The sequence below is a fragment of the Phodopus roborovskii genome, unplaced genomic scaffold (assembly GCF_943737965.1).
Source record: "Phodopus roborovskii unplaced genomic scaffold, PHOROB, whole genome shotgun sequence".
In the NCBI taxonomy this organism is placed as follows: Eukaryota; Metazoa; Chordata; class Mammalia; order Rodentia; family Cricetidae; genus Phodopus; species Phodopus roborovskii.
The window spans coordinates 13141044-13285222 of NW_026125281.1; the positions used below are offsets into that span (position 1 = coordinate 13141044).

The window sequence follows — 144179 nt, forward strand, 5'->3', positions numbered from 1 at the left end:
CTCTTCCCTGTGCCTTCTAATAGTCGCTGCTGATGCCCTGTGAGGGCATCCCCAGGCTGTGTCGGGGCTTTTGGAGCTCCAGGAAAACCAGCAGGAAGTAGGGGTGCAGGTCTAACTCCGAGCACGCGGCTCTTTTGTGCATGGTGGGCAGCAAGAACGGCTCCTACCAGCGAGTCCTTCTACAGCTTCACAAGGGTTGGACATCCCGACTGTCTAGGAAAACATGGGGGGGGGGGGAGGACACACGTACGAGGTGTTGATGGACTATGAAATGCGTTTAAAAATGTGCTCGTCATAGAAAGGACACTTTTATACATAGGATTTTATTTTGCACTGCTGTAACAATTTCATTCTAGACCAAGGGAGAAAAAGAAAGGATAAAACCACCACAGTGAGTAAACGACTAAAGCTTTTCTACTTTAACAGGATTTTCCATCTGGTAGATTTATTTTCATCATATCCCCTCAGAACAGACAGTAAGCTTACCATATTTGAAAGATTATAGATAGGTTGCACTGAAAGAAAAATTTTACACAGTCACTGTACATCAAGGCTGACAAACTGTCCTGCATGAAAAATATACTTAGAAATCGTGTGAATAGAAGGGAACATTATTGTGTCTAAGGGAAGATTAAAGTGGCATGGCATGCCCTCTCCATGTGGTACTCAGTCTTGGAGTCGCTTAGTGTTGGGATTTCTGCTTCAGCCCTTCCCACCCATCACACTGTTTTTACCCAACAGCACTCATTAAGGCAAACAAATCCTTCTGTGAAGCGGTCTCAAGAAATTGTGGACAAATAGCAAACTTTCGGCATTAAAACAGGTTAACACATACACAGCCTTTAGTAATACACAAGCTTATTTTTCTTGGACTAGTGACAAGAAAAGATGAACATGCTCATTAATGATGTCAAAAAGTTTAGAAGTCAGTGTCCAAGCAATTCCTAACAATGCTTCTGTAGCTTCAAGCTCCGGACAGTGTAGAATTTATGCAAATGCATTAGACTTCAAGCTTGGCAAATCACACCCAAGCAGGTTAATAAACTATATATACAGAAAGCAAATGATAAATACAGAATTCAAAGAGTCCTTCTGTCTTTCTTTATATCCTTGAAAATTGACAAACTGTTTGAGGACAGTCCTATAATATTAAACATTAGGTAACCACAGGTGTTGGGAAACCTAACTACACAAACTGATTTAAAATACTCACCATGACTTTGTAGTGTTTAATACAATTCAGCTCGTAGTTAAGGGCACAAGACAACATTTAACAAAAATAATCACATCAATTGACCTAGAAATCAAATGCAAATAGATATGAATACAATCTCCAAAATCTGTCTTTTTAAGTGAACATTAACCATTTATTCAAAGGTATACAAGAATCTGAAGGATTAAAGTCTCCTGTGACATAAAGCCATTTCAGATAGTTTCATGTCTCAGCTGAGCACGAGGAAGGAGGGGGACAGAGTGCGTGGCTCCACTGGGCAGCTAGCCGCTAACAAGGGACTCAACAGCAGCCTCCCCCTGCCTGCTGTCCGCCTTGGTTGCCTGCGTGCGTTGCATTGGTAGCAGCATGCTGAGGGCCAATTTTAATGCCATTTGCCTGAAGTAAAAGAGAATAGGACTATAAATCACAACAGACCCAACCTGAGCAGCCAGTAGACTAAGTCGATTTTTCTAAAGAATTCACCTAATTCTCAGTGATTAAATTTCACCAAACAACTCTAAACTCTATTTCAAGTAGATTTTTTGAGAGCAGGTGGTTTCTTCTTTTTAGAAAGAGCACGGAGAAATGTCCCTGAGAGGAGTCTGTCATGGTATTGGTCAGCAGGTTCAGATAATGATGCTTGTCAGAGGGTTTCATAGTGCAGACTTCACTTGGAACAATTAGTACAGGGAACGACTATTAGAGGATAAAAGTATCCAGAGTCTTTGCTGCTCTGACAGGACGTGAAACCTTCCCTCTAGACAGCATTTCTGCTCCATGTTGAATCAGCTGTGCAGGCTCAGGGGACATGCGTGTTCTGTGTCATCAATAATTTCTATGATCCCCCAAAGACATGGCACATTGCCAAGAACCCACACACAGAGTGGTTCTTTCATTCGTCAAACTCACACTTATGTCTTAACACTCACTCCCTCAAGTGGATTTTACCTAAAAAACACAACACTTGGAGAAAAGTCATACAGTAGCTCCAGAAACTAAGCTCTTAAGGAAACTTTACGTCACAGTAAATCTCAGATTTATGGTGCTTGGCAGTTACGGTGCAGCAAGAGCAGCCTTGGGGCTTCTGGCACCGGCTCAGTATTGACAGCGGCTGACGTGGTTTCTTTTCGCTCTTTTGACTCCCCTTTAATAAAAAGCATGCCCTATGGCTCATTGGTTCTGCCCCCTCTGGGCCGGTAGCAACTTCTTGAGGAATCAAGAAGTCAGCCTTGGCATCAGGCCAAATAAATAGCATGGCCTGTTGGCTCCTGACAGCACATTACTGTCAAAGCCTCAGAAGGAAGAGCAAAGCAGTCAGCTACTACAGGAAACCAGAGAAAAACAGCACGCGTGCCCTGTACACAGAGGCCCAATTACTGTTCAGTTCGTAGGGAGGGCATCAGACTCTGAATGGTGTCACCTTTAAATTAACTCAAAAAGTATTGCCATGTAAGTATAAAGGTAAGATTTAAACCCATGAAAATTAAAAACAGTAAGTGCTTTTTGGAAAGCCAAGGCAAGCAGTTGATAGCCTCATTTAAGTACAGGCCAAGAGCATCTCTTAGCTGTCTTAATACAAAGTAACAGAAATGCTTATTATGAAAGTGACAACATGCTCTATTCACATAAACATTTTGAAATAAGGATAAGCACAGAGGGGAATTTAGGCCAAAATGACAGCTAGAGGACATTCTCAATCATCTAAAATATCACACTTTATCCTAATCATATTAATCAAATTGTGCTCAAAATAACACTAGGGAAAGCCATGCCAACTGTTAATTATATGCATTTATTCAGTCTCTTGAAAAAAAAAGTGTTTTGCTCTAATAGTCATTTCCAATTGGGAATTGCCTTCTCTCCTATGAGAAGAGTGTGTTGCACAAGTCCACAGGACATGCATTCACACACACACTAGGATATTACTCTCCACAGCATAAGCACATCTGATAAATCCAGGTTTTCTTTACAACCTAGGGGATGCATATTATTTTTCATTGTTGGACATGACTAGAATGGGCCATTTACTTTAATCCAATTTCATAAAGTGGTCCTCTACTAGAACATGAACAGGTTACTGCTGAATTATAGTATAAGCACCTACCCACTGTACTATACACACCAGGCAACATGAACACCTACCTACTGTACCATACACATCAGGTAACATGAGCATCTATCTACCTACTGTAATACATGTACCAGACTTTCAGTAAGAGGATTGCTAACTAATGTGGCAAAGTATCATTAACTGACCCATTTTAGGAAAACTAAATAAATAAACAAAATCATGGCTCCAAATATTAAGTAGATGTCAACTCAAAATTAGTGTTTAGTCAACAGTATTTGCATGTACATACCTCATTATTAATGTCAAAGACCCCTTCTTGGATTTTTTCATAAATTTCTTTTGCTGTGTTAATAAATGCCTGAAAAACATAGAGATAGGTTAATATGACTCAAAATCACAAGAGTAAAAGAACACTATATAAAAGTTCTATGGGACTGAAGAGATGACTTACGGCTAAGAGAGCTTGCTGCCAAAGGACTTCTGGTTCCCAGCACCCATGCTGGGTGGTTCACAACCACCTGTAACTCCAACTCCAGTGGATCTGATACCCTCTTCTGCCTCTATGGGCATCCCACTCTAACCATGACAATGATGGTAATGAAGAACGCCAGAGAACTGGAGCTGGCTCAGAGCTTAAAAATACTTGCCATAAAAACTTGACAATCTGTGTCTTATTCCCAAAATGAGAGAACAGCCTCCTGAAATATCTTCAGACCTCCGTATATAAGCCATGGTGTCACACACACACACACACAGTTTGATAATATATCATGACATTTGGCACATGAAATCGTTTGTATAACCTTAATAATAAATGACAAAAATCATAATCATCTCAACAGATGCATAAAGAGCAGGACAAAATTCAACATTTAGCATGAAAACATCCAATAAAGTAGGAATACAATGGAATGCTCGAGTGATGATAAAGCATCTAGACAGTGGTTCTCAGCCTAATGCTTTGACCCTTTAACAATGTTTCTCACCCTCCTTAACTCTTGAGACCCTTTAACACAGTGGTTCTCAGCCTCCCTAATGCTGGAGCCCTTTAAAACAGTGCTTTTCATCCTCCTTAATGCTAGGACCCTTTAATACAGTTCCTTGTGTCAGAAAATTATTTTGCTGCTACTTCATAACTGTAATTTGCTACTGTTATGAATTGTACTGTAAATATCTGATGTGTCTCCAAACGGTTGTGACCCCCAACTGCTGATGTAAGATGAGGCACATCTGACAGCATCCTCACTGGTGAAGAAAGAATCCCTCCTGTAACCTAAGGGAAGAAGGATGCATGCCCATCCTCATTTGCATCATCAGCATTATAGTCGTAACAGCTGGAACACAAAAACAACATGAACTTTCACCCACTAGTGAGTGGAAACTACAACATGGACTAGTGATTAACAGACACTTAGCCATTTAAAGGACAAAGGTTTGGGCTATAATATGGATAACCCTTGGAAACATGATGCATAAAACAAATAAGACACATATAATTCAGCCCCATTTCTAAGAAATGTCAGAATGGTCAATATCCATTTTCATGGACAGAACATACATTATTGGTTACGACAGAGGGTTGAAGGAGGAAATGACAGTTTCTTTGCAGGGTGATGGAAATGTTCTTGAATTATTAGACAATGGTGATAGTTTGTGCAACTCTGTAAATAATTCAAGCTTACCTAAATGTACACTTTGAGAGTGGATCTTACGATAAAGTGAATTTTATCTCCAAAGCAAATACACAAGGTGTGTGTGGGGGGGGGGGGAGCTTCCTAATGAAATTTTATGCACGAGAACCCATGTCAACTAGGTATATTTCACACATGCTAACATGTTTGCACCAGCTGACTTTAGAGGATGATTTCAGTGGACAATGTCCCACATGGTACTCTTTTGCCATACTCTGTAACCTGAACCACAGAGTCAGAGGCAGGGCAGGGCAGGAGGTCAGAGTGTCTGTCAGGGAAGCCTAAGGACCTGAGCTCAGGCCCAGCGCCCCTACGAGACAGAAGGGAGACATCAACTGGAAGCTCATGTAGGCTGCACAGTGGCAGAGACTCCTTTGTGTGGCTTCTCTCACACACCTTCTCTCTCAACAAACCCTTAAAGAGTGAAAGAATCCGATTCAGATGATAAAGGGATACTGTTCACACAGAATAATTCTGTCTTCTCCTACCCAGTGTACTACTGTATCATCCCAAATTAAGTCTGCAAATTTTCCATAAGTGTTCATGTAGACTATTTAAGGTATTTGATGTAAATATTACTAGTGCTACAGAGGGCATACAAACTGTGGTAGGATTTAAACTATCAGAGTTGGGGAAAAAAATAGAAAAGATTATTAATCAGTATTATGTGGGAAGGAATCTTCAAGTGGTTGATGAAAATTCATAGGCCTTTTCCTTAACCACCAGTACAGATTTGATGGAAAATTTGAGAAGTAAAGGGCTCATGGAGAGGAACAAATCATAACTCCCCTCTTTTCAACACTGGAAACGTTTGATTGCTGAAGCTCTATCATAGCTTTTGTTTCCCAACTGACAGACTGATATGTTTTCACCTTTAAAGGCCTTTCCATCCCCTGCAGCTCAATTACTGTACCAAGCACACCCCAGTCAGCAAAGGAGATCTGAATGACTGTGGCAGGAACACAGAGGTGTGGGTATGCATAAATTCTAAGTGGTTGGTGTGGATCATCACAGAGGGTCATGAGAATTAATCACTGAAGATCCACAAAGGCACTCAGGATGCAAGGATTTTTTCGTGTGCGTGCTGGCATTGAAGTGAAGGGAGAAATTGGCTCTTAGTCAACTAAGAACAGATTCACATTCTGAAAACTGAAATTATCTCTATAAATAAGTAAAAATTGAACTTTATTTCTAATAATGAGTCAATTACAATAACGGCCTCAGAAACTTGGCTAACTGAATCAAAAGACAAGGACTCGTGAGTTTGCTGTTTCTCCTATAAGGTAACATGTGTGTGCATGCCACCAATGCCAGACAGACTACAAGGTCCCACATATGTAGGGGAGCCATGTGTGCATGCTAACATAATTCTAGACAAGACTACAAGGTCCCAAATAGGTAGGGTATCATGTCTGAGAGTGCAACATTAGTATTGCTAAATAGAATTATAAGGCCTTGCATATGGACTGTAACTTCACAGAAACAAACAGCTCTAAGCCTAACCTAGTATACAAAGACTCATTCAGTTAAGCAAACTGTTGTTTTACCAACTTACAAGAAATCACTGAAAAACTGGCATAAGAAAGCCATACTAACTTTATTCCCTAAGCAGTATTTAACTATTTTATTAAGCACTTTCAAAAGCAGAGGTGTAACACACATTTGTGATGTATTTCATATCTGGGAGGCATGAAATTAATTTTCTTTGAATTGAAATCTATAGATGGTTAAGTATTTTTCATTATAATTTGGTCTGTCAATGGAGGATAAAGCCACCTCTATTCTGCAATTCTCTGATTTTACACTGAAGACACTGAAGACCTTCTACTTTTCCCAGTACAATATAGAGAGAGTATTATATAAATGTACTAGTTTTACATACTTCAAATAAAAATTAACATTTATTGTATGCTATCAGGCAACTAATGACTAATTTTAATGATTATTTACAATGTGAAATTCAGAATGTCAGCACCCCCCCTCCCTCCGAGACAGGGTTTCTCTGTGTAGCCCTGGCTGTTCTGGAACTAGCTCTGTAGACCAGGCTGTCCTCAAACTCACAGAGATCTGCCTGCCTCTGTCTCCCGAGTGCTGGGATTAAAAGCATGACACCAATGCCCAGCTAGCATACCCACTTAAAAATCTATGGCTATTGGCTAAAATGGAAGATTCTTCAAATACAATGACCATTAAGCCCCTCCCCACCCACCCAAATCAAACAAACTTCGAGGCTGACATCACTGGGATCACAGATAAAATCTCTTCCTTCAATGTAAAAATTTTAGTAATGAGGAAATATAGAATGATGTAATAATAAGAGACTGGCTGGGATTTAAAATGGTGATTTTAATGGAGATAGCTCAATGGTTAACAGTACTTGGTGCCCTTGCAGAGAAACCAGGTTCAATTCCCAGGACCTACATGGCAGCTCATAACTGTCTATAACTTCTAATTCCAGGGCATCAAATGTCCTCTTCTGACTCCCACAGGTATCAGGGACATACATGGTGAACATACATACATACATACATACATACATACAAACAAAATACTCACATACTTAAGAACAAGACAATTCTAATCTCACCCTTCATTTCTTATCAGTTGTCACAGACATATTTTTCAAGTGTTGTTTCATGCTGTCAATCTGACAAGATTTAAGGTCACCTAAGAGACAAGCCTTTGGGCATGCCTGAGAGGGATACTCCGGATTAGGTTAGACTCTGGGCAGGCCTGAGGGGTTATGTAGACTAGGTTGGACTCTGGCAGGCCTGCGAAGGGTTATATAGACTGCATTAGGCCCTGGGCAGGCCTGGAGAGGTAATGTAGAATAAGCTGGATTCTGGGCACGCCTGTGAAGAGTTATGTATACTGTGTTAGGCCTTGGGCAGGCCTGAGAGGGGTCATGTAGGCTAGGCTGGACTCTGGGCAGGCCTGTGAAGGTCTAGGTTAGGCCCTCAACAGGCCTGAGAGGGGTCATGTAGATTGGTAGCTGAGATGGAAAGACCCACCATGAACTGGGTAGCACCCTTATATGGACTATTGTTCTGAACCCAATAGAAGAAAGGGTTTGATTCTCAGAACACCAGCATTGATCTTCCTGCCTCTTCCCTGTGAACATAGTATGACAGCTGCCTCAAGCTTCGTCATCAAACATTCCTGCTATGAGGCGCTCACACTCTACACCTGAATAAACCCTTCCTGAAGCTGCTTTTTTTCCAGGCAGTTTTTCCTGGCAACATATAGAGTAGCTAGAACAGTTTTTGGCTTTGTTCTGTGAGACAGCGTCTGACTATGCAGCCCTGCTAGCCTCATAACTCCCGACTCTCTGCCGCAGCCTTCTGGAATTACATTCATATGCCACAGTGCCTGGCTCAACTGTTGGTTTTGGTTTATAAAGATCTTTTTGAGGGGAAATCATTTAAGACCTTACTAAGGAGAAGGGGGCAAGCAACAAGGAAACATTAATAGATATTAATATTAGCTGAGAAAATGGTGTCAAATTAGTTCCCTATAAGCACTGTAAAACAATGTTCTGCACATACATGTTTATGAACCCCAGACAATGTCCTTGTAGCTGTGTGTCTGGGAATTCTTTGCCCCTGTGCACTGAGTGCCCCGCTTTAGCACTGTGGCCCTCTTCGTGTCCAGTCTTCCCCTCCCACCATTCCTTGATTAATTGCCACAATTAGTCCTTCCCATCCATTTTCTTCATTAGCCATTACTTCTCTTACCTTCTACTTTAGGCACTGTTCTTCCAACGCTTGGTGGCAGTTAACTGACTGGTACTAGTATATGGCAAATTTTCAGGGATTTGTACCGCCAGTACAAACTAAATATATAAAACCACAAGACCTGAGAGATGCAGGCCTGTGGGTGAAGCACAGTTGGGAAGCAACAGGCCTGGCCTACATACATTCTGCCTGGTTTGACCCCAGCCCCACACATACTGGGTGACCCCAGCCCACGGGTGGTGACGGCAGGGGATCAGCAGTGGAGAGCCATCATCCTTGGCTTCACAGTGGGTTTGAGGTCACCCTGGACTACATCAGACCCTGTCTACAAACAGACACCCACCCACCCACTAAAAACGGGGGCATAATTCAAGTATAAGCTCAGCTAACACACACAAGTGTCACAGACAAGGGCACCTAGCTAAGTGTCAAGTGCAAGACACAGACACGAAAGGATGTCTTTTCCACCCCCACTGAGCTAAAACCAGTTGGCTGGGATAATCTAAGCACAAGAGCTCACATTTTAGGCCAAGACAGAGAAAAGTGCTTCCTGCATTAACTGATAGAAGATGTGCACTGGGTGGCAGTGGCCCCTAACACACAACATACATAATACTCCGAGAGCTGACTGGAGAGAGACAGGGGTGCACAGCGGTTTTATTATGGCTTTACAGCTTTTAAGCTAAACATTTAATTCCTGTGTACCATACTGCCATCTGGTGGCAGGACAGAAATGACAACGTCTGTGAAGTCTGACTTGAGAAAACCTCTCCTAGTACCCTGGTTAGATGCTAGAGAACAAGACAAGTGACCTGCAGGACTCTCTCTAAGCTGGGAAACACGATGAAACCAGAACCGTTGTCTAATTTTCTCCTCAAATGCCAAAAGCATGTATCAATTTGCCTGTGCTAAAATAATAACCAATAATTATGAAGTACTTATTATGGGAAATCACTAACTAAGCTTTATATTTTTCCCTAAAAGAAATTCAAGTTATGTCTAGGAAAATCAAAGGTTAAGTTTACAGGGATGCAGTTTTGTCTCTAACTAGTACAGCACTGAGGGCGGAACCAGGCTCTTCTGTTCACACCTCTCTCCCTCCCTCCCTCCCTCCCTCCCTCCCTCCCTTCCTCCCTCCCTCCCTCCCTCCCTCCCTCCCTCATGTGTAGCTTGAGACGCACTGCTCCATAGGAGAAAGGGTGCTGGCGCTTCCGTCAGAAAGCCCTGTAAATACTGCAGAGTGCATGCATGGTGGTCAATGCTCTTTGGTCAACTCTTGGTTAACTAAAAGAAAACACTGAAAAGTGAATTAGCTGCAAGTCATGCCTAGAGGGAGTCATGCCTAAAGACACACCAAGCCAGGACAAACAGCGATGGGGTCGTCCTATGAAAACACTGGGCAAATTTCACTATCACAGAGTTTAAATACAGACCTCCTCTGACTTCTATAACTTTATTTGCAGCCTGCGTAATTTATTTTAGTGCAAGAGGTCACAGAACAGCGACTTTTAACCCCCCTGGAGGCTAACTGAAGCCAGTCTGCCGCAGCTGCGTTCACTCCCCGTCTTTCCACAATGGCTGCAGTGCCCAACCAGCAGTGGGCAAGGAAGGCCTTTTCTTCACATACTAGCATTTGCTGCGTCGTGAAGGTCAAGAGAGCTCGGTAGCTAGAGAAAGCATTCCTCCCAGAACTCTAAGCCTTTGTGTACCTTTCTGGTTCCATACACACTTCTAACCTAGGTAAAATGGATGCAGGGGAGAAAAGAACTGTCAAGTGGATAAAAGACTAGGAAGAAAGCCGGGCAGCGGTAGCACTCGGGAGGCAGAGGCAGAGGCAGGGGAATTTCTAAGTTTGAGGCCAGCCTTATCTATACAGTGAGTTCCAGGACAGTCAGGGCTACACAAGGAAACGCTGTCTCAAAAAAGGAGAAGAAAAATGAAAACTACTAAGAGTTTCCTAACCCAACCAAGTTGAAATGCCTACCATCAAGAAACCCAGTGACAACAAATACGGGTGAGGGTGTGGGGAAAAGCCCTTATACACTGCTCCTGGGAACGGGGAGCTGGGGCAGCAACGGTGGAAACAAACTATTACTGGAGGGTTCGCACAAGCGAAAAACAAACTACCATGTGACCCGCCAAAGGATTCCTGGGCATATTGCAAAGTCAGATGTGTTTACTTACATGTATAAATATTCTGCCTGCATGTACGTATGTACACCACATGCATGCCTGGTGCCCAGGGTGGTTAGAAAAGGGCATCACATTGCCTACAGCTACACGTCTCTTAGGCCACCGTGTAGGTGCTGGAACTAGAACCCAAGACCTCTGCAAGAGCAATAAGTGCTCTTAATCCCTGAGCCATCTCCCTGGCTTCCAAAGAATGTTCATGTTCTATCAGAGACACTTGCGCACCATTATTGCTCTCAGCCAGGTAATGGACCAGCCTAGATGTCCATCAACAGAAGGATAAACAAAATGGGATACATACACAAATAAAGAAAAATAAAAGCATGACATCTGTAGGATACAAATGTTAGTTATATAAAATAGCTGGATTCAGAAAGTCAACTTTCATGTTTCCTGCCATATGTAAAGGTTTTTATGTATTTGCGTCTGTGTTTGTGTGCATACATGGGCATAGGCCATGGGACCAGAGAGAAGACAGAGAGTAGAAGAGTGGTCTTGAGCAAGGGGAATGAGGTTAATAGAACACATGTGACACAAAAGCAGAACGGGGAACCTAACGCCTAAACCCAAACGTGGTGTGCACGGGCTGTCACAGAGGTTTTAAAGGCTGTAGCGTAACAGGCTTTAAAGGCTGGAAGATCTCAGACAACAGTGTACAAGACTGAGAAACGAAGACAGGCAGTCTCATACCAATGAAGCAACAGGGGAAAAGTGGCAGAGATGAATGGAGTGAGTGGCTGAAGGATGAGAGGAAACATGAAGGAGACATACTGGAAGCTGGATGTGAAGAGTCAGGACTCTATGTCAGTGTGGCCAGCCTATGCCCACAGGTCTCAAGAACCCTCACAAGCACTCTAGGGGAGCTGCACTTTAACAAGACGATATCTAAACTTGAATTTAAGGGAACTCTCCACTCAACCTTGAGAAGTTTGGAGAGGCAGAAAGAGATTGTATCACTAAGCTAAAGAAGCTGTTTCTAAGAGTAGCCAAAGGTCCCAAGAGACTGTTTACAGTAGGAATGGAAATTATGTGTTAGCTATGGCAATCATAAAAGTAGATGAGTTCACCCATGGAGAAACACTAAGTAAAAAGTGTGGTGATACCTTGTTTAGGCTATAACAAATAAAGCTTGCCTGAAGAGTAGCGTGCAGGGCTAGCCACACTAGTCAGCCATAGGGGACAAGCAGTGGTGGTACACGCCTTTAATTCCAGCTGTTGGGAGACAGAGACAGACTGATCTCTGTTAGTTCAGGACGCCTTGGGCTCCATGAAACTGATCCAGTCTAAAAGAGAAGCAGAGCTCACGCAAAGGTGATCCTAGCACTTGGGATCACACGCCTTTAATCTCAGCACTAGGGAGGTGGAGACAGGAGTGATAAACGTGGGCAGAGAGAGAGGGCAGAGAGAGAGGGGGCAGAGAGAGAGGGGACCAGAACGCAAGAGCAGACAGGAGCTCAGTGCAGCCTGGGGCAGTCAGTCTGAGGATGGCGTCAGGCAGGCCCGCTCCTTTGGTAGACGTAGGAACTGCAGTGGCTGGCTGCTCTGCTTCTCTGACTCTGAATTTTAATTACTAAGACCTATTACGTTAGATCAAGGAAACTCCCAATGGAGACTGGAAGAGAACACACCCAGAACCAGAGAGGCAGGCTTATAAGACAGTGGAGACTTGACTTTGCCCTTTCACGCTGCTGGGAGGAGTGGCTAGAAGAGGAAGGGGTGGAGTCACAAGAAGAGGGTTTGAAACATGATGCCCGAGGGGAAGGGCAGGAAGTGCACTGCTGGCCTTTCCTGTGTGGTAAGTGAATTGGAGGCAGCATTGCAGCAGGAGTCTTGGGCAATCTACACACATAGTGTCCCGGGAGACCACTCACCTAAGACAACCCATCTTTACAAAAGAATTACAAGACAGTAGTTTGTGTGCTGCCTGCCGCATGTACGTGGTACCATCAAGTCAGAGGGGAAAAACACGACACACTGGGCTGTGTTAACAGATTCACAATTTCCCCCAAATACACACACAGGACATGTTATAATACCGAGTCACTCACTGCAGCATCCGTGTCAGAAGCAGTCCACTGAACAGAGTAGATGCTGCCTTTGCTCCTTCTTTTAGGCCATCAGTGAAATAAAGCATTTTAAATATTGAAGTCCTACTATCTTTTTACAGAAAGGTCACATAAGGACTTGTGTCATACTTAACACAATTTTACTAACTTAATAATGAGAAAAGTAAATTCAGCATTCAAGGATTCATAAAGTATATTTTAATATTTATAGTCTACTAAAATACTTTATAGAGGACTACATTTAATTAAAGTTGGTTATTAGCATTTAAAGATTCATTTATAGTTTGTGTGCTTAAGTGTAGTGTCTGTATGTGTCTATGTGCACTGCATGTATGTAGGTGCCCACAGAGGCTAGAAGATGGCATCAGTTCTCCTATAACCGGATTTTCAGATTGTTGTGAACTCCCTTGTGGGTGCTGGGAACTGAATCCAAGTCCTTTGGAATAGCAGCCAGTGCCCTTCACCACTTAGTGACCTCTTAACCCACCAAGTTAGTTGTTATTTTTTGATCAATTTTTTTATTTTGACATAATTGTCAACTGTTATGCAAGTGTATGAAGTAATATAGTCACCTAGTATGGCTTCTCAAGTTTTCCTACTGGTGTTTTCCTAGAAAACCATAGTACACCGTTACAACCAAAATACCAAAAGACAACCAACCAACCAAACAAATAAAAAGATAATTATTTTAAGAGTGTGTGGTAGTTGAATAAGAATGGCCCCATAGTCTGATCTATTTGAATACTTAGTCACCAGGAAGTAGAACTCTTTGGTAGAATTAGAGAGATTAAGTAAGATACGAGCTTGTTGGAGGAAATGTGTTTTTGGGGGTGGGTTTTAAGGTTTCAAAAGTCCGTATCAGGCCCAATCTCTTTCTCTTCTTTCCTGCAGCCTGCAGATAAGGAAGTAGAAGTCTCGGCTACTTCTCTAGCACCATGTCTGCCTGTAATGTTCCCCACCATGATGACAATGGACTAAGCCTCTGAAACTGCAAGCCAGCCCTCGATTAAATGCTTCCCTTTGAACGAGTTGCCTTGGTCATGGTGTCTCTGTACAGCAATAGAGCAGTGACTAAAGTACTCTTAACTTTCGTCTTTTTATAGCCTCGTGCACTTCCTCCCATGCAACACCCTCCTGGGCCCTGGCAATGACTCATGTGTTCTGCGGACTCCAATTTCATCACCTCAAGGAAGGGGGCAGAAGGAGTCACACAGTGTACTAGGCCTGGTGTTTGCCCTCAGTGAGCTCATTTGCCTGGAGGTTCATCCAGTATTTCATTTATCGACAGTTTTTTTCCATTTTTTTTTTTTTTTAGTAAAAAGTGTCCTTAGATCCAAAGGCTCTAGGTTATTTCTAGCTGGGACTATTATAAATAAAGCTGTTATGAGTATCAGTCAATAGTTTTCTGTGTAGATACTCATTTCTCTTGAGTAAGTGCCCAGGAGTGTAACTGCTAAGTTGTGGTAGCTCCATTTTAGTGTAGACTGCGAAAATGTGTTGCAGGGTGGCTGTGTCACTCAGCCCTACCAGCCAAGTGTGAATATCTATAGTCTCCATTCCCCACCTGCCCCTGCCCCTCATGTGGACTACTGTGGTAGGCCTGGTGCTATCTCCTTGAGGACTGACTACTGTTTGAGAAAATGTCTCATTATGGAGCATTTGCAGGCCAGGAACTCATTGTGTAGCCCAGGCTGGCCTCAACTCAGAGATCCACCTGCCCCTGTCCCTGCCTCTGTTTCCCGAGTGCTGGGACTAAAGATGTGCGCTGTGCCCCACCACTACCCAGCTGATACTTTTGTTTTTATAGTATAGATTTTGGTCTTTTATCGGATCTGGGTTTAAAGAGTGCTTTCTCTTGGTGTGCAGAGCTGTCTGTCTATCTCCATTAGAATCTTTCATAGAGCATGAGTTCTGGAAGGTCATTTATGAATCTTTCTTTTTAAGAATTATTCTCATATGAGGGGGGAGAGGGGAGAGAGAGAATAATATTCCTTTGGAGGCAAATATGCCTACGTCCTAAGTGTCCAGCTGTTTTCTCTGCTAAAAGATAGACAGTTGAACATTTTATACTTTATCTTATCATCCACTCTGAGTTTATTTTCTTGTACAGCATGTGAAACTCCTGGGGCTTGCCTTCAACCACAGCAGTGCCCTTTGTTACCAGGTGGTCTCTTCACTGATATGTCCTTGTTAAGTCAGCTGTATCTGTGAAAAGATTCTAAGCTGCATACTCTGCTCCGTAGCTATGCACCGCTACCCTTCATTAGCATCAGTCTTAGTGGTCACAGCTACGAAGACCCTGAAACCAAGAAGTGAGACTCATCCTGCTTTTTCCTTCTCTTTGCTCCTGTATTCCTTCTGCCTCTCTGTAGGGATTTTACACTATTATTCCCTACATGTACTAAACAGAAATGCTGTTAAACCCCTATTGTCTGTAAAGTGTCATTGTCTTAGTGTTCTATTGCTGTGAAGAGACACTCTGACCATGGCAACTCGTACACAGGGTAGCGTTTACTTAGGATCTGCTCCACTGTCATCATGGTGGGGAGCATGAAGGCACACTGGCAGCCATGGTACTGGACGGTAGCTAGGAGTTCTACATCTGGATCAGCAGGCAGCAGGAAGAGAGAGACACTGGGCCTGGTGTGAGCTTCTCAAACTTCAAAGCCCACCCCCAGTGACACACTTCCTCCAACAAGCCCAGGCCATATGTCCTAACCCTTTCAAATAGTGCCACCCTGATATGATACTATACCGTTTTCACTCAAGCAGTCATGACTGAGAAGCTAAATATTCCAAACAAGGAACACGCTATGTTTCTCCATTTACTTAGATCTTTTACTTTATTAGTTTTTGTGGTTCTTATTGTATGTTTTATATGTGCCCCATACAAACAGTCACATACACACATAACTTAGTGTGTTTGGTAATATGCTCATATGGGCCATGTGAATGCAGCAGGTGTCATTCACCTTACTTTTAAAAGTTTTTTAGATGGGTCCCTTTATGTACCCCCCTGGCTGTGTTTGTTACCTAAACCAGACTGGCCATAAACTTAGTGATCCTCCTGCCTCTGCCTCTCAAGGGCTGGGAGTAGGTATGGATCCCTCCCACACTGGGGTTCAGGCATGTGTGATAGCGTCTGACTCTTCTGCAGGACTAATAATTCAAACTCAGGCCTTCTGTCTGCCAAGTCAAGCACTTTACCCATGCTATAAAGATTTTCACCTAAGCATTTAATTTTTATGTGATTATAGGAGTACTGAAATTGGAAGTTCAGGTTTCCATTGTTAGTATTTAAGAGAAATATAATTGAGAATTGATTTTTGTATCCCCCAACCGTGCTGAACTACCTTAATTCTAGACTTTTATCTTGTAAATTCCTGGAATTTTTCCCACTGATGTAGTTAAGACATTCAGATGTCTTCCCCTCACACCCCCCCCCCCCCCGCATCCTGAGCTGTACATCTTCATATTTTCTAATAATAGTGTGCAGGCTAGATAGACATCAACATGCTCACTAGAGCAGAGACAGGCATTTTTTCTTCTTCCTGAACTAAGGGGCAAGACATTAGGCTTTCTGTAATGAAAGACAGCATTAGCTTTAGTTGTATGTGTCCCTGCATACTCTTTAATGATTTGAGGGAATTCTCTTCAATTTTACTTTCTGAGACACCACCCTCAAAGAAAGGAAGGAAGGAAGGAAGGAAAGAAGGAGGGAGGGAGGGAGGGAGGGAGGGAGGGAGGGCATGGATGAATAATGAATTTTATCAAATGCTTTCTTTGTGTCAATTGCTATGATCAGGTTACATGATTCAATTTTGGATACCAAGCAAGCACTGATTATTTTAGAGAAATTCATTTGGCCGTGATATATGTGTCTTTTACACACACACACACACACACACACACACACACACACACACACGTGTGTGTGTGTTGGGGACTTTCGTATGTCTCTCAAGTCTACCCGTCTGTACTTCTCCTTTATTTGTACTGTCTTTGGTTTGGTGTCAGAGCAATATTATTTTCGTGAAATAAGAGGCAAAGTTTTACTTTTTGCTTTCTGGAAAAGATAGTCTAGAACTGATATTCATTTTTTTCTTAAACATTTAGAATTCTCAAAAAACAAAACAACAAAAAACAACCTGAACCTACAGATTTGTTCTGAGGAAGCCATTTTCGTGCGTGTGCGCGCATGTGCATGTTTTGAGACAGGGTCTCTCTACATAGTCCTGGCTGTCCTAGAACTCACTATGTAGACAGGGACTTCAGACTCACAGAGATCCATCTGCCTGCCTCCCAAGTGCTTGGATTAAAGGTGTGGGCCAGCACGCCTGGCTCAGAGAAAGCTTTTAAATTATAAATTCAACTTCCTTAACAGCTTAAAGGACTATGCAAATTAATTATTTCAGGGGCTTCACACATGAAGTTCCTAGAGTGTGGTGACATGCCCACCTTTCTTCTAGACTCTGAGCTAAACACCTCTCCAACTCTTTCCCTGACAAGTAACTCCATGTTTTGTCTTGTTAGGTTAAACACAGTGAAAAATATGCAGTCAAGAAACCTAGCTCTGGCAAAGAATGCCCACAGTTTAGCATTCTTGCCAACATTCACTTCACTGCTACTGTATATCCCAGGAGGAAGTCAGAAGTCTGAATTGGCTCAGTGGCTCCTTCTTTCTGGGTTTCCCCCTCCCTCCCTTTCATACAAGGTTATCTACACAGTCCAGACTGGCCTTGAACTGATGACCCTCTTGCCTCGGCCTGGGAGGCATTACAAGTATGCACTACTGTGTCTATTTTTTAATCTTTATTTTCTTCCTCTTTTATCTTGCATTGAGTTCTTAAGGATAAAGATTGGAGGCCTTTGCTCATTGTGTGTAAATCTTACTACTGGGCAGTCTCAACGGTTTGCCCCAAATTACTACAGTTGTTTCACACTCAGTTCAGTATATTTTTGTATTTTTGAGACCTCTACTTTTTTTCCATTCCCCCCCCCCCTACAAGACAGGGTTTCTCTGTGTAGCCTTGGCTGTCCTGGAATCTGCTTTGTAGACTAGGCTGGCCTCAAACTCACAGAGATCTGTCTGCCCAGGCACTGGGATTAAAGGCACGTGCCACCCACCACTGCCCAGCTTCCTCTTTCTGTTAAATTATGTTTAAAATATAATTGTTTCAATTACCTCACTTTCAATCTCCCTATATTGTTGTATTTCAAACTTCTTGTAGACTCCTCGTAGCTGAACTATATTATTCAATCCTCTCTGCTTATCTCTATCTTTTGGTTGAGTTTTCCATTACATCATATTTATTATTATTACTATTATTATTATTAGTAGTAGTAATAGTAGTAGTAGTAGTAGTAGTAGTATTGTCATATAAAGCCCAAGTCTATCACACTGCCTCCTTCCTTCTTTTCTGTGCATGTTTGTTTTACCAGGGCTAACTTCTACTACTCAGAAAATTCTATCATTATGCCAGCCCCTTTAAAAGCCTTTATTTTGAAACAGTGCCTCCCCTAAATTATCCAAACTGATTGTGACCCTCCTGTGTCAGCCTCCCAAGAAGCTGGGATTATCGGAATGCATTACCATGCCCAGCTTTCCTGCTTTCTTTTGCTTTAAACATTAGACTTAATTTTAATTTATATATTGTTTCTGGTGTCTCTTTATAATCTTTCAAGTACAGTGCAAGGGATTATACCATACATATATAACTAACCACTGCCTACTAGTGCTTTTGTTTAATCAAACCTAGTAAAGTTTAGAGGCCTTACTTTCTGTGATGTGCCTTCATTATCTGTGGTTTAAAATATTTCCCCTTGCTTACATTGAGCAGGGCTGCTTCAACCATCAGACATACTTTATAACACTCAACAGTGTGTCACATTCAGCTTTATTTTTAGTACATTTTCTTTTATTAGAATGTGAGATCTTTCTTTTATCTTTCACTTCGTACAGACATTCTTCCATGGTAGATCTGCAGTTGACAAGCTTATTTATCTGACAATGCCTTGATTTGTCTTTCATTCCTGAAAGATATTTGTGGTAGGTAAAAGATTCTAGGTTAAAACAATTCTTTCATTCAGTTCTTTAAAAATGCACTACTTTCTTCTGGTTCCCATGGCTCTTTTGAAAACATCTTATGTACATGAGTGCTTTGTCTGTATGTTATATGTGGAATTCCTCATAGAGGTCAGATAAGGGAGTGGGAACCCTGTGGAACTGGAGTTAGAGATGGTTGTGAGCCGCCACATAAATGATGGGAACTGAACTCCAGTCCCCCGCTAGAGCCACCTCCCCAGCCTGGTTTATGGTTTCTGATGAGAAATCTGTGTCTTGAACTGCTGTGTCACACACACACACCAAGCACCCTGGGGTATTGTTGCTCATTGCTTTAAAGCTTTCTTTTTCTTTCCCTTTCCGATATTTAACCACAGAGCTTTCTTTGCTATGGATTTATTTGGTGTTATTCACTTTGGGTTGGCTTAGCTTGAATCTGTAGGTACCTTCCCCCGACCCTCATAATCTGTAAAGTTTTTAAGTCTTTTTTTTTTTTTTTCTTTTAAGTATCTTTTCAGATACGCATTCTTTTTCTTTCAGGACTAATAATACATAACTACTTTTGTTATAATCCCATAAGTCTATTTGGTACTATTCATTTTCTCCCCAGACTATTTTTTTTTCCCTATAGTTTTAAACAAGCCTCTTCAAAATTTATGCTTTGGGATTCCAGGGATCAAATGTACACAAGTCAAACGCTATATCATTAAACTACATTCTAGTCTATCTCTGCAGTTAAAATGATACATATTTAAAAAAAAAAGATTTGTCTTTATGTTATGTAGAGGTGCTTTACCTACTTTTATGCCTGTGTACAACATGCATGCAGTATATACAAAGGCCAGAAGAGAAGCACTGGAACTGGAGTTAAGAGAGGTTGTTAGCTGCTATGTGGGTGCTGGGAATACAGGTTTTCTAGAAGAGCAGCCAGTGCTTGCACTCCTGAGCCACCTCCCAGCACCAGCGCCTGTTGTTTAATCATGTCATTTGCTAGCTCTTTTCTCGGTCACATGCCTATCAGACTCCTTTCAATTATACTTTCAAGTGCTAAAACTCCTTTTTAAAGTTTTGGTAGTCATACCTCAGGTTTACTTATGTGAGCAGCACAGGAGTACCCTGGCCTCACACAGCTAACAGTTCCAGGGTCATGTCAGTCCTCTATCCACTTACAGAGTTTCGAATGCCTTAGCCTATGAGGGAGCCGGAGTGGAGTTGGGAGCTGTGAATGTTGGCAATGCATGCTTCTGAGCTGTGGGTGGTTGATGCAGGCATGCTAACTGCGCTTGCGACTGACGCCCTTTGGAGTGCAGAGCTTTAGTACCCCGTGGGCTTTACGAAGACACACATCTCATGACCTTGCTGGCCCTAGCCTACAACAACAAGCACCCTGTGTCCCACAGATCCCCTAAGAGCTCTCTGTCACATCAAGGTGCCCCTTTCCTGGGACTCTGGCTTCTTTTTTAGTTGTAGCTGGCAGTAGGAAAGGTTAAGCTAGTCTCTCTTCTCAGTAGCACCAGTTAGCTACCAGGCTAGTCTCAAACTCGTGGCCATTCTGAGCCAGCCTGCAGAGTGCTGGGATTACAGGGCTTCCTCTCTATGCCCCACTGGTTCCACCCTTTTTAGGTCACAGCAGAGTCGTCCATCTTAGATACTTCATCATAGTATGTTTAGCTTTTGAAGTAAATTACTTTTCACTGTTAAATAGAATGCTACTTTCTTATGAGAAGGCAAATTCTTGCTCAGACGAAATTTAAATAATTAGTCAATCTATAAATCATAAATATAGACTACTCCAGGAACATACATTCGAATACTCAACCAGCAGGACAACAACTTTCTACAAATGAACACTGTTTGTTGAGGGGAAAAAAAAAAAAAAAAAAAAGCACACAAAGGCATTAGAAACAGAATTAGAAGTCTAAACTTTTTGCACGAATCAAGCCTTGTTTTCTGATCTCAAAGTGTGATTCTTCATTAATGCAGATAGGCTTCAGATGTCTTGAAACCCTTCCCCTACCAAAGATTGGCCTTTATGATTTCAAAATACAGCACCATGAGACGGAAAGCTCCCTAAAACAGACGGCTTCAGACAAACGTGTGCATTCCTACTTGAAGACCAACAAAAGGGTGGAAGAGATTTCTCAGTGGTGTTCTGTGCGGTGGAAAGTGCATGTTATCAAGCTGTAATTACTGCTCCTAGCAAGCATTGTAGTATCATAGCGTATCTCATCAAGTATACATAAGTGTATCTTACCAAAGAAGACGTCTTCATTGAATAAACCAGTGTCACAGAATTACTACAGTTAGTTTCTGAATTCAAGGGTTGATTGGAAGAGCACTGAGTGTATGAATTCCATATTTACCGATGAGATACTGTGTCTCAAGTGCTATGCTAGCTGATGCACAAAGCCCATTCCTTGGCTATACTTAAGACAATGTGCTTTTCCAGCCACTGTTTTCCTTGGTCGCTTTCATTTTTATAAGCTGTTCTCACACAGGAGGCAGAAATTTAGCACTTCTTCAAGAAAACTACTTAGTTTCATTTCCTTTTGATAAAACACAGAATGTAGTAATTCTAATCATCTATGTGTAGTATATCCAAATAATATAGCATAAAAATGTGTTCAGAAAACTAACAGTTCAGGCTACTAGGTCAATGAAGGAATCTGAGATATTGTAATTCCACCCATTAAAGACAGTAGGATTCTCACACAGTGATACTGCACTCAGATGTGTGCAAGGCTACAGGGCTTCAGAAGACGATGCAAGGGCCAGACAGGAAATAGTGTTTTAAAGCATTCCGAAGAGAAGCAATTGTCCTACTTTATTATATTAGACAACGACTAGAGACTTAAACTTACATAATAAAGACCAGTTGATACTGTTAAGGACTATGGAATGCAAGACCTGCAAGGAAATAGATGCGGCTCCTCACTTACCTCCTCCACATTGGACGCAGTCTTGGCAGAAGTTTCCATGAAGATAAGTCCATGCTCTCGTGCAAAAGCTTCACCTTCTTCCTTTTTCACCTCTCTCCTAGATTCTAAGTCACTGAACACAGAGGAAAAGAAGCTATATTAGTAACTACCATAGGACAGATAAGGCAGTCAGTCAGTGTGAAATGCACACAGGACATGGCAGTGACCATAATTTCAACAGCTGCAGACACACAGAATCAGCTCCATCATTCATGATGATATGAAGGTCAAAATGCTTGAAATACATTGCCTACTTTCAAGGGACTAGAATTCCAGCAGGAAAATATTCCAAGTCCAAGTTCCAAAATGTTAAGATGTTACTAGCAGTAGCAGGAAGGCAGCTAGAGAATAGCACTCCATTTTCAAACACAGTGGGCTATCAAAGAGGCTGAGAGTAACAGTCTATACGAGGGGGCTAGCCTGACTGCCTCATCCACTAGCTACAGTGCCTCAGTTTCTAAGAATGCGATCAAAATATTTGCCATTCAATTCCCCCAAGTTAAAGGAAACCTTGTAAAATCCAAAGTGTTTAAAAAGCAAAACAAAACATGGATTAGATTATTATCTTAAGTTTAATTCTCAGTTTCCTCTTAGAGCAAACAACTGGGAGACGGGTTGGGACAGACAGAAACCTAAGCTACAAGGCTGGGTGTCTCCTTTAAGTTTTTCATAGAGAACTGCATTAGTGAAGGGAGGAGTTTCTTTAAGCATGCTTCATTATAAAAGTTCAAAACCTTTACTAATACTGTTTATGTAAATGCATTCACATGGTTATCTAGTTGGTCTGTTTCATCTCTTTCAACTCAGCATAATTATTCTGAGTATGTATCAATAGTTCATTCCTACTTATTGATGAGTTACATTCCTATTTTTGCTTCCTGGCCACCTCACACTGACTAGGTATTTGTTTGTTTATTTTTATTTATTGATTGATTGATTGCTAAGAGCTTCTGCCATAGTGTACTGCATTGTTATAGATCCAAAGCAAGAACACCGAGCTATGTAAGGAAAGTTTTTCTCACTTGATCTCCAGTCAGGTCAGGCATGTTTCTCATAACAGAAATCTGACTAAAGTACTAATGTGGTTATTGGAGCCTTATTATAAACCTTGCTGTGCATGGTGGCACATACCTAAAGTTCCAGGACTGGGGAAACTGGCAGAGGGTCACTGAAGTTCAAGGATGGCATGTTGTCTAGAGAGTAAGCTCTAGGCCAACTACAAAGACTTTGTGAAAAAATAAAACAAAACCCAAACCCCGCCCCCGCTTTCAACAACACACAACAAAAATCTTAAAATCTGTATTAGTAAGACCAGATCTTCCAATTTTTTTCCCTACGGCAAAGCTGTTATGCTTAGACTACATTCATATTCTCTCTCTCTCTCTCTCTCTCTCTCTCTCTCTCTCTCTCTCTCTCTCATACACACACACACACACTCTCTAAAATCAGATTGTGACTAAACCCCTTTAAAAATACATAAAGTTTTGGCAGGGATTAGAATAATTTAAGGTAAATCTTGAAAAACTACTATCTTACATGAGTTAGATGTGGTGGCTCATGGTTGTATTCCCGACATTTGTGGGTTGGAGGGAGGGGGTAAGAGTCATCCTTGACTATAGAGTGAGTTTGAAGCCAGCTGGTGTTTCGAAAGAAAATGGCCCCCAAAGGGAGTGACATTGTTACCAGGTGTGGCCTTGTTGGAGAAGTGTGTCACTGTGAAAGCAAGCTTCAAAGTCTCGTATATAAGGCTCAAGATACCGCCCAGTGGGACACACCACTGCCTGCAGCCTGCAAGTCAGGATGTAAGACTTCTCAGCACCATGTCTGCCTGCACACTGTCCTACTGCCTGCCACCACGTCCCCTCCATGATGATGATGGAGTGAACCTCTGACACTGTAAGCTGACACCCCGATTTAATGTTTTTCTTATAAGAGTTGCTGTGGTCCCGGTGTCTAGTCACAGCAATAGAAACACTAACTAAGACATTGAGATGCATGAGCCTCAGTCTTAAGGCCCCGAATGTCACATACTCTCTCCGTCTGTTCACAACATTCTCTTCTCTTTAGTACCAGGGCGCTCTGTACAAATGTCACAGTTTAATTTCTGATTCCGATATCCTTACCTATGGTAGCTAGGCATGGTGGCGCACACCTGTAATCTTATCACTAAGAAGGGTGAGACAGGAGGATTGCCAGTTACACCAGTAAAGGTCTTGTTCTCAATCTCCCCAAACAAAACCACTAGCTTTTGATAGCAGTGTGTTCCTCTTTTCTTTGCTAACACGAGTATTTGTTTTTAAAACAGGGTCTCGCTGCATAGCTTGGAGTAGCATGGATGTGATAACATGGATGTGACCCTTGTGCAGTGTCTGAGATTGTAGGCACATACTGCCACACTCACCCACGCTCTCGCTCTGATAAAAGATACAATGCCCCCCCCCACCAAGTACATGCATTCAGGGTTATAATCTCCCTCTATTGCTACCACAGCTCACAATTTTTCAAAGACTGTACAGACAGTGGTTTATTTGTGGAAATGGATAATAACACAATAGTTGCTACTAATAGCAATGTAGGAGGTGTGAACTATAGTCATCAACCCGTGAATATTCTTCAGTGTTCATCTCTCTGTAAATTCATCTGGTGGCATGCTGGGGAAACCCACAGAAACAGCTGACCTGAACAAGGGGGAGCTCATGGACCCCAGACTGACAGCTGGTAAACCAGCACAGGACGGAACCAGGCCCTCTGAACATGGGTGTCAGTTGGGAGGCCTAGGCAGTGTATGCGGCCTCTGGTAGTGGATCAGTATTTATCCCTAGTGAATGAATGGACATGGGGGCCCACTCCCCATAGAGGGATACTCTCTCAGCCTCCTAGACACTGGGGGGGGGGGTGGCTAGGTCCTGCCCCAAATGATGTGACAGACTTTGATGATCCCCCATAGAAGGCCTCACCCTTTCTATGGAGAAGAGGGATGGGGTGGGGGTTGATGAGGGGGCATGGGAGAATGGGAGGGAACTGGGATTGATATATAAAATAAGACTGTTTCTAATTTAAATAAAAATTTTCATATGGTGGCATTCCTTATCTGAATATATGTGGTATTCTCTTTTGGACTGGACATACTTAACTGGTTTCTTCACTGATTAATAAAATATACTATCTGATCACAGTATTATTTTATAACCCTGAAGAACAAATTAATTCTATTTCTACCATTTAAAGATGCTACCATTTTCCAGCTAGGAAAGCAGGTCGGCTAACTGCACATTTTCACCTTCCCTCCTCTCACAAATCCAATCCTCCAGTCTCATCCCTAGCCTTGCAGCAGACCACCTGCGAGGCCACCCTCCCTCTATCCCCATCTCCAGCAGATCCCACACATCTCCCCACCAAACCCCCCTCCCTCCACACATTGCCTTACCCTGGCTCCCAATTCCAGGAGGCATTCCTATGACCCCAAAGGACACTCGGGCAAGGGAAGCGGGTAGGCTAATGTCAGCTCTTCACCTCTCCCTTTATTCCTCAATCCACCCCCAGGTCAGTAGCAGATCCTGGGGGTACACCCTGCTTTCCTCCCTCCTGTGGACACCCTCAGCCCTCCACTAGCCCATCCCCATTCCTAAGTGTCAGGTCCCAATACCTAGAAACACATTTTACCTAGAACCTACAGTGACCACTTGCAGGGTCCCAGAAGAATTTCCTACCAGGCAACACACAGCCACTACACGCTCCTAAGAACCAGAGAGGAAACAGAAACTAAGCAACAAACACCCACCCAACAAGACAAGACCAGACATCATCTGGAATTACAATCTTCCCAAGCCTAGATGCCTAGAGGACAGCATGAAAACACAATCAGTAATAGCCTGGACATTATGTGTCCACTAGAGCCCAGCAACCCTACCACAGCAGACCCTGGACAATCCAACATACCTGAAACACACACATAAAGACATTTTAAAAACTTGTATGAATATGATAGAGGTCCTTAAAGAGGAAATGAGTAAATCTCTTAAAGAAATCTATGAAAACATAGTGGAAGGAAATAAATAAAACTGTTCAAGACATGAACGTCAACATAGAATCAATAAAGCAAGCCCAGACTGAGGGAAATCTGGAAATGAAAAATGTAAGAACTCAAACAGCAACCTCAGAGGCAAGCCTCTCCAACAGAATATAAGAGACGGAAGAGAGAATCTCAGACACCGAAGACATGATAGACAAAATGGATACCTCTGTCTAAGAAAATGTTAAATCTAAAAAACTCCTGGCACAAAACATCCAGGAAATCTAGGACACTATAGAAAAAACAAACAAACAAACAAACAAAAAACAAAAGAAAAAAATCTGAAAATAATAGGAAAGGGGGGGGGTAATCCACAGGTCAAAGGCACAGAAAATATTTTCAACATAACCATAGAAGAAAAATTTCCCTAATCTAAAGAAGGATGTGCCTATAAAAGTACAAGAAGCTTACAGAACATCAAATAGAGTAAGCCAGAAAAGAAAGTACCCTTGCCACATAATAAAATAAATACTAAATATACAGAACAAAGGAAAAAACATTAAAAGCTACAAGAAAAACAACATGAAAAAATAAGACTTCAAGGCAGACCTAACAGAGTTAAACCTGACTTCTTAACTTCAGTAGAGAGTGTAAAAGCCAGGTCTCTAATCACTGTAAGAGACTCCAATGCCAGCCCATACCACTATACCCAGCAACACTTTCATTCACAATACATGGGGAAAAAGGTAAGATATCCCACAATGAGGCTAAATATAAGCAATATTTATCAACAAGTCCAGCCCTACAGAAAGTGCTAAAAGAAAAACTCCATGCTAAAGAGGTTAACTTCAACCAAGAAAACACAAGGAAGAAATATTTTGAAACCAGCAAATCAAATGAGGGGAATCTCATTCTCTCTCTCTCTCTTCCTCTCTCCCTCCCTCCCTCCCTCCACAGACTAACAGAATGGATGTGAAAACAGGGTCTACCCTTCCCTTCTGCTGTATCCAAAAAACAGTATCTTATCAAGGATAGACATCAATCACCTCAGAATGAAATGATGGAAAAAGAGATTCCAAGCAAATGGGGCCTAAGAAGCAAGCTGGTGTAGCCATGTTAGTATCTGAAAAACCAGACTTCAAAACTAATCACAAGTTTAGTTTGGGGAAAGACACTACATACTCATCAAAGGAAAAATCCTCCCAAAGGACATTGCAATTCTTAACATCTATGTACCAAACACAGAGGCACCCAAGTTTGTAAAATAAACACTATACATCTTAAATCACATACTGAACCTCACATACTGATAGTGAGAGCCTTCAATACCCCACTTTCACCAATGGACAATAACTAAACAGAGAGATGCTGGAGCTAACTGATGTTGTAAAACAAATGGACCTAACAATTATCTACAGAACTTTTCACCCAAACACAAAATAAATAACTTCTTCTTAACACCTCACAAGAACATTCTCCAAAAAAAAAAAAAAAAAAACCCAGTCACAAAGCAAGTTTCAACCGATACAAGAAAATGGAAATAACATCCTATATCCTATCTGACCACAGATTAAAGATGGGTATCAGAAACAACAGAAACAGAAAGCTTACAAACTCATGGGAACTGAACAACTTTCTCCTGAATAAAAAACGGGTCAAGACAGAAATGAGAGAAATAAACACTTTCTAGAAATGAACGAAAATGAATGTGTCCCAAACTCATGGGACACACTGACGGAAGTTCTAAGAGGCAAGCTCTAGCACTAAATGTCTACGTTAAAAAAAATAATAGAGCTCTCTTATCAGCCCACTTGAAAGTGCTAGAACAAGAACATCAATGACAACAAAAACCACACCCTAAAGGGGTGGACAGCAATAAACAAGTTCACGTGAAAATCAGTGACATATAAATAATAACCAATAAGAACAATACAAAAACAATCAATGAAATCAGAGTTGGTTCTTTGAGAAAAATCACTGAGAAACCCTTACACAAATTAACTAAAAGGAGAATATCTAAATGAACATAATTAGAAATGAAAAGGGGGGGGCATAACAACAGATACTGGAAAAATTCAGAATTGTAAGAACATACTTTAAAAACCTGTACTCCATAAAATTAGAAGATCTAAAAGAAATGGATAATTTTCTCAATACCTACCAAAGTGAAATCAAGATCAGGTAAGCAATTTAAAGAGAACTGTAGCCCCTAGCAAAATTTCACAAACAAACAAACAAACAAACAAACAAACAAAAGGCCCAGGGCTAGCTAGATGGTTTTAGAACTAAATTCCACAAGAGTTTAAGGGAAGAGTTAATGTCAATACTTCTCAAAGTAGAAACAGAAGGAATGCTGCCCAATTTGTTTTATGAGGCCACAGTTAACTTGATACCCAAACCACATAAAGGTATCAACAAAGAGAATTAAAGGCCAATTTCCCTTATGAACATAGACAAAAAAAAATTTCAATAAAATACTTGCAAACCAAATCCAAGAACATATCAAAAAGATCACCTACCATGATGAAATAAATAGGCTTCATCCCAAGGATGTGCAACATAACGTAAATTGACATAATCCACCACATAAACAAACAGAACAACAAAAACCATGTGATCATTTCATTACATGCAGAAAAAGCCTTTGACAAAATCCAACACCCCTTTGTGATAAAAGTCCTGGAGATTAGGGATACAAAGACATACTTCAACTTAATATAGGTTTACAGTGAGCCCATTGCCATCACCCTAAGTGGAGAGAAACTGAAAGCAATTACACAAAATCAGTAACAAGCAAGACAAGGCTGTCCACTCTCCACATCTGTTCAATATGGTACTTGAAGTCTTAGCATAAGACAACTGGAGGAGATCAAGGGAATACAAATTGGAAATGAAGAAGTCAAAGTAACTTTACTGGTATGTGACAAGACAGTCTATTTAAGTGACTGTCTTAGGGTTTCAACTGCTATGAAGAGACACCATGACTGCAGCAAGGCTTATAAAGGAGAATTATTTACTTTCAGTGGCTTATAGTCTGAGAGGTTTGGTCCATTATCACCGTGATGGGAAACATGGTGGCATGCTGGAGAAGGAGCTCAGAGTTAACATCCTGATCGGCATGAGAAGTGAACTGTGACACTGGGCACAGCTTGAGCACAGGAGAATTTAAAGTCCACCCCCACAGTGATGCACTTCCTCCAACGAGGCCACGCCTCCTAGTAGTGCCCCTCCCTTTGGGGACATTTTCTTTCAGACCCCCACAGTGACTCTATACAAATGTCAGACTGAGAAAGAAATATGGGGACAACACCTTTCACAATAGCCTCAAATAATATAAAATACCTTGGGGTAACTTTAACCAAGCAAGTGGAAAACTAAATAATACTGCTAGTGCTTTAACACTTAATATATCTAACTATTCTTTTATTATATTAATAGATGATGGCTATTACATCATTAAAACGAGAAATATTGTTCTGTATTCTGTACAAACATTTCTATTGTTAAGTATTTAAAACTAATGGGATAATAATGTGAACACATGAATTTTTCAAGTTTCTTGGAAACAGGGTCATGCTATGTAATGCTGACCTTACTGCTTCAGCCTCTCAGATTACTGCTATGTGCCATTCAGCTCAGTTGGGATATTTAATAGCTACTTGTCCTCTCACCGAATCGGTGGATTTTATTTTATTTTATTTATTTATTTATTTATTTATTGGTAGGGTCTAGCCAACCTAGGCAGACCAGGTTGGCCTAGATTGAACTCTGTCTAGAATTCAGAGATCTGCCTGACTTTGTTGAGTGCTAGGATTAAGAACAAACACACAAAGCTTCCTTGGGCTATTTTTTAAAGAATATACCTTTGAAAAATCCTATTTTAAATAATAATAAATAACAACAATAGTAATTTTGGAACTGGAGATGGCTCAGAGGTTCAGAACAATTGTGTGCTCTTCTAAGGACTTGGATTCAATTCCCGCATGATCATGGTGGCTTACAACTGCCAGTTCCTGGGGTCTGATGACCTCTCCTGACAACCTTGGGTCATATATATGGTGCACATAAACACATGCAAACAAAACACCCAGACCAAGTAAGTTAATCAGTTAAAAAAGCAAAACATAATAGTAATATCTAAAGAAATGCCTCAGGATTTAAACAAAACTTTAAACTTAAAAAGCCAGTACCTTTATGCAGACAAATTTATAAGAAGAGTGAGCAGTCACAAATAGCAACCATAGTGTTCACCATGAATATAAGTTCTCAGTTAGTGTTTTACCTTTTATTTCCAATAAGCATGATGACCATATTGGAATTGGAATGCTGACGGGCATCTTCTAACCAGGTTGTCAAGTGGTTGAACGTGTCTCTCCTAAACATAACGGTATGTAATTTCAGTATTTCTCTTTATAGTGTACAATGAACAGCATACATAACCCCAATATTAACCATGTTAGTCATAGCCACTTACACTATGAGAACCATATTTAAAGCATGAAATTTGGGTTTAGAGCTAACTGACTATATTTCAGTTAGGATAAACACAAATGTTAGCAGAGTTTAGAAAATTCCAACGACTATATAATACTACCAAATTGATCAATCCAGGAGATTATTTTAATGTAGCTGCAGATTTTGAGAATAAGTTTAAATTTGGTTCAAGACAGTCTTAAGGGTGAACAGCTAGGTAAAGGTAATACTACATCATTGTTAGTGGTAACTGTACTTACTGACCATACTCACCTTGTAATATCATACACTAGTAAAGCCCCTGCTGCACCTCTGTAATATGACCTTGTGATAGAACGAAAGGACTCCTGCCCTGCCTGTGAGGAAACAAAAGGTCGAGAAGTTTCCTTAGCTTGAAGGAAAGAAGACCATAAAGGGAGGAGAAAACCTCCCCAGTCTTAGGAAAAAGTCATATAATGGCACCATTGCCCCAATCACCAGGATGCACTGGATTCCCACTACCCTCCTACCCTAAACAAGACCCCTAACCCTTTTTGGCAATCCCTGACAACCCAATTTACTGAATGGCTTCACCATACATGAATCATTATTAGAGCACAGAATGGACTCCTAGCAACTAAGCTCTGAAGACAAATTTGAAAGGAAGCAAATAACCCAGAGCCTCACATTTGAATTCAATAACCAACTCCCAGGGGCAGCTGTTGACACTAGAATAAATAAAGCCCATTGTAAATAAATGATGAATGGCATCTTTACGCCCACCATCTGCTGGTGGAAAGGTTGTCAGAAGGCCAAGGATGCAGACTTTATCAGATATACCATAAACTGCAGTGGGCTTTCAACAGCTACAAGATGGAATTCTTTGAGCAATCATTTTATGAAAAACAGAAAAAGGTTCTGAATTGAATTTATATATTTTTCTTCACACAATCAATTTTCTCTGCATTTGATATACAATGCCTGTCAAGAGGCAACTGAATGTAAAAGTCATCTTTATATCCCGTGAAACAGGCACCAGAGATTACATCAAGTTCAATAATTTGTCTATCTTGTGGTATTAACATTCTGCTAGGAAAGACTGGGGAAGGCTATAACTATAGAAGTAATTTTGTACTTAAAATATATTAACTTGAGAAATATTCAGGTTTCCATGTTCTTAGTCCTGGTTTTCTAATATATATATATATAGTTTTTCTGTCCTGTTCTGCTTTGTTCTAAAACTCAGAGTGTTCCAGCATCTTCTATGGTGACCCTCCAAGACCATCCCCTTTCTGGAACATCACCCACTCTTGCTGCCTGTGCCTGGGTCTGGTGTTCATGTGGCACTTGAGAAAGCCTGTTGAGTGAAACTGTACAACCAAGAGCCTCAGCCACATGCACAAATGGTCAGCCTTCCACTGCAGATAAGTGGACACACTTCTCATTCAATGACAATAACCCCAGAATCTAAGTTAACAAGGCCTCTCCTAGGAGTCAGTTCTAATAGTTAAATGTTGTATGCTGAAAGATGACAAAAGCATGGAAAAGCAAACAAAAAACAACTTGCATAAACAGTCAGTTCCTTTCACATAGTTTGAGGCTTAAAAAAAAAAAATCAAAACAGAAAGTCCTAGCAAAGAAGCCAGCCACAGTGACTCATGCCTGGGAGGCTGAGGTGGAGGACAGCTGTGAGTTTAGGCTAGCCTGGGCTACAGAGGAGGGCATGTCTCAAACAGCAAAAAAGGCAAAAAAAAAAAAAAAAAAAAAAAAACATAACAGAAAGACCCTAGATGGACTTACAGGTGCATTTACCGAGTTATATCTTCAGCTCTGTTTTTAACATGGAAAGTGGGAAATCCTTCCTTGATTGTTTAGTGTGGGAAAACTGTATATTTAAGACATTCATTTTATTGAGAATCATGTATATCATGAAAGACTTTATGGCAAGTAATACAAAAAGGATATGTATTGTAACTTCAAAATAAAAATTGTGTGGCTGTAGTGACAGCTTAGGGTTCAGATTCCCAGTACCCACATAAAGCTGACAGCTAGCATATAAGCCCCGTTGTTGGTAAGCAAAAACAAAGGGCTCCCCAGGGCAACCTGGCTAACTAGACTAGCTAGACTAGGCCAATCATCAAGATCCAAGTTCAGTAGTAAAGAAAGCTGAGAACCATCAAGGAAGACATCCAACTTCAGCCTTTGGCTTCCACATGAATCCTCCAACATGGGCAACTATTCAGAAGCATGTATATAAAAACTACAGAAAATATACATGTAAAAATAAAATCCTATTTAAAACTCTTATATTTTCTGTGGCTGACCAGCAGCAAGGGGAAGCATCCTTTAAACCAATGGTTCTCAATCTGTGGGTCACAACCCATTTGGGGGCATAAATGCCCCTTTAATGGGGGTCACACATCAGATATCCTGCATATCATCTATTTACATTATGATTCATAACAGTGGCAAAATTACAGTGATGAAGGAGCAATGAAATAATTTTATGGTTGGGGGTCACCACAACATGAGGAACTGTATTAAAAAGTACTAATATTGAGAACTACTTGCTTTAGAATGATTTCTTTGGACCATCCCGTGGAATGAATAAAGATAAACACACTGTTAGAACAATGTTACTATAAGCCAAAATATAAAACTTCATTTTAGGCAAGATACAGCAAAAAGAATGAAAGCAAACGTCTACAAATTATTCCCATTCCTCTCCAACTGCTTTGCAAAGAGCAAACCATGGGTTCCCAACAGAAATAAACTGCTTCACACTGAGTTTGCACAAACAACAAACCACACCACAATCAGAGACTCCTAATGCATCTGTGCACTCTATCATGTTTAAGAAGCACTTCATATTTCACAGTTTTCTGGGTCTAAATACCCAATTTACAATAGAAAACTCTGAGAACACTCTGGTCTAGTTTCTAGAAATGGTACTAGCAGCTGTAAAACACATGTGACCTAAAGTGTCTTAAGACACACAGACACACACACACACACACACACACACACACACACACACACACACACGTATGTAATTATGTAATATTTTTAATGCAGCAACAAGTACTAGGAGAGACTTTGTATCTTTATCATGCTTTTTCTTTTAAGATGCTAGTAGTGCGAGCCAGATTCTTATGCATGCTAGACAAGCACTTTGTCTATGAGACAGACTTTCAAGCCCTTCCATGTAGGTTTCTGTTTGTTTTCTGTTTTGTTTCTCTGAGACAAAGTCTAACGTAGTCCATTCTGGCCTCTAATTCACCACAAAGCTGAAGGCCATCTTCTCTTTCTCATCTCCCTGCTTTCAACCCCCAAGTGCTGTAAGCACAGGCTTGTTCCACTGTGTCCAGGCTTTCCATACAGTTTTGATTTGACGTTATGTTGCCCAGGAAGATCCTAAATCAAAAAAGTGTTGGGCCAGGGACACAACTCAGCTGGTAAGATGCCTGCCACACAAGTAAGAGACCCGAGCTCTGATACCCAGCCCTCATGTAAAACACTGGGGAAGGTGGTATGTTCAGAACAATAGTGCTTTAGGGGTAGAGGGGGATATGGATAGCAGATCCCTGAAGCTCACTGGCCAGCCTAATACAAGTGATAAAAGTTCTAGCTCGTCTCAAAGAAAAGGCAATGTGAACCATGATGGGTGAAAACATCTGACCTCTGGCATTCCCAAATACCCACATGCACACCAACATGTACAGACATCACATGCAGTGCTAAGACACGTTAGGCTCAAGGAAGAAACCCGTCAAGAAACAGATGAGTCAGCTCTCCATTGAAGAGAGGTCGGAAGGCACAAGAACGCACAGTCCACTGGAGAACAGCAGACAGATTCAGTGTTGATCACCCGAAGGACAGCTGTGTCATGGGAAATATCAGGAAGTCTGTACTCTGCAACCACCCTCAGACACTTGCGGGGTCTTGACAATGCAGTCTTAAGACTGGTATTTCTCTGATTAGTTTCTCAATAGCTTCTGTGTCGTCAAGTGAGAAAGCACCATTGAGTGGAGAGAGGGAAATAGACAGGGGTATATGACATTCTCTGTATTTCAACTCGTGAGTCTCAACTATCTCCTTGCATGAAATGGGACTGTCTTTGTATACTTCAACTAAACAAGTCACACTTAAGGAGACCAGTGTCTCCAGTATCTCGTACTAAATAGATAATCAAAATCTTTTACAGTATGTCAATCTCACTACAAAGAGTTATTTTTGTTTGGAAAAGTGGAATTAATTTTCGTAAGTGCTGCATTAACAATCAGCTTATCAATATTATTTTAAAATGAACTGAAGACTAAGGAAATTACAGCTCAGTGGTAGGACACTTGCCTAATATACATAAAGCCTTATATTAGGTCCCCCAACAGCACAAATGAAAGCAAAACCCTGTGTATCTAGTAAGTTTTCCTATTTTCATTTTTTAATACAGTACTATTTATACTGATAATCCATAAGAACTAAAGTGCTCTGTGGTCCTTTTTAAGTATATGGGGATCTGAAAACTGCTTCCTATGGCACACACTGTAACTTCACTTTTAGGCATCTAAAAAGAAAATTTACTCATAAAAAATATTTTAAAAAGGAAAACCAGGTTACTGAGTATAGTACAAGAAGGCTCTCAAAGTGGGCAGAAACTAGACTAGTGTTGGCAGCTCCAAATCATTTGCTTATTCTGGGCTCATACTACAAAACACCATTTAAACTATGTAGATTACAGGTTGTAGATTATATGTTCATCAAATGGAAATATGCTATTAAGTTAGGAAACTTCAAGTGATCAGGACTGAAACAAATTTAAATTAATAAATGAGGTTTTCCAGGATAAATAACTATGTAATAGTGGTGTTTTTATTTTTTATCACACACACTTCTTCTATTTTAGATTTTGTGACTGTTTTTCTTAAAAACAGAATTCCTAGGGGCTGGAGTAATGGTTTCATGGTTAAGAGCAGTTGTTGTTCTTGAAGAGGATGCTGGGTCTGCTTCCCAGCATCTACATGGCAGGTCATAACTGCCTGTAACTCTACTCATCCTCGGGCAGTCAACTCCCTATTGTGGCCTCCACAGAGGTGTGATGCATGTGTGTGGTGTACATATACTCATGCAAATTCACACAGATATGTAAAAATAAATGAACATATAAAAGTATACATGTATGCAGTCCCTGGAGGGTGTCTATGCAGACCACAATGCCTAAGGATTCACTCAGATTTGTCTACCAACACTCAGTTCTTGCAAGCACATGGCCCCCTATCAAAATCACCAAATAATCTTACCTGATCCATCTCATTTTAGGGCTATCGAAAATATGTCTAACATGTTTAACATTAAACAAAAAAAGCATGCAAGGTACTTTAATAAATGCTACACTTACTGTATCCCAGATCTGGAGTTTTATCTGTTTCCCATCAATCGTTATCATTCGAGCACCAAACTCTACACCTGAATAGAACAAAAAAATCATTTGTTAAAGGAAGTAGTGAACAACCTACTAAAACACAAATGTTTGTTTTCGGGATATGTGATAAATACAGCTGCTAAACTTGGAAAGAAAATATACAAGCCAAGTCAGAGGTACTCTGGGAGTTTCTATCACTTAAACATAATCGTTATCATCCAGACTCTAGATAATGTAGAGGACATTTACTGTTCTGCGTACCCAGGTTAGCAGTCAGCAGTCAGCAGTGATGACTCAGACCTGTATTCCCAGCACTTGGGAAGCTAAAGTGGGAGAGACTGCTGTACTTTTGAGGATACCTAGAATACACAGCAATGTTTTTTGCTTGTTTGTTTTTAAATTACAGGGCTGGGCTGGTGGCATGCACCTTTAATCCCAGCACCTGGAAGGCAGAAGCAGGTGGGTTTCTCATGAGTTCAAGGCCAGGTTGGCCGACATAGTGAGTTCTAGGATAGCTAAGGCTATACAGAAAGGCCCTGTCTCAAAAAAAAAAAAAAAAAAGAAAAAAAAATATATATATATATAATTACAATATAATTACAGTTAGGCATGGAAGCACATGCTTGTAATCCCAACATTGGGAGGTTGGAAAATCAGGAGTTCAAGGCCAGCCTCGGCTACATAGTGAGCCTAGAACTATCTTGGATTAGATAAGACCTTCAAACAACAAAGCAAAACAAAACAAAGAAGACCCTTACAATTCATTTAGCTGTGTCTAGGAGCGTGAGATAGAAAGATAATTTGTCCCCCATGATATACAACTAGACATTCATTCTATTCTTGGGATTCATACAGTCAATATGTAGAAGCTTATGGTGATGTTGATGTTTTTCAGGCTCATTCTGCAGGACACAGAAAAATGACTCACAAACTGTCAACACAGGTGGACAGTTTCAAATTTCCTGCTTCACTGAGAAGTCTGGCAAGCACACTAAGCCTATGGACTGAAGATGGATGCTCCAATGTTACAGAGGGATTCTGGGTGACTGCACAGGCAGTGAGATGCCTCTGTCAATTCTAGTGTTTATATATGATCTTTCTGGAGTCTTTGATGGAGTTGAAGACTGATAGTTATGGTTTCCCATAGTAATAATAAAAGATGTGACATATAAACTCTAGACTTACAAAGATCAGATAAAATTTTCTTTAAATTTTGCCAAATGTTAATGGACTAAATATTGTTAACTATAGTTCTTACTTGATGACTTTCATTAATTAATTTTACTATGTTATAGTTAAAACCTTTCATTTTATTTAGAGAGAGAAGAGAAGATGATGGGGGAGGTCCTTCTGTACATGTGGCTCTTATTGGCTGATGAATAAACACTGATTGGCCAGGCAGGAAGTATAGGCGGGACTGTGAGACAAGGAGAATTCTGGGAGAGGAAGCAGAGAGAGGCCACGAGAGACACACCATGTAGCCCCTGAAGGAGTAACATGCTGGAGTCTTCTCTGGTAAGATACAGCCATGTAGAAATACACAGATTAATAGTTACAGGTTAGAGAGCTAACCAGTAAGAAGCCTAAGCCATTGGCAAAAAAAAAAAAAAAAAAAAAATTATAAATAATGTAAGTCTCTGTGTGTTTATTTGGGGCAAAAGGGCTGCAAGACCAGGCAGAACGGGAACCTACGTCCACACTTTGGAACCATAAGCTCAATCAAATGCTTTCTTTTGTAAGTTGCCTTGGTCACAGTGTTTTTAATCGCAGCAATAGAAAAAGCAACTAATACATCCTTTAAAAAATATCTTTTGTTGCTTAACAATTTTATACATGTAAACAATGTATCATGGTATTACGCACACCTAATTCTCTTTCCCCACTGACAACCACATCATCTCTTTTTCAGATGCATGTCCTTTTTTTAAAACTTCTGACTGAATGCAATTAGTTTAGTGCTGCCTACTGGAATGCTGACTAGTCTTGCTTGCTTGATCTTATGTAGGTCTCACCATAGCTGCAGTTGAGTTCAGGAGACAAATAGCTGTGTCATGTCCAGGAGAAACTGCTTCCTAGCAATCTTGTTCATCTTCCAATTCTAACATTCTTTTATCTAAGCCAGCAGTGGGAACAGGTGCTCCCACAGATGTAACATTTAGGGCTGAGCACTGACAGTCATTTATTCTCAGTACTTTGACTAGTCATGAGGCTCCGCACTAACTGTTAAAGGCAACACTATGACACCTACAAGACAACAGTAATATGCCCTAACGGGTTAGAACCTATGACTCCCTTAGCCACAGGCTTTGACCAAGTTTATAGTATCAGGTATGAATTCCCTCCTGTGGAGCAGGCCTCAAATCTAATACAAAAGCATACAGTTACCACCCTAACCTTTGTGCCGCTGCTGCACAAGTGGACACATCTTGTCTGAAAGAACAGTGCCATAATACATAGGGTTTGCTGCTGGGTGATAACAGCATTGATAGCTTATCAACCCAAGGGGCTTGCACAGCACCTTCCAGCACTATGAAATTACCAATAACTAGGTAAGAAGTTTTCAGATCTATTCCAGTTTGATTTCTTTATGTCCTGCAACAAAAGTATGTTGTCTCTTTAGCAACAGGGTTGGTCTTACTATTAAGTACTGGAGGGCAATCAAGAGAAATGGCACTACCTCTGGAGTCTCTTGACCAATAAATAACTCACAGGAAGCAATCCTGTGCCTGATACTAAGATTTTCATTTAATCACTCATGTCTTCTGGAGAAAGCACTGTTTGCTCATGTAGGATACATGTGTTTAAACAAACAAACAAATAGTAACAAAAAACCTTAACAAAGTAGTAGGTTTCTGAAGAGTTTTTCCACACAACCTTAGTTTTGGCTGACCTACCCTTTACCACTCCTCTGGTTTTGTTTTTTGTGAGACCAGGCTTCACATTGCATAGACTAGATTCAATGCATTATGTATATGAGTATATGACGTTGGTTGACCTTGAACACCTAGATGCTCCTGCATTTGCTGTTAATCTAAGTAATAAAACCAATAGATTTAAAGGGCTGGGTGTGGCAGAACACAACTGTAACCCCAGGATTCAGGAGGGAAAGGCAGGAGAACTGCAGGTTCAAGGCCTGCCTGAACCACACTGAGATCTGCTTGAACAAACAGTAACAAAATAAACACAACTCCCGAGCAGAAACACAGTTAGTGACTGTTCCTAAGCAAAAGAATTATGAGATTTCCAATTACTGCTTTGATATATAACAAGTGTGAAAGGGTCATGTGACCCCCAAAAGAGGTCACAACCCTCCACCCACCCAGAGATAAATTATTTATTTCTTGATTTTTTAAAAATGTATTATTGATTGATTGATTGATTGATTGATTGATTGATTTTTTAAAGAGACATCTTGCTACATAGCCCTGGCTGGTCTGGAACTCAACTATAATGACCATGTTGGCTCTGAACTTGTCACGAATCTCCTGCCTCTGCTTCTCAAGCACTGGGTTTGCAGGAGCATGCCACCATGCCTGGCCATCATCATATTTCTTTAAAAACAAATTTGACTATCTAAAAAGCTTAGTTTTTTACTCATTTTAAATTCGTAGCTTTACATATTAGTAAAAAAGTGGTAGTAACACAATGCAAAATAATACTATTTGTTACAAGTACCTACCTCATTTACAATTCATGCTCTGCTGATGGTCCTGGTTAATAATTATAGGCAAGCATGTAGTATTTACTACACTGCAGGACACTGTTCCAATGCTTTATATTTACAGTTCATTTACTGCTCACAGTGACTCTGTGGAGTTCTTACTGTTATCCTCTCTGTATAGACAGAAAAGCTGACATTCGGAGCAGTGAAGCACCTTGCCCAGTTACTGACAGACTTTATTTAATTTCCAGTAAGCTCCTACCACGGTGCAGTAGTGTCTCTTAATAGTATGAGTCATAATTAAATATAATTGAAATATTAAGTCCTGTATGAAAAGTTAGTATTTATTTTTACTATCCATATTCCTAAAAAGTAGTGGACACTAAATTCTGCATACTAAATCTGGTTTCACTGTTTCTACAATGGGTTCACTAGCACACTGTACATAAGCTACTGAAATCTTTAAGGTTTTAATCTTCTATAAAACTTACCAATTGTGAGGTCATGCACCGGCTGAAACCTCTTGTCTGTAAACTGTAGCAATAAGCACGATTTACCAACACCTGGAAATTAAAACATGAACAAATGATCAGAGGAAAATAAAACCTACACAAATTAAGACTGACCTTACTTAGAAGTGGCAGCAAGGGTTTTTTGCTGCTGTCATTCAGTAAGCCATTATTTGCAGTTATCAAATCTTTAAAATAACCCCTTTGCCCTTCCTTATTCATTAGCTTTCCATGCAAAGGAGGCACGGCAGCTAAACTCCTAGAATAGCAACTAGGTCTTAGCAGTGCCCACCACAGCTCCACCCAGGGAAGTTGGAGAAGACGTGTCCTCTGTGTCATTTACAAATGAGGGTAAGGATGCATCTAAATCACAGAGCTGGGAGAATCCAATCAGTTAAATTACAAAGCACTCAGAACCCAGAGTAAGTTTAGAACCCATTTATTATCTTATTTAAACAAAAAGTCAAAATCCAACAGATTTCTATAACCTCTTCATTTCTTCATGCCAAGCTCCTTCTACTCAGCTGTGCCACCTGAGTCCCTGCAGCCACACAGCAGTGTCCCTTTTCTTTATAAAAGGTAGGGCTCAGTTTTTTCTGTAGTCATGACAAGTAGCCAACCCCTTTTATCTCATGTTTATGCTTCTCTTTGGACCGAATCCTTTTCTTTATGGTACAAATCTTCATGAATCTCACATTCAAAACACACCCATGCCTCTCAAGAGGATAACTTCGTCTTGTTCAGCACACTTCGAGCTGCCAAACAGATCAGTTAGTAAGTTACTTCCAACCTCAGCTTTGCCTGAGATGGTTTCAGAAGAAGAAAAAGGTCTACAATAGCAGGGCTTCAGATGTGGGAAGGATGGGCACCTTCAGAAGGCAAACACACTGCTTTGCTCAGCAAACAGAACACCGCTGTCACCTCCCATCTCTCCCTGAGCTCTGTGGAGCTGATCACCTCCATTCCCAAAGGAAGCTTCAATTAGCTGGATGTGATCTTGAATGGGCTTACTTTTATTTCTGAAAAGGCACTTATTACTAACTTTAATTTCCACTATCAGTTATTTAAATGTTTCATTTCATCTTTTATAAACAAAGTTCCTTGGGGACAAGAGCTGAAATTTAGCCTTTTCTTCCTCCAGAGCACCCAATGTGGGTACTACTATTGTGGTGCATGTGAGCCACGGTCTATCATGGTGTATGTGTGGTGTAGGAGGACAGCTTGCACAAGTCGGTTTTCTGCTCCCACCATGAGGATCTCAGAGATCAAACTCAAGTTAGCAGGCTTGGTGGAAAGTATTTACCCACTGAGCCATCCTGGTAATGGGATAAGTCTACACCTTAAGGCCTTGAATTAGGTATCCCTACTTCTCTCCATTTAATACAAATGCTGCTACCATCAAATCTGCTTCTCTTCTTTACCCCTGTCCTAGTTTATATAGCACAGGTTGGCCTTGAACTCAAAGCAACTCTCTTACCTCAGCCTGTTACTCTTTTTTTAAACGCAGAAGGGACCATCAGTGACTTGAACCCTGACCTGAGGGAGTACTGTGAGAACTGAATACCTAAGGACCGTTGCCAGCAGCACACACTTAGCACTGACACAATAAAAGTCAGATTCCCCGAGCTGCACTGCAAACCTCCCTGTCTTAGGGCTTGAAGTTTTGTCTATGTAGTCCCATAGACGTTTTTTAGGCAAGGAGTCCTTTCCAAGAAATAATTCCTAAGAATCAATGAGTCATTTTAGGAGTCTAGTAATCTTAAGATTCGTAAAAAATGGTAAAAATCCTATTTTTCACAAGCCAAACAACATTCAGTCAAAATGTGAGAGGAAAAAAAAAAAAAAAAAAAAAAAAAAAAAAATCAAGGGTATGAAAAGTACCAGGGCCAATTGCTAACTAGTAAAGAAGTTCAGAACAACTATAATCCCACAGGAGAGAAGGAAGAAAGGGAAGGGTGGAGTGGGAAACAAAACTCCAGTGAATGAACAACCTAGCCTAGGTTTAAGCTTGTTTGATTTTGGGTTTCTAAGACAGTGGCTTGCTATGTAGTCTAGGTTATCCATGAACTTGTACTAACGGTTAAATTCATACAGTTCTAATACAGATCATACAGTAGAAATGCCAAGTCTAATTTAAATATTAGAAGTTTATTTTGCAATCAGACAAAATCCTTCTTTTGGGGAGGGGGTTGTTTTTTGAGACAGGGTATCTCTGTGTAGCTTTGGAGCTTGTCTTGACACTTGCCCTGTAATCATGCTGGCCCCCAGCTTCATTATAATAAGTATTCCTTGTTCTTTTCTCTTAAATTTTAATTAATTTTTTAACTCATAGTCGTTGAACAAAAAAAAAGAGAGTATTAAAAATTGAACTCAATTTTCCTGTCTATAAAATGAGAAAAAGAAAACTGTACCAGAGCTGTGAGTTTCGTGGCTCAGTAGTAAAGCAATGCCTAACATGCGTAACGCCCTGGATTTGATCCCCAATGACCCTAACATATACATGCATGTGTGCACAGAGACAAGACAGAAAACTAAAAAGAGAACAGTGCTCCTCCCTCAAAGGGGGTATCACAAGGTTCAAATAAGAGTATGCTGAAAATTCAAAAATTTAATACATGCATTAAATAAAGATTCTTTAGGATGAATTTAACTAGAACAAAAATTTCTATTCAAATTTACCTGACCCAATCAAAGTTTTAAAGTTATATTTTATTTAAGAACTTAATAGTGTCTATGCTGCTATCTCTGAAAACCAGCTTTTCATAGCCTATCAGCGTCGTGCTAAGGAAGCTGACTCCAAACTATTTATATGTTCCTGGCAGGCTCCATCCGACATTATTCCCTTCCAGAAGAACAATCTTCATCACTCTTTAATTTTATTATTGATTTGGGGTGGCTTTCCACTGTGCCACCTGCACACTGCTCTGGTGGCTGCCTTCAGCAAGCTGAGCAGCTATGGCCCCGGAAGACACATGCCAAAGTTTCAACCCACAACCTACAGCCTCACTTGACAGAGGGCACTACAGATGCACGCAAGGGTTTCAAGATAAGCTAATCTGGAACTGAGGTGTGGACTAAATCTAAAGGTAAGTGGCCTCAAAGAAAAGTAACAGGTGAGTACTATAAAATATGGAATTTCTATACACAGTGGGGTATTAGTAAAGAACATTATTATGTGCAGGAAGATGGATGAAACTGGAACTGGATAGGATCATGTTAACCAAAATCAACTAGACTCAGAAAAGCAAGTCACAATTCTCTTCTCTGATATATTGTATATCGAAGCAAAAAAACCCCCAAAAAACCCTAAAACAAACAAACAGGAAGGGGGGGGGTAACAAGGTAATGGGGGGTGGATATGATCAATGCATGTTACATATATGCATTGAAATGTCACAACAAAACTCATTATTTTACACAATTTCTACGTGTTGTTAAAAAAGACAAGGATGGTGATACATGTCAGTAATGCCAGCAACAAAAGCAAAAGGATTAGGAGTTTAAGTCTATCCTTGGCTACAGAGTTTGAGGCCAGCCTGGACTATAAGAGGCTTTATATCAAACAAATAAAAAATACAAACTACACAAAGCCAAAATGAACCAATAAATCAACAAAAGGGGAACAAAGAGAAACAAAGACACAGGGAAGAAAGCCAGAGACACAGTTAAGCCGCTATAAACAAAACAAAACAAAAATCAGCCAAGGAGTAAAAACCCAGCAACAGTAAACAAGAAAGAAGAAAAATATTTATTGAATACTTGCCCATTATGTTCTAGGTACTATAACTTGGTCACAGAAATAAAGAAATTAATATCACATTACCAAAACAATGTAGCTTGAACAATGTAAGACACTCCCTAAAAACTGAAAAGCATTAAAAACAAGTATGCTAATATAAGTTGAAAGACTGCTAAAGAATCAATAAAAAATTGTGGTCTCAATGCCTGTAATCCCAGCACGTGGGAGGCTGAAGCAGAAGAGTTGCTGGGAGTCTGAGGCCAACCTGGTCTACATATTAGGCAAATCTGGGTTTTATAACCAAGATCCTATCTGAAAAACCAGTCAGTTTGGGTTTCTTGGGGTGGGAGTGTACGATGCCATGGAGAACTCACCCTTGCCAGGCAAACCATCTATCTGTGAGGGTGACGACACAACACATTCTCCTGGGATGCAATCAAGGTAGAGAAGCCAACAGAGCAGGTAATTTAAAATGAATGCCTGTACTTACGTCAATATCACTCACCTAGTTTGTATGTTAAAATTATTTTTAATTTTGAAGCAGGGTCTTACTGGGTGGGCCTGGTTAGCCCCAAATTGTAGTCTCCTGCTGCAGACTCTGAAGTGTTACAATTGCAGGCAAGTCCTGCATGTTTATCCATGCTGTGCTTACACATGTTTATTCAGTGTTCTTTCTCTACTACCTAGTGACTCCCCCACCCCTCAATTTGTGGCTTAATTCATCCTTATGATTTACGTATCACATGTTCTATGACAATATCCATCCATAAGGCAAATACCCTTTCATAAAATGAGCCAGGTGGTCTGATTTTAAAATACCCAGACACTTTTTGATTAAGTGTCACAAACAATCCCTTGTCCAGTCAAGTCTTGGGGTGGGGGGCAGGCAGGTTTCTGTGATTATCCCTGATTATCCCTGAGTGTAGTATGCACTCAAATCTGGATCTGCCCCCTGGCCAACATATGAAGTCAGGCTTCACTGAGGGTCCTTAAAGAGCAGGCTCATAAAGGCAGAAGGCACACTGCACCCAGCAGCTGTGGCTAAGCATCTGGAGTGGCTATCAGCAGTGGAGAGCACCAGCAGTTTATTCCTCTCTTTCTGTTCTGTGTTCTGTGTTCCCAGTGCTGGGCCATCCCTGAGAGCAAGCACTCAGTCACCGAGTCACACACGCAGCTCCTTAGTCTTAGCTCTGAGATCCCATTTTCCTTTTCTTAGTTTTTGCCTTCAAGACACCATACAGGCACCTTGAAGCCTTTGTTAACATGTGTCAGGCTCCCAGGCCACAGTGGGCTCCTGGACCATGGTGGGTTCCAGGGCCGTGATAAAATTTTCACCTTTCCTTGTCCTTGTTCAGACTGACAGTCTTGGGTTACCACTCAGCTGCTCTGTAGTGCATTCCCTGCTGGAATTTGAGTTTTGCCATGATTAGATTGGGGTTATCAGTGTCTGGAAGAAGATTTCTATTTTTAACACATCATAAAACTATCTGTTCATCTTCGCTGATGCAATTTGTCAGGTTTCTGAGCAAAGAAACTCCCTCCCTACTTCGCACTGTACTCACTGAAGTCTCTAACATGTGGAGACGCTAACTCCAGGAGCTGGTACATTTAACCTCTGTACTCTCCTGTAGGAGACCATCTTCCATCTCTATAACCAATGTTCAGACCCTTCATACTTTTGTACTATTACACGTATAACATACATACATACATACATATATATACAAAAAGCCTGCATTTGAAAGTGCCCATTCTTTAGATACAGAAAATTTTCCTGTAACACTTTTTTCATTTTTACTATATTAGCTTGTACAAATAAGGTATTTTCTAACTCTTATCAGTGATATTCTACTTTCCGTTGCACAGGGATATGGAAGCAAAGGAGGTGTAAGGAAAGGTTATTTTAACATCTGATACCCCTGCTATGTTATTACAAGTATATGGTCACTCACACTGCTTCAGAAGACAGACTGTGTCCAGGTCCTCAGAGACCTTTTCAGAGCTGGCTCTGATGCATCTACCCACCCCCACCCCGTGTCAAGGATTAAATCCAGGGCCTTGTACTTCCTAGACAAGAAAGTGCTCTATTACCAAGGTAAGTCCTAACCCTTAGCTCTGTTGATTCTAACCCCTGTAGAGCAGGGGTATATCTAGCTCTTCAGAGTACTTTCTATTTTTATTTTTTAGCATTTGGTGAACTTTCTGTATTTCAATGTATCACCAACCCACCAATGTAAGAGATGACTACTATTTACTGGATTAGATGTGAATACTGTGCAATACCAACAGGGAAGGGTGGGTGCTTCAGGTTGAAGTGATATATTATTTATGATTTATTAAAGCTTGTCTGAGGATTCAGAAAGCAAAATCAGCCTTGCCTCAAGCTGTATCGATTAGGCAGTGGTGGTACACACCTTTAATCCTAGGACTCAGGATAGAGGTAGATGATGATCTGTTAGTTCAAGGCCACACTGAGCTACACAAAATTGATCCAGTCCTAAAGAGAAACCGCTCACAAAAAGATGATCTCAGCACTTGGGATCACACACCTTTAATCCCAAGACTCATGAGAGGTATATAAGACAGGAGCAAGGTCTCAGATCAAACATTCATTCTCCAGCCACTGAGGATTGGATGACATTGAAGTCTGGGGATTCTCCAGCCATGGTGAGGAGGAGAGGCTTTGGTCTGAGGTTTGGGAGAGCTTGTGGATCAGCCACTTCAGTCTGAGGTAGAGGGAGAGCTAGTGCTCAGCATCTTTGCTTTTCTGATCTTCAGCTTGAACCCCAATATCAGTCTCTGGTTCTTCTATTTATCAAGCAACATCAGGTCTTGGGCTGTCTGAATGACGTGCTGTGAGGAGGAAGCGTGTAGAGGGCGGAAGTGGCAGCGTGCTGGCGGACCCCCTTCCCCAGCACCCAAGGACAGCCTGATTCTAACTGCTTAGGCCACTTTCTCAAGCCCTTTGCACACTTTCTCTTTGCTATCTGTGAGAACATCTGGCTTTCTTCCACAGCAACAGTAACATCCACTTTTCGGTCAGCTGAAAATTACATTAGTAGTCAACAGATGTTCTGTGCATGCTGAACTAATGTCATGTTTGCTAAAGAGAGCGAGCACAGAGGCTACTCATTCCTCTATGACAAATCCAGTCGACACTTCAAGAAAAACTATCACTTTTTTCAAAAACAAGAAAAAAAATTTTTTAAATGGAACATTTGTCAGGGAGGAAAATATCCCAGAGAATAACAGTGTAACTGTGGTACATGAGAACTCCATGTCTGGCATGATCTGTCCTGAATTTACATGTGATTTTTTTCCTCTTTGCAGAGGTCAGCTCACAAGAGTACACTAGGATGGGAATCAACAGTGCTTCCTGCTCATCACACTGGAGTGTCTGCAGCAGGCTTACAACCCCCTTCCCGAGGTGACAGCATTCGGCACCTCTCTGTGGCCAATTTTCCCAGCACTCCCAGCTGCTTCCGGAGTTCCTGCACAACACAAGCAGCAGCCTTACAGTCCGTCTAAGCCTCTCAGTTAACTGCTATGAGCAGACCTGAGCCACATCCCCACCAATGACACCAAGGTAGCCAGATGTGTCCCTTCACACCCTAGCTGGCTGCAAAGGTACAGCCACCACAACTCCGTTCTTGCATTGCATGCACATGCTTTACCAACCAAGCATGTCCCCAGTCCCTCCACAGTTTCCTTTAGATAAGGCACAGAATAAGTACACTTTACACAGTAACCCAGGGCTCAGAGATAGCCATAAGCAGACCTCACCCTAACCTTGCACAGTCACGTTTAACATTGCTGTTTTGTTTTAGCTCGTTTTGTGTTGGTTATGACTCACTAAATGGAGCTCATGACCTAGCTCGTTACACTGAGTATTTAAAAACACTACCCTGGGTCTGGAGACATGGCTCAGTAGTGAGAGCACATGCTGCTCCTGCAGCTCTTAACTGTCTGTAACCCAGTTCCAGAGGAAAAACTCAATAAAACTTGGAAACAAAAGGAAGCATGCAGTACTTTTCTTAGGGAGTAACACCGACGTGTTTATCTAACTGCAAGTATCAATAATACTCTCTGTTCCTTTCTTCCTCCCAACTCATTCCACTTTCCCCACTGCTTTGCTTCAATCACAGAAAGTGACCAGTGCTGGAAAGAAATCAAGACAGACAACACTGACTGACGCCCACCCTACTTAACTTACAATGTTTATTGCAGGAACCAGTGAGTCATCCAGGATCATTTTTAAAATACTTTAACTTTTTTATTATTTCAATTATGTGTCTGTGTATGTACATGCAGGTCAGCTACTCCTGGTGCCACAGTTACAGGGAGTTGTGAGTCACCTGATGTGGGTATTGCGAACCGAACCCGGTCCTCTGCAAGAGCAGCATGTGTCTAACTACTGAGCCATCTCTCTAGTCCCAGGATAATGTTTTTAAATACTCAGTATAAATAGCTAGGTCATGAGCTCCATTTAGTAAAAATGGCAGTATGCTGGCGTGCGTTCATAAACCCAGGGTTGGAGAGGTAGAGACATGAGGATCCTGAGCTGGCTCACTGGTCGGCCAGCCTAGTCTAATCAATTCCAGGCTAATGAGAGATCCTTTTTCAAAAGCAAAGGCAACTCCTGAGGAAGGACACCCAAAATTATCCTCTGACCTCTACACACACACACACACACACACACACACACACACACACACACACACACACACACACACGAGAAATATGTAACATCCTGGAAATAAAGAAATGCAACCCACAGCTAATGAAAGCTCTCATCCATACTATTTTTGCTATGATTCATGATAAAGCAGTCATGAGGAGTGTAGAACTCTTCTTTGCTTAGTGAAAAGATCAGCTGGCCAGCGCACTGGCATATAACCTATGAGCCCAGTACCTGAGAAGCCAAGGTAGCAAAACTACAAGTTTGTAATCTGACAGGCCACACAGTGAAACCATATGTCAGCAAATAATAAACCAGAAAACAAAGTGTGGCCAACTGTACTCTTCCATAGACCTCTTAACTATAAACTTCCACAGCTGGTAAATAAAGCAAAAGTGGACATGCGGGTCCCTCCAGTCCTGTGACCTCAGAACACAAGAGAGGTAGAAGGACCATAAGGGCTCGAGGTCAGCCTGGGACCCTGTCTCAAAACTAAGTAGCTTAAAAAGAAACTTTCCCCCATGATGTTAGGAAAACAAGGTAGGTATTTTATTCCATAATAATTAATATTGTACATATAAAATATATTGCACATGACCAATAAGAAGTATACTAGGTCATAAATGATGTCACTGTCAAAAGCTGTAAGTAAAATAAACTTTTCATGTAATTGACAGCTAAAACCAAAGAAGTTACAGTAATAAAACCAAATTCCTGAATTAGGAAAATACAGACTAGGTATTTGGTCCACATAATAGTCCACAATTAATGCTAAGGTAAACTTGCTAAATTTAAGAACAGGCAATGCGTAGCAAGTTCAGATTAAACACCCTGAGACTGTATGAAAGCCATTGGGCAACATTTATACAAATGCAAATCTGGAAATCTGGCTTCTGACACAAATGCCCAGATACCAATAACAATACTGAAGACAACAGTTTAAGTGACTGGGTGTGGTAACACACAACTTTAATTCCAGCACCCAGGAGGCAAGGACGGGGAATCTCTGTGAGTTTGAGGCTAGCCTGGTCTACAGATAAGAGTTTCAGGACAGCCAGGGATATATACAGAGACACCCTGTCTTGAAAAATCAAAACTAAACCAAAACAACAACAAACTACCCCCTAAAACAAACAAAAACCAAAACAAAACTAGGGGACATTTGTTTTTGGCAACCTGGTGTTGTGAGTACCTTCTCTGATCTCTTTGGAAGGTGAGATGAAACTGATAGGGGCTGGACCAATCAGATGCTACTGCTCAGAACCTAGAATCTTGGGAGGGTGCTATACCAAAGGTCATTTAGAGAACAGTCCAGGGTGGCTACAACAGAGATCAAAGAGCCCACCAGAGGCCACTGGCATGTGCCCAGCATCTTCTTAAGGATGCTGCAATGATACCACGAATCTGGCTGTGTCCTATCCTCCTTGATCTCGACAATTTTGAAAACTTGATTCTACTACTTTCTGCAAATTCTGAGAACTCTCCAAGTTTTTCACTAAGATCTTGTTTAAGCAAAGCTGGTTTCTATTAGACAACACAGAAGAGAATCAGAAACAGATTTAATTATGGTTTAACTATGCAAGAATTTTAAAAAAACTAAGTTAGACTTATATGTGATGTGACAGAAGGATACCTAAAAAAGAGTGTAATAGTAATTATTGAATAATTCTGTTGATGGAATTGGGGTACAAGCATCAGAATACAATTATTTAATTTATAACTGATAACTCATTAGGCTATGTATTATTCTACCAACTGAAGCAAAGTTTTTAGCAGAAGGGATTGGGCCAAGCACACTTTTCCCTCCCCCTTTCAAAGTGAAGGAGTGATACTTTATCCAAACAGATGGTAGCTCTTTACCAACACGTACATTTCTATAAAACTGGCCTGCAGAGCTATAAACCTCCTTCTTTTAAAAAGGGGTTAAAAAAAATGAGAGGAATCTTTCACTAAGTGTCTTAGGGTTTTTATTGCTCTGATAAGACACCATGAACAAAAGCAACTTGGCGAGGAAACTGTACTAGCCATTCATCCAGAGAAGTAAGGGCAGGAACCTGGAGATGGTAACCAATGCAGAGGCTGTGGAGGAGTGCTGCTCACTAAAAAGAAGGCTTTGCTCCCGCATGCCCTGCTCTGTCACTTTCTTATAGTACCTAAGACCACCAGTCTAGGGTGGCACCACATACAAGGGGCTGGGCCCTCCCCACCTCGATCACTAAGAAAATGCACTACAACTTGCATTTACGGTTGCACTCTTAAGACTTTTTACACCTGAGAGCCCTGCTTCCCAAATGAGGTTTCATTAAGTTGATGGAGAAGTAGCCAGCACATGATTAACATGTGATCTTATTTTCTTAAACTCAAGTGGTTTGAAACAGCAAACTAAATAGCCTTTTTGAATAGGCAAAGCCAACCCCCCTAATTTAATTTTAGGAAGCTCAATGAAGGGAACACTTAACTTCAAGTACTATCATTAGGTAAGCCACTTTATAGTTTACAAGGCACCTGTACATAGTTTTATATAAAGCTCACAAAACGAAAACCCAGTTAAGGCAGTTAGCATGGCATTGCATGAGAAAACAGAAGATGAAGAGATCTGAACTTCACCAAGGTCATACAGGAGAGACACCATACCAATCACAATCTTCTAATTATAAATACTGACTCTTGGTTTAGGTCAAATAAACCAGAGAGGGACTTGTGATACCAATTAACTTCTAGATGCATAGCATTTATTGCTAAAAATGGACAAATCTAAAGTCTTCTATAAATTTTATTTATTACCAATAGTTAATTCATTTTGAGATCAGGCCTTGATATATTCATGCTCACCTGGAACTTCTTATCCACCCCAAGCTGGCTTCTAACTCATAATCTTCCTACATCAGCTTCTTAGATGCTGAAATTATAGGCATATGTCAACATACCAAGCATGAACATAGTACTTACATTAGCATACCAGCAGTAAATAAATTAAATAAATAAAAACCTGACACTTGAATTTCAAATACTGCTGTGAAGTTAGAGAGTAAATGGGTGCTTGAACAAGTACTTGGCAGACATTATATCAATTCTATAGAAATCTCTGAAATTTAATGATTTAATTCCTCAAAGCAATAGTCTTTACAATGTTCTATACTGCACAGGTGACATAACACACCTTGAGAAATGTGATATTCATACTGTTTCCTATGTGCTATGTGCCTATAGGAAAGCTCATGGTAGGCATGTATGCTTGCCACCTATGTCTTCTTGATCCCTTCCTAATGAGTTCAATGTCAGCCTGATATACATATAGAGTGAGTTCCAGGACAGCCAGGGCTACACAGAGAAACTTTTGTGTTTCATATATTTTTTTTTTTTTAAATTGACCCTGCCAGGCCTGGTGGTGTACACCTGTAATATTATCATTTGGAAGGGTTCCCCTTCAGAGGTGATCTTAGACTACATTGCAAGACTCTGTTGCAAAAAATAAAAATGGTGTTAATCAGTGGAAAAACATCAACTGATGAGTTGGTGAGTGACTTAGACAGGCTGGTAAAGCAAGAGGACATTCCTTTAGCTTACACTTTCCTTGCAAGGGCTGCTTCTGAAACCCTACCACATGCTGCAAGGAGACAGAAACAAGGAATATCCAGGCAGCATCGTCCTTTGTGATAAAAATAACAACTAGCCATGCATGAAAGAAGAAAACCGTTGGCATATTGAACAATAAATTTAATTGTAATTAAATCACTCAAACAATTCATATTGACATAACAAGGCAAGACACATAAATGCAGGCAGATCCCTCAAAATAATACTGAACAAAAAAGCTTCAGAGCAAGAAAAGCAACACCATGTTAATACAAAGTTGAGAAAAAATATAAAACTGCACACTCTTGCAGATGCAGACATGCACATAAACATGCTAATGGCAGGAAACTTTCACAGGGATAACACGCTACAACACTACTTCAAGGGACTGCCTCTACAAGGAAAAGAGAGAGGGTTAGGGTATGTAAGAGGCCTCAATTCTACCCACCATGCTTGTTAAACAAATAATACTAATTCCCCAAAGTGTGGGGTATATATTGGGCAATTAGTAGCCAGAAGTTAATATTCAAAAGTAGTATCAAATACTTAAGTGCTCAAAATTGCACTAACACAATAAGGTAAGCTTTTTAACAAGGAAGTAAATATGCAGGGTCCCAGAGCCTATGTGTACCGTACACATTAGCCTTAAAGTAGTGGGAGGAAAACCAACTTGCCAGAATTACAAGAAAAACCCATCATAAGAGGAGACTTATAACCATCTTTTCTTTAATTCACAGGGGAAAAAAATGACAGCTGGATAGGCCTTAGAGAGACTTACTAATAAAAACAAGAAAAATTTGGCTGATAAGATAGAAATCTTACAAGGACATACTACTGATAAGATATAAGCCTTAGAAAGACCCAATAATAGAAATAAGAAAAATACTCAGATACACACAGAAATTCAGAGCAGAAGCTACTGCACCATTGCATTATGACACTGAAGAGGATCAGCCTAAGGTCAAAAGAAAACAAATCTTAACTCACCCAGGTAACATAAAATAATGACCCATCAGATGATAGGTATTCCCAAGGCTATACAGAAATTAAATGGTATCCTATAGAAATGTTAGATTTGAAGAGATTTGGGGAAGCAGTCATTTCATATAGTATGTATTCACCCTTTGTGAGGCAGATGTTAAATTCATGGGCAACTCAGAATAGAATTATTCCACAAGACTGGAAAGATTTAGTTACAGCAATATCGAAAGCTGGTCCTCAGTTACAATGGAGATCATGATGTAGAGAAGCTAGGGCCATAGAACAATGAAGTAGGTCTAGAGGTATTGAAATTTCCCAAGAACAGCTCCTTGGTGAGGGCCAGTATGCTAATTTAAAGACAGTCCCCATTTGATGATCACATCTTGGTTCTATGCTGTACAGCAGCTTTGAATGCTTAAGACAGGGTTGAAGACTTGGGAAAGAGGGCTGAGTCATTCACTTAAATTATACAAGAACCAAAAGAAGCCTTCTGATGGGAGATGCCTATATATATATATGTTTCTCATACTGGTTAATGAATAAAGCACTGTTGGCCAATAAGAAAGCAAGATAGGAGGGACTAGGAGACAAGGAGGAAAGAGGAAGTAGTAAGGAGGAGTCAGCATGGAGAGTCTGGAGAGAACAGAACCGCCATTCCTCGGCTCTCAGTAAGACCACGTGGAAATACGTACAAATGGGTTAATAATTAAGACAGAGCTAGCCAATAAGAAACTAGTACCTGGCTAACAACATAATATCAAATACAGAGTCTCTGTGTGTTATTTGGGGCTGGCGCGGCGGTGGGACAAGACCAGGCGGTGGGCAGAAAAACCGTACTCCTTACAGCCTTCAGTGATTTTTCTTTCTTTTTTATAAAGATTGACTTTAGATATAAATAGAATGATATCAGATCTAGAAGTTAGACAAATATTAATGGAATCTTTGGCTTTTAAAAATGCTAATTCAGAATGCAAAAGGGTGGTTAGGCTTTTAAAGGTAGATCAGCACCCACAGAGGAATGGATTAGAAATATGACTGACATTAAATCTCATGCTTATGATGCTGCTTTGTTAGAAGTCATTTCTAGAAATTTTAAGAAAAATAAAAACATCAGATGTTTTAATTGTGGTAAACCAGATGTGGTAAGCCAGATGTTCCTAGAAACAATGTTTTCCCCATAGATAATCCAAATAAAAGGCCCCTGCCTTTTGGGGTTTGCAGAAGGTGTGGCAAAAGCCATCGTTGAAATAATGAATGCAGACCAAGAAAGACAGGCAAGGTAACTCTCTCATTGGGAAATGCCCTGAAGGGCCTCCTGCAGGTCCCAGTATCAAATCTGGCTCAATCATTCCCTGTTAGCATTGGAGAAGCCCATCCACAGAGTAATTAAAAGACTTAATATCTATTGTTGAAAACCACACTGCTCTAGATGTGACCAAAGGCAGAACAACTTCTATAGATACAACAAAAACGTTCAGGAGAGACTGAAAACACAAGTATTTTGGCAAATTGCTATAAATGGCAAGAGACCAAAGCTAAAAAAAACATGTAAAAGGTTTGGTAGACATGAGTGCAGATGTACCAAATTTCATTAAAATCTTGGCATCCAGACTAGCCTATTCTGGAGGTAAATGCTGAAATTGCCTCATTATGGACAAAAAAAAAAAAAAAAAAAAAAAAAAAAAAACAATGGCAAAGAGTTTGCAGTAATTCCTTGGGAGAGATTAAAACAAATATTCCAAAAGCAAGAGACTTCAGTTTATAAAAAGAACTAATTGGATTCTTCCTCACATTGTGTGAGGAACATCTATTTCTGGAAGACTACATTCTATACTGATACAAATCAGGAAAGGCAGGTTGTAATTCAGAAAATTAGTAAAGTGGCTCAATGCCTATATGATTCCATTCAAGTCAGAATTATATGCTATTCTCATGGTATTATTAGATTTTCCAGAGCCTCTTAATAGTTATTGATTCTCAATACGCAGAAAGAGGGTTTTTTTAAAAAACATATTAAAGTTGCTAAACTTCTAGATGATTCAAAATTAACTCTGTTATTTATTCAATTACAAGAAATAATCAGAACCTATAGTGAGATATTCACCTTGCCCGCACCTATGGCATAGGCCACGCCCATTGGGGGTGGAGACAGGGCAGAACGTGACCTGGGGGAACTAAGGCTGAGGAAGGGGCTCGGAGAACTCTCTTGCTTGCATACGACTTTTGACACCAGACACTGATATTTAATAAAGCTCAGGAGAAACAAATAGGCCGAATAGATGGTGTTTATTCAGGGAGGAATAACTCACAACATGAACGAACACCAGCAGGTTCCTGGTCCCAAGGATGCCTCCGGATGTACTATTGTCCCTGTGCTGCAAGCAAGAGAGCTCTCCGAGTCCCTTCCTCAGCCTTAGTTCCCCCAGGTCACTTCCAGCCCTGTCTCCACCCCCAATGGTCGTGGTCTATGCCACAGGTGCAGACAAGGTAAATGTCTCACTACAAGAACCCATACAGATCTACCCTGTAGCACAAGGTAATGATTTAATTGATCAGCTATTGGTAGGAAATGTGCTAGGGGCCTCAGAATTTCAAAAGAAACAGGTTAATACCAAGTGTTTGAAGAAAGGTTTTTCTATCACTTGGCAACAAGCCAAGGGAATTATAATGAAATGTTTTTTTTGTTTGTTTGTTTTTTGTTTTTTGTTTTTTTTTTGGTTTTTTTTTTTTGTTTGTTTTGTTCTTCATATAACCAAGTCTATTACCTGCAGGCAGTACTCCAAAGGGTATTCAAAGAAGTGAAATTTGGTAAATGGAGGTGTTTCATTTTGTGGAGTTTGGAAAATTAAGCTATGTACATCATACTATATATACATACTCAGAATTGCAACCTTCTGAGAAGGTTGATTTTGTAATCACACATTTATAAGTTATGGCCATTACAGGAATGCCTGTACATATTAAAACTGACAATGTTCCAGCATATGTCTCTAATAAAATTAAAGTTTTTTTTCCCACATTACAACATAAAGCATATTATAGATATACCACACAATCTTACAGGACAAGCAGTTATACAAAGATCTAATTGAACTTTAAAAGATATGCGTAATAAACAGAAAGGGGGTAATAAAGACATGCAGAGATTGATTGCACAATGATTTACTGACTTTAAATTTTTTTAATGTTAGCCAGGTGGTGGTGGTGGTACATGCCTTTAATCCCAAAGGCAGAGGCCGGTGGATCTCTGTGAGTTCGAGACCAGCCTAGTCTACAAGAGCTAGTTCCAGGACCGCCTCCAAAGCCACAGAGAAACCCTGTTTCAAAACACAAGCAAACAAACACACACACACAAAAAAACCCAATTATTGTAATGTTAATAAGAAAGGAACAGCAGCTGTAGAGAGACATTGGATAGTACAGAAAAACAAACAAACAAACAAAAAACAAAGCTAAATAATGCTGACTTGAATCAGCCTGTATACTTTAGAGATGTACTGACCTCAGAATGGAAACCAGGATATGTGTTGCACTGGGGAAGAGGTTTTGATTTGTTTTCACAGAAGGAAAGCTAAGGATACCATCAAGATTGATAAAGATTAGATGTGAACAAGAGACCTTTTGATTAGGAGAGGTGACAGTTCCTCAACAATGTGGCTATTCAACCTGCCAAGAAGGGAAACTCCCCAAAGTTAAGGTTGGGGTTAAGTTTTTGTTTTGTCTTTCCAGGAGAAGAAAAGCATCCAACTAAGGAATCTGAGGATCACTGGACAAACAAGAAGGATGAATCATCTACCCAAAAAATGTCCCAAGAAAAACAGTAAATTGGCCTAATGGTATAACACATTTCCAATAGGATAAAAATCTCATAAATATTCCCAAATGTTTGTTTCCACTGTTCTCTACATACATATAATGCAAATGGGTCTTTTTGTAGTCCCAATTCAACTAAAAATTAAAGCTGGCTTTAGAATTGGGGTGTGTGTGTGTGTGTGTGTGTGTGTCTCCTTCTCTAATCCCAAGTATGTTAGAGGACTAAGGAAGTCTGCTAGAGAGAGACAGGAAGAGAAGAGGGATTTTCAGGGCTGGTGGGTAGGGAAAAACACAGAGAGAGGTTCAGCCAATAGATTCTCTGCTGTTTCTAAAATTTATCAGGTCTTTATCTCAATTTCTGACTAAAAAGTTTTTTATTATAGTGGAACAATTTAGGTAACAGTTTCATACCAGTACCTCAAGGATCAACAAAAAAAAAAGCAAAGTTTTCTCAGTAAACAAACATCCATGATACACCACTTACTGTTTTTCTTAGATTCTATAAGCCTACTTTTGGTAGTCTTAGTTTTAGTATTAGTATTATTTTGAAAGTGTTCCAAAACATAGTCCAAGCTGGCTTCAAACTCACTTTGAAGCTCATAATGGCCTAGAACTCCTGATCCTGCCTCAATGTCCAATTTGCTGGGATTATGGGAACATCATACTCTGCATTGTGCTCCCATCTGTAGAATTAGTTTCTTTTTTCAGCGAGTTCAAGTGGGTTTCTGTTTGTATAATCAGGTCTACTTTAAAATAAAATCTTGAGTCTTTGAAAGAGAATCACAAGTAGTGAAAGCTGGGAATACGGCTCAGCCAGTAAAGTTCTTGCCAAACAAGCGTGAGACCTCGTGTGGTGGTATCTGTAATGCAGTGCAGGGCTGGGGTGGGGGAGAAGCAGACAGCAGAGATGGAGCCTAGAATTCACTGGCCAACCAGTCTAGCCAATTTGGTGAGCTCCAGCTTCATCAAGAGACCATCTCAAGGCAAGCAAAACTTCTGACTTCCATAGACATGTGTACATGTGCCTATACATCTGTACACACACAAATAAATGAGCACATACAGTGAAAAAATTACTAATAGAGTTGTAGATGCATGAATGGGCACATGGACAGAGACAAACAGATAGGAAGGATAAAATGACTGTTAACAAATCACCTTAATATAAGGAAGCTTATACAAATCATCTAGATACAAGAAAAAACTATGCTAAGTACAAATACACAAACAAAAACCACAACACAGGTTAGGAACGCTAAAGGCAAGCCATACCAGACTATAAAAAGTACCACGTGACCATAAATAATTGTGGTAAGCAGAAATGTCCTGGGGTTGGGGTTTGGGAGAAGGGGTGGGGCTGTAGGAAGAAATCCATGTATTAGGACAATAGAGAGCAAATGACTTGTTTTTAAATCTGTGTTATTTGCATACTAGGAAGCATGACCAATCTGGGTTGGTTTTAAAACAAAACAAGGTAATTGCAGGAACACTGAAGGAAACAAAACAGAAAGCGATGGTGGGCTATTACCATTTCTTGCTCAACCCTCAGCACACATTTTGAATGAGAATGTTATCCACAGGCTTCTGTTTGAATACTCTGCACCCTCGTGTGTCACTGGGGGCAGTCTTTGAGGTTTCAAGTACATTCCAGTGCTCACTCACACTCTCTGCCGCATACTTGTGTATCAAGACATAAGTTCTCCACTGTTTCTGCTGCCATGCCTTTGCTGTCATCATGAACTTTAACCCTGACATAGTAAGCCCAATTAAACACTTTCTTTTACAAGTTGCCTTGGCCATGATGTTTTGTCACAGCAACAGAAAAGTACCTAACACACATATCTAATCACACATATGTAATCTTCAACCCCACGTTACAAAGATACTAAGACTCAGAAAACTTGCACAAGCATCAGAGAAAGGACTGATCTTAGCTTTGGATAGATCTGACCCTGCCCTAATTGTATGAGTGCACTTACTATTTCTTTATATATAGGGACTAAAAGGACTATGCAGCACTCAGCAAACTAAGAGATCAGCAAACCAATAGAAGACAATATGATAAGAACTCAGGAGAATCAAAAAGTATGCACAGTACAGGGGAGAGGGCAGACTTTGAAGTCAGGAAGACCCAGGTTTAAAATCCAGCTTAGTAACAAGCATCGCTGTATTATAGTAGCTTCCCATTCCCCAACTAAAAGAAAAATAGTCTCTCTCTGTGGTTGTTATTGTTCAGATACAATGAGTTGTAACAGCAGAGAGAGAGACTGCCTTTACCACCAGCTACAGCAGCTGATGTGGTGGTGTAAGTTCCTGTAAGTACAGCACTTGAGAGGCTGAAGAGGGCCTGCTGCAAGCTAAGGATCAGCCTTGACTACATAATGAGATCTAGAAAGAAACAACCAACCAACAAAAACAATAGTAAAAACCAAGACCTGGAGAATGAAGGGTTATTTTGGTTATCCAGGTGAATCCAACCTAATCTCTTGCATCTTTAAAACTGGAGACTCCTATATTAACCAGAGATGGGAAGACACTGAAGTTTTAGAAAGACAGGACACAGGCCAGGAATGGTGGCACACACCTTTAATCCCAGCTCTGGTGGATCTCTGTGAATTCAAGGCCAGGTCTGTTACCAGGACACATGAAAAATGTAGACAACTGTCTGTCACTACCTTTGAAGAGAGAGAGAAGAACCAATGCTCAGTCTCTCTGTGAGTACATGTGTGGTTGATCTATATGGATATGGAAAGTTGGGAAAAGCCCTTAAATGATAGCTAGCAAGGAGACAGGGATAGGTGCCCTTTAGCTACAGCTATTGGAACTAAGTTCTGCCAACAACCCAAATGAGCAAGGACTCTCTAGAACAGAACCCAGCCTTGCCAAAGAAGACGCATACATCTGAACTGTGGAATGCTAAGATAAATTTCTTTTGTTTGAGCTGCTAATTTTCTGGTGGCGTATTACAGTAAGAACAGAAAATTAATATATCTTGTATCTCTCACTTACATAAAAACTCACCAATTCCTTTATTTGACCTTTACTATTTATGGAAATAAAAAATAATTTGGTAAATGCCATGCTGCCTGCCTAGCAAAACCTACACATCACACATTTATCATTCATGCACGACAGTACTGACTGTGCCAGGTACCACCCTGCCTTCAAGCAGTTGGCTGCAATACCACAGCCATCAATATTCATTTTCTCTTTCTCTCCCAATTTGGTCCCAGACAGCTCTACCTGAAAATGTGACTATTTAAGATAATTGGGAGAAACCTAAGCTTTATCATAGGTATAAAAAGCAAAACTGAGGTCTTGCATGGTGGTGCACCCCCTTTAATCCTGTCATCTGGGAAGCAGAGGCAGGCGATCTCTGTGAGTTTGAGGCTAGCCTGGTTTATACAGCAAGTTTCAGGTCAGACAGGCCATATAGTGAGTCCTTATCTCCAAAATAAATAAATAAATAAATAAATAAATAAATAAAATAGGAGGTTTGTCAAAGGGAATGAAGCCAGGTCACCACAGGATCACAGAATAGTAGACATCCCAAGGTCCTACCACATACTAAAAATAATTCTTTCTAAACAACATAGCTTGCTTTTTTCTTCATCTGTAAAATAGAAACCTAACCAGTAACAGACCCAATGGTACAAATCAGTAATTCCAACATTCAGGAGACAGAGGCAGAAGGATCTGAAGTTGAGGCCAACTTATATTTCAAAACAGAGACCATAACTTTAAAAAAAAAAAAAAAAAAAAAAAAAAAATCAGGCTGTGCCAAGTGGTCCATACCCTGTAATCCCACACTCAGAAGGTGGAAGCAAGAGGATCTTTTCAGCATCATCCTTTCCCACACCAACAGAGATCTGCTTGGGCTGTGTGAGATCAGTCTATAAAAACAAACAATAATAACAAAAACCCAAAACAGGATCCCCCACACACAGAAAAACAAAGCCAAAACAAGGGCTAGCTGAGTTTGTAATCCCAGCACTGAATAAACTGGAGAAGAATCACTTGACTATTCAGGCTATGCAATGAGACCCTACCTCAATACATAGAAGCAGTAAAGGAAAACAGAAAACCTCCAAACCAAGGGCTAAGGGTAAACAACATGGCTGATATTACATAGAAACTATAAAGAGCATTAAGAATTCTTTATGACAATTTACCACCTAGAAAGTGTGAAAAGCTAATGTGATTTAAAAAAAAAAGGGGGGGGGGGAGTGGAGCTACATAAACCTAGTTTCAGTATTCCTTACGGAATACTTTTAAAAAATCCACAAAACAGAAGTCTATCAGCAAGAAAAGAAAAATCGATTAGAAAAACTAGTATAAAGGCCTGACACTGACCAGAAGAACAAGAATTTTTATGAATAAAAAGTCACTGTGGAACTAGGAAAACATCATCCCAAGAGAAGACCCAAATGGTCTGAGTAAGAAACAAGCAGGACCTAAAAGAAGGTGACTACTTGACTGTGGCAGCATCTTTTTTGGCACGTATCTTTTACTTACCATAAGCAAAGAACAACAGCTAAAATGTAGAACAGCTAAAATGTAGCATATTTTAGTTTGTAAATAACCAAAGTGGATGAAATCAAGGGAAAGGTTTAACAGAAAGTTAGAGCTGAGATGAGGAGACTCCATGTGGTCTGCAATAAAGGACACAGCCTCCATGACTGAGTGGGGATGAGCAGAGAAGTGAACAGGCTAAGTTCTGTGCATGGCAGTGTAGTAGTAGCCCATGAGGTTTATTCAAGGAGTGATTATGACTAACTGGAAACTTTGTTGAATACAACAAAACTGACAGACACTATGGAAACTTGGTGGGGGTACACACACAGAGTAAGAAACAAACATGGACACTAATATTACAATATTAAAACTTAAAGGATAAACAAAATATTACAATATTAAAGCTCAGAGGACAGCTAGACATGGTGATACATTCCTATAATTCCAGCACTCAAGAAACTGAAGCAGAACTCCTACAAGCTTAAGGCCAAAATAGACCAGCCAAAGCAACAACAAAATCAGAGTATAGAAAATCTCATTCACCAATACCAACTCTTCCGATACAAGCTGAATTCTCACGTCTCCAGAAATAACTGTTAAACGAACAGTGTTTAGGACGTTTTCTCCATATGTGCAATATATTTAAAATGCATCTTCAAAGAGCAGAAATGCAAGTATAGCTTACATTTCTGTGACTTGCCTGGTACAGAGCATTCACCTCCCAACCCAGCAGTGTGCAAAGCACTCACTTCACACCATTTCACCAACAGCCTGCCTTCTGCTGAACCTATCGCTGCTGACCACACCACTGTGGTCGCTGACACAGTACTGTTCAGGTGCCTCTTCCTCTTGGAAGGAAGGAAAACCTTCTTAGACCCCTTTCCTGCTCATAAAGAAAGCTCACCACCCACTTCATTCCAGAAGTGCAACTTCGTCACATCCCCAGGTTTATGAACTATATAAATGATCCCTTAGTGGCTTTATATGTGAACCAAGGCTCCAAATGATTTTTACCAAATAAGAAAGACTTTGAATTTTGGGGTGTGGGATCTGTAATTTCCCTTTGCAATTATCTGACCTATGGTATAGTCATCAAACCCTGATGTCAAAGAGGAGTGTGAGGAACTCAGGGGAGGAATTTATTAGAGTGGCAGCTTATTAATAAGTATATTCATGTTATGATACTTTTTTCCTTCCCTGTAAGATTTCTTATTTTAGGGCCTGGAAAGAGAGCTCACTGGTTTTAGGCACTTGCTGCTCTTTCAGAGATCAAGGGTTCAGTTTGAAACACCCATATACAGTAGCTCATAACTCTAGTTCCAGGGGATCTGACACCCTCTTCTGGCCTCTGAAGGCATCAGGCGTATGCATGGTGTACACACACACACACACACACACACACACACACACACACACACACACAGGCAACCACTCACATATACATGTAAAATTTTAAAAAAATTGAAAAGGTGTCATAATTTCAACAGTTCGAATAATGAAACCTTGGACAAAGAGGATTCCATTGTGATTAGCTCTCAGATGTCTAAGCAAGGCACCTATGCTTCAAGTATGTACTTCTTTTGAACTGTTGACATTCCCTCTTGCTCATATGGTGAACCTGTGATCATTATTTAATTTCAGCTCAAATGTCACCTCCTAAAAAAAGCCCTGCAGCACCTCTCTCAGGGAGAACACACTTATTTAAAAACTAGAGAAAAGAAAAGGCTTCCAATAAAAAGATCTTTTAAAACGAAAGGAACAGAGAACGGAGGAGGAGAGGAAGAGACCACTATAACAGCAGGGGGAAGTGCTGCTATTTCTCACTGTCCTCAAATGAAAAGGAGCCGGTCAGACAAAGTATTCACATAATCTAGGCAAAGAAAAAAGGGGGCGCTCAGGCTGGGAATAAACTCAGTTGGCATGCGCATTCGTGCATCGGAGGGGGTGCTGGTGATATGGTTAAAAACTCACAGAGATCCCAGATTTCTAAAACATGCTTTTTTCATTGATAATTATCTACTTATATTATTACTATTAGGCCAGGCTTCCTCAAAACAAAAACACTTTCTACTTTACATATACGACATATTTTGTAAATGATTTCTCAGAAAGATACTACCAACAAACATAAAAACTACATTTTAACTGCATTAGGCATTACACTAAGAAAACTGTACCATGCTCATACAAACATTAAAAAAGAGACCCTTTTCTTTGAAAGCAACTCTGGAAGTCACATTATGCTCAGTGGGTTCCTTTCGTTCAGGCAATCAAAGTGCATCTTAGATTTATCTTCATTTATTTCCATATTTCATTGATTTTATATCTATGTGTACATGCAAATGGAGGTCAGAAGACAACTTGTGAGAGTCAATTCTCTCCACCACGAGGGTCCCAGGCATCAAGCTCAGGTCATCAGTGATGGTGGCAGCTGCTTTTACTCACTGAATCATCTCACTGGCCTTAACCTTATTTTTAAAACACATACAACTCAGAAGACAAGCCCAAGAATGATTATTTAACACCAAGAATATACATAAGTATTTTCCCTTATTCCAACACACATTTTTCACACTGTTACTAAAAAATAAGACGATCTCAATTGATGGAGTTAATGAGGGTGAACCCACATTATATATACTTTCAATGAAATAAAATGGTACAAGAAGAAATCAATCAGCAAAAAGATAGTGCAATTGGGATTAAAAACTGAAATTATCACTGGGAAGTAGCAGAACTAGTGTGGTCTGTTTGCCTCCTGGTTAATTTAATCAAATGCATGAGACCTATCTTTGACTAGGTCCATCCTAAAGCACAGAGCCACACAGAACACCCTTTCTACTCTCAAGAAGTACAGAAGCAAATGCAGATGCCTATACAAATACCTACAAAATCAGTCTGGAATAAATACAGGGGGGAAAAAGTGATGCAAATTGAGAAACATAATCCAGAAAATAAGCAGTCATTCTCACCAAGGTACCAGGAGAACATCAGCATAGGTAAGAGAATAAGATGTGCTGATTCTGAAGGCATTCGGAAGACCTGGGCAGGGCTTTTATTAAAAGACTAACAAAATTTCACAGGGAAAGACTGTGATAGAGAAGGCAGGACAAACAGAGGAAGGAGGAGAGACCACGGAAAGCATCAAAAACTAGCCACTGGGCATCACAGGCAAGAGAAGGTGAAGTAGTGGGAAAGAATGCTCCAAGAACAGGCAGGTACTTTATAGTTCATGGAGGGTCAAGTAAAAAGGCAAAGGTATGAATGAGCAGGAGTGTGCCTCTCGACCCAGATATTTCAGGAAGATTAAACTGATGTTAAACTACACTAGTTGAACTGGAGTGTGGACAAAGGGCTACTCTACAGCCCAATGTCAAGCAGTCAAGTGCCTGATCTGAACAGAACACCAAGAAAGGCATACCTTCCCTTCAAATGCACAGGAACTGTCTTTGGATGAGGACAAATTTCATGAGAACAGAGCACCAGCTTGCTCATATTAGCAGTCCCATTATTCCCTGCACATTGCGTTATTAATCTACAGTAGACCCCAATAAAAACAAGATACCCTTCTAAGCCTAATTTCTGCTACCTAGTGGTCAGTCAATTGTTTCACAAGCCCAGGCATGTGGTAGTTAATCTGACATCTCCAACTTCATTATTTTATAACTCAGGGGGTTTTAGACCACCCCCCCTTTCCAAACAGTTTTCAAATACGGCTTTACCCAGTACCTTGCATTAAAAAACAATCTGGTTTCCTTACAGACACACACACACACCCCAAAATAAACTCTGCTGAAAAACTACATTTACTGAAGAAAGTTATTTTAGGTAGCAATCAACATTCTCCTACAATTACTTATAGAATCATAGGGCAACCTCAAGCTGCTTCAACATATACAAAGTTGTGCAAAGGGTCCAGAGTTGTGCAACAGTCACCACGGAAATCAGACTCCAGTGTATTAATAGTTTTAACACCTGAACAAGCTTTAGGTTTATTATTAGATTCGAAGGCCCAAATCACAGGTATTTAAAAGTATTTCATAAAGAGCTTGTTTATTTGCTTGAGAAACTTATTAGGGTCATATCTTTAAGTGGGAATTGATTTCGGGGAGGGGTTGGTTTTTTGGGGTTTTTTTATTTTTATTTTTATTTCTTTTTGCTTTTGCTTCAAATGTATACACGAGGTCACCTGAAAATCAGCAGTTGTGACTTGACAGAACTGAAAGTAAAAAAACAAAAAAAAAAAACCCAAACCAACAGTCCTCAATCAGCATACCACAGTATGCTCACACCCTGAGCACTGACCAGCCTTGCATTACTACCAAATCAAATAAGCCCAGCATACACGTGGCAAGAGTCTCCAGGCCCTATAGAGCTTTAATGCCCGGGAAAGGAACAGCCCTGCCATCAAGTCATGTGATCTGACTTATTCGGACTTGGAAGTTGAGAATGTTAACAAATAAATAAATAAATAGATAGATAGATGTTTATTTATTTATTTATTTTTCAGTATTTTCCTCTCCTTAACAGGCTGCCCCCACTTCAGGGTGCGCCTTGCCCAGGCCTAGGCGGAAGCGTGCAGGTCGGGGAGGTGGGACCGGGGACAAAAAAAAAAAAAAAAAAAAAAACACCCCGGCCCGGGGCCCGTCACGCTCCGGCCCGCTCGGCTTCCCTCTGCCCCCTCGGGCCGCGGAGGAGCCAGTGACGGCGGGGGGCCCCGGGGCCGGCCGCCCTGCTGTCACAGGCTCCGGGAGTCGCAAACGGCTGCCGCGGGGCCCGGCTGCAGCGGGGAAGGCCCGGGCCGAGCGGGGAAGGCCCGGCCAGGCCGCGTCCGCTCGCAGCGCCCACGTCACCAGCGCCAGCACTGCGGAAATGGAGCGGCGGCCAGGGAGGCGAGCGAGGGAGGACGGCAGGAAGGGAGGCGCCGCCCGGCCCGCGCCCGCCGCCGCCGCCGCCGCCGTTTGCCCCGCCGGCCCGGCCCGGCCCGCCGCAGCCCGCCGGCCGCCTCACCTGTGTCGCCGATGATGATGTACTTGAAGAGATAGGCGTACGCCATGGCCGCGGCCGCTCCGTGCCTGGCTCACGGCTCCTCCTCCCGCTGTGCGCCTCCTCCGCGCCCTCACCGGCGCCGCTCGGCCGCGAACCCGGGCCCCGCCCGCCGTCGTCCGCCGTCAGAGCCAGCAGAAAGGGCCGAGGGGCAGCGGCGGCACGAACTGACAGCGCCGATCGCGGCCGCCCAGCCCTTCGGAACAATAACAGCCGCGGCGCCTCCGCCCCGCCTCCGCGCCGACCCGGAAGTGCTGCCGCCGCCGGCGCCGCCGGAGGAGAGGGGCGGAGCCGTGGCCGCGCCCGCCGCTGCGAGCCCCGCCCACCCCGGAGCCCCGCCCACCAGGCCGAGAGCCCGGGCAGTCGCCGGGAAAGCGGAGCCCGCTCGCTGGGTTCGGCCGCCGGCCCGCGTGGCGGGAGGCGGGGAGGGCGTTCGGTGCGGTGGCCGCGCCCGACTACCGAAAAGGCGTTTGGCGATGCGGGAGCCAGCCCCGCGTAGTGCTCGGTGTGTGAGGAAAGGAAGTCGGGCGGAAGTACCCGTGGGACGTCCCTGTGGTCGGAATACTATATGCTCTTACTTATGCTGCTCCTGCAAATATGCAAAAGCAAGAGCAAGTCTGTATAAATAGTCAAGTAGATGTGCATTTGCATGCCGTCTAGGTCAGGCCCGTGGTGCTAAGCGCTATGTAATGTGTGCCTATATGGCTTAATCTTGTTCTGTGAGCCGGGCGTTGGTGGTGCACGCCTTTGATCCAGCAGAAGCTGGCGGATCTCTGTGAGTTCGAGGCCGGCCTGGTCTACAGAGCGAGTTCCAGGACAGGCTCCAAAGCCACAGAGAAACCCTGTCTCGTAAAACAAAACAAAATTAAATAAATAAAAATTTAAAAATCATGTTCTGTGTATGTATTGTATGAAACACTGAATATTAAGGAAACACCTAATATTAAGTTACATGATCGAATTGAGGAAACGCCATTGGTGGCTGTGTGTACAGTTTGAAGGGTTTTTTAGTCTTTGAATGTATTCTGAATATATTGTAAGTAGAATCAACTAGAGACAGACCCAATTCTTAAAAGCCCAGGCTTTGAGAAAAGTAGAGCACAAAGTTAAAGTATCTGAATAGTTTTCTAGAGAGATCATGTCTGAAGCAGACATGAATAAAAGTGTATCATAAGGACAAAAGTTACTACAAGCCAGCCACATATTTTATAATCTTAGCACTTGGGAGATAGAGACAGGAGGATCAGGAGGAGTTCTAGATCATTCTTCACAGCACTGGGGGGTGCTAGCATGAGACCCTGACTCAAAAAAAAAGTGTATCCCCAAAATAGCTGAGCAGATAAAGCGCTTGCCATGTAAAGCCTAATTGAGTTCGTTCCCTGGAAACCACAGAGGAAGGAGGAAGTCGACCTCATGCACGCACGCAGGTACGCACGCAAGCACGCACGAGCCTAAGGAATAAGGAGACAAATCAACGTTCATAGATCTGCTCAGGGAATTTAAAGTTTATAAGGAAGCTAATTTAGTGGTTCAGCAATGGGAAGAAATGTTGGTGGACAAAGGATGGGTGGGTTTTAGTGGTCTGCTTCCTGCAGACTTTGGGAACCTGTCATTCTGTAATTACTGTTGATGGCGACACGCTAGGATGGCTGTAGTTGGTTACCACAGCAATTGCTCAGTAGGTTTTGCTGCAATACTTGGAGGTGATTTGCCCAAGTTTCAGGGACAGGACAAGTAACAAAAGTTACTGGAATTGAAAATCCTATAGAATGTTTATAGAAGCTTAGCCTCCTTTGGAAATCAGGAATATTCGCCTAGAGGAAATAGCTAGCCAGAGAAGTTGTCTATGCAGGCCACACAGGGTCTTGTGTGCTGAGGTAAATACATAGGGAGCTTTATACAGGAGACACAAGGGAAATTTGAAGGGAAGAACCAGATGTGTAGAAGAAAAACAAGTATATACATAGCTCTAGAGGGGAATCTTTTGCTGGATTGTTGTGTACATCTATGACTGTGGGCATGTGTATGCTATGGCACGACAGTAGGTCAGCATACCACTTCCTAGAATTGGTTTCTCCCAAAACATATGGGTCCCAGGGATCAAACTCAAGACTGTCAGGTCCAGAGGCAGGTGTCTTTATCTGCTGAGCTATCTCACTAGTCCACTTGATTTCCAAATCTTCCTCTGCGCCTCAGTTCACTTCTCTGGAAAATGTGGATGATGACGCTTTGAAAAGCAAAGTGTGAGCTGGAGATATAGTTTCCTGCACACACATGAGGACTTGAGTTTGGATCCCCAGTGTCCACAGGCTGGTCTTGCTGAGCAGGGAATCCAGCTGAGTTAGCAAGCTCCAGGGTCACCGAGAGACCCTGCCTCAAAAAACAAGGTGAAGAGCAATTGAGGACACCCAGCATTGGTCTCTGGCTCTTGACTCATAGATGTACATGTATCTGAACACACATGTACATGTGTACACATGAAAACAAAATGAACTGAAGAGCAAATGTGTGTGACAAAAAGAAAAATGAAAATATTTTAAACATAAAAACTAAGGCTTAGGGTTGAGGCTCAGTGATGAAGTGCTTGCCTAGCATGCTTAAAGCCCCAAGGTTCAATTCCTGGCCCAGAAAGAAGCTTAAAGATTTATGTTGCCTGGCGTTCTGGCCAGCACTTGGGAGGTAGAGGCAGGAGGATCTCTGTGAGTCCAGCCAGGGTTAGGGCAGGCTCCAAAGCCACAGAGAACCCCTGTCTCAAAAAACAAACAAACAAACAAAAAAGATTTATGTTATTATTTTTATTTGTGTGTGTGTGTGTGTGTGTGTGTGTGTGTGTGTGTGTGTGTGTGTGAATATATGTCATGTGTTTATTGCCTGATACAGGGCGTGGAAACTGAACTTGGGTCCTCTGGGAAAGCAGCACACTCTCCTAGCTGCTGAGGAAACTTACAGAAGGAGGAGTATACTGGGAGCTTGCTTACAGTTTCAGAGGGTTAGTCCATGACCGTTCTGGCAGGCAGGAGGGGCTCAGGGACAGTAACTGAAAGCCTATATCCTGAGACAACAACTACAAGGCAAAGACTTTTTTAGTTTTGTTTTGTTTTGTTTTGTTTTTGTTTTTTAACCTCAGCCTGATCCCAAATGATTCACCTCCTCCAACAAGGCCTGCTAATCCTTCCCAAACACTAACCTATGGGGTCATTCTCATCCAAACCAACACATTCCCTTTTGATGACCTATTGAAATCAGGTTTCTTCCTGTCTACTGCTCCATTCTGCTCATCCTTCAAAAAGCCTATTGGGAAAGCTTTCTCTCTCTCTCTCTCTCTCTCTCTCTCTCTCTCTCTCTCTCTCTCTCTGTGTGTGTGTGTGTGTGTGTGTGTGTATGTGTGTGTGTGTTGTTTTGTGCTGCTGGGGGTTGAATCCAAGGCTTTACACATATAAGCAATGGCTTTACCACTGAGCTACAACTCAGTTCCAAAATCTGAAATGGCAAATTCATATCCTTAGTCGATGTGTGCACATTGATAAGAAACTTTCTTTTCTGGGTAAACTCTTCTTTCCCCTATAAATTGATAGTTAAAGAGAAGTTCTAGGGAACAGACTAAGCCCATGGATCAGAGGAATATTCAATACTGAAACCACAGTAATCTCATTTTTATGACAGCACTTTCTGAATATTTGAAATGATAATTAGTAAAAACTTAAGTCAGTTAAAACAGTAATAGTCATTTTTATTTTACCATGTTACTTAATATAGTAAGTACTTTATTATTGAATAGTAATGACTAGTTTACTATGTTACTATAATAGTAATAATTGAAAATAGTATTGGCTCTTTTCCCCGGTGACTCTGTAAGAAGCAGCCAGGAGATGCTCCACTGTTGGACTCCAGGAGACCTGAGGTGAGGTCTGTTTTTTCCAGTGACTAACTTGACCTTGAAAAACTCCTCTTGGAAACTTCCTTCTATTCAACAGAGATAGTCTAGCTGCTCACATACTACAGTTACTGCAGATAGACTCAGACTTTAAAAAGAACATTACTGCTAGGAGAAAACATGTATACTATAGTACACATGTATGATTCTTTACAGTGTATATGGCTATACACACACACACACTCACACACATACACACACACACCATATATATATATATATATATATATATATATATATATATATATATTGGAGACAGGGTTTCTCTGTGGCTTTGGAGGCTGTCCTGGAAGTAGCTCTTGTAGACCAGGCCGGTCTCAGACTCACAGAGATCTGCCTGCCTCTGCCTCCTCAGTGCTGGAATTAAAGGCCTGTGCCACCACTGCCCGGCTATGCTATGACTATGTTAAGAGACCTGTTTCTTTCAGGGTTCCCAGCTGAGACTGAGGCAGAAGACTGGCCATTTCCAAGCTGGGTTACATAGTAAGACCCTGTCTTTAGAACAACAATTGCAACACTGACTGCTACAGAACTTTTGCTTTTATTGCTTGATTGTATCTCTTTGTGTGTGTGTGTGTGTGTGTGTGTGTGTGTGTGTGTGTGTGTGTGTGTGTGTGTGTGTGTGTGCCTGCCAGAGGTCAATCTCAACCCAGATGTCTTCAGGTTCATCCACCCTGTTTCTATGAGACAGTCTCTCACTGGGACCATTTGCCTCAGCCTTATTAAGCATGGGCTAGACTGCGGAGCTCTCTCTCTCCATTACCCACCCCTGCTTTGTCTTGCGTATGTGCTCCACTTTGTGTTAAACTCCAGATATTCCTTGGTTTGGAAGACTGGGGTTTAGGATGTGGCACATGAGGAAAATACCTCACCTGTGCTCCAACGTCCTTTCTTGTGGTCGCCCTCTGTAGTAGCCCCATGTTGCAGGGCCAATCTGTCATCGCCTGTCTGTGGACCTTCGGTTGGATCCAGCAGACTTGCCAGGTTTGTGCCTGAGAGGGGGCGTGTGGCTTGAGAAAGAGCAGGTAAAGATGCTAAGAAAAAGACAGAGACACAGGACAGAGTCAGGAGGGCGATCCAGTGAATACTGAACGCCCCAAGCTTATTCTTCAACATTCTTCAGTACCCCAACCGAAAGGAGTACATGGCACAAGATTTCTTTATCATGTGTAAGGAAGGAACAGAGTTTCTTCCCGTAACCCTCCATAGCATTTGGTAACCACACCTGTTGTTCCGCCTTGAGGGTCAAGAGTATACACACCTCAGTCCAAGTCTGTTATTATTTAGATAAGACATCTGCTACCAAGACCAAAACATCCTACAGTAGCCAAGCCTTAAACCTTTAGGTATTTTGTCTTTAACCTTGGGACAGTAAGAACAGTTTTGAACTCTCCAACCTTGAGTCAAGATGAAGCAGAGTCACCTTTATGTGCCCCAACACTCTCTTTAAGGATAGCCAAGTGTCAGTAAAGAGAAACCCCCTTTGTCTCTATACTCAGGGCAAATGAGAAGCTAGCTTTGTCCCTGGGAGAAGTGTCACCAATGTCATCTGTCTGAGACAAAATAAACGTTACAGAGAACTATGACATCATACTCCAGTACTCGTCTATCTCTTCTCTCTGCTGTATCATCCTCTCTGCTCTAAACAGTCCTCAAGATTCTCAACGTATGGAACCCGAGGAAAATGACATCAGCAGAGTCAAAAATCCTTGCAGCTTGGGGAAAAACAGGTACTTCTCCAAATTGTCCTCTGACCTCCATGTGGCCACAGTGGCATGCACACACACACACACACACACACAAAAAATAGATAAATAATTTAACTTTTTTTGGTGGTGGTGGGCGTTGATACAGGGTTTCTCTGTATTGTTTTGGAGCCTGTCCTGGAACTCTGTAGACCAGGCCTCTGCCTCCCGAGCGCTGGGATTAAAGACGTGTACCACCAACGCCCTGCTTAATTTAACATTTCTATCAGCATGTTTATATCTAAGTCTGTATCTACATATTGGTTCAAATTTATGCCAAGAATCGTTACTGTTCTCTCCCCCCACAAACCCCAGTAGTAGCCCAAGCTAACCTCAAACCTGCCGTCCTCCTACCCCACCGCTCTGAATTCTGGGATCGCAGACTTTTGCCGCCATGCCTGTCTTTGTTTCTCACTCATTTCCTAATTTAAGGGATCTGGAACTCATTTCTGGAGAATACTATAAGCCAGATGGGTGATATGTGCCTTTGATCCCAGCATCCATGAGGCTGAGACAGAAAGCTTGCTGTGAGTTCGTGGCAACCCTGGGCTTCATAGTACTAGGCTAACTGTGGCAAGGCAGCAAGACTTTGCCCCACCCCCAAAAAGAAACACAAATGAATAGATTATGAAAAGGTAAAGCATAATTCTAGACAATAAAAACAACTTGTTTTTTCACATGATTTTCGTGTACCAGGAATCCATGCTGGTGGTATGCCCCTGTAGTCTTAGCACTTGGGAAGAAAAGGCACAAGGACCAGGGGCTCATCCTCAGCCACATAGTGAGGTGCAGGCTACCCTGGGCTACATGGGACCCCACCTCGTAACAACAACAAACAAAATAAAATCAAAAACAGAGATCTAAGAGTAGTCTTGCTGAGAGCTCTGCTTTAAGGCATCCTTGGATGGCACTTCATCCCTCAGGCAGGGCTGAAGATGCCAAGGGCATCAGTCCATTCATTACCAGGAGGCTCTCTCCTTAGGACCTCCTGAGCGTTCTCATGGCAAAGTGCTGGATTCTTCCAAAATGTGCATTTCGAGACCGAACAAAGTAAAACCCTCAGTATCTTTTTATGGCCTTGCCCCAAAAGTCACATGCTACTAATTGTCGGTCCAGTTGGTCCCACAGAGGCATTAACACTAGAGTCCCTGGGAGTCATCTTGGTGCCTGGCTGTCATAAGCCTGAACCCAAAGAAGTGACAGGTGGTTTTGAGTGGCCACATGGGTCCTGGAAACTGAAGTCAGGTCCTCTACAAAAGCAGTACATGCTCTGAACTGCTGAGCTGTCTCTCCAGCCCTGCATTGTCAATATTTCAGATAAAATCTGAAAAAGGATACTTTATTCAGGTCTGTGTGCCTCTTCATTCTAACTTTTTTTTTTTTTTTAGATTGCATTATGTTGATTGCTCGGTTATATGTTGGGGTGGGAGATGCGTATGCTCCAGGACCCAGGTATTGAACTCAGACCATAGGGCTTGGTGGCAAGTTCCTTTATCTACTGAGCCATCTTGCCAGCCCCATCCTGTCACTCCTCTTGTGTTTTACGTGTATAGTTTTTATAGGTAATAAGGAAGAACTGAGGTAGGGATACATTTAGATCTGCAGATTACATTTACTCAATCACTTGTACGTAGAGTTGAAAACTAGTGTAGTCTCTTTTGCTTAGACCAGAGGAACGTGGATCCTGTCTTCATCTCTGTACTTTTAACCACTTTGTCCATCACACACAAAGATGTGGTCATATCCTGGTATAGATGTTACAGATGGGGATTTGGTCCCGGGACCCAAATTGTACAGGTGCTCAAGTCCTGTATATAAAACAGCACAGAATTTGCTTATAGACTATGTAGGTCTCCCTGTCTACTTTATACCATTTTTAGTACTTTCCATTTGTTCTACGTAAATAGTTGCCATGTGTGGTGGTTTGAGTAAGAATAGCCCTGCATAGGCTCCTATATCTGAATGCTTAGTCACCTGGAGTGGAAGTCTTTGATAGGATTAGAAGCATTCGGAGGTGTGGTCTTGTTGGAGGAAGTGCTAGGCCTAGGCCTTGTCAGTGGATCAGGATGTAGCTCTTAGCCACTGTTTCAGTATTTTGTGTGCCACCACGCTCTCCACCATGATGACAATGGATTAAACTTCTGAGAGTAAGCCAGCCCCCAATGAAAAGCTTTCTTTTATGAGTTGTGTTGGTCATAGTGCCTCTTCACAGCAGTAGACACTGTGCTATATTATTTAAGGAATAAAGGCAAGGGGGGAAAGTCTATCCATTTGATGCAGATGTAGCCCCCCATACCCCCCGCCCAAATACTTTTAGTCCACAGACACTGAGCCCAGGGATATGAAGGGCCAACTGTGTTTATTTTTCCAGCCACAGGAGGCTGGTTGAAAGCTGGAGACAAGCTTAAAAATCAGTGTGCTGTTACAGCCCATCACTGAGGGAAGCCTTAGCAGGAACTTAAGGCAGAACCTTGAAGCCTGCCTTGAAGCCAAAACCAACAGAGGAACTGTTAGTGAGCTTGCTTTCTCTGGCTTGCTCCGCTTCCTTTTCTTTTTAAAAGATTTATTTATTTTTATGTGCATTGGTGTTTTGCCTGCATGTATATCTGTGCGAGGGTACCAGATCCACTGGAATTGGAGTTACAGACAGTTGTGAGCTCCCATGTGGGTGCTGGGAATTGAACCCTGGGTCCTCTTGGAGAATAGCCAGTGCTCTTAACTACTGAGCCTTCTCTCCAACCCCCTCAGCTACCATTCTTGCACAGTTCAGGTTCACCTGTATAGAGATGGCCTCACCCAAGTGGATAGTGTTAGCGTTCAGACACACCAGCCCACCCCTTGGAGACCTGGCAGAGTTTGTCACTCCTGCACGCATGCTCACTATGCAAGCAGCACCCTGGTCTCTGTACATAGGCTTTGCCATCCTCCCTTAAGCGGGGCAGACCTTCTTCCTTTTCCTCCCTCCCTCCCCTCCCTCTCTCCCTCTCTCTTCTCACAAGGCTGCTCTGCACTCCCATTCTCTCTCCCCTCCCCCTCCCAATAAACTTTTCATGTGAGAGCTGTCTGCATGGCACATCAGTCTCTCACCCTCCATGGGGCTCCTGGGACCCAACTGGCCATCGTCCCTCTTGGGCAGTATCACAACAGGTACAAGATGCTCTACAGACACGCCCACAGCCAGTTTGATGGAGGCAGTGCTTTAACGGAGGGTCCTTCTAAACATGTGTGTCAAGTGAGAAAAACTATGACATCGTTAAACAATACTGTATAGAGGAAGAGGCTTAAAGAAGGCAAATAATTTCTCATGTTGTCACAGTTAGTGAGTGACAGCATGGGTCACTAGATCTGTGGGTAATGGCGACTTCCGACCTCCACAGAAAATTTAGAAGTCACCATCTTAGCAAATTGCCAAACCATGTTTGTGCACCACAAGGAAATTATACATGCTTTATGTTCCCACAGAAGGGATATATTTCATCTGTGGAGACTGCTCAGGCCGGTACATGTGGTAAATCAGTCCCAGAAATGGGATTGCTCTGCACACCAAGAGTGGCTCCGTCCTTCAGGAATAGACTTCCATTAACCTACTTGATGAGGCTTGTGGAAGGTCAAATGGCAATGACAAGTCCCTGTCCCAGACTGCAGGGTTGGTAAAGCCCAGGCGAAATGTAGCGTGTGGAGGAGTTAAAACTGATTGAATACAGTGTGAACAAATGTCTCTTCTCCCCCCTTTCTTTCCCCTTCCCCCTCCCCCCTCTCCCTCCTCTCCTTCCTCTCCCCTCCTCCCTTCCCTCCTCTCCTTCCCCCTCCCCTTCCCCCTCCTCCCTCCTCTCCTCTCCTTCCCCCTCCCACTTCCCCTCCTCCCCCTCCCCCTCCTTCTCCTTTCCCCTCCCTCCCTTCCCCTTCCCCTTCCCCCTTCCCCTCCCCTCCTCCTCCCCCCTCCCGCTCTCCTCCACTCACCTCTCCTCTCTACTTTCCCTCCCCCCCTTACCTCCCTTAGACAATGTTCTATTGCTGTGAAGAAACACCATAAACGAGGCAAATTCTAGGGAAAAAATACCCATTTGATCCGGGGCTCGTTTATGGCTTCAGAGGTTTGGAACATCATCATCCTGGTGGTCCGCACAGCAGCATGCAGACAGGCATGGTGCTGGAGAAGGAGCTGAGAGCTGAACATCCCGATCCACAGGCAGCAGGCAGGGTGAGCCTGAGAGAAACTGGGCCTTGTGGACTTCTGAGGCCTCTAGATCTCCCTGAGTGACATGTTTCCAACAAGGCCATGCCTCTTAACCCTTCTCAAATAGTTCACTAACTGGGGACTAAGCATGCAAAAATGTGAGCTCATGGGAACCTTCTCATTCAAAACACCATATCCTCCCCCCCCCCCCCCTTTATTCGTGCAATCCATCCTGGCAGTGAATTCACATACGCAGCCTAGGGTACCCTGGAACTTGAGAGACTCACATTTCTACCCTGTGAATGCTGGTGTGGCTGGCCTGCTCTGACCATGCTCAACTCACCTGCTTTGCTTTGCAATGTTTCCATGGTAGGAAATCTAGAAAGCTCAGTGCCTTGAGTTCGTTTGCTGTCTCACGTTATTCATCCTGACCCCACCCCATTCTCTTTTGGCCTGAGCAGACACTTGTAATTTTGGCTCAGTGGTTTTACTCAATGTTGCTTATTTAAATGGGGGGAAAAGGGTCTCCTGAATTAGCAATTAACACAAATTATTTATTTGTTTGTTATTTTAGGGATGGAATGCATGGCCTTGTGCATGCCAGGCAAATGCCATACCACTGAGTTATGCCCTAAGCCTGGCCATATCAGTTGCTAAAAATTATTTGATAGTGTCATTTTTTTTAAGGTCTTGAGGGGGGCCATCCCCTATTCTGAAGGATAGCCACTTCAGACATCTTAGTAAATTCAAATTACCAGCAGGTTCTGTCCATGGGCTCCGATCTGGATCTTCAGTTTTGCCTTTATGACTTAGCCACACTATGAAACCAATCTGTGCCTCAGTCTCTTAACCTGAAAATAGGAGAAATAGCATCAAAGTCACAAGGTTAATGTTCAAGGCCTACGAGGTAGGGCCTATCAGCACATATGTCACAAATGCATGCCATTCCTATATGCTGGCTTTGAACACTAGTTATCAGTGGACAAACTGACTGCCAATTTAATAGCTGAAGCTTCGTTATAAAGTCCAATGACTAGGGATAGTGAGTTAGCACAGCAGCTTAAGGGGCTTGCGGCCAAGTCTGGCCACCCAAATTCAATCACCCAAATTCACTTTCACTTAGTGGAAGGAGAAGTTTCCACACACGCACTGTGGCACCTTCGTGTACACAACACACACACACACACACACACACACACACACACTGAAACAAGTAGATAAATAAATAAATTAAATAAAATAAAAAGCAAAGGCCATATTGTCAGTTACGTATTTCCTTGAAGCCTGAAACAGGGAAGCTGTGATTCTGAATTGGATGGGGAGGTAGGTGTGGTGTTGCAAGTCTGTAATTGTGTCGCTTGGCATGCTGGGGCAGGAGGGTGTTCAAGGGTAGTAACCTGAGTGACACAGCAAGATTCTTCTCAAAACAAATGAGTAGGCTGAGGAACTTTATGCTTTCTCTTTAAAGTTTTTTAAGATGTATTTTGTGTGACAGTGTTTTACCTGCTTACATGTGCTTGGCCCCCATGTGTGCCTCGTGCCCATGGAGGTCAGAAAATGGCATTGGATGCCCTGGAACTGGAGTTACTATAGATGCTTGTGAATCACCATCTGGGTGCTGAGAACTGATCCTGAGTACTCTACAAGAACAATCCATGCCCTTAACTACTAAGCCATCTCCTCAGCCCTAGATTTTCTAGTTTTTAATTAGGCAGTGGGGTTTAGGGTGTAGATTTATGGTAGAACATATACTAAGCAATCTCAGGGCTCTGGGTTCAAATCACCAGAAAGAAACAGTAAACAATATTTTACTTATTTTCTTTTATGTTCTCTTTCTTCCCACTTCTTTCCTTTCTCTCCCCTTCTCCCTCCCTCTTCCCCGTTACATGTAGCCTAGGCTAGCCTTGAACTCCTAATCCTCCTGCTTCTATTTCCTTAGTGTTAGGGTTATTTTTCCTTTGTAACAACAGCCCCTTTAGCCTCTATCTAGTAAAGCCCTGACTGTCTTATCAAAACAACTGTGAGGAATCCAACTCAGATCATGCGGAAAGCACCCAAATATTCCAGGCACAAATTCATATCAGTATAATGTATGTTTTTCTTCTTATAATCCTCATCCTTTTCGATCCTTCCACTTATTGGCATTGACCTCAGGGCCTTGCACATGCGAGACAAGTACTGTAGCACTGAGCTATCCCCACTCTCAAGGGAGGCTTTTAAAGATAAAGAAGAGGAAGAGTACATCAGATATTTGGAAACAATAATCTTCAGTCATGTGGTTTGTAACAAGCGTGTTCTTTGGCCATGTGATTAGTAACAAGGGTGGTGTTGGTCTGAGGTTGAAGAGACAGTTGCTGGGTAGATGTATTTTTACAGAATTCCTTTTCCTGCAGGCTTTCTGTGGCCTCTGTGCAAGCCTGTGGGTTTTTGTTTTCCCCCGTTTTGTGAGTCACCACAGCCACCCTGGTAAGCAGCCTTACTGCATAACCTCAGGTCTCACTTCTTTTGTTGCTTTGCTATGGTTTTGAGATGAGTTACATGTTGCTCATACTTGTCTCAAACTGAGTAGCTAAGGCTAACCTTGAACTTCCTCCAAACAGCTTCCATCTGGGATCAGACATAGGCACCACCAGATCTAGCTTTAATTTTTACCTTTTTTTTTTTTAATTTGCTAAAAAAAAAAAAAAAATTACATAAATGGGGCTGGAGAGATTGGTCAGAGGTAAAGAGCTGCTATTCCAGAGTACCTGAGTTCAGTTTCCAGCACCCACATGGTGGCTCACAACCATCTATAATGGGATCTGTAGTCATGTATGCAGACAGAACACTAATATACATAAAAATGTAAATAAATATTTTCTCAAAAATCACATACGTGATTCTGATGGCTTCTTTGCTTTTCCACTTGTTAAACTTCAGTTAGGGCTAAAGAAAGGTAGAATTACTCCATCCACACTGTCTATGGAATCCAATTAGGCAGAACCTATTTTTTTTTCTTTTTTGTTTTGTTTTGTTTTTCGAGACAGGGTTTCTCTGTATTGTTTTGGAGCCTGTCCTAGAACTCACTCTGCAGGCCATGCTGTCCTCACAGAGATCTGCCTGCCTCTGCCTCCCGAGTGCTGGAGGCGTGAGCCACCAAAGCCTGGCTTCAGAACCTATTGTTAAGGGACAAAGTTCCAACCCGTTAATTAAAGATTGGTTTTATTTTGGATTCCACAGTAGGATAACATGTTGTTCCATAAAATGCAGTCAGTCTTCTGGTGAGGAAGCAGAAAGGGACAGTTTTCCAGAGCTTGGTCTGGTGTGGTGGTCACACCTATAATAGTAGCCCTGAAGCAGGAAAGGACAGAGCATCAGAGTTCAAGGCCCTCCGAAGCTACGGAACAAAGAAAAACAGCAGCCCACCTCCACCAAAGCCAAGTGGCCATCGTAGCTATTTCCTTACAAGAATTAAAGAAAGAAAAGCGCAATAGGAAAGCAGCTGTCTACTATTTCGGGTTATTTTGTGCTTCAGGACTAAAGTAGTGGGAGTGTCCTTATCACCACCATGGAAACGGCCTTTTGGGGGGGTTTTGTCTGCAATTTCTCTCTCTAATCATGCTACCACAAAGGTTAAAATAAGTAACTTAGTTGGTCATGAGACAGGTTAGGAGGCTCTGCCTTGACTTTTACTGTTGAGATGCACAGTAGGACCTTAGTCCCAAGAGTCACCTCCTGTATGTTTTACTTAGTCCTAGGTAAGAGGTGGTAGAACAGATACTACAGGAAGAGTGTTTGCTTTTTAATGTTGCATGCCAGTCTGGAACTAACTATGTAGCTCATAGAGAGAGGCCAGAAGAGTATATTGGTTTCCCCAGAACTGGACGTACAGACTTTATTACCTGTCATGCGGCTGCTGGAAATTGAACCCAGTTCTTTTGGAAGAGCAACTGGTACTCTTAACGACTGAGCCATCTCTCCAGCCCTAAAGATAAAGTTTTTGGAAGAGGCACTGGTTAATACACTTAGTAGAAAGAAGACACTGTGCTGGTCAAATCGAGGACAGGCCAATCATTTAGAGATAACGGATAAGCACCAATGGAATTTTGTTAGGGAACTCAGTGGTGGCGATGATAAGACTGTGTGGAAGGGTGGGTTGGAAGGGCTGTAAACACGGAAGAGCATAGAAGCAAGCCAGGGTGTCACTTTGAAGGAAGCCAGCTGTGGAAGACAAGAGGGAGCATCTTAAAGGCATGTCAGTGCTAGCCCGAGGGAGGGCTGGCTATCCTGGGAGAGGTCTGACCAAACACTATAGTGTAGGAAAGACAGAGGCTGGAGGAAGCAGGACCAAGGGGGCAAGCAAAGGACCCCTCCTGCTCCAGAAGAGAACGTCTTCCATGGAGAAAATAGAGTAAGACCATGCAGAAAGGACTAATGTCTTAGTTTACTTTCCACTTACTAGAAAATATCCTGAACAAATGCAATTCAAGGGAGAAAAAGGTATTTTAGAGGTCACAGTTCCAGGCTGTCCTCCATCATGGTCAGGGAGTCAGCTGACCACACTGCATCTCCAGTCTAGAAGCCGAGTCCTTCATCAGCACCCCGCTGTTGCATGGGGGGGGGGCGGGTATTAAGTGGTACCAGCTCACTGAGGGTGGGACTTCCCACCTCATTAGCCCAATTTTAAAAACCTCTTACAGAAACGAACACCCACAGGCTTCATAATCTTCACAATCCCTCATGGAGACTTTCTTCCCAACTGACTCAAGCACGCTGACACTATCCAAAGCAAAGAAAGAAACACACAAAACCCAAAACAGCCCAAACCGACATTCCGAACAGAAAGGTCAGGAACTTATGATACTTTGAAAGTACAAACATTTTACATTATAGATTCCAGGCTGGGATACCCTGAGCTGGGAAGGGGGTGGGGCAAGGGCATCCAGGCACTTCACAGGCAGGGGAAACAGGGTTTGAGGCTAGCCTCATAAAACTCGGAGGAGGAGAAGGAGGAGGAGGAGAAATAGAAGTAGTAGTAGCAGCAGCAAAAGGGCTAGAGAGACAGCGCCTTAGTTGAGGGCATTTGCTTCTCTCTCAGAGGATCCGGGTTCAGTTCTCAGCATTCACATCAGGTGGTTCCTAACCATCTGTAACACAAGCTCCAGGGGATTTGATGTCCTCTGCTGGACTCTGTAGGTACTGCACATACATGGTACACAAACAGGCAAACAGGTACACACTTTAATACACATAAAGTGAATTAAAAAAAAAATGTCAGGCAGTGGTGGCATGCTATGAGCAGTTTCCAGTGGCGCACACCTTTAATTCCAGCACTTGGGAGGCAGAGGCGGTGGATCTCTATGAGTTTGAGGTCAGCCTGTCTATAAATCCAGTTTCAGGACAGCCAGGGCTACACAGAGAAACCCTGTTTCAACAACAACAACAACAACAACAACAACAAAATAACCCAAGCAGACACAAATCCTATGGAGCACTGTGACTAGGTGTGGTTACTCTGCCACTGTGTCATCAGTGTGTGTGTGTGTGTGTGGTGGCAGGGCCAGTTGAACAAGTATGTGTAGCTGTCCCTTTATGGAATGGTCACCAGAGGCAGCTGGGTGGAGCACACAAGAGGAAGTGTTAACTAGAAATCTGTCTGCTTTCTGTCCCTGTGAGGCCAGTGGCTCAAATGAGTGTGGTCTCTAGGCTTAAGTGTCCCACCCCATCACCCTTTTCAAGCTGGTCTCATAGAGAGAAAGTGGCATTGAGCTAGCTATGTGGCATAGGATGACCCTGGCTGACCCTCTTTCTTCCCTGTGATATGCCTGCTTTTTATTGGGGATCAATCCTAGGCATCCTGCTTGCGAGCCAAGTGACTTGCCAACTGAGCTACAAGCTCAGGCCATTAAAGGGGCAATATCAGGTAAGGCATTTGTCTTGTTAACAAGTGAAAGCCCAGTACTGGGAAGTTACTGTTTACTATCTTTGACTTAACAACATGGTAAACTGCTGGGTCTTTCACCGGAAAAAGTCCAGGGATGCACGAGGGACTGCTGCTTGGCAGCTGTCTTCCCGAGAGGCGCGACTTGCTTCAAGCATTCCCCTTCATTTTCAGGGTGTGGGTGACCTGGTCGAGGAACCCTCCAGGGCTAAGGAGCTGTTTCTTCCAGGTTCTCTCTATCCAGAGTGCTCAGTGTTGTGCACAGGACCTCCCAGCGGACTTTCCCTTCCACCTCATCGGTCCAAACGCCTTTCTTATGCAGGACTGACCATTCCTTCCAGGGGAGAGATTCCTTCTGATGGCTGGCTTACCAACTACCAAGTAAACCACTGGACTATCATTGGCAGAAACCACAACACACCCTGGGGAGCAGGCGTCCACAAGCAAAACACTGGCATGAAGGAATGAGTGGGCATCTTGGGTTGGTGAAAGGATTACGGCACAGTTCAGGGATGCTAAATATCTCAAAGTGCACGGAACGTTCCTGCAGAGGAACTGACCAGCTGCACATGTCGGTTGAACCCGTTGCTAAGAAACACTCTACAGACAAGAGGAACACTCGAGAAGGTAGCCCACTGGCAGCCTGGGAGAATCTAAACTAACGTCTAGAGGGAAGAACAGAAATCATCAGGGAAGGCAGCCAGCAGCAGCTACCATGGAGATTACAGATTTTGGAAGGAGGCATCTGCGTTTTTTTGAGCTGCGTGATCTTAGGGGAAGTTAATAAACATAGAAAGGCTTACTTTCTTGAGTAATAAAAACGAGTAACATACCTGCTTATGAGATTACCAAGAGGGGCAATGAGTAAGAGACTGGGGACCAGCCAGGTCTGTAGAAGGCGCTAAGAGCATGCCGCTTCGTTCCTTCCCTCTCTTATGGAGATTCATTTATGTTGAGTTGCTTTATGCAGTGCAGAGCCATCAGCGTCTTGCCATTTGCAACAGATGACTTTTGAGGTGCTAATATCTTCTAATGAGGGCATGTGCCACCCTTTAAAACCATTGGATTAGGAACATTACAGATGGTCTGAGCACAGTGAGTTCATGGCACAGATGGCTCATAGCAGCAAGTCTATATTAGTAAGCAAAACCAGAAATAGCTGTTAGCTCTGGGCTTTCAATTCCTGCTCAAATATGCTGTTACTAATGTGTGTACATGTTCTTATATGTTTGCCTTTCTATATGTTTCATATAAGCTATATGACTTTTCTTTAAGGCTTTCCTTCAGACACAGGCTTTTGCTGTCCTGGTCTGAACTGATTCTGTGCAAAGTGTTGATTCCCTTGTGAAGGCTGCTTTCTTCCAACAAGCAGCTTTACTTAGGGTCCTTAGGTTCTTCTCTCATGGTCTTGTGTTTGTGTTGCTTGGTGCTGTTTCACACCAGTCAAGATATACAGTGGTTTAATAAGGATCAGAAGAAACAAATAGGCTGAATAGATGTTTACTCAGGGAGAAATAACTTACAACAGAGACAGATGAACACCAGCAGGTTCCTGGTCCCAAGGATGCCTCCGGATGCAAGCAGGAGAGAGCTCCGGGGCCCCTTCCCCAGGTATCCTCAGCCCCTGTTCCCATCACAATGGGTGTGGTCAGTGCCACAGGTGCCGACAAAGTGAATATCTCACTATACAGATTTCTACGACTCTTGGGGTTGCTCAGGTGTGGGCTGAAATAGTTAGATTAAAAGACTGGTGGTTGGAGCAGGCTACCTGCTTGGAGCTCGCTGCGTTGTTGGCCATTGCCGCTAGGTTGTTCTTCACAGGGACCCGTATGTGGTTGTGGAGCTTCCCTACAGCATGAGGGCTGATTCTAAGAAACTACCCTTAACTCATCAAACTCCTGCTTACATTTCTTATAGTGTGGGAGTGTTGTGAGTTAACTATATGGCCAGAATCAGAGTATGGATTACCAAAAGGGCAAAATGCTAGGAGGCAGAGTTCACTGGGGGCCATGAAAGCCTATCACAACTTTATACCTCCCTTCCTTCCCCTTCTTTCTCTCTCTTCTCATTCTTCCTCCCTTCCTCCATCCCTCCCATTTGCCTCTTCCTCCTCCCTTGTTAATTGTTGAAGAATAGAACCTCGTCCTGCCTAGATTTATGTCAACTTGGGACAAGCTAGACTTACCTGAGAGGAAGGAACCTCAATTGATCTGACTGTAAATAAGCATGTAGGATATTTTCTTAATTAGTGATTGATGGGGAGGGTTCAGCCCACTGTGGGTGGTGCCATCCCTGGGCTGGTGGTCCTGGGTTCTATAAGAAAGCAGGCTGAGCAAGCCATGGGAAGCAAGCCAGTAAGCAGCTCCCTTCCATGGCCTCTGCATCAGCTCCTGCTCCAAGTTCCTGCCCTGTTTGAGTTGCTGTCCTGACTTCCTTTGATGATGAACAGTGATGTGAAGTGTGAGCCACCAGTGAGCACAAAATAAAAATAAATTATATAAATGTATACACACACACACACACACACACACACACACACACATACACACACACACGGGAGAGAGAGAGACTTGCTATTAGCATAAGTTGGCCTTGAATCCTCCTGCCTCAGTCTCCGTATAGTTTTACAAGCCCACACCTCATGTGGCTATGTGCATCCTTCATAATAAAATATTACTGCAAACACCGTCCTCTAGCAAAGATCAAATGTGAGGAGGTTGTGGAGACTTTGGATTTACATGGTCACTAAGAAGGGAGGCTATCCTGGGGACCTGACTGTTGGAAGTGAGGGCTGTCCTGTAGGAGACTTTGTCCATAAACTGTAGGGTCTCTGCCAGTATAGCACAGTCAGTGTCAGAAATGGGTTATACACTCAGTTGACATTCTCTATGTGCAGTTGAAATGAAATGCAGTATAATTAGTCATCCAAATATTAGTTTCTAAAAGTAATTTAAAAATGCCAGGCAGTGGTGTTGCACACCTTTAATCCCAGAACTTGGGAGGCGGAGGCAGGCAGATCTCTGTGAGTTCAAGGCCAGGCTGGTCTACAGAGTGAGTTCCAGGACAGGCTTCAAAGCTACACAGAGAAGCCCTGTCTCGAAAAACCAAACCAGTCAAACTGCCTAGTTGAGATGCTCAGGTGCCCCAAACTGTGAGTTCATGTGTGGATTAAAGACAGGTGCTCCTGTTAAGGAGAACTGGTAGGGAGGGCATCATTGGCTTTGGTTCTGTGGGGGAGAAGAACAAGCCCCAGGAGAACACAGCAGTGAGACACCAGGCACAGTCATCGTGAACTTGGGCTGTTGAGAAACACATTTCTGTTCTTTGTTATTTACCCATTTTGCGATATGCAGATCTGGTCCCACAAAATGGGCTGAGACAGATGGGCTCTTCTCCCCCCCCCCCCCCCCCCCCCCCCGACTACTTATCCGCCTCCTCCATTTGCCTTTCATTACTCATTTGCAATAAAGATTACCACCACTGTCATGACTTTAGCCACCACCTTAAAGCTGAAGATCGCCTATTTCATTACTCATTTGCAATAAAGATTACCACCACTGTCATGACTTTAGCCACCACCTTAAAGCTGAAGATCGCCTAACTCTAAAGGGGTAATGCCAGCCTTCTGACTCACATAGCCAAGGGCCTGTCATAACACCTAAGGGAGGAGACCAGACAGGCTTTGCATTTCTATCAGGCTCCCACTCACCCATACCCAGAGCTGTAAATTTCATAGTGAAGGGGATCGGTTCTTCTTTGTGTTGTTGTCCTGAGAGTCTCCTGGTTCTACCCAACTAGTATCAATGTCATAGGATGCAGAAGGGTTCCAAAACTGTGGGAAATCAGATTGGCCACATGGGCAAGGTACACAGGAACACTTAAAACATTTACAACACTGGCTGTTAGTGATGTCCAGGTCATTCAGCTAGCTGAAGCATAGTTCTTTATCATAATTGCACTTTTATAGTAAAAAATGAGCAACTTTGGTCTGATCAGACCCTTTCTTAACGTGTGTACTGACATGACATTCAAAACGAACACAAGAAAATAGTTGTCCCTCTAGATAGAAAAACAGACATAGATCAGAAAGACTGCCTACATAAAATACAAATAATAATAATAATACAGTATGAACACTGTTGAAATAAATCTTACCTTATTATATCTACACTCGAGTTAGGTGTGGGTAGGAGGACTTATGTTTTAGGAAGAATGGATGCAGTTTCTTTTCTATAATTGGTTTGTATCTGGGCCTAACCTAGTAATCAGCCCATTGTACAGTGTCCAAGTTCATGGCTGTACCTTGTTTGGCTCTCACCGTCTGACGCTGTTAGGTTCTATAGTCAGTGCTTGGGTGATATGATGAACCCTAAGGAGTTAAAGCTAGCCCCAGCAGGAGTTGGGGCACTACAATGGGTGTGTCAAAGGGTTCCAGGCAGGGTGGTGGTAGAATCCTGGGCCGAGAGGGAGGTGGGAGAGAACATTCCAGAGGGCCAGGAAGGAGCAGAGGTTTGGAGCAGCGGGGTCCAGGAAGTGTTGCGATGAGTAAGTCCTGAACTAGCACGTGGGGCAGTGCCACGGGAAAACCCCAGCAAAAGTGTGGGTGGGATCGCCAGGCTTTCAGAGCGCCTGCCTGGGTGGAAAGTGGCGGTAAGCCCAGCCCAGTGCCCCTCTGCTCCCTGCCGTTCCCGAGGAGTGTTGTGTGGGTCAGCCCCTGCTTTTTCCTAAAGGAGAAAGTTCCAAAGCCATAAACATCTGCGCTGCGCTTGATCCAGCCTCCTCCTTAGCTTTTAAAGATGCTGAGATCCACAGAACGCGCGCGATAGAAGCGGTCTCTGATCTCTCCAATGCCTTCTTTTTCCATGTTCTCTACCTCCTACCCCTCCCTCTTTCCCCCACCCTATTCTATCTTATTCCCCACCAACACACCAAATGCCGTTTTTATTTCAAAGGACCAGTATCCCTTGAAAACTTAGACTAAAGGCACATGATACTTCATTGGGTTGTCACCTAACTCTGTGATGCCAATGACCTCCCAGCAGGCAACATTTTTTTTTTTGGCATAAAAATATGGTTATGTTTTATCTAGAAGATCCTTTTTGTATGATTGTTAGTCTATTTATTTTGTGTGCATACGTGTTTTGCCTGCCTGTATGTCTGCGTACCACACACATGCAGGGTGCCCACAGAGGTCAGAAGAAGTCATCAGATCCCCTAGAACTGGAGTTAATGACAGCTGTGAACCACCACATGGGTGCTGCGAACTGATCTTGGTCCTCTACAAGAGCAGCTAGTTCTATTAACTGCTGAGCGATGTCTACAGCTCCTTCCTAGAAGACCCTCATTTTAGTGTAAGCATTCAATTCCTTTGTGCTGGTAACCTCACTCTGTAATGTCCACTTGTAAAGCCTAGCGCATTACTTTCTTGTATTGTCATATTCAAACCTTGGTTATTATCTTTTAATTCTTAATTCATTGCTAAAAAATTAGTTTTGAAGATAGTAAATCATCGCTGTGGCTGTTTATCTTTTTTTGAGAGGGTCTCAGGAAGTCTAGGCTGACCTCACACTCACCATGCAGAGACAATACCTTGAACTTCTGATCCTCTCTCCCGTATCTCCTGAGTACCTGAGTGTGGACCATCCATCTGGTTTATAAGGAGCTGAGAATTGAACCCAGGGCTTTGTGCATGGTAGACAAGTACTTCTATTAGTTGGGCTATTGCCACAGCCCTCAAATTTTTTTATTAGTGTATATTAATTAAATAAAGCAGTGGGTTTCATTGCTATATTTCACTCATTCGTATAATATGCATATAATGTATTTTGATCATGTTCAATTCCCTGTTGCTCTCTCTCCTTCCACTCTCTACCTCTTCCTAATAGATACTCTGATATCCTCAGTACCACTTTTTGGTATTAATTAGTTTTCTCATCGCTATGATCAAATGGTCAACAAAAGGGAGAGGGTGAGGATTTTGGCTCACATGTTGAGGGTGTCATCTAGCATGGCAGAGAAGGTATGGTAGCAGGGGCTTGAGGCAGCTGGTCACATGGTAGCCCTGGCCAGCACTGGTGCTCAGCTAGCTTTTGCCTTTGTTTCAGACTCTGGCCCACAGTGGGTGCTGCCCACACTCAGAGTGGGTCTTCCTACCCCCGCTAACCTCATCTAGAAGCTCCTTCACAGACATGCCCTGAATTTTGTATCTCAGGAAACCCTAAGCATATTGGATTGACAAGCAAGTTAATCATCCATCACATATCTATCCCATGCATTCTTTTATACTCTTAAGTGTTTGCTTTGTTTTTTCCTTCCTATCTTCTTTCTGCTGTTTTTGTTTGGTAGTGCTAAGGGACAAATACAGGGCCTTGGTGCATGCTAGGGCCTGGGTGACATTCCCAGCTGTGTGCATTTGTGGCTGGAGTATCATATTTCCCTTTTTCTGTTTTTTACTTCTGTGGTGTGTGTGTGTGTGTGTGTGTGTGTGTGTGTGTGTGTGTGTGTTGCGGTAGCTCAAACTCAGGACTTCATGTATACTAGGGTCTGGGCTACATTCTGAGTTGTGGAATGTGCTCTTTAAAAACTCTCAGTGTGGGGCTGAAGCATAGCTCAAAAGTAGAGGATGTGCCTAGCATTCACAAGGCCCTATATTTCATCTCTAGCACCCAAACAAAATGAAATACAAAACAAAACAATAACCTTCAACTCTGCCACAATCAATTAAAATCCACTTCAAAATTACATAAGATATATACTTACAGGCTGGAGAAATGGCTCAGAGGTTAAGAGTACTGGGCTGCTCTTCCAGAGGACCTGAGTTCAATTCCCAGAAACCACATAGTGGCTCACAATCATCTATTGTGGGATCTGGTGCCCTCTTCTGGCCTGCAGGCAGACATGGAGGCAGAATGTTGTAAACATAATAAATCTTAAACAAAACAACAAAAAAACAACAACACCCCCCCAAACACACACACACACACACACACACACACACACACACACGAAAAGATACATACTAAAGCAAATTTATGTGGGTGTGAAGGCACACAACTCCAGTTTTAGCCCTTGAGAAGTGGAAGGAGAATGATGAGACATTTAAGGGCAACTTCAAGGCTGGTCTGGCATGTTTGAGTCCCTGTCTTCAAAATGAACAAACAAACTAAACTAAAAAAGGAATTAGAAAATACAAATGATTAAAAGTATAATGCTAGCATTCACTGTCTTAGTTACCTTTCTGTTGCTGTGAAGAGATACCATGGCCGAAGTAACTTGTAAAAGAAAGCATTTAATTGGGGCCTTGCTTACAGTTTCAGAGGGTGAGTCCGTGGCCATCATGTCAGGGAGCATGGTATCAGGCAGGCATGGTACTGGAAGAGTAGCTAAGAGGTGACATTCTAGGCTGGGTGTAGTGCACACCTTTAAGCACAGTTCTTGGGAAGCAGAGGCAGGCAGTCTCTGTGAGCTGGAGGCCAGCCTGATTTAGAAAGCAAGTTTAAGGACAGCCACTGCTGTTTCACAGAAAAACCCTGTCTTGAATCACACCTCACCCCCTCCACACAAAGAGTTTACATCCTAATCCTCAGTTTGGAGACATAGACTAGGCTTGGAGTGGGCTTTTGAGACCACAACGTCCATCACCAGTGACACACCTCCTCCAACAAAGCCTCACCTCCTAGTCCTTCCCAAACAGTTCCACCAACTAGGGACTGAGTGTGCTAACATATGAGCCTATTGGGAGCCACTCTCATCCAAATTACCATATTCACCCACCACCAAATGCTTCAAAAGTTATTCACTCAGCTGACATACATTTCATTTCTGTGCCAAGGCATCATTTATGAGCTCTGTCCATAAAAGCTTTGGTTTGTGTGCTGGCTAGTTTTAGGTCAAGTTGACACAAGCTGTAGTCATCTGAGAGGAGGGAACCTCAATGCTTTCATAATATCAGCCTGTAGGCAAACCTGGTGAGCAATTTCTTAATCAGTGATTTACCGGGGAGGGTCAAGTCCATTGTTGGGGGGAGGATCAAGTCCATTGTAGCTGGGTTTACCCATGGACTGATGGTCCTGGGTTCTATAAGAAAGCAGAGTGAGCAAGCCGGTAAGCAGCACCCTCCATGGCCTCTGCATCAGCTCCTGCCTCCAGGTCCCTGCCCTGTTTGAGTTCCTTCACTGAACAGTGATATGGAAGTATAAGCCAAGTAAACTCATTCCTCCCAAACTTGCTTTTCTATTGGCCACAGTGTTTCATCATAGCAATAGTAATCCTAACATAGTTTGCAGAAACAACTATAGAGTGTTTTATATTTTGTCCTATGGTTTGAATATGAAGTCTTTCCCACACGCTTATCTCCTGCTTAGCCATCTCCCTCCTGCCCCCAGCTGATAGTGCCATTTTGGAAAGTTGTGGAATTTTTGGGCTTAGCCCCAGGCACAGCTGGGTCCCCAGGGTGGGCTGTTGAGGGTCAGAGTCTGGCCTTGAGTGTGACCCTGTTCTCAGTATCCCATCTGATGTCAGGAGTTCCACTGAACACTTCACTGCCAAGGAGCCACTCTGCCACCTGAAATGGTGACCCAATCAATCTCTCTACCCTTAAGTTGGTTCTCAGGTATTTTGTGATAATAGTGAAAAAAAAAAAAAGTAACAATATTGGCTGTTCATTTATTTGCGTAGACTACATAGTCCAGGGCAACTTTAAACTCACTGAAATCTTCCTGCTTCGTTCTCATGGGATTCTACGTGGGGCCCCTGGGCCCAGCTCCATCACTGTTTAATCCATGTCTGCTGTGATGGCTACGTCTGATAGTCACTCTGGCTGAACCGAGATATGCCTCTTAAAGTAGCTAAGCACACTCGACATTTCTCTGTGAGGGGTTTTCTAGGCTGCGGTCACAGGAGGACATCTGGGGTGAAGGACCTGCCCTGTACATGGGCAGTACCATCCAATAGGCCAGAGCCCAGGCTAAACAAAAGCAGCAGGAGGAGGAGGACGAGGAGGAGGATGAAGAGGACAAGGAGGACGAGGAGGACGAGGAGGAGGAGGCCGGTCAGGTGTGCAAGTGTCTCTCTTCCTCATGAGCACATCCGAAGCTGTTGTCATTGTTTGTGGGTGGCAGACGCTTCCTCAGCCATTCAGCACATCACATACTAGTGACTCACTGGAATGCTTTTAGGCTTTCCTCCTGGATTGGAACTTAAGCACTGGTCCTGTTGTTCTGAGGCTCTCTCACATGGCGCCATCAGTAATGTGAGTCAATATGATAAATGCTTATTTATGCCTGTGTGTGTGTGCACTGATTACACACTCATATGTGTACTTCCTGTTGTTTTGTCCTTCTAGGCACATGGATGGTATAACCTCTGTTTCATGCCATTATCTTCCACAGCTTCAATTTTGTTTTCGAGACAAAGGCTCACGCTGTAGTACAGGCTAGCCCAGAACTATTAAGGCCTGGCTAGCCTCAAAGTCCTGCAGCTCTCCTTTCTCAGCCTCCAATCATCAATGTTGTTGGGTGTATTGGTGTCTCATTTTTATTCATCACAGTATAGTATTCCTTTTTGTGGACATACCATACATTATTCACTCACCAGGGCAGGAACAGTTGAGTTGTTTCCAATTTGGGGAGATCATTATGTCACTGTGATTGGTTTTTTAATAAAAAAAAGCTGAACAGCCAGTAGCTAGGCAAGGTTTTCAGGGCAGAGAGAATGCTGGGAAGAAGGACAAAGTCTGAGAAGTCACCTGCCAGAGTCAGAAGGACCATATGGAAAAATACACAGATGAGGCAAACAAGGCTCGGTGCAGCACACAGATTACTAGAAGTGGGTTCTTTAAGTTGTGAGACCTGACTGAACACAAGCCTAAGCTATCATGTGGGTTTTTTTGGCAACAGCTGATGGGATAGAGCTGATCAGCAGTTCCAATGAAAAACTTCACTATCAATGCAGACAAAAACCAAACAGAAATAATGGGACTAACATGTTCTGACTCAAATGGACCTAACAGATATTTACAGAACATTTCACCCAAACACAAAGAATACACCTTCTTCTCAGCACCTCATGGAGCCTTCTCTAAAATTTTCCATACACTTGGTCACAAAGCAAGTCTTAACAGGAAAATTGGAATAACCCCTTTCATCTTACCAGATCACCATGAATTAAAGCTGCATATTAACCAAAACAGAAACAACAGAAAGCCTACAGACCCATGGAAACTGAACAACTTTCTACTGAATGAATACAGTGTCAGGGAAGAAATAAAGAAATTAAAACTTTCTAGAATTCAATGGAAGTAAATGCACAACATAAACAAACTTATGGGACACAATGAAAGCAGTGCTAAGAGGAATCTTCATAGCACAAACTGCCTTCATAAAGAAATTGCAGAGATCTCATACTACCGTCTTAACAGCGTTTCAGTTCTTGAAACCTCTAGAACAAAAAGAAGTAAATGCACCCAAGAGTAGACAGCTGGCAGTAATCAAACTGAGGGCTGAAATCAATAAAATTGAAACAAAGAGAACAACAGGAAGAATCAATGAAACAAAGAGTTGGCCCTTTGAGAAAGTCAACAAGATAGACAATCCCTTATCTAAAGTAACTAAAAGGCAGAGAGAGAATATCTAAATTAACAAAACAAAATCAGAAACAAAAAGGGGGATATAACAGCAGACACTTAGGAAATCCAGAGAGTCATTGGGTCATACTTCAAACACCAATATGCCACAAAATTGGAAAATCTAAAAGAAATGGACTTTTTTTTTGTTTGTTTGTTTGATATGTACCACCTATGAAAGTTAAATCAGGAGAAGACAATTTAAATAGACTCATGATCCGCAAGGAAATAGAAGCCATCATTAAAAGCCCCCCCCAAACAAAACAAAACAAAACAAGACAAGACAAAACAGCCCAGGGCTAGATAGTTTTAGTACAAAATTCTACCTGACTTTCAAATAAGAACTAATACCAATACTCCTCAAATTTGTTCACAAAATAGAAACAGAGGGACATTACCAAATTCATATTATGAGGCTACAGTCACCCCAATACCCAAACCATACAAAGACTCACCAAAAAGAGGATTATGGACCAACTTCACTCAAAATACTAAATAAAATACTTGCAAACTGAATCCAAGAACACATCAAAGAGATCATCCACCATGATCAAGTGGTCTTCATCCTAGAGATACAGGGATGGTTCAACATATGAAAATCTGTCAATGCAATCCACCATATAAACAAACTGAAAAAAACAAAAAACACATGATCATCTCATTAGATGCTGAAAAAAGACTTTGACAAAATCCAACACACTTACACGATAAAAGTTTTGGAGAGATTGGGGTTACAAGGAACATACCTGAACATAATAAAGACAATATACAGCAAGACTATAGCCAACATCAAATTAAATGGAAAGAAACTCAAAATTCCACTAAAATCTAAAAATCTGGAACAAGACAAGGTTGTCAACTCTCTCCATATCTATTCCAATATAGTACTTGAGGTTCTAGCCAGACAATAAGACAACTAAGGGAGATCAAGGAGAAACAAATTGGAAAGGAAGTATCACTGTTTGCAGATTATATAATAGTATATTAAGCGATTCTATCAGGTGGTGCATGCCTTTAATCCCAGTTTATGCTGGTGAGGACAGGGAGCCAGGGGAACATTCCTCCACTGCTGGTGGGAGTGCAAACTTGTACAGCCCCTTTGGAAATCAATATGTCGGTTCCTCAGAAAATTGCAAATTGATTCAAGACACAGCTATACCATTCTTGGACATATATCCAAAGGATGCTCCATCCTACCACAAGGACACCCGCTCAACTATGTCCATAACAGCTTTATTCTTAATAGCTAGAACCTGGAAACAAGCTAGTTGTCCTTCAGCAAAAGAGTAATTTAAAAAATGTGGTACATTTATACAACAGTTGTTGTATAACATTTTCCAACAGTTGTTGGAAAAAATGACACTAGGAAATTTGTAGGGAAATGGGTGGAACTAGAAAAAAAAATCTTCCTGAGTGAGGGAACCTAGACCTTGATACATAGGGAGGTGCTTACTCTTATTGCAACCACATATTTTGTTGCTTTCCCTGGGAGACCTGCCATTTTCTAAATAGAAATGGAGGAGGAGTGGTTGGGGACACAGAGGGGAGTTGATGGAGAGGGTAAGAGGAGGGGATGGAGGGACATTGCAATTGGGATGTAAACATATTAATTAACATATAATTACATAAAATTAAAATAAAAAGAGAAGGGTAAACAAAAGTATCATAATGCTCTCTGGCCCCTCAACACTGGGGACTGCTAACTCTATGCACAGGAATGGGTGTGGCCTGACCTTTATGCTGCTGCTGACTGGACATTGGACAACTGTCCTGTGTACACTGTCGCTGTCTTCATGCTAGAACCGGAGCCTCCTAGGCCTCACTGCTTTGCAGTTTGTGAGTGGGCAGGTCCTGGGTCTCCTTTGATCCCAGTGGCTACTCCACTGGCTGGCAGGTGTGCTGGGAATGTGGAAAGTAACTACAGCACGGAGTCTGGTCAGGAGAAGCGCTGTCTTTGTACTTTAAAGCTGCCGTCAGTATGAATCACCTTGTCAGAGGCATTTCAGAGTTCTCAGGCTCCTCAGGAAATGGCAGACAGGGGGTACCAGGCAGTGATCCACCCGCTGACCTCAGGCTTAGGACTGTCTAACTTGTGAGTTACTCTCAGGTGATGAGGTCTGAGGTAGACTCCTGGTTGACAGCAGCAGGAACGTGCCTGAGCAGAACCCCTGTAGCCTGCACTTCTCGGCCTATCCGGGTCTGACCCTCTAGCTTTCTACATTAGCTTTCTACTACTGTCTCTCACAGTAGGTTTCCTGTCTTGTTGTTCCCTGTTCTCAGGGCCAGGGTAGCTTAGTTTTAATCAGTAGGATTCTTTTAAACAGTATGCCTGGCTGTTACCGTCAGAGTCAAAAATAGAATGACAACTCACACTCCTTTACACTTTCGACCTTTCCACCAAGCACTCACAAAATTCACATCTGGACTTAAGGCTTGTGAATGCCATGGGCTCCCTGGAAAGTAGGTTGCTCTTTTTTTTTTTTTCTTTCTTTTTTTTTTAACCATGGCTTCCTTTTTTTGAGTGGGATTTCTGTTCCCCCTACACAAGCACACACAGCCAAGTTGTAGTTGGCTCGGCTTTTCTGTGAATCGCTTGTCTTTTCTGGGCACGTTCCAGTGGTTCTATCAGCATCTTTGTGGATTTCCAAGGCTCTGCTTCTTTGTCTTTGAACAGTCCCTTTCTTCCTCCTTTTTCCTCCTTTTTATAATTTTACGTGTATGAGTGTTTTGCCTGCACATGTACATATGTTTACCACATGCTTGACTGGTATCCAGTGAGGTCAGAAGAAGGTTAAAATCCCCTGGAACCAGAATTGCAGACAGTTCTAAGCTGCTGCATGGCTGCTGGGAATTGAACTCAGGTCCTCTGGAAGAGCAGGTGGTACTCTTAACCACTGAGCCAACTCTCCAGTCCCTTTCTTCTTTCTTTTTATGTGTATATAGTGCTGAGGATCAAATCCAGGGCCTGGTGCATGCAAAGCAAGCATCCTACTGCTTTCCCAGCACTGAGCTTATTCTTTCTTATTCTTCCTATCAACTGTCCATTTTAACCAGGCTTTTAATCGTAGCACTTGGAAGGCAAGGCAGGTGGATCTCATTGAGTTTGAGGCCAGCCTGGTCTACATAGAAAGTCTCAGGCAAGGCTACTGTCTTCCTCACTGTTCTATTGCTGTGAAGAGACATCAGGACTACAGGAGTTCTTACAAAAGAAAATGTTTAATTGGGGCTGGCTTACAACTTCAGGTTTAGTCTGTTTTCACCATGGCAACATGCAGGCAGACAGGGTTCTGCATCTGAGTTCTACATCTGGATCTACAAGCAGAGGAAGAGACGGTATCTGGGCTTAGAATGAGATTTTTGAAACTTCAAAGCCCACCCCCACTGACTTATTTCCTCCAATGAGGCTATACCTTCTAATTCTTTCAAATAGTGCCACTCCTTGGTGGCCAAGCATTTAAGTATGAGCCTATGGGGACCATTCTTATTCAAACCACAACAGCTATCCTAGTGAGACCTAGTCTCAGAAAACAAACAAACAAACAAAGAAAACAAATAAACAAAACAACAAGAAGCCCAAACAAATAAAGAGTCTCAAATACAGGAATTTAGTTCTTTGGATTCTCATTTGCACAACTGCTCTTCCTATTTAACCATATCTTTAGAACTGTGATAAAGAGACCTTATAGGAACACAACGAGAGTTCCCAGAGATATGTAGAAAACACTAGCAACCCAAGTTATAGGAAGGCCAGATGCCAAATGAATAACTATCTTAGGCTAGATCTAGTCCAGGACAAGGAATTCTAAGGTAAGTTGAGTATTCCAGAATTTTCTTCTAAAGAGGACCACAAACACAAATTGAGTTTACCAACTTTCCTATGATAGAACTCCAAGTTAACTGAATATTCCAGCTTTTTCTTTTTCTCCCTTTACCCTTTTCTTTCAAGTATTACAAGCATAGAAATCACTGTATAAATTAAAACAAACAAACAACCCTAAATATCTAAGAGCAGACGTGGATTTAATATATTTGTGTTTTGTATTCTTTTAGTTTCTTGTTTGTATTCATGATAATTATTGATTTTATGTAATTACTCATGTTCAATGTTTTCTGTTGGTCCAGGTATTTGTCTATATCTATGATTTGATAGTTTTTTGTACATGTGTACTTGTACATGAGAAAACATTTAAACATGTCTTTAACAAATAAGTGAAATTTGCTAGTTAGATAAAATAAAATATGTCTCCAGGACTGTTGACATATATTTTGCCTGAATTTATGTTTACAACTGTTAGATGCTTAAGATAGAATGTCTATAGTTTGTTTCTCTCTCTCTCTCTCTCTCTCTCTCTCTCTCTCTCTCTCTCTCTCTCTCTCTCTCTCTCTCTGTGTGTGTGTGTGTGTGTGTATTTCAAATAAAGCTTCCTGGATTTCCATTAAGATATAAAGGATTATTCTATTCTTCTAGAAAAGTGTTTTTCATCCCAAACTTTTAAGAAAGACCAGACAAGAGGAACCATCAAATATAAACCATAAAAAGTTGTAGATACAAAAGCATGTTTTTGATAAAGAATGCTAAGGAGAAAAGGAACTGCTTTTAGATGAGAAAATATTTTATAGGATAAAATGGTTTTTCCCTAAAAGTAAAGAAATTGTCAAAATGGGAAAAAGAACAATTGAGGACAAAGCCAGAAATCTTAAGCCCATTGCAGAAAGTCTTATTAAGGTGTAAGAAAGTTTATACAACGTTTAGCTTAAAGATGATGGATCTAGCTGGGCATTGTGGCGCACACCTTTAGTCCCAGCACTCAAGATGCAGAGGCAAGTGGATCTCTGAGTTTGAGGCCAGCCTGGTCTACAGGGCTACATAGAAAAGAACGTTGTCTCAAAAAACAAAACAAAGAAAAAAGATGGCATATCTATACTTGTTAATGGTCATTAGAATCCTAATAATATTGAAGTTTAGTAGGCATTCATTTCCTTTTATTTTATTACAGGTATTAAGAGAAACCAGAAAAGAAGGGAGATGGCAGGACAGCCAGACATCCCTAAAAAAAACTTTCACATTTGGCTTTTAGGGTTTTCAGCAACAGAGATAAAACAGACCATCAAAAGGCATGGGGAAGTGGTTACAGGCATTAAAAAAAAAAAAAAAAAAAAAAAAAAAAAAAAAGCCTCATTGATAGTCTTAGCTCCTGGGGATAATACTTTCCCCAGGCAAATGAACCTACCATCCCACCAGCTGAGGTAACTCCAAACAGAAGAAAAAGGATTTCAAATGGCCCAGTGCTTGGTTCCAGAACTGGGTCCTCCTAATGCTCACCGTGGGCTCCGAACGAAAGCAGGGACTTCACACAAAATGCACATACACGATGGTACTCAAACACCTCATAAAGAAGGCTGTTTTAGTTTTAGCGATAATCCTAGGATTAGGCACGACCCTTTGTTGTTTGATAAGTTGTTTATGCAATTCGACATCTTCAATAACGGTACCGGCTCTCCTGGGTTCTCATCAAAAGAGAATCCCCCATGCTCCAGACTCACTCATCCATCAGAAAGGCTGAGGCTTGTGGTCCCCGATAGACAGTCTCTCCATTCGTAATTACTCTAATGAAGCTTCAGAAAACAGATCCTTGAACATTATCAACTCGTAAGATCAAGGAGTCAAAAGTCACCATTTCCTGTTTACTGTGTCCCCAAGTATGGTCGCAGTGTGACCAGCCAGTTTCTGTGCCTGCTGTGCCTTCCTCACTGTAATGGACCTTTATCAACCAGGAACCGTAAGTCAAAATAAATCTTATTTTATAACAGACAATCCTAAATGAGCCTTTTCTTATATGGCTGGTACCTTTGTGTCGTGTCTCAGTGACCTTATTTACCTCCACGTTGCTTAAACAGACGCCCATGTTTTATTTTAGAAACTTCAGAGTTTTACCGTCCACATTAAGATCTGTGGCCCATTTTAGTTTAATTTCATATGAAATCGAAGGCTCAGTTTTTAATAATACTTATCAGTTACATTTTTATTGAGAATGCTTTTATTAAATGCTGGTTTTCTTTGACGGTTTTTGTCAAACATAAAGCTACATTCAACCCAGTTTCTTTGTTCTGTTTATTCACGGGTACTCTGTCAACAGCGTTGTTTCTGGAGCTTTAGAGTCAGCGTGTCTATCTACACAATAATGCCCAGCAGAGTTTTGATGAAGATTCTCCTGAATGTATAAATCAATTCAAGGAGAGTTGCTATTTTAATTAACAATGCTGAATTTTGTAACCTATGAATACAGCCTATCTCTTACTGGTGCTTTCAAAAAGTCTATGCACCACAACAGTGATCACCCATTTAAAGATTAAAAAGTCCAATGGTTTTAAGTGTAATCACAGGGTACAACTATCATTATTTTCTAAGCCAATCTAATTCCAAAACAGTTTCCTTTACTTTTTCTTTTCCTTCCTTCTTTCCTTCCTTCCTTCCTTCCTTTCTTTCTTCCTTTTCTTTTCTTTTCTTTTCTTTTCTTTTCTTTTCTTTCTTTGGTCATTTTTGAGACAGGGTCTCACGTAGTCAGGTTGGCCTTAAACATCACTAGGTAACTGGGGATAACGTTGAACTCCTGATCCTCCTGCCTCTGGAGTATAAGCATGCACTGCTGTGCCTGTGTTTAATTACACAGCCCTTTCCTTACCATCATCAGGAATTCCTGTTTCTCTGTCCTAATTACCCCAGACTCTGCCAACCACTAATCTGCTTCCCGTCCTGATGCATTCTCTCATTGAGGATACTTCATGTAAACTAGATGAAGTGATATGTAGTGCTTGGGTGTTTGGTCTCTTTCATGTAGCATACATCTCCACTCTTCATTTTTGTCACAGCATTCATTATTAGACCTTCCTCTTTTTAAAAAATAATACAGTATTCTGTCTGCATGTATGCCTGCAGTCCAGAAGAGGGCACCAGATCTCATTATAGATGGTTGTGAACCACCATGTCAGTGCTGGGAACTGAACTCAGGACCTCTGGATGAGCAGTCAGTGCTCTAAACCGCTGAACCATCTCTCCAGCCCCCCTCTTTTTTATAGCTAAATAATTGTCTTATGGGTATGCCACATTTTGCTGATTTATCAATTGATTATCAATTGGTTGATATTTGAGTTGTTTCTACATTTGGGTTGGTATTATCTATCTATCTATATCTATCTATCTATCTATATCTATATAGTAGAAATGGGTTTTTTAATTCTCTTGGGTATATATGAAAGAGTAGAATTACTATATCACATGGTGGTTCTATATTTTATGGCCTAAAAAAATTGGCAAAATTTCCCAAAATACCCAGCTCATGTCTATATTCCAGCACTTGGGAGGTTCTAGTAGGATGCTAATGAGTTTAAGACCACCCAGCAATACATAGTGAAGTTTGGATTAGTCTGAACCTTATATTGACAGCTCGTCTCAAAAATAAATCCTACTCTCGTTGTCTTCATATCCTTTTCCAACATGAGCTGTGCAGGCTAGTCTCATGTCAACTTGATAAAAGCTAGAATCATCTGAGAGAGGGAACCTCAATTGAGGAAGTATCTCCATGAGATTGGACTGTAGATGGGCAATCCTGTAAGGTATTTTCTTAACTAGTGATTGATTGGGAGGGCTCAGCCCATTGTGGGTAGGGCTACCCCCTCCCAGTTGGTGGTTCTAGATTCGATAAGAGAGCAGGTTGAGCAAGCCATTAGGAGGAATCCAGAGAGCACGACTCCTCTATGGCTGGTGCATCAGCTGCTTCCTCCAGGTTCCTGTCATGATTTTCTTCAATGGTTGACTGTGGTATGGAAATATAGGAGATAGAAACCTTTTCTTCTCCAAGTTACTTTGGTCATAGTGCTCCATCATAGCAATAGCAACCCTAACATATGCTACTATTTCCCATTCAGACGGCATTCATTGAGGTGACCCGTAGGTAGTTAATGGCTATGGTTTTAATTTACCTTTCTCTAATAGCAAATAGCACGAATCAGCCTTTAATCTTTCTTGGTCTTTGTGTATCTTCTTTGGAGAAATGTATATGCATTTCATTTAATCATATTTTTCTTTTTTTATTATCAAATTGTAGGAATTCCTTTTATATTATTTTCCCCTTTGTTTTTTTTTTTGTTTTTTTGTTTTTTTTTTTTTTTGTTTTGAGACAGGATCTTGTGATGTTTTATTGACTCAATGGAGAGTCAAAGAAGGAAGACTGACCTTGAACTCCTTGTCTTCCTGCTTTTTCTGCCCCAGTGTGGGGAATATAGATGTGCACCTCCATGCTCTGGGTAGTTATTTATTTATAATTAAAAAAATATATTATTTTTAAATTTTAGTGTGTGTGTGTGTTTTGTGTGTGTTTGTGCGTTGGTGTGTGTGTTTTTTATGCTTGTGTGTAGTGTGTGTGTATGTGAATGTGTTGTGCTTGTGTGTGGCGTGTGTGTGTATTTTGTGTGTGTGTGTTGGTGTGTATATGTGTGTTTGTGTTGGTGTGTATGCGCACACACATACTTGCATGTGGTATAGAGCACTAGAACACAGAGACAGTTTGTAGCAGTCGGTTCTCTCCTTCCGCCGTGTGGGCCCTGGGGACTGGGTTCAGATGATCGGGCTTGTTGGCAGGCACCTTTCCTGGTTGAGCCATCTCACCAGGCTTCTTTACATAGTTACATACAAGTTTTCATTTTTTATGGAATATGCAATTTGCATACATTCTACCCCTCTCGCAGGTTGCCTTTTTGCTTTATTTGGTAGTTTCCATCACGTGGTATGTGACTTGTCTTTTATTGTCGTCGGTTTTGTTTTGTTTTCTTTTCTTTGAGCTTGCCTATCATTAGTGACATATATTTAGAATTGTTGAGTTTTCCTGTATAACTGATTCCTTTATCGTGCTTAGCTGGTCTCCTTTGTTGCTAACGATCTCCTTTGACTTGGATTCTACTTTGTCTTAAACAATCCACCCTGATTTCCTTGCGTTAGTAACATGGAAGATGCTTCCTCTTTTAGTTTCCCGAACATAAAGACCTTTTTCGCTCTGGCTAAAGTAGACGTATTCTACTTCATCTGTAATCTTAATGATTTAACAGTAATGTGTATACATGCAGTTTGCTTTTTGCTTTGTTAATTTATTCTACTCTGGACTCATTGAATTTGACTACCAGAAAAATTATTAGGTTATTAGAGAAATTTAGTCATTATTGTCTACAGATACTTTTCTTCTCCATCCCTTTTATGCCGTTGTCACTTACTTATATGTATTGCAGTGTTTGATATAGTTCTGTATACATTTAATGTTCTGTCCTTTTAAATGTAATTTATTTTGTTTCAGTTTGGCTAATTTCTGATATGTTTTACTTTCGTCCCTTCTTCCGGTTTTGAACCTACAGGAAAAACGTCTTTTCAGACTGTATTTTATAGTTGTAGCTCTCATGCTTATTGTTTTCATACTTGACATTGATGCCTTCATCCAGTAGCTGATGGAAGCAGAAGCAGACACCCAAGCTAAACAGTGAGGTGAGCTCCTGGAATCCAGTTGCAGAGAGGGAGGAGTGATGAGCAAAGGGATCAAGACCAGGCTGGAGAAACCCACAGAGACAGCTGACCTGAACAAGGCAGGGGGTCATGGACCCCAGTGGATAACTGGGAAGCCAGCATAGGACCAACCCAAACTCTCTGAACATGGGTGTTAGTTGGGAGGACTGAGCAGTCTATGGGGCCTCTGGTAGTGGATCAGTATTTATCCCTAGTATAGGAATGGACTTTGGGAGCCCATTCCACACAGAGGGATACTCTCTCAGCCTAGACACATAGGGGAGGGCCTAGGTTCTGCTCCAAATGATATGACAGATTTTGAAGATCCCTCATGGAAGGCCTCACCCTCCCTGGGGAGCAGAAATGGGATGGGGTGGGGGGGTTGGGGGAGGACAGGGGGAGAAGGGAAGGGTAAGGGAACTGGGATTGACATGTAAAACATTAAAAAAAACATAGTAAAAAATCTCTAAACATTAAAAAAAAAAACAAAAAACAAAAAACTCAACATTCTCTTGTTACAGCATGGAACGCTGCCTTCTGGCCAAGGCATGGCTGCTGTAGTCTTGACCTCACAGAAGCTATGATTATCTACACCAGATCTCTACCAGGGTGGGCCATCAGCACCCTGTGCTTCCCTGCCTCTCCCTGAGGGTTCCTACACAGCTGATGGTTGATGGGGGATCCAGAGACATTTTCTTTAGTGGTCTTGCTACTACTAAGATGCACATACATTCTGCAAGCAAGCTCTCCCTCAAGCTCCTGTAAAGAACTAGTGAAGAGCCCACTGTCGGGGGGCTCTCCGTCTTTCTCTCCTTCCCTACCCCTACCCCCATCTCTCTCGTGCACGCGCGTGCGCGCGCGCACACACACAGAGTGCTGAACGTGGAGGCTATTGGGAAGAGGAAGGGGATTGATTAGCAGCAATGGGAGGGAAACATGAGAGAATAATGAAGATAAGTATGATCAAAATACATGTGTGCATGTATGAAACTATCATAGGGCAACTCACTGCTATGTATAATTCCTATAGGCTTATAAAACAAATAAAAACATTAAGAAAACATTACGAATTTATTTCATTTTGGCTAGTAAGATGGCTTAGCAGGCTTAGCTGCCAAGGTCGTGACCTGACTTTGATCTTCCAAATCCACAGGATAAAAGTAAAGGGCTTATTTCCTTCAATATTTTTCTGTGACTTCCAGTGCCACAACACACATGTGTTTCCTGCCCTTTAAAAATAAATAGAATATAATTAAAACTTGTGTTACACATTATCTGTATTTTACTTTGGACTTTTAAATACACTTAAAATAGTTACTTTTAGTCATTTTAAAGTTTGCATCTATTAACTCCAACACCTTTAACTGTGGGCCTATTCCTACTAACTGCTTTTGCCCTTGATACTGACTTATGTTTTTCCCACATCTCATAACTCTCCTGTGCCAGGTACCATGAGCAAAAAGGGATAACACAGACACTCTACAAGCCTTCTTTTGTTGTTTGGATTCAGTGTGCTCTGTAAAACTGATCTAGGAATCTATTGAAACGATTTAGCTACTGACATGGTCTGCATATGAAACGGCCACCAAAGACTTGTATGCTGCCCTGTTTGGTTTCCAGTAGTTGTGTTATTTGGGTGGGATCTGGAAACTATGAAAAGTGAGACCCAACTGGAGGAAGTTTGCCACTGGGGAAGGTTTTTGGGGTGCCTTGTCCCTGGATCCTTCTTGCCTCATTTGATTAGCTTTCTAGCTGCTATGCTGTGACCTATTCTATTTTGACATTCCTTCCTCTCTGCCATGAACTGACATTTCTGAGACTGTCAAAAAAAACAAAACAAAACAAAACAAACAAACAAACAAAAAAAAAAACACAAAGAAATCTTCCCTTCAAGTTTTTTTTTTTCCTGTTAAGAATTTGGTCTCAGCTATGCAAAATTAACTAATGTCACTTAGTTGGCCAGTTTTTGTTTATCTCTGGCTTCTGATATTTTGAAAGGTATATTCAGATTTATACCCATAGAGATTGGAATATAGGTGCTTTAGGCTATATTCTGTTTTGCCCTTGGCCTCCAAACCACTATGCACTCAGAGTATAGTGCAATAGAATTCAGAAGTCAGAAAGACCGAGTGTGGCTTTTCAAGGTCACACTATCATTTGCCACATAACTTCCCCAGTGTCCTTATCCCCACAGCTCCCTCTACTGGCTGCTCCATGCTCGTGTAGGCTTAGACTGCAAGTTGGTCCCCAAGAATGAAAACACCTGGTCTTTGCTCATTGAGGAATGGCCATCCTACTACTTGACAATTTGGTTATACAGTACTTCACTGTATTCAGAGGTTCGCTGTAGCATACAGAAAAAATATTTGGGTTTTCCTGATTTGTTGATGCTTTCTTGTTTTAGTGGCAATGGCATCCTTTCCTCCACTTTCATTTCTAATCTTCATCTGAGGTAGAATCAAGGTTAGCAGACAGGTATTATGCCGCTATATGAATGTGTGCACATGTGCGCACACGCACTTGCACGCACACAATATTCTGATAATTATTTTCCTAGTTGCTAAACTTAGGCTTTAGTCCCAGTCCGTCCTTGAATCTATCCCGCTCCAGCTGTAGAGTATGACCACATGGAAGCAGTTTTGGTATTCAGAATGGCCTGGTAGGCTACACTAATCTGAAAATATTTTTTCATAGTCTAAAAGTAGTGGCTGATACAATCCCTCATATCAACTGCAGAAAACATGTATGAGACATAGGCCGAAGAGCCTTTTAATTCCTAATTGGGAAAAGTTTGTGCCTTGTGTATGCTGCATGATGTAAATTTGGACAAGTAGTGCTTAGCTCAGTTGTGAGCCAGGGGATGGAAGAACACAATGGGGAGGAAGAAGATACAGCTGATCGGCAGACTGTTGTGTACCCATGCCTGCCCAAGAGCCTCAACGCTCCCCCGTGAGGAAGGATGAGTCAGAAACAATGGACCAGACACTGCTACCACATTTTGATTGCATGGCTTTGCTGCTTGTATTGCTTCTTTCAAAGACTTTGTTTACATCCAAACCACACACCTGTCATCCCAGAACTCAGGAGGCTTGAGGCAGGAGGATTGCAAGTTTGAGACTACATAGCCTCAGCTACAAGGTGATGCTATTTCAACAGATTTGCTTTTATTCACTCATTTAATCACTGGTGGAGCACATGCCTCGTCCCTGATACCTGTCACTTGTTTCAGAAAGTGGGGTGTCTGGTGCTAATTGAAACCACAGTAGAATCTCTTCCTAATCTTACTGTATATGCCTGATTGTATAGTAACATTTTTAAAAAATTAAACCTCATGCTTTCATAATAAAATCTCAAGTTTTGTTTCAGTGTGCTATCTTCCTAGCTTGATTGGGAGAGAGTTAGATACAGAGATTTATAAAATGTATACTCTTGCACTGGGCCCCAATGACCAGACTGAAAACCAAAATGAGTCAGCTGGTTGAAGTGTCAAGTCACTAAACTGAAACTAAGCTGTCATCTGACCCTCTGAGAGGCCAGGAGAGAGGTCATAGTAAATACGCACAAACCTCTGCTTTCCTCTTCATCCAGAAAGCGCCTGGGTGTGGGGTGGGGGATGCTAACCAGGGTGGTTGTCAGTATCCAAACTCCCGCCTTAGATGGAAAGGAAGTTGAAGTGCCAAATTCTCTTTTGTTATTATTCTGCTTTGCCCAGCGTATGTATGTCTGTCTATGAAACCAACGTCCTCCTCTCGGCTCATTAGAACATTTATTTTATGGAATGCAGTATTGCCTGATTCTAGAATGCCAAATAACACCAATTAAGATCTGTATTGTAAATTGCTGCAATTTTGTCTTTTGACAGTAGCTAGCCTATAATTTTCATTTGTGTAATCAAAACCTAGAATGATTCATCACTCTTGGACAGCTAGGAAATGTTTGTTGATCTTATGCAATGCCTGTTGTTATGATGTGGGAGAGTCATATTTGTTAGCAAACCTGACATCTACAATACACCCTGTCTTATGTACATGGGTGCTTGTGGCATCTGCATACTTGCAGAGTAGAGGGTATCATGTGCCAGCACTGCACTGGGTACTCCTCCTAGGATGCTGTTGCATCCTAGTTTATTTATGACAATACAATTTACCATATACTGGCTGTATACCAAGAACCATCCAGCCAGAACAGCAACCTTCCTGCCCATTGCAAATAATGTCAACTTGTTGCTTTTCCATGAGTGTCCAGTGTCTTTTATTATTGATGCTTTTTGCTTTCTGTACTAACTATATTGTTTTCTATAACCATACTATCTTAGCTAACTATAATAAACTTTACTCTTTTCAAGCTTCCTACTCATTATCTTATTCCACACTTCAACAATGTAATATTTTGGACGTGGTGGAGATAGGCAAGAAATGCCTGACCTTTGTCTACCCTCTGGATATACTTTTTTTTTTTTTTTTTAAAAATGGGGAATTTGACTTTGTGTGTAGAATTCACAGTGGGGGCTTTTTTCCTGGCATGGTACCTTTCTCTAGAGACAAAAGGTAGCTTGGCCACGGTCAGCCACATGGGCAGCATACATACTGGCACCAGAGGCTCTGAAGCTTCCCTGCTGGTAAACACTTCATGTTGTCACACACAGTACCCAGGAGGAGATAATGGTCTTCCGTGAGGGGACAGCTGAAGAAGCTCAAGTTTACCTTTGGGAGAGGACAAGTGGGGAGAGGTGGTACTTGGGAGGAAAAGGCAGGAGGCTTTCAAATTTGAGACAAATTTACACTCATAGAGACTGTATCTCAAAAAAGTGAGCAAGACAATGAAATAACACCCCAGTAGGACCCCTAGAGTGCTTTGTGCAAATCACTGTCCTCCGAAGAAAGCTCTATGCCTGCTTTCTCCATCCCGCCTTCCTCGCGTTAGCGATTGGCGAATAGCCTTGGTGCCCTGTCTCACTTTTGTATTCGAAGACCACGAGTGCTGTCTATTTTGTAAGTCATCCATCTTTTAACTGAGCATGTTTATTTGGTACCATTGTAAGTCCGGCATACTTTTGGGCCTTGAGTAGTCAGTGGTGACCAAAAGACACAATGCCTGACAAGCTGGCACTTAACAGTACAGAAGGGCCTGAAGACAAGCACATAGCGTGTTATGGGAAATCTGGGGAACCACGGCCGAGTGATCGGAGCCCAGCTCTCCACAGCATTTGATACCAGTCTGCTTCTTCCTTTCTCTGGGGACGTCTTCATTCCTCACGTGCTCTCTATTATTGCTCTCTTATGAGGGTCGCAGTGTCACTTAGCCTAGCAATGAGCTCACGACATGACAATCCTGTCGACCTAGCTTCCAAAGCTCTGGGGTTACAGACATGAACTGCAGTTCCTGGCATTGATTTCTTCTCATTCCCTCTGCTTACAGTTTCCTCTGCCTACTTCTAGAACCTTCTCCGGTGCCTGGGCTCATCATTTCCCTCACTGTCACCGTGCCCCTACTGTCGAAGCTTCATTCTTGCATCTGGAGTTCTGCAATGATGCAGGGCACACTGTTGTTCTCACATCTGTGACTTCCACAGAGGCCATTTTCCCTAACTGCAAGCATGAACCACTGATTCCCTTCCGGGTGCGTTTAATATGACTCAAGGGAACAGTGTGGCTCTCCCTTCAAAGAGCTCTGCCCTCTGGGTTTCTTACCTTGATGAATAAATAATATCCCCACGCACTTAGACTCACATGCTGGACATCTGCTGTCAGGCTGTACATCTCCTGCTTTGTTGTATCTCGTCTGGTTTCCTAGCTGCTTTGTCCTATGGTGCCTGGACCACTTTCTGTTTTCTTGATGGTTCAGAGTCTGAGTCTCCTTCCTGACTGTGGGAGGTGTTCCGCTGCCACGTGCAGTGGCTTGGCCCTCCACTTTGGTAGCCAGGTGTCACGTTCTCTATCACTGACAGCTGTGGTTGGTGGTTCAGTCCTATAGTAGGCGGCTGAGGCAGCAGGATGCTAAGTTCAAGGGTTGCCTGTGCTACCTATTGAACTCAAGTCCTGACTGGGAAACTTAGTGAAATATTGTTTCAATACTGGGGTGGGGGAGGGTAGCACAGAAACAGGGCTGAGAATATAAATCAAGTAGAGCTCATCTGGCAGGTGTGAAGTCCTAGGTTCAATCTCAAGCAACACACACACACACACACACACACACACACACACACACACACACCCCTCATCTGCCAGCTTATGTTGCAATAGTAACAACAGTTGTCTTGTACCTGGGAGGAGGCTGACAATCTAGTGGGGATGCTCAGCAGTCTCAGTCAGATGCTGAAAACTTTGAAGGTTCCTGGAGAGCCCTGATCCTTAGTCAACAAGGAGAGTCTGAAAACACTGGCTCTGATGGTTCTGATGGCAGGGAGGGCGCCACTGGGTAAATCAACTCAGCAGCAAGAGGGAAGGGCCATATAGGCAAAAGGCGAATAATCTTCCTTCTTCCATGGCACTTTTACCTGGACTGCTACCTGAATGGACTGTCTACACAGGGGCGGGTTTTCCTGTGTTCATTAAGGCGTTTAGGATGTTTTCTCATCGGAGGCTTGCTACTCAGATAATTCTAATTGTGGCAAATTGACAGTCAAGCTAACCATCATTGCCTCTCTGAGAGAAGGTCCATCCAGGATTTGATCCCATTAGAGAATATACATACATAACACACGTACATACATACATACATACACACGTGTATCCACTTCCTCCCACTGGATTGCTCAGGTGTCACAGATTTGAATTTCTCCCACCTCTGACCATCCTAGTACGGATCGGGTGCTGTAAACCAGGAACCCTGAGTTTACCGGCAACTGTATACACCTGCACTTGCCCAGCCCAGCCTCGAGTCCAAGCAACACCTGTCATCCGGGACCTGATCGTCTCCACCACCTCCATTTTATAGGAGCCGGAAGTCAACATCGCGTTCTGCATCTGCAGCTCATTGTGGGATAATCAAGAGGCCCTGGCCTCCTACTCTTTGCTGTTGCCCATGACAAACGAAGCTCAGTCCTAAGCTGTGATTTTAAGGAAAAGGTCTTCCGGCAATGCCACTACTTCAGGGGTGGTGACGAACAGACCCGCGGTCCTCTACTTGCTTCACACCGAGGGAGAAGACTGAGTTTCTGCAGTCGCCAGGCTGTCGGCACCTACCGTCATTTGCAACCAATTTTGCTGCTTTGTATAGCGAGGCCTTATGTAACCCACTCATTGACTGCCCTAATTAGTGACATCCTTGGCTGTGGAACTCCTTACCACAAGGTTCCCTTTGTTCTTGGTGTCTCTTTGACTTTGGCATAGCTTATTTGCTACCCATGACCTTTGTCAGTCAATTGCTCTCACCCCTGGCTACTGGGTAGATTCGTGTTAGACAGAAGGCAATTCCAGTCCACCGTCTTTTTGAGTTGGCTTTTGAGACAAGGTCTTGCTATGTAGCCTAGCCTTGCCCTGACTCTGTGATTCCCCTACCCCCACACCCCCAATGCCACCACACCCACCCTGTATAAACATGAACTGCTTGAGACCTTTTGTGCCCATTGCTTGTGTCTTTCTTCCCTGGGCTCGGGCACAGAGAACCCTCCATGACTCAGTGCATGGTTAAGAAAGGTGGGGGGCTCTGTGGGCTTTCCTTCTTTTCATCCACCCACACCCTTCCTATTGTCCTGTGACCGAGGCATAAAAATACGAGTTCTTGACTTCTAGGCTGGAAGCAGAGTTGTTCTCTTCCCACAGCAGTGTTTTAAACTTAGAGGATTCCAGAACTCATAATGGCTCGTCAGGCACTAAAAGTATAAGATAAAATAGAACCAAATATAAAAATAAAAGTCATAGTGCTCACATAGGAAATTCTTTCAGCTCTTTGCATATGAATGTGAGTGTGCGAATATATACTGGTGAGCAATTTGAAATCTTTACCATTGCACTTTGGAGTCGAGAGAGGAACCCTCAACTTTCAGGTAATGATTATAACTTGACAGCATCTATTTGAAAGGTGCTCTTCTGTCCAGTCATTGGACAGAAGGGTCAGGGTGTGTGTTTTCAAACTTCCTGACTTATTACGACATAACTCCTTCCATACCTCTCCACACACACACACACACACACACACACACACACACACACACACACACGCACGCGCGCGCGCACGCGCGCCTGCCGGTGAGGACGACCACGTTTCCTCTCCTCTCTCCTGGGCACGTCTATGACTGAAGTGCTGTAGCACCGAGAGGGCCCTCAGCAGATACAGCTGCCAAAGGAAAGTGTGAAGGCGAAGGCAGAATCTAGGTAGTTTTCCTTCATTATATCCAGCGTACATCTGGCACCCGGTGAATGCCACTTGGCGTGGTGATAATGACTCATGGAAAGTAAATCGTAAGTCCAAGTGATGAAAAGGCACAGGTGTGGTGAACAGCCAGCCACACACACCCACTGGTCTTTTCCGTAACAGAACCGAGCTCTTTCTCCCTCAAGGCACTGGAACAAACCAATGCAAGCCAGGAAACCTCCGGGAAGGAGTGGCTGTCACCTCCCTAAGCAGCAGAGCCTATCTCCTCTTAACCTTTGTGACCCTCAAAACCCAGAAAATTCTTTCTTTTATCTATCTCAAATCCTTCCTATTACCCTCTAAGCCAATTTTCTCTTGTGCTGTATTCAATGGGAATTGAAAACAGCTGGTCACCATCTGCTGTAGATTAATTCTTCATGTACTTGAAGCCTATAATTAGGTCATTCCTCAGCCTTCTCCAGGCGAAATAGCTTCTTTCCTTTAACCCTTCCCCGAAGGTTTTGTTTTCCAATTATGTAATTGTTCTTTGTAATGTTGCCCCCCCAACTCCGCACTCTCCACCCACCTCCAGCGAAGGGTCAGGGATGTTCCAGTCACCAGTGCCACTTCCATGAGTCTTTCGCTCAGTTTATTTTCAGAGGGCCATTTATTTTTTTAATTTATTATTACTTATTTTATTTTTAAATAAACTGTAACACACCATTACTCCCCCCTCTCCTCCTCATGTTACCCCCATGTAAAATTCCTGACCCCTCTTTTCTTTAATTATTGTTGTTCATCCGTGTGTGCATTTATATGCACATGAGTAAATAACACATACATTCAGCCTGCTGAATCGCTTTACTGTTGCTTGTGCATATATGATCTTAGGGCTGACCACTTGGTCCTGGTTAGCCTTTAGGGAGGGGTCTCATCCTTGGGGAAGTTGTTAGTTGCTTGTAGCTCTTCATCTAGGTGTGGGATGCTCTGAAACGTCCCCCCATTCATGTTGGTACGTATGCCCATTGATTTTATCGTCGTTCAGGTTTTGTTTAGGCAGCCATGTCATTAAGATTGCCCAGGCGCAGCTTCGCTGTCATACATAGAGGACACAATCTCACAGCAGACTTCCTTGTCCTCTGGCCCTTCCAGTCTTTTGCATCCTCTTCTCTGAGGTTTCAGAGGTCCATTTGCATAGGAGACTGCAGCCTTCAACTCAGCAGGCCCCCCGCTGTGTTGAAAGTGGGACAAAGAGGTCAGAACATCCCGTTTTGTGCTTCTCCTCACATGGGAGGCTCCCTGGTGTCTGTAAGCTGTTCAGTGCCGACCCTCAAGGCATAATACTCCTCTCAGGTATGGATGCAGCATTGAAATAGCACTCGAAAAGGGGTTAGATTTTTTTTAAATGCTTTTTATAAACATATTAATTATATGCAACAATGGGTTCCATCATGACATTTTGACACATGTATATAAATATTTTGGTCATGATTACCCACCTCTTGTCCACCTCCCATTCTCAATGACCTCTTCTTCCTACCCATTGTCTCAGTAGAAAGACACTGGACCAGTCTCAAGAAACAGGTTCGGTTGAGGGAAATATTGCTCTCCTCTAAAGCTTTGTTTTTGTTTGAATATTTATTTGTATGTGTGTGTAGATGCACATGCCATAGTGCATACATGGCAAGAACAAACTTGACGGAGTTGATTCTTTCCTTTTACCATGTGTATGTGTGTGTGGGGGGTTAAGTCAGGTAACCAGGCCTGTTGGCAAGAGCCTTTTACCCACCGATCTATCTTATCTGCCCCCAATTTCATCTTAATTACTTTATAAAAGAGAAGGTTTTGCTCTGAAGCCTATGCTGGCCACTGAGTTACAATCTTCCTGCCTCTGCCTCCTGAGTTCTGGGAGTATAGGTATGGATTACCATGCCTGGATCTTTCTTCCTTTGAAGTCCTGGAAATACGCTGATATTTTCCTGTCGTCAGTGATGCGTTGTGGGAAACTGAGTTGGCTGGTGGACTAGATGGGACAGTGGTGGCCCAGATCTCTTGCTCCCTACGTGTGGAAATCAGCTATTGACTAAGGAGAGAGTGGGAAGCTGTCATCTAGAAATGCATGCTGCCTCACCAGGCAGGTATCTCCCAAGGAATGGAGCCATAATTTGAAATCCAATTACAGCATTGCAGTAAAGCAAAGGGTAACTCCTTCCGTGATGTCATAGCTACATGGTTGTAGTGTTGTCTGGCAACACGGCAGGGGGCTTACAGTCAAGAGAAACAGGAACAGATGGGCAGGGTGTCATTTCATTGATGATGTAGGGGACATGAACATGTTTTCTGAAATGAGCAGCATGAAGGCATGTGACACACTGAGCAGCCCAGTGACAGCAGCTGAGAACGTGGAGTGCTGGTTCTCTGGATAGATTTTAAATCTATAAATTATATTTTAACTGTAGCCACAGCAGAAGGCTCACAGATGTCCGAGAGAGCTGCATTCGATAGACCGCATTTGCAAACGGTTCTCCAGCAAAACACACGTTGCGCCAAGTGCTCACAGTGCGTGGGAAAATAGTACGGTGTAAGCACTTCAAAGCTAAAGGCTACAGACATGACCCAACTGCCCCGTGACCTCAAGACAGCGAATCAGATTCACTATTGCAACTGGTATTTGTGAGAGTAGAAGGTAACTGCGATTTTGAGGGCTCATACCTATTTGTAGTTAAATTTCAAAATTACACACACACACACACACACACACACACACACACACACACACACACACGCCTGCTGGTAAGGACGACCACATTTCCTCTCCTGGGCACCGTTTGTAGAAGATGCTGCCCCCCCCCCCAGTGTTGCCTTCTTTGTCAAAAAGCAGGAGTCCATAGGTATGTGGGATTATTTCTGAGGCTTAGATCTAATCCCATCGATCAACAAGTCTGTTTTTATGTCAATACCATGCTGTTTTTATTACTATAGCTCTGTAGTATAGCTTGAGATTGGGGATGGACAGGCCTCTAGCGTTCTTTCATTATTCTGGATTGTTTTAGCTACCCTGGGATTTTGTGTTTCCACACGAAGCAAGAATTGCCCTTTAGATTTCTGTGGAGAACTGTATTGCAATTTAGGTGGGGATTGCTTTGAATCTGTAGATTGCTTTCACTATACTGTACTCATCCATGAGCATAGGAGATCATTTCATTTTCTGGCATCTTCTTCAGTTTATTTCTTTAATATGCTGTAATTTTTATTATATAAGTCTTTCACTTGCTTGGTTAGAGTTATTCCAAAATACTCTTTTTGAGGCTATTATGAAAATTATTATTTACTTGATTTTTTTTTTCTCAGTCTGTTTGCCATGTGTATAGGAAGGCTGATTTTTGTAATTTTTTTTTTTTTTTTTTTTTTTTTTTTTTGTATCCAGCTACTTTGCTGAAAGTGCTTATCAGCAAGCACTGGGAAGCAGGGAGAGAAGAATGCCCCTTGAATAAGTACCTTGTTGGGGAGGGGGCCGGGTAGAGTATATGTACAAAGGCAAAGGAGGTTCTAAGGGTGCAGTTGAATGTAAGTAGGTTCTAGTCAAGGGAGGGCAGAAAGAAAAGATTATGACCAACACAGCCCAGAAGGGCCTCTGGGTGCTGGGGGGGGGGGAGATGGAGATGGTCCATGAACACAGATGTGCAGACGGTCATCACATAATGCTGATCTGTTTTGTTCTATGTTTTGAATCTTAGCCTTTTCCAGGCTCCGTGGGTCTTGTTCCATGGTACTCCATGCTTTAGTTATTTCTGTGTTACAAGTCACACAGTTTTAAAGGCCACAGACTAGGTAAAGGTTGGCTCTACATCTTAAATTCTCAGGGAAGAGTCCCGCTCCAGTACCTTCCATTACAATTTATGGTAGTAGCTCGTGTAGTATTGAAGAGGGAAGCTTTTGTTCACATTTCTCTTTTTTTGTCTTACATAGGTTTCCCCAGTCCTCTCCATAGTCATATCTTAGTTTAGGCCCCGGATTTACTGCTTTGTTTCTTCTCAATCTCTCTTTCTCCTTCTTCTTTTTTCTATTTTCTCTTCCCTCCTTCCTTCATTTCTTCCTTTCTCTCTTCTTTCCTTCATTTCTTTTTTCTCTCCCTCCCTCCCTCCCTCCCTTCCTTCTTTCCTTCTTTCCCTCCTTCCTTCCCTTTTCTATTTTTCTGTTTTCTCTTCTCCCTGACCCCTCCACTTTTCTTCTTTGAAGACAAGATACTACTCATATGTAGTCCAGTCTGGCTTAAAACACCATTCTCCTGTCTCAGCTTTTACAGGTGTCTAAGGCCACTGCTGGTTCTCATTCTTTTGTGTGTGAGCATGTGTGAAATTGGGCTCTCTCCTGTGTGTGCATGTGTACACAGAGGCTGGTTGTTGGCATTGAATGTCATCTGCAGTCACTGCTTCATCTTGACTTTTAAAAAAAGGTTTATTTATTAAATATGCAGTGATCTGCCTGCATGTATCCCTGCAGGCAGAAGAGGGCACCAGGTCTCATTATAGATGTGAGCCACCATGGGGTGCTAGGAATTGAACTCAGAACCTCTGGAAGAACAGCCATCTCTCCAGCCCCTTCACCTTGATTTTTTTGAGACAAGGACTTTCACTGATGCTAGAAATCATAGCTTTGGATATAGTGGCTGGCCAGTGAGATTAGGGATCCCGGCATCTCTGTTTCCCAAATGCTGGGATAACAGGCACGCACTATCATGCCATTAAGTAATATTTTACCATTACTTTTTATATGTATAGGTGTGTTCCCTGCACGTATGTCTGTGGGTCACGTGCATGCCTGGTACCTGAGGAGGCCAGAAGGGGGCATCAGACCCTCTGGACATGGACTTACAGACAGTTGTGATTCACCACAGGTATCCTGGGAATCAGTCCTCTGGAAGAGCAGCTGACACTTGTGTGCTAGGCCATCTCTCCAGCTCCTCCAGTTTAGCATGGGTTCTGTGGGGATTGAGAATAGGTCCTCGTGCCTGCACAACAAGCGCACAGAACCATATTGCATCCCTTACGCTCTACCCTCTCTCACCAGGATTGACTTTCTGAATGAGTCAGAAGCCCTTGTCTGGGCTCCGGGTCTTTGTTCCAGAACACCAAGGGCATGGTTTCACCATAATTCTCATTCTGATTGCTTTTCCTTCTAGACAGAACACATTTTGAGATGGTGCTATCCCTTCATGTCCAGTGCTCAGGGCTCGCATGTGTATATGATTGTCTTCATCAGTGTTCTAGTGCTGCGAAGAGACACCATGGCCATGATAGCTCTTATAAAGGGAAACATTTAATTGGGGCTGGCTTACAGTTCCGAGGTTTGGTTCATTGTCAAGCATGGCCGTGTGCAGGCTGACATGGTTGCTGGAGAAGGAGCTGAGAGTTCTACATCTTGATCTTCAGTCAGCAGAAGCAACTGTGTAACACACTGGGCATAGCTTGAGCGAAGGAGATCTCAAAGCCCGTCCCCATAGTGACACACGTCCTCCAACAAGGCCACACCTACTCCAACAAAGCCACACTTCCTAATAGTGCCACTCCCTATGGGGCCATTTTCTTTAAAACTGTCACAATGATATGTGTGCAAGAAACACTGACCAAGTGATTGAAGACTTTCAAGGGTAGGATGATGTGATGATACTCTTTAAAAAAGGGTACAAAGGGAGAGGGGTCTGGGAGGAGTTGGAGGGAGGAGTCAAGAGTGAATATGATCAGACACATTGCATGAACTTGTCTAAGAATTAACGAAGACGCATTATTTAAAAATATATTCTGTAGCGTCACAGGATGAAGATTTTGTAGTGATTTGAAAGGAAAAAGTTTGAAAATACTGAGGTTTAAATTTATTTTGAAATATTGTACTTTTTGTGTTAGCACCGACGTCATATCAGGATGGAATGATTCGCGCTAAATCTTATCGATACATTAAAACTAGTTCAGGTGTGTCCAAAGCCACCGAGAATGCAGCCTATTCAGCACAGCGGCCCGCTTCATACACCTTAGGCCGCGTTGTGTAGAAGCATGACACGAAACACGTGTTTAGTGAGAATCTGTAGTGGTGAAAATAAAGGAGGGAACAACATTTGTGGCTTGTCTGGGAGGGCAACATGTAACACGGAGTTGACAGCTATGTGAGGCTCTCAGCTGTGAATAACGTAAGGCCGCTTGCTGCTTGGTACACAGAGATGCATACTATGTGTTGGTTGAACTCAGATATTCTTGAGACTATGCTGTTGATATGAACAAATCATGTGTTAGCAAAAACGCAGATACAACAAGGATAGGGTTTTCAAATTGTTTATTGTAGCAACTAAGGTATACTACAGTATAATCCCAGGGACATCAGTAACACAGGTGCTTCTTCATTTATGATGGGTTACATTCTGATAAAACCATCAGTTATGACTATCATAAACCAAGAGGGCATTTAGTATATTAACCTATTACGTAATGTAAAGTGTTATTGACTTCCCCCTGTGGCTGTGTGGCTTCCTGGTAGTGGTGGCTGCCTGGCATTATAACAGAAGGTCCTACTCACCTCTCAGCCTTTTGGTCAAGATCAAAGGAAGAAATGCCAATCACATATCACTAGCTGGAGGAAATGGTCAAAATTTAAAAGTGTGTGTGTGTGTGTAGATGCAGATGAACAGGTCAGGGGTCAACCTCTAACGTCATTCTTCAGGTGCCATTCACCTTGTTTTTTGAGATAGGGTCTCTCACTGGGTGTCATAGTTAGGGTTTCTGTTGCTGTGAAGAGACACCATGACCATGGCAACTCTTCTAAAGAAAACATTTAATTGGGACTGGCTTATTGTTCAGATGTTTAGTTCCCTATTGTCATGGTGGGGAGCACGGTGGCGTGCAGGCAGACAGGGTGCTGGAGAAAGACCTGAGAGTTCTACACCTAGATCCACAGGCAGCAGGAAGTGAGCGGGGTTGAGTTTCTAAGATCCCAAAGCCTGATAGCATACTTCCTCCAACAAAGCCACACCTACACCAACAAGGCTACATCTCCTTCAAGGCCACTCCTAATAGCGCCATTCCTTGTGGGTCAAGTATTCACACACAGGAGTCTATGGGGGCCATGCCTATTCCAATCACCACACTAGGACCTGACACTTGCAAGCCAGGGATCTTTAGGTTTCCAGCAGTGCTGGTATTCCAAGCGAGTGCCACCATATCTGGCTTTATACCTGTTGTGAGGATCAAACTCAGGTCCTTGTTCTTGCATAGACAACAGTGTACCCACAGAGCCATCTCCTCAGCCTCTGAATATATCCTTCTTTTTCTTTTTTAAAAAACGGGTTGTTTGTATTTTATGTGCATTGGTGCTTTGTCTGCGTGTGTGTCCATGTGAGGGTGTCAGATCACTTGGAGTTGGATTACAGACAGTGGTGAGCTGCCCCGTGGGAGCTGGGAATTGAACCCGGGTCCTCTGGAAGAGCAGCCGGTGCTCTTAACCACTGAGCCATCTTTCCAGTGCCATATCTGACTACTTTCTAAAAAAACGTGTTTTGTTGCCACTTGGTAGCCATGTGTACTTGAAATGTCTTTGCAATTGTAATTGAATTCTAATTTTGAAGTTATTTCAGAGAAACCAGAATCTCTTATACGGTCTAGTTTGACCCTTCACTTATGATGGGTTCTATTTCTTGACTCTTCAAATGCCCGTCATCTGCTGTGGGTTCCTAGATGATGACCGGAACACCATCTGAGTTTTGGTGTCCACAGTTTTAAGTTGTTAAGAAATTTTAGAAGCATCACAGAGGGACCTGGAGGGACTGTGGCCGGAGCTGCGAAGAAAACTGAACTTGCTGCAAGGCTAAGAAAACTGAACTTGCTGCAAGGCTCCCACGTCTGAGCTTGGCTGGAGCCATGCAGCGTACTGTCCAAGTACTGCTTGTATTTGCAGCAGCTCTGACACCCCAAACCCTGTCCTGCAGCAGGAACTGGCCTGAGGCGACTATTTGTTTCAGCCATTTTATAATGTGGGCCATTTGAAGGGAGTTGGCATATGCCACTCAATACTGTTATTTAATTTAAAACATGTGCCACAGTGGAGTCTTATCAAGGAAGACTGGCTCCGTCAATGCTCACACTGCACAGAGGATGGCATTTTCTCTCTGGAGAATCTCCACTGTGCCTGGTCTAGCCCTCAGGCCTGAGGTTTTGAACTTGTAAACCACTAAGTATCTATAGTGCAAACCCAGTTCTTCGGGGGCAGATCCCCATCAGTCACGGTGTTAAAACTGATGGCGAAATCGAAGCAGCTTATTTTGTGATGGAAATCCTAAACTGAGACGCTTGCTCTTAAATCACCTGATTTCTCCTGGCAGCGTCCCTAAGGGACCGAATAGCATAGGCAGGAGTTTCCTGGTGAATATGGACTCGAGTAAAGGGAGGGAGTGGTCTGATGCAGCTAGCCAGTGTGTGTCTGGGGTCAGGACTCCAGTGTGTGTCTGGGACCGAAGAGAAGCATGTCCGTGCCTGAGGTACAGGGTCTGTGGGCTTCCTCCTTCCTCCAGAGTGCGGTAGGCACTGCTCCTCTTGGGGTTTTTAAGGTTACTCTGCCTGAGGTTGGCAGAGTCTTCAAATTCAACCGTTTTTTTTTTTTTTGTTTGTTTGTTTTTTGTTTTTTTTTTGTTTTCCTGCTGAGGGTCAACAGTGTAGCTCAGGCTCCTGGCTTCCTTATTGCAGTCACACTCCTTCACAGCCTTCCCGCAGCAGCTCTCAGGCCCCTTAACTGGCATTTTTGAAACGCTTTTGAAAACATTGAGATAATTAGCTTCCTGGCTGAGGTGCAGGCTTAATTCCTCAAGGCCAAGCTGTCCCTATGGTCATGCGTGAGTGTGGGTCGTTCCTCCATGTCAGCTCCATGCATGGTCCAGAGACAACCAGGGATGCTGTGCTTTGAATGCAAAACGACGCCCCCCCCCCCTCACCCAGGCTTGCGTGTTTGCGCATGTGTCCCAGATGGTGGTGCTGTTTGGGAAGGCTGTGGAACCCTCAGGAGGAAGAGGAACACTGGACCCAGGCCTTGACGATTTACAGCCCGGCTCCACTTTCCATTGGCCCTCCGGTGTCCGATGACCTTCTGATCCAATATGGCAAGCGCAACTGTTCACCCTCTCCCGAGCATTCTGGAAAGCGCGCCCCTGGAACAATAGGTCCCCGTAAGCCCCCCTTCTTTACACTGATTCCTGCCAGGTGTTAGTTACAGCAATGAGAAGAGCAACTAGGAGGATGAGCGTGGGACCGTCTGAGACCCTCCCAACACTTGATTCCCATAAGCTCCACGCCTGGGAATTTTCCGATCCCGACTTGGCCTGCATGTTTTTTTTTTTTTTCCCCTTGGCTGATGCTGTTTTGCAAGCCTGGGGCCTCTGTGTCTGAGGGAGCTCCCCATCAGGGCCCCTGAGCAGAAGCAAAGGAGCAGGACCCATCTGTGGGCTCTGCCAGCTCCTGACGCCCCAGCTCGGCAGAGCCTCTCATTGCTCCAGACACAGTCTAGTCCTTCTGCCTTTCAGGCCACCCCGGATGTCCTCTTGCCTGGGCCTGGCGCTGGCCTCATGCCTGGCTCATCAGCTCCGCCAGCTGCTGTATGATTGATGACACTCCAGAGCACATTAGCAGTTTGGGCATGTCCAGGACACCCCTGATTAAACCATAAAATAAAATATGCCTGAGGATATTAGAGGGAAAACTTAAATACTTTAAAATAAAATACTTACCTTAAGAGGACCCATTTCAGAATATGTCACAATGCTTAGTGTAATTATTTGGAATAATAAAATAAATAATTAGGAAAAGTAAAAATTATAGAGGTAAATGGCTTTTCATCATAAAGGTAGTAAGTGCAGCTTTTTGTGCATAAATATGTTGCCCCCAAACAATGACATTTTTGTCATCAGAACTTGGTTGTGTTATCAGGGACTTGTGAAACTTAGTAAATGCTGCAGCTGGAAAAATGATCATCTTACACGACAAATGATACAGATTCATATAAAGTTCACAAAGGAATTGGTGAAGTAATAGACTTTCAATAAAATGTATTTTCGATTGTATATACTTGTTATATAATTACGAAGGAATAGTTTAATCACCCTCATGGATGGATACAGAAAAAAGCACAAAGCTTGTGAAGACACATGGACCTGTTTTAGGAAAACTTGGTCGTCATATCAGCTGAAAGGTTTTCACACGTGTTGTCTGGAACGTGCTTTTAGTACCACCGAGTTCAGAAACTTTACAGCATTCATTCGAACTGGCTTCTATTCGAGTTCCTGGGAAAAAATGATGAAATTGAAAATCTAGGTAGAAAAAAGGGAATTGGGCCTGGGGGAGATGGCTCAGAGGGCAGAGCTTGCCGTATAAGATGGAATTCAGATCCCCAGCGCCAGGGAGAAGCTGGATATAACAGGGTGTGCCTGTAACTCTAGCACTTAACATTTGTAGGAGGCATGCTGATCTCAGATAGCTCCCAGCCAGTCACTCTAGCCAAAAATGGCAACTGCAGGTTCAGTGAAGAGATGCTGTCTCAGAGAGAAGATGGATAGAGGGACATACTAACATCAACCTCTGTCAGTTACTTGTTTGAAAATGTCCTATTTGATAATGTGAACACACCCAGAACTTGCTTAACACTTGTAAGTATACAAAGCCCCTTCAGGCCTCTGACTTCCCTGCATCACAGTTTCCTGTGAAATAATCCATTCTGCATCCCTTCAGACTGTTCTTTCACGTGGTGGCCACTCCCCGGAGAAATGCTGCCTACATGTAACACACACTTTTAGCCATCTATGAAGACCCCAGTTCTTATAACGAGCCCGTGGGGGATGCTGTAGCCTGCTAACAATTACAGTGAAGGGTACTGAAAGACAGCATCCTCTGTAGCTCAGAGAGAGAGAGAATGTGTATATATGTGTGTGAGTGTGTGTATATGTCTCTCTGTGTGTGTATGTGTGTGTGGGTGAGTGTGTGTGCATGTGTGTGAGTGTGTATATGTGTGAGTGTGTGTGTATGTATGTGTGTATCTATGTGTGTATATGTGTGTGTGTGAGTGTGTGTATGTGTGTGTCTATGTATTTGTGTGTATCTGTGTGTGTGTGTGAGTGTGTGTGTTTCTGCTCAGGCTTCTCCTTTTCTCTCTGCTCTTTCTTGGGAACCATGCTTCCTCATCCTCTGACTTCTTCCTCCTGTGGGCGAGAAGGGTCCCTGGCAGGGGTCTAGTGAGTGGAGTAAGGACAGAAAGGGCCTTTCTCCTTCCCACCTGTCTATCACGGCATCTTTCCATGCAGAAGCAGCCAATTTCCCAGTGCAGCATTAATCACCCTGTCTTGTAATGGCTCCAGCTGCTGCTCGAGACTTGGACACTGGGCTCTTTTAAGGTTACCACCTTCCTTTGTTTCTGCAGCAGCTAATATCTGCACTGTTTGCCTGCTTAGAGCTCTGTCCTCCATGGAACTAGCCCCCTGCCTGGGTTTTGCCTATTGCAAAGACCTAGGTGCTTGGGCTCTTTCCTGCCTTGATGTACCAATGTGTGTGATATTATATTGCCTTCATTACCACTCTCGGCAGGAGGGAATATCACCTGCACTTTTGTGTGAGGATTTTGGGGAGGACCGATGATGTATCCAAACTCACACACTTCACAGCTAGAGGTTATGGGACTCAAATCTAGCAGTCTTGTGTTATTCCCACTTCCGAGTGACAGGGAATATGGCGCTGACTGAAGTACATTACGCTGGGTCCCAGGGTCTGAGTGTCTACATATAGCATAGTACTCATATCTTCCCAGGGACAGTGTAAGCATGAGTTTTCTATCCATCAGTGGCCCACTGCCCATGAGCCTCAAGTTAAATACACAAAGACACACAAAACAGCTATCAAACAAGAACTACAGTTAACAATATTTAGTATATTAGCACTTGTCAAAATTCATAGAAAATATTATATATATAATCTGTCCTATCTTTGTGAGTCTAAAGTTTTATATGTAACATCTATTAGCATAACTAAGAAAAATTATAACCACAACTATCTGTCTTCAACTCCATCAAAGATCACGGAAGGATAATATACAAACTCTAGAATTGACAGAGACATCTCACTGCCTGGACAGTCACCTGAAGTTCCTCTGTAATGTTGGGGCAGCCATCTTCAGCCAACAGGCCAAGAGTGTCTGGCAGACTTCTCAGCAAATCAGGAAATTAGAAACTGTCTGCCTGTGTTGACAATTTGTCAGTCATTTTTCTCTGTGTCCTGCAGAATGTCTGGCAGACTCTTCCATGAAGCAGGAACCCATCATGTTTTGCAAGTTTAGCAGTCACTTTCCTGTGGGTCCTGTATGTCCAGTTTGGACAGCATCAGTCAAACGGTCCAGGCAAGAGCAGTTTCTTGCCCAAATGGCTATTTCTGTCATGTTGCAGGAAAACTCCATAACCAGTTTCTTTGATGCCCATTTTCCTCTCTGAAATGATTGGTGTTTCCAGGAGCAATTGTGTCTCTTTGCCATGAAAAACACTAAACCATTTTTAATGCCATATTTTGAAGGTCTTTGAAAGGTTTGAAGAATGCCTATCCAAAGGAAACATATCTATGTATATAGAAAACCTAACTAACCTAACTATAAGTTTTGACTATTATAGCTGACTATATATAATCTGTATTTAATTATATATTACATTTTTAATGAGCTGTATAAACACAATGCCTAAACAAGAAGGGAAATACATATATCACAAGATTGACTTTAAATTTGTATCAATAAATGAAAATTCATACCAATGTAAAGTATCCATTTCTATATCATTTCCCCTTTTTTTTCTTTAGAAAGAGATTGATTGTTATCATTACCCATTTATAACCAACCCCATTTAAATGAAAAAAGTATTCATAAACAATATTTGGAAGTTTGGGCATAGTTCTCTCCAAACTGCTTCCTGATGTTTGGGGAACTGTCAATCCCAAGGGGATCCTAAGAAAACCCAGAAACCTGGCCACATTCTAGCTGTACTATTCTGAGGCTGCATTGTCTTAGCTGTTTTGGATGTTGGATCATCTGGGACACTGCTTCAGGGGGTCTTGCTTGATCAAACTATATTAGTCTGGAAGGAATAAAATCCACAGCTTTTCATTTTCTGTGGAAACACCAACAATCTTCTTCTCCAAAGTAACATGTCCTTAGATTTAAATTCTGAACTCAAGGCATTTTCCAAAATATACACATTGGATCAATCCAGCAGCATGTCTAATCAAATGCCTGTTAGCAGTTGTTGCTATTTCCTCAGCAATAAAAAAATCCAGAAATAACATAATAACATACAGTATCCAGACTCTTTGTGTATTTTTCATCTTTACATGGCTTTTAAAAAAATTACTCCATTTCTTTTACTTTTATTTATTTTTTGAGAGAGGGTTTCTCTGTGTACTTTTGCCTGTCCTAGAACTCACTCTATATACCAGGCTGACCTTGAACTCACAGAGATCTGCCTGCCTCTGCCTCCTGAGTGCTGGGATTAAAGGTGTGTGCCACCACACCCAACTACTCCCTTTCTTTTTTAAAACTACTTTATCCTTTTTCTTTTCTTTCCCAAGCCTACGTATATTTTAAATATACTCTAAACCCTTTAGAGATTTTACTTCATCGGAATCTATCTTTACTGTAAATCTTTATTTATTTTTTTTTTCTGGCCACAAGTCTTTTATCTACTAAATGGCATTGCTAGGATTAAAGAGGATGTTTTAACTGCTGGCTTTCCAACATGGAGGGCATTAAGTTTACCGCCAGCACTGGGAGCTGTGCTCACTGCCTTGACTCTTAAACCTGTATGAGTAAAAGGTAAATCTGCCATGCAGCATACTGGTCCCTGCTGCTGCCAGCTTCTCATACACACCATTTTTATTTGGTAGCCGGGCCTCTTAAAAGAGCCCTGTGGTTCCCCATCCTCTTACTTATGCTGAGTCAGGAAACCTCCCTTAAAGGAGCCTTGAGCTTCTGCTTATCTCAAACGGAGCCCATCCAAAGAAATGCTGCTACCAAGAAGCCATGCTTGTCTCTGTTCTTTTGCTTTCAGAGTCCCCTTTTAAGTTTCTTTGAGGTTTTACGTGGAAATCCGTGCCTCACATTGCGGGTTCTGTTGCCCTTGAATCCCAAAATAAACACACAAAGACTTATATTAATCATGAAACTGTTGGCTGGTGGCTTGGGCTTCTTATTGGATAGCTCTGCCTTAATTGTTAACCCATTTCTGTTAATCTATGCATTTCCTGGTCTTGGCTTACCAGAGAATTCCCTGTGCACCCTCTCTTCCCAGGCTCTACATGACGACTCCGTCTGCCTACATGTCCCAGAATTCTCATTGCCTAGCCCTGCCTTTAATTCCTGCCTGGACAACCAGCCAATCACAGGCATGAATTTGTCAAAGGGCAGACTTGGGGTTAAAGCTCAGCCCCAAGCCTCTTCTGCTCCTGGGACTAGTTCTTTCAGGGAGCTGACATGTGTGGAGTCAAGATGTACAGTGCTATTTTAACACACGTTCCCACTTCCTGCCTCTGGAAATTTCCACTTAGTTCATTTACACTGGGCACAGGTGTATCTGATCCCACCAGCGCTTCCTTTCTGCCCGCGGCACCCTGTATGGTACTTGTTGGCCTCTCTGTTGGACCCCATGTTTTCATCTATGCCACGAGGGAGTGGATTAGATAATCTGCAAGGCCATCCCTTGTTCTGGTACACAGTACTTCTGTGACAGCGGGATGCCGTGTCCTGCTGATACCCTGCTTCCAGGCACCGAGCTCTGATGAAACCCTTCTTGAGGGCCATTTCCCAGGAATTCCCGCGGAGCGTCGGGCTCCACAGGGCCCCCTGACTTGAGGGTGATGGAAAGCCCTGTTTGTTGGTTTGTAGTAGTTGGCAAACTGGCATTTTCAAAAGGAAATGAACTGTGGGGTAGAGTTTAATTCAGGGAAATATTTGGAGAACTCAGGGCTTGCTCTGAGAGGTCGTCAAATAGGTTTTGTTCCCACACCCTCTGGAAAGATGACGCTTCATTAAAACGGCAACGGGAGGTGTAGTGAAAACGGTGAGATGGGGAACTCTGAAAAGACACATTCACCAGATTCCACTTCAAATGTAAAAAGGAGCGTAAAGAAAACAAATGGACATTTTCTCGGGGCAGCTGAGCGATACAAAACACAGGCATCTTTGTCTCCTTCCTGAAGACTTCCACAATGCCTTCTCCTTTCTTGCTTTTGACTAATCTCTATTTCTGAGAGGTGTTGAGTTTCCGCCAAACCCTGGGCTTCTTCGCATCAAAGGCTGCCCTCTTGGGAATAGCCGGCTCTCACCTAAACTTCGCCTACTCACTCCTGACCAGCAGACACAGGTCAGTCCCCAGAATAATTAGCTCACAGACAGGGTTTCCAGGCCGCTCGAGGAGCATCAATCACAGGGATGAATGGGAAGCCCGTGTGTGGGAAACACAGGGGGAGCCGGGCTGCTGACCCGGCTTAGTCCCAAGCCACGATGGATGGCTGCTTTGCTACACTCACCTTAACACTTGGACAGAACAAGCCGCACAGGGCACTAGATAAACGGGACGGCTGGCAGTCCCACAGAGGGTGAGGCTGGCTAAGTTCTGTCGTGGCACCGAATTTCTTTCAGGAGTTTTATTTTTTATTTTATTTTATTTTATTTTATTTTGGTAAGAAGATCATGACGGGGGGGGGGGGGTGAGGAGGTGTCCCCGTGTATCATATCGGATGGGGTACCAGCGAGACCTCTACTGCTTTGTTTCATTTGCTGACCTGTCCCCATTTTCTTCTCATCCAAACAGGAAGGGATACAGAGGGAAGTCAAAACACTGAAAGGTGCAATGTAGTGCAGGCCCACACTCCTTTGCTTTTCCTAAGGCTTACCTGCCTTTTGCTCTCTCCCGACCAAGTCTGGGGTTCTGATATTTCCCCCGCCCCAGGTTGTACCCCCCAAAAAACAAAACTTGAATTCGTTCCTATACAGATCCTGTCTTAAATGGTCCTTTTCTCCACATCTGTTATCTGGGGTCACACCCCACACCAGTAGGACCTCAGAATGGCTTTGACCAGAAACTTGGAATTCTCATCTAGCACCATATAGAAAGACGGTGTACAAGGATTTCCTACCAGGGGTTTCCGGGCAAGGACTACGGGAGAACTGTCAGATTCTGGTAACAAGTCTGTCTGATTCTGGTAACAAGTCTGGTAACAAGTGGAGTCAGTTTGGACATGTTCAGGATCCAGTGCAGGATCAGGTCTATGCTGCCCCCTGGTGCTCATGTGTTTTACTACATCCGATTTATTTTAACAACAATCCTTGGTGGCCAGATGTCTAAAGCTACAAGAATCAGCAGGGAAAGGATCCAGTGCAATAGATCTAACTTTTCTCACGGGACATAACACAATATTTCTTAAGCATGAGACACATCCTACTTAATCTGGAAACCAACATAAACTAATACGTGACTTGAGGGTACAGATAACAGATCCAGTGGGTTTAAGTTCTTTTTGACAATGGACAATCAAAAGTGTATTTGTTCAGTATGTTCTGGCTTTTGAATTATTGTAATGAGTACGGTTTTTCCTCCCACCACCTGGTATTGTCCTGCTGCCACGCCGCCAGCCCCAAATAATGCACAGAGTCTCTGTATTAGATATTATGCTATTGGCCAGGTACTAGTTTCTTATCGGCTAGCTCTGCCTTAGTTATTAACCCATTTGTGTTAATCTATGTATGTCCACGTGTTCTTCTTACTGGGAGCCGGCTACTGCATACTGCTCTCTCCAGACTCTCCATGTTGACTCCTCCTTACTACTTCCTCTTTGTCTCCTAGTCCCTCCTATCTTCCTTTCCTATTGGCCAACAGTGCTTTATTTATTAACCAGTATGAGAAACATATACAGAATGACATCTCCCATCAAATTATGATTTATTTTTGTCTTCCAATAAACTTTACTTCTTACACAGATCAGCACGGGAAATAATCCAATATTTATAAGCCACGTGTATACATATACGTGTGTGTGTGTGTGTGTGTGTGTGTGTGTGTGTGTCTGTGCAGATGAGTACCTCCATGCACGGACCAGTGGAGGCCAGAGGAAAGCATCAAATAAGGAGGACATCAAATGCTTTTCTTCACTTTCTTCTTTTAGGACTGGCTGTCTCACTGAACCCGGAGCTTGCTGGCTTTGAGCTATGCTGGTGCCTAGAAGCCACAGGGAGCCTCCCACAGCAGGTACATTGGTTACAGGCACACGAGACTGTGTAGGGCTTTTTATGTGGACTGGGAGATCGAGACGGAAGTCCTCATGCAATGTGGATTCCTGTCCACCGAGCCATCCCCCAGCCCTGGTGTATTTTCGATTTGTATTTCCTCATACCAAAACCAAAAATGGAAGTCCAAAGTTTCCTCAAGTCAAGTCAAGCTTTAGGTTGAAGGCCTGCGGTTTCCAAGTCAGAAGCCAAATGCGTGGCAGGAATGTCTGGGGGCAGGCCGCAGAACTTTCCTTTTGTGTTAGGGTTCCCCCATCTCCCCCGCCACATTTCGTCAGCTGTGTAGACCATGTCAGACATTTTGCTGTGTTCTTGGAATGCGTTCTCCGAGAGGCCTGAAGGCAAGAGTCAGTGTCTGTAGTGAACAAAGTACAAGAATCACGGCAGCTCTTAAGAGGATAGATTTCCCAAGTTTCTCAGACATGTTGGTTGAGTGTGGACTGCAACAGCGGCTCCAACACACTAGGCATAAACACCTTTCTTGTATTGCCAAGTCTGAGAATCACATGGAAAATGGCTGTGCCAGCCAGGCAGGCACTAAAGTGACATCATAGACTGTCACGCCACATTGTCTGGGTGTGGGAAGCCATAGGTGATCAGCCAACTTTATGAAGGAGTTTATGGAAATGTTTCTCAGATGGTAACACCAGTGGACTACTTCCCAGGGATGCTGATAGAGACAGACTGGCTGTTCTGGGAGCTATGTATCAGATTCCTATGAGCATCAGGTTTTCAAGAAATGTTCACTCCTGGAATTGAGGGACCATTTCCGTAGCTTCTTTATTTTCTGTCTAAATTTCTGTTTAAGGGCTGAGTTATCCACCCTCCAGCCCCAGTTCATAGGCTGTGGTCTTAGCCCCGAGTTGCCTGAATGTGATTATATTTAGAGATAAGGTCTTTAAACTGGTAATTACATGAAAACGAGGCTATTACAATAGAACCTAAGCCAGTGTGACCAATGTCCTTATAAGGAGAAGAAATTAGGACATAGAAGCAAGAGTAATGGGTAAAGACAAAGAGAATGTGTGCATCTGCATACCAAGGAGAGAGAGAGAGAGAGAGAGAGAGAGAGAGCGCTAAAATCCCGAGTGCCACAGGCATCCGGATTGCAGACTTATAGCCTCGGAAATTAGGAAAAAACGTGTTCTGTTGCTTAAGCCATCAGTCTGTGGCACTTATGTTTGGGAAATGAGCCCAGTTCTCCTTTGAATTTGGGGGGAGCAGCAAGATGACCTCCAGGTCAGAATTAACCCTCAGCACGTGCACACCATCAGAGGCCACACTCCGTGAATAGCTAAACATCATAGAAGATGCAAGACTGACTTGTTTGAACAGCATCCAATATCTTTAACTAGACAAGATATATGAGTGCTCTTCCTGGAAAGTAGTCCAAGGACAAGCCTAAAATGTGTACACCACCATGATGACTGAACACATCTTCCCCTCTCCTTCTGTGGTATCTTGTGGAAGGAACCCAAAGAGTCTGAGAAAATGTTCAAAATCTAAATGGGTATTTCTTTCATGGCTGTGTTGGGATTAAGCCCAGGGCCTTACACATGCAATGCCAAAACTATACCAGAGCTACATCAGAAGTTTCTAACTCTGTGGTTCTCAACCTAGGGGTTGAAACGACCCTTTCACAAGGACCGCATATCAGATATCCTGCATGTCAGATATTTACATTATGATTCCTAAAAGTAGCAAAATTTCAGTTATAAACTAGTAACAAGATAATTTTATTGTCGGGGTCACTACAACATGAGGAAGTGTTTTAAAGGGTCACAGCACTAGGAAGGTTGACAACCACTGCTTGAACAGAATCTTGTAGCCAGTTCTCATGGAGCCAAACTACAGCATTATCAACTGTTACGTGAGAGACCATTTCACTACACTACCCCTGCTTTTCCTCTTCCCAAACACCGGATGCTTAGCTTCCAGAATATGGGATTCGACACAACTCTGCAAAAGGGTTGGTGAGTAAAGAAACAGCACTAGGGATTGAGGGTCCGGCTCCTCAGGGTCTTCAGCGACAACTCTCTGGAGAGGGTAAAGTAATTAAGCCAAACGCCACTGAGCACCCCATGGCGCAGGCACTAATTAAATATGACTAGAGATTTGACGCATCTCACTTATCATAGAAACACTGGAGGAGGACACTGGAACCAAGCGACGGCTCCATTTTCATCCCATTCAGCTCTGCGACCTTCAGCAAGTTGCTTCCTATGTGCCTTGGTCTTCTCATGTGTAAACACTGTTAGTCACGCACGCAGAGCTTGAGAGGCACCTGGCTCTGATCGAAGCTGCCAGGATCTTGACATCCTCAGATGAACATCAAGGACAGTCAAGGGGCGCAGCTGTTTGCTCGACGCTTCATGCGCCACGGTGGAGAGCAAGTCTCAGTAACACCCCAGCTGCTGCGTTGCTTGGCTTCTGAGTGCCTCGTCTTCAGCATACCGTCCCCTTTTGCAGACTCTTTTGCTGGGCACATGTTCTTTTACCCCAGATATCTCAACGTAGGCTTTCTTAAAATATAATTTTTATTTATTCTTCGGTAGCTTTAGAAGATTTTAACTTTATTATTTTTATTTATTCTTCGGTAGCTTTAGAAGATTTTAACTTTATTTTATAGGTATGGGCATTTTGCCTTTCATACACGCATGTGTTTCTTGTGCATGCCTCGCCTGAGGAGGCCAGAAGAGTGATGGGAGATGTCATCCTGTAAATATGTTTCTCTTATTGGTTAATGAATAAAGCACTGTTGGCCAATAGGAGAGCAAGATAGGCGGGATTAGGAGACTAGGAGGATTTGGGAGGAGTTTCAAGATGTAGGACCAACAGGGTAGAACTCTGGGCCCTCTTTCCAGTAAGATAAGACCACATGGAAATACTTGGATTGACAGAAATGGGTTAATGTTTAAGACAGAGCTAGCCAGTAAGAAATGCTAGTAACAGGTCAACAGCTTTATATCTAATACAGAGTCTCTGTGTGTTATTTGGGGGCTGGCGTGACTGTGGGACCAGGATGGCTGGAAAAAAACAATTTGTAACAGAAGAGGGCATTGGGTCCTCCAGAACTGGAGTGGCACATGGTTGTGAGCCACCATGTGGGTGCTGGGCATTGAACCCAGGTCCTTTGAAGAACAAGCAGATGCTCTTCACTGCTGAACTGTCTCTACAACCCCTTTGACAATTTCATACATGTATGTATGTGTGTGCATGTTCCACATCTAACCAAATCCCCCTCAATGTGGGTCTTTAAAACCAAAGACACTTGCTCACAGAACCACCACAAAATTTAACAAGTGACATTGATGCATGTACATCTAATTTGTAGATCTTATTCAAATTTTACCAACTGCTTTTTTTTAAGAATCTATTTCTCTTATAAGAAAATAAAATAATTCATGTCTAGGGTACAATCCAGTGTCCCACAATTCACTTCGTTGTCATCTCCATCCCCCCTCCCTTCTTTTCTCTATCTTTACTTTCCCCAGAGTCTCACTAGAGCCCAGGCTGGCCTGGGATGCTCTATCTAACTCCTTGCCCAAGTCTTAAGAGTGTCTAGACTACGGGATCTGCCACCTGATGTTTAATCCTGAACAAGTCCCTTAGCACCTCCCCTTTCATGGTTTGTTAACTTTTAGAGTCCAGACTAAATGATTCGTGGACTACTCCCCAAATCTGAAAATAGACTTGTTCCTAATTTGTGCTTTGTAGAACGCTACCCAAAGGGTTTAAAATAATCTAGATCATAGCAGACATTACATGCGAAAATTCTGGGGTAAGCTGATTTTCTGAGTAACAGTTACATCAAAAACTATATTGGCAGAAATCATGGCTGACACTTCTGTGCAGTGTCTTGTCAAGTGAAATGCCTCAAATCATGTGTCTGAATTCTGTGGTCGCCAATATGCTGTGTAGCTTTGGGGCTCTTCTGACATGCAATCCTAATACACTATAAGTGACATCTATATGCTTTTCTTAATCAAACGTCTCCACATTGCCTTTCCATGTTAAGGATCATCTTTGTTTATCTTGTGTCTCTACTTGTTTAGTTCTCTACTCCTTCTATCATTTACACTTTCTACTCTGTACCCTTCATGTGTCTCTGTGTCTTACGTGAACTTGCTTCCACCATGAAGTTATTCTTAGAATGCATGGAATGTGGTGTATCCTGGGATTGTGATTCCAAACTCTTCCTCCATCGAGGATGCTTTCAACAGCCACAGAGCAGCTTTGGGTAGATATCTTATTTAACTGAATTCAGCTGGTCATTCCAAGAAGCCCTATGTGCATAGGTGCTTAGTGGAAGCTGAATTGTCTGCTGAGGGGCTGACCTCCATGCCATTGCTCTCTGAGGAACAATTCTCTGACACATTTAATAACCTCCCCATGAGAATATGGGCCCATGTTTACTTTTTGAAGTAAAAGGAAGAGTCACATGTCAGCAGAACTTTAGACTCGGAAAGTTAGTCAGAAAGAACAATGATAATGAAAAGAAGGGCAAATTCTACACACACCGACATGGTGAAGGCAATGTAATTCTAGATGCTGATGAAGTGGCAAAGACCTTGTTATCTTCTAGAAAGGTAAGGAAAGGGCAGGACTGAAGGAATGCTTGGGTTTCAGACAACCAACTCATGGTACATGATAATGATAGAATGAATCAATATGGACCAGCTCATATTTTATGAAGTACTTCCCAATATCCATATCCACCCATATCTATCCATCCATCCATCCATCCATCCATCCATCCATCCATCCATCCACCCACCCATCTATCCAAATCCAACTTCCCATCCATCCATCCTCCCATCCACCCATTGACTATGTTAGGCCTAGAGAATGCTGATGTTGACAGAGGGATATCTTAGTTCATGCTGGGGCACGTGTCATAAAGGATAATTAGAATACACTGTGGTAGTAGTTGGGAAGGAATCATTAATGGGCTATTGGGAAGCAGAGATTAGGGCTAAACAAGAAACATATGGATCAGGAATGTTTACTTTGGGCCTTGCAGAATGCACGGATCTTGCTGGTGAAAGACAGGAATGTCCCAGACCTACAAGAAGGCCTGGATTGACATCCAGAAGAAGCAGATTGTTGGAGCAGAAGAGCCTTTGATAGATTCTAACCAGCCCTGTGCACATCTCTGCCTTTTATAGGCAGCATAACCTGCCTGAAGCGTCTCTGAGAAGTCCACACTGCTTATCTAAGCTTAGGAAGGGAGGAACCCGTTTCAGGGGCTTTCTAAAGCTGTTTGCTTAAGGAGCTTCTCTGCACCTCCATTTGGAACTTTGAATCTTAACTAGCTAGCTTCCTTCCAAAGTGGAATGTGTCAAATCTGAGAAAATCACTACATAACACCAGTTTTTCCGGACCTCCACACTCAGAGGCTTGGGGTTGCCCCATGTTACCCTGCTTAGCAGGGCTGAACATCTATGATGTGCGTTTCCTCATTCAGGAGTATCTGCGTGGAAGAAAGGATGCTGTCTCTGGAGATGATAGCATCTGTGCATGTTCCAGAGGACCTGCGCCCTTTGTCCTACGCACTTCCCTCCAGTTCCAGGGCCAGCGAATGGACAAGCCCTGTCAAGGCAGCCTCATAGCCTGAGCCTCTTTCCCTCCATTCTTCCATCTTGGGTCCCTCCACCCACCTTCCCTCTGCCCTTGCTTTCTCTTTCCTTTCTTCGTCTCCCCCCACCCCTCTGTTTTAGAGACACGGTCTCACTATACAGGCCAAGCTGGCCCAGCCCTTGCAATCCCTGCTGCCTCGCCTGTGCAGTGCTGAGCTGGCAAGTCTTTGCCACCACACATAGCTCCTTATGTTAGCATGCCTCCTCTCATCTCAGCTTCTACCTACATTATATTCCCTTGTCAACTTTTAGAGCCAACCTTTATTACCATTGTAGAGATGGGGGAAAATGTTCATGGCTTCCAAGCGCTGGCGTTGCCAGCCTTCATGACCAAACACTGATTGCAGAGGGGTTTTGATTGTAAAAATTTTATCAAGCAGTTCACTAACCATTTGTGTATTTTTCAGTGCCTATGATGAAAATTAAAAATAACTGAGTATTATTAAGGCTTATATTGTTATAGCAACCCTTTCCCTTGGCTCAAACCCTGGAGGGTGACAACCCAGGATAGCCTCCACTACCGCTCTGCCAAGGATACAGCCCAGAGTCCAGGCAGGGACAAGGGTCACCTGTGTGTGGGAAGCATCAGTGGGTGTGGGAATGGCCTTCCTGAATTTCCTGACTTTTGTGTATTGATGGTCTCACTCACAGACTTGCAATAACCCAGTCTCGTGAACTGAATGAAACCATTGGCAACTTTCTGGCTTGCTGATTTTTTTTTTTCAAGTCAGAGCTGAAGCTGGTAAAGAAGCCAGGAATTCCCAGGGTTTCCCAGGCAAGTCTGGAGAAACACTGGGATGCCTTCTTCTACATCTCTGTCCATCTGCAGGCCAAGTGTGCACCGGACACAGGCAAAGTCTGAATCGAGCTTTGTGCAAATCTCTGGAAAGAGACCCAAGCTTTTGTGATGGGCAAAAGTGACATTGCGGTGGTAGTGACATCTGCAGAGCTAGGTCTGTCCCTGTCTGCAGCAGAATGTGTGTGGGTATCCTTTATGTGAACAATCCACCCAGGATAGAATGGGGCTTTTGACATCCTCTGAGACCCAGCGTGCCTTACAATGAGAGGCCTGTTGGTCAAAGGAGGACTCTGTAATGAGCAGAGCGTCTGAGGCCAGTGCTGGCCATCTGCATGGAGACCCAGAGCAGGTCCTTTCTGTAAGCAGCTACATGGAGGCTGCTGCCTTCAGAAAAAGCCACTGTGAGCAGAATCGCATGCTTCGAAGCTGTGTACTTTAGCGTGTTTATTTCATGTGTTATCTGAAGAAAGTCATAACGTAGAAGCCACATGGCACCGTTTTATTAGTTAATAAATCCTAAAAAGTAACCCTTTTGATGTCAAGGTCAGTGACGACGGTTTGTTTCCATGCACGGGGCATCAATGTTCTAGCAAGGATATAGAAAGACCTTGTAGAAACAAAATCCACTGAAGTCCTGAATAATCGAGTTGGGAAGGCAGGTGCTCCTGATCGGCACCGCTTGGCAAGGGGTGAGTCTTAGGAAGGACAATGACTCTGTGAACAAGGTTGAACTGCAGATGGGAGGCGGAGCGGGTAGTTAACGGTGTCCTCTAGCCCCTGGGATCGGGAAAGGACAAGCCAGGCTTGTTTAACTTTTCCTGGCAGGCTTGTGATACCCAGCCGGAGTGCAGGTGGCACAGTTGTGACTCCTGGCATAGTCTTCAGCGCTCCAGTGATGGTCTCCACTGGTGCCAGGCACCAGCTGAGTGTCACTGTGCACTTCCCAGGCTTAAGTGAGGCAGGCGAGGCTTCCAGAGCAGTCTCTCATACATTAGTTACATTGGAAAGAAATTGCTCGAATCTACCTGGCTACTGGATTTTAGCAGCTGTGCTGTGTAAGAGATTTTGGAGGGGGATTGTTTTCAAAGTGCCTTTCAGAAGGTGTCACCTTCAATGGGAGTTTCCGTTCTGTTTCAGGGGGATAACCAGTGCTCAGAAATTCAATCGTGCAAGGAAAGGAAATTAGTTTGTGTTTTGATACACATGGCCCGTTTTGGCGAATGTGACTTCACACCTCCTTCATCCTCACTTTTATTGGCAAGGGCCCTAATGGAAGTTTTATGTCCAATGTTGAGTATTTTGGAAAAAGTCCTGGGCCCTGCTAGAGAGTCATAGTTGGCTGGGAGTGCCCCAGGGTCTCTTTTGTTAGGACTCCAGAACGAACCAGACTCAACCTATGAAGGGAAATGATAATGACTACCATGTATGGGGCAGGAGGTTTCTGTGTTCCATGCCTTGTGCTGAGATCTTAGCATCGTTTTCCCAAATACTAATAACATCTCCACCAACACATTACTCCTCGTTTACAAATGAACACGTTGGAGTTTAGGGAAATTTGAAACTTGTTCAATGGTACAAGTTACAAATTTAGCTGTTGGTCCCTGGGAGATTCATTATAGACCGACCCAAGCCTATGCTAGAAACACACATTTGAGTCAGGGTTAAATATAGATACCTTGTGGTCGCTCTTTTTTTTTTTTTTTTTTTTTTTTTTGGGGTAGTCTGTGATTTCCAGCCTCCTAGGTGGTGAGCTCTGATTCTTTTTGTCTACAAAACCTCCAACTATCACCTTGAGTTTCTATCTGCTGTCTGCTTACCAACAGAGCAGTCATTATAAGCCATACAAAGGCCTTTGAAGAGATAACACATTAACTGTCATCCAGTAGCTTGACTGTGCGAATTAGTGTGGTTTACAAATGTCCAGAAGGGGTACGGTCCAGCTTCCTGGATCCTGACTTCCTTGAGAGTGGGAGGGTAGGTCTATGGTGTGGACCCCTGAGGCCATCTTTCTCAATGCCTTGATACACTCCTGCTCAGTTGACTCACTGACCCAGTATCTAATGTTCCAGTGAGTCAAAGTGTGATGTTAATTGGAATACTTAAAATTTTATCTGGAGAACACATATAATTTATCTTTAAAAAAATGTAGTCTGAATAGTAAAGTTTAATGGCAGTGTATGTGGTAGGTAAATAACATATATTTACCCCAAGAAGAAAGTATAAATACATATTTCCTTTGTGGTATATAAAGCTACCTATACAGTTTGCTCTCAAGAGAGTCTTATCCCTCATCCAGTCTGTGCTTGACTGTGTTATAAATGTGTGTGTGTTTTCTGCCTCCCCTCTGCTGGCTGAGACTGCGTGCTGAATTGAGCAATTCTAGCTGGCAGTGCTTTGAGACCTCAGAAGTCACTTTGCTTTTCAGAGACATCTTAGACATATCTGAATTAACAAACAAACAAACCAGTACAAAACACTCCATCAGAAAGGAGACTTTAGCAATGACCAAAGGAATAGAGCTATTGAAGTATGCAGAAGCCATCTGACACGCACACTGAAAACACACTGAAAGTAATTCACACATTTCAGCTTGTCTTAACCTCAGGGTTAAAATGCACCCCAAAGTTAAGAGCCTAGTGATTGGCTTTATTACAGTAAAGTCCTGAGACATAAAGTGTACCCCAGATATTGTAAGGAGTATGTTTCAGTTAACCACTTGATGCTCATTACAAAGATAAATTCATCCATGAAGCTAGTAATTGCTCATTCTTTTCTATATGAAGACTTCAGAAAGGTTTAAGGTTTATTGTGTTAAAATATGCATTGGAGTTAGTTGGATACTTCCCAGTGACACTGCCGCCTGCTGGTCACCAAGGACACAAGATTATGTGAGCTCATCTGGGGACTGTTGTCTATTGCCTCTTGCAGTGCCAACACAACCCTTCTCCTTGGGTGCTGCAGTCAAGTGTTAATAACCTGGGGCCTTCTGCAAGGCTTCTGCAGGGATATCACCAAGGCCTCACAAATCAGGGAAAAACAAATGAAGCGTGCCCAATCCAGTGTGTCTCTCCCACAGGCCTTCTACTATTGGAAAGATGCCATAAGAACTTCAAATAGCTGTGCAGAAAGGTAAAATCTATGAGCTATGACACACACACACACACACACACACACACACACACACACGCACACACGCACACACGCACACACGCACACACGCACACACGCACACATTCATATTCCAGGCAGGGTGTCTTTGTATGTCTCTGCCTGTCCTGAACTCTCTTTGTAGTCCAAGCTGTCCTCGAACTCACAGAGATCGTCTGCCTCTATGCCCAGAGTGCTGGGATTAAAGGCATGTGCCACCACCACTCAGCACTTTTTTTTTCAAACAGGCAAGGGAAGAATTTATATCATGCTATGAATTACTCTGAAGACACCCTCAGGAGAGGAAGTGTTTAAATAGGTGTAGAAAGAGATGGAGGAAAGGCAGGTGGTCTAGGGCTGGAATTGCACAGCAATTCTGCATCTGTGTGATTAACCACAGACCTAAGTATTTTAAAGAATTACAGCTGTGATAACAAGGTAGCTGATTTCTTCTTGCTCTTATTCTTTAAATAATATAGACAACTGAGGTTACATATTGTTTATGATTTGTTAAAGCTTACCTGAGGATTCAGAGAGCAAAGTCAGCCACAAGCCATAGGATCCAGGCACACACCTTTAATTTCAGCAGCTAGATTTCCTAGCCAGAAACTAGGAGGTGGTGGTGCATACCTTTAATCCTAGGTGACCAGGATATGACAGAGAGAATGTGAGTCCACAGTGTCTTTTCAAGACCTCCCCCAGTGAACCAGAGACCTCCCATGAGGTCCTACGTCTTCAAAGGTTCCACCTCCCCAGTAGCACCATGGGTCATCTGGGTTTAGGTATCAAAGGGTCAGTTGGGTGTGTAAGGCATGCAAATTTGGGACTCACTAGCACAGAGAAGATGCTGAAAGCCACACTACTCAGTGGTGTCACCAAGGGAGGAGACCTGGGCCTGTGCTTGATGCTCCAGCAGTGGAGTGTGAGCACTGGAAAGGCAGGAAACACAGTGAGGGGGAGGTGCAAGGAGGGTGCTGCAGACGTCTGCTCCTCCCTCTATTTCTTCCCACCTCCAGTGTGGTTACTCCCTCCATCAGGCGTATCCTGTCGGCTTTGGGCTCTCTTTTCATTCTCCTCCATCCCATTATCTCTAATTGGAGTTTTAGTATTAGACTCAGTCAGTGGTACTAATAGCTGGACCTTACTGGTCCAGCCATTCATCCACTGTGAGGGCACTGGTCCCTCTAGTTGTTTCTACCTGGGTTAGTTCCCCTGGGAGGAGAGCCTAGCTTAATGTATAGGATGAGCTAGTTCTCAATTAGGTATAAGCAACATTGTTGCTATACTCCAGCCCCTAGACAGGTAAGGGGGACTCTGTGGCAATGAAGTTGGGTGAAGGATGTTCCACTAACGCACTTTGCCTAGGAGGTGGTGTGCAGATTCACAAGCAAGAACAGATGGTTTGGCTGGCTGGTTAGAGGCCTGCAAGGGGACCATCAGGGACAAGATACAGTGGAGTGCTGCTAGGCATGAAGGTCTTTGCTCGTTAGAATAGTAACCAACTGGGAGCACCTGCCATTCGCCACACGTGAAACACAAGAAGAGAGTCTGGTCCATTCAGAAGGAGCCAACTAACCATTCCAGGGTGGGACACTTCTACAGATGAAACATCCATGTGTGGCATTGCAGGTGTGCATGGGATACTCATATAAGAAAATGTGCCGTGAGTGTACACGCAAGGCCAACGCTGAGCAAGGACCCAGCTTCTCAAGTAGGTGGGTCGTATTGAAACTATGCCCTTCCTGGAACCACTAACTTCATGAATAGATCCGTCTACTTGAAGCCCTGCCTAGGAAACCTGACCTAAGACAGGAAAAAGGAAGCATAAAAGTTAGAAAAAATTCCTATGCAGTGTCACTGACACGCAAACACGCAAACCTACTCTGGCTGCCTCCTCACATCACCTCTCCATTTTAATTTTAGGACCATTTAGAAATATCCACCAGGTGGCGAACTTGTCTCAAGTTTGCCGCTGAATTTGTGACTCCCATTGAGACAAGGGAATTGGTTTATTTATTTATTTAACCATTACTGAAATGAAATGATGGGTTTGAGGCAACAATGAATGCACTATGATACTTCTTGGTGGCCCAAGCTTTTCCCACATCACAGACCTAAAATGTTCTTTAGCATTACGTTCCTCTGAGACTTTGAGGAAAAGGAGGGACTGTGTGGAGACAAACGGTCCCACATAACCACTTCTGCCAAACACTGCCCCTTGATCAATTTACTGCGATTAATTCTAAGCTTTCTTAAAACTTCAAGATTGCGGTTTCCTTTTTGATTCCTACAGACTAAGGGAGTGATTTCATTTCTTAAGTGCTTTATCCACCAATGGATTCTTTTACACATCCAGTTTCAAACAGTAGGTAAAGGATTTCTTTTCATATGCATAGCTAATCATGCTGATTATTGAGGGTTTTATGTAGGTCATAGAATGTAGGTTAATAGAATTTACTATATTGAGTGTTCCCGGGTGCAGCTCTGAACAGTAGGAATGTGGCCCCAATTCAGCAGCCAGCCAGCCAGCCAGCCTTATTTTCGGAAATGTTGGAAACCTTGCGCCAGGAATACCTGCGGGATTGTGGGTCACAGGTCTCTGTCCTCGTTTCTGGCTCTGGCGCCCAGATCATGGGCAACCTGTTGTTGAGAGCCCCATGCTCAGTCCAAACAGGAGCGACCTGGTGTTCAGAGTTTGAGAGCAGAGGTTGGCCAATTACAGCTGCCGGGAGGTCCTGTTGCTTCAGAGGCTAACGTATCCAGGCTGAGGAGTTTTCACAAACACACATCTGTAGCCCTTTGACCATGGGAAATACTAATTTTGAATCATAATGAAGTAATCTTCCTCTTGCCCCAAATTTCATTCAGGCACAGAATTATCTAGCCCTCCCAAATCATACTAAATTATTAGCATTTTGGGGTTTGCCTATTAAAATCTGTGGGAGTCAATGTTTTCCTTGTTGTGAAAGCTCCTGAGCAGTATACTTCATTTGGCCTCTTGACCCAGAAAGCCTAAACTATTGCCATTTGGCCTCCATAGAAAGTTTGATGGCTCAGCTATAGAGGAACTAGATTTTTCCTGAAACTTCATGGGAGATAGTGCACATAATTGGGATTTTGATTTGATATTAGAGTAGACTAAGGAAGGCCGTGCCACCTTGAACGATTCTGATATCATTTGAAAGGTGACAGTGACTGCCCAGACATCAAGAACCACACAGCAAGGGTCTGTGCTTGGTAGTAAACTGGTGTTAGGGATAGCAGAAGGAATTGGGAGTCACCCTATCACCAAAGACCAAAGCCTCACCCACGATGAACCTAAAGAGCCAATGGAAGGTTTGAGGAGTGGCCTTGGGTCATCATCAGGGAGTGTGTGGTGTGGTACTAATAATACGGCATTTTAGGGAGCTATTTTCTACTTTCTGCCATGATGTCAAAAGCAAGGACCCCTTTTCCAAAGGTTCTTAGCACTGAGGGATTTTTTTTTTTTTAAAAAAGTCTGTGCTGGTGACTTACTCCTTCCTTGTGAACCCAGCTCATTACATCCCACTTCATTACATCCCAGTGTATACAATTAAACAAAGTCAATATATATATATTAGATAGCTTAATGAGGACAGGACTCAGAAGGAGGGAGGCGGTACTTGATATCATCTGTAGGGAAGCTCACAAGGTGATGGGGCTTAATGAGTCTTATGAAGCTGACTTGGGTGGGCTGGAAACCTTCTGAGGGGTGATGACAGAGACTCCTTAAAAGGCATGGTTAACATTGTATCTCCATTCAGCTAGAGTTGCACACCCATGTGAGTGACTGTCAGTGGCTCCAAATATGCCCTTTATTTCTGGAGCTGGCTCAGCTGTATCTTTAGGAAGGCCTGGTAGAAACAGGCGCCCTCTCCCACCCTGGGAAGAACCAGGACAGAAGAGCCATTCACTGGAATGCAAGCCAGTGACCCGAAAGTGCTGATTCAAGTGTTCTTCCCAATGGTATACTCACTGGATTTTAGATGGAGGAGGAATCCCACACTTTCTTCTTCAATTGAGCTGTTTATGTTAGTGTGAATTCAGGCTAATGTGTCCTTGGGCTGAGCTGAGTAGTTTGGATACAACAACACCAACTGTTTCAATTGAAGCAACTCCCAGGAGATTGCACGTAGACAAAGCATTTGCAGAGAGGCATAGCCCTGTAGCTCTCGCTGATGCTCTAATCTGAGTTCTGCTCTGTGAAGTCCCACCTAATCCTCTTGTACCCTGATGCGAGTAGCAGCCCAGGGAAGGGCATCAGGAGCAAACATGGCTGGATCCAGATTTAATTCAATCTCAAAGAACATTTCTCCAGCCCCTCTGGTGTGCTGGACACTGGGCCGGGATCTGAGGACACAGATAAGGCTCCACTGCTCAAGGAAGTCACCATGTAGAGGCAGAAAAGCCTGTAATATTGAGGAGAGGAGACTGAATGAATGACATTGTGTGGAGTGACAAGAGGAGGCTCACAAGATGGCATTTCAGGCAGAGCAAAAGACAGTAGCAAATAGTCATCCAAGTACTGGGAAGAGAGTGGAAAGGACTTTGCTGGGAAGAGATGGGAGAAAAAGGGCACAGTTATTGATTCATTCAACAAACATTAAATGCTAGAGATAGAATAGTAACAATAAGTAAGTAAACTCCTACCAAGGTAGAGCTTTGAGCCCAGCAGGCTGGGTTAAGACAGAAACCCCCCCACCCCACAACAACACTACTAACAAACCCCACACCAAGCAATAGATGCAGAATTTGTTTCATTTGGCCCAGATGGCCACAACAGAGTACCACAATTAGGTGGAGTAGATAACGTAGTTTATTGTTCCATACTTCTGGATCTGGAAGTCCAAGGTCTAGGCATGGGCAGGTTGAGTCCTCCCAAAGGCAGTGAGGGTGGGCCTATTCTGTGGTTTTCTCCTAATGCCTGGTACTTTGCTTGTAACTTTTCCTGTCAAAGTGGCTCCTTGATTTTTACCTTCCTCTTCACATGGTGTGCACACACAGCATGTGTGTCTATATTTTCCATATTTCTCATCACACTGCTTTAAGACTTCCTTCTAAGTACCTAATCTTGAATCTTTTATCATATTAAATCTGCTCTTTTCAAATACAGCACCCCTACACAGGTGCTGGAGATTAAAGGTCCCACATGTCTCAGTGGAATGTAATCTTACCTACATGTTGAATTATAACTTGAATGTTGGAATATAATAATATTTTGGGGGAAAAATCAGTCCAACAGTTTGCAGTCTGTGCAGTGGTCCAGGGCATGCATCTCTGCACCATCTGAACAAAGTCTAGATGGTGAGGCTCACGGATGTCTGAATAATCTAGTTAGAGGTATGAGTCAAACGCTAAGGTTAGGAGTAAGCATTTGCCTGGGGGATATAGAGACAAATGAGGCTGGAGAGGAATCAGGAGAGACAGCAGAAGGAACTGTACTCAGTGACTATGGGCTTCTGAGGCATGCAGATCTTCCTGCCATCAGGGAATCTTCATGGAACCAGTGAAGAGAGCCTGAGGTGATCCAACTTAGATTTAAATGGTTTCGGAAGGTTGCTATGAGTGCAGCTTGGGGTGAGTGTAGGAAACGACCATGAGAGTCCAGTAGCGTTGCTCGATCAGGAATGTTTCTGGAGTTTCTTTCCAGCCTGGTCCTGCAGCTGATTAGCCCCAAATAAACACACAGAGACCTATAATAATTTATAAACTGTTGGCCAATGGCTAAGGCTTCTTACTGGCTAGCTCTCTCTTAATTATTCACCCATAACTAAAATCTATGTAGTTCCTAATCTATGTATTTCTGCATGGCCTTATCTTACCAGATCTGTAGTGTCCAGATCTGTAATGTCTGTAGTGTCCTATCTTCCCGGTCTCTACATGGTGGCTCCTCCTGGGTGCCTCTCTCCACCTTTTCTCTCCAGAATTCTTGTCTCATGGTCTCACGTATACTTCCTGCCTGGCTACTGGCCAATCTGTGTTTTATTCATCAACCAAATATATATATACATACATATATATATATATATATATATATATATATATATATATGGACAGTAAGAAATCTGAGCTGAATGTGGTACGTTCATGTGGAGATGGCCTTGGAACTTGAGGCTAGGCTCTTGCATCAGGCCTAAGCTCATGCTAACTTGGGCCATTCCATCATCTGGACAGAGACAACTGTCTCTTGGGTGGGTTCATAGGGATCCATGTGACAGGATACACCATGAGTAACTTTCTGTGGAGCATAGTCTGTGCTCTGCAATGATTTTCTTTTGTCCTAGTTGGAAGACACAGATAACCTTTCAGTGATGGAGGGTCACATGACAAGAACTTCTAATCTCTTCAAAAAAATGGAGACAAGATCCACAAATGAGGAAGTCCCTGTGATCCAGAATTCTAATTTTGCATATTTTGGGTGTGGTCAATATCCAGATAATTCAGAACGGCGTCTTTCTCTAGGAGGCAGTAGCTTTGCAATTCATGAGCCATAGGGGCATTTCCACAAGGAAATCAGATAAAGATAGGTCGGCATCACTATGGGGCCAATAGAGCCTGATTTGTGTGGCAAAGGTCACAGTTTCATCTC

At 42.6% G+C, this 144179-nt stretch overlaps 1 protein-coding gene across 1 annotated transcript; it reads right to left on the reverse strand.

The window, feature by feature from the left end:
* Positions 1–304: 304 nt before the first annotated feature.
* On the reverse strand, positions 305–66562 carry Rab2a (RAB2A, member RAS oncogene family). Its single transcript, XM_051197391.1, has 8 exons — positions 66373–66562; positions 40043–40114; positions 35867–35934; positions 30766–30848; positions 30302–30394; positions 21969–22080; positions 3574–3642; positions 305–1609 (listed from the first exon to the last, which is right to left on the reverse strand). Exons 1-8 carry the CDS (start codon positions 66416–66418, stop codon positions 1514–1516), a joined length of 639 nt encoding a protein of 212 aa, XP_051053348.1. The 5' UTR covers positions 66419–66562; the 3' UTR covers positions 305–1513.
* Positions 66563–144179: the final 77617 nt, after the last annotated feature.

Excerpts from the sequence above, each read along its gene's own strand:
- Rab2a (XM_051197391.1), bottom strand. The coding sequence starts at position 66,418 with ATGGCGTACGCCTATCTCTTCAAGTACATCATCATCGGCGACACAG. Across the intron at positions 35,935-40,042 it reads GGTGCATGACCTCACAATTG|GTGTAGAGTTTGGTGCTCGA; the intron begins GTAAGTTTTATA and ends TGTTCTATTCAG. Across the intron at positions 30,395-30,765 it reads CTAGTGTATGATATTACAAG|GAGAGACACGTTCAACCACT; the intron begins GTGAGTATGGTC and ends CGTTATGTTTAG.